The 106790-nt window shown below is 43.4% G+C and overlaps 1 protein-coding gene across 5 annotated transcripts; it reads left to right on the plus strand.

Annotated features, from left to right (window-relative positions):
• The first annotated feature begins 3720 nt into the window (after window positions 1-3720).
• ELP2 (elongator acetyltransferase complex subunit 2) lies at window positions 3721-104544 on the plus strand. 5 transcript variants are annotated; one of them, XM_039524785.1, is made up of 22 exons: window positions 3721-3898; window positions 7285-7363; window positions 10881-10951; window positions 13439-13595; window positions 20915-20992; window positions 44228-44292; window positions 56996-57062; window positions 58640-58783; window positions 62551-62646; window positions 64341-64441; window positions 67794-67925; window positions 68759-68908; window positions 79179-79367; window positions 81582-81651; window positions 85814-85909; window positions 86065-86122; window positions 91874-91946; window positions 92493-92685; window positions 100459-100580; window positions 101310-101452; window positions 101744-101857; window positions 104241-104544. In XM_039524785.1, exons 5-22 carry the CDS (start codon window positions 20956-20958, stop codon window positions 104395-104397), a joined length of 2007 nt encoding a protein of 668 aa, XP_039380719.1. In that variant the 5' UTR covers window positions 3721-3898; window positions 7285-7363; window positions 10881-10951; window positions 13439-13595; window positions 20915-20955; the 3' UTR covers window positions 104398-104544. The 5 variants fall into 5 exon arrangements, with proteins under 5 accessions (XP_039380719.1, XP_039380717.1, XP_039380720.1 ...); XM_039524783.1 differs by lacking the exon at window positions 3721-3898 and adding an exon at window positions 4171-4324; XM_039524786.1 differs by lacking the exon at window positions 3721-3898 and adding an exon at window positions 4554-4666.
• Window positions 104545-106790: the final 2246 nt, after the last annotated feature.

Raw genomic sequence — 106790 nt, forward strand, 5'->3', positions numbered from 1 at the left:
TTCCTCCGATTCCTGGTGGGGGGGGGGGACCATTACCAGTTCACAGTCCTCCCGTTTGGCCTTTCCGCGGCCCCCAGAGTTTTCAGCAAATGCATGGCGGTGGTAGCAGCCTATCTCCAGAGGAAAGGGGCACAAATTTTCCCTTATCTGGACAATTGGCGTCTCAAGGGCAATTCTTGGTCCCAGGTACAGGCCCAGGTGGGACTTCTTCTGTCCACATATGCAGATGTCAGCCTAGTGGTAAATGAGGCCAAGTCAGTTCATAGGGGCTCTACTGGACTCATTAGAAGCCACAGCCTCTCTTCCCTGGGACAGGGTCGAGACCCTAAAAGGTCTCATTGCCTCAGTCACAGCCTTCCCAGTGACGATGGTGAGGGCGTGCCTTCAGATCCTAGGTCACATGGCGGCATGCACATCTGTGGTTCACCATGCCAGGCTCAGAATGAGGCCCCTCCAGCTCTGGCTGGCCTCCCAGTATTCCCAGGCCTGGGACGGGCTGGACAAGGTTGTCATGATACTGTCCCAGATAGTTGCTGCCCTACAATGGTGGTCCCTCCTGCGCAACATGCTGCAAGGGGTCCCCTTCCGAGAAATCTCCCCCTCACTAGACCCTGGTGTCGGATGCCTCGGATCTGGGCTGGGGAGCCCATATAGGGAACGTTCAAACCCAAGGGAGATGGTCGGCCTCAGAATTATCCCTACACATAAATGTCAGGGAGCTCAGGGCGATACGGCTGGCTTGCATGGCCTTCAGCGGGCACCTTTGCGGGAAGGTGGTTAGAGTCCTCACGGACAATACGGCTGAGATGTATTACATCAACAGACAGGGAGGAATGAGCTCCTCGGCCCTATGCCTGGAAGCCCTGTACCTATGGGAGTTCTGTATAGCCCACGATATCTCCCTGCGAGCCTTCCACCTACCTGGCGCCCGCGATGTGTGAACCGATCACCTCAGCAGTGTTTTTTCCCACCAGTACGAGTGGTCACTCCACTAGGAGGTAGCCCTACAACTCTTCCCAGAGTGGGGAGTTCCCTGGGTCGACCTCTTTGCAACCGCCCAGAACCAGCGTTGCCCCCAGTTCTGCTCCAGGGGAGGGGCGGAAAGGGGGGCATTCTCAGACGCCTTCCTCCTTCGGTGGTCAGGCCAACTTTTCTATGCCTTCCCACAATTCCCTCGATAGGCAAAGTCCTGCAAAAAGTAAAAGCAGACAGGACGCAGGTCGTCCTCATAGCCCCAGATTGGGCCCATCAACACTGGTACGGGACCCTCCTGCAACTCTTAGTGGCTCCTCCGCGGAGGCTGCCGCTTCGTCCAGATCTCCTCTTCCAGGAAGGGGGATGCCTCCTCCACCCCAACCTGGCCGCGCTTCACCTGACACCGTGGTTGCTCCGTGGTTAGATGAGGAAGAGGGGAGGTGTTCGGAGAACGTCAAACGAGTTCTGTTGGAAAGCAGAAAGCCGTCCACTCGACGGACACACCTGGCCAAATGGTCTAGGTTCTCTAGGTGGGTGGGGGGAGCGGGGAACTTCCCCATCGTCCGCATCACTCCAACTCATTCTCGATTACCTCCTGTCCCTTAGGACCCAAGGGCTAGCTCCCGTCTCCGTCAGGGTGCATTTGGCGGCCATATCGGCCTTTCACCCACCGGTACAGGGCCACTCGGTCTTTTCCCACAGTATGACTTCCCGCTTCCCAAAGGGCCTGGATCGTTCATTCCCATATGCTAGGCCCCCTGTGCCACAATGGGATCTAGACCTAGTGTTATCCCGCCTCATGGGTCCTCCCTTGGACAGATGTTCCTGGTCTCACCTGTCAAGGAAGGTAGCATTCCTTGTGGCTATTATGTCAGCCCGACGTGTCTCGAAGCTTAGGGCCTTGACCCTGGAATCCCTGTATATGGTCTTCCACAAGGATAAGGTCCAGCTTCGCCCACACCCCGCTTTTCTCATGAAGGTCTCCGCCTCCCATATGGATCAGGACGTTTTCCTACCCGTACTCTGTCCTAAGCCCCACTCCTCCAACGAGGAGCGCCACCTACATACGCTAGATGTGCGTAGGGCGTTGGCTTTTTATCTAGACCGAACCAGGCCGTTCCAAAAATCCTCACAGCTGTTTGTTGTATCGGTCGAACGGATGAGGGGACAATCAATTTCCACCCAGTGCCTTTCATGCTGTATCACCTTGTGCATATGCACATGTTATGACCTGGCAGGGGTTCCCTCGCCGCCTATTGTTAAGGCGCATTCTACGAGCGCTCAGGCCTCGTCGGCTGCCTATGTAGCTCACGTCCCTATCCAGGACATATGCAGAGCTGTCACGTGGTCCTCTGTCCACACCTTTTCTTCGCATTATGCGATCGTCTCCCAAGCACGGGATTACGCTGGGTTTGGTAGGGCGGTACTGCATCCCGGAAACTCCTACTCACCTCCATCAGACATAGCTTGGAGTCACCTACTGTGGAATACACATGAGCAATCACTTGAAGAAGAAAGGACAGTTACCTGTTCTGTAACTGGCGTTCTTCGAGATGTGTTGCTCAGGTGTATTCCACATCCCGCCCTCCTTCCCCTCTGTCCGAGTTGTCTGGCAAGAAGGAACCGAGGGTGGGGGGAGTGCGCAGCTCCCCTTATAGCACAATATAGAGGCGCCACTCCAGGGGTTGCAGCGGTGCTCCCCCCTACGGGTACTGTTAAGGGAAAAACTTCCGGCACCAGTGCATGTGATGAGCACGCACACCTACTGTGGAATACACCTGAGCAACACATCTTGAAGAATGCCAGGTAACTCCTTTTTGTCTTGTATTGAGGATCCTATTGAAACCAACAGGTTTCCTACCGCTAGAATCTAATTTTCAGAAGCGTTGAGCACTTACAACTGTACTTGATATCACCAGGAGCTGTGGGTGCTCAGCAACTCTGAAAAATGACATCCTAGATTTTTAAGTTGGGTACCTAGGCAGTGAAGCACTCACAATTAATGGACATAGGTGAATTTGGGCCTTAATTGCTCTGTTCTTCAGTTCCCTATCTATAAAATGGGCATAGTAATACCACCCACCCTTCACATGGGTATTGTGAAGACATTCATTTATTTTTGTGAGGCACTCGAGCACTATGGTGATAGATAACCTAGAAAAGAAAATGAATGATTCTGGTCTGGGTTTGGTTTGTGTACAGCAAATTAGGCATAGGAGCCACACACTGAATGATGATTAATAAAAATACTGAATAGCTTCGTTCACCAAGCACCTTTTATCCTGTGCACTGAATGAGGCATAGGTCCCAAGCATAAAAATGTAATTTAATTAAAGATTGTATCACAGTGCATCTGCACAAAAGGGCAGAATTAAGAATGCAGCAGCAACATTAATTCTGACATTTTCTAATTTCCGAGTACTTGACTATGCAACCGTAACAGCTTTTAACATGTCTTGTGTGCGTATAGTTAAAAGTACACATGTACAAGGTGTACAAAACAAACCTACAACACCGAGTAAACATCTCTGGTAACACGAAGCAGATCTGTCACTCCATTTTTATTCATAAATATTTTTCTATTCCACCGACACTTCCACTACGAGAAAACTCTGGCAATGTTCCCGGGACTGTTCCCTTTGCATGCTCAATGCACAGCTAAGGAAATCGGCGGCAGGCAGCCCAGGCAGCGCTTCCCTAACAGAGCCGGCGGGCCAAGCCGGGCTGGGCAGTTAACAGAGCGGGGCGCGCGCCCCTGCGCCCTTCACCTCGCGACGCCCCGGGACCGCCCCGCGCCCTCACACCCACCGGCCGGGGCCGCACCCGCCAGCGGGGCACGACGCGAGCTCAGCAACAGGGGCGGAGCGAGCGGCTCTTCAGCCGCCGCCTAGACACGGACCCAGCCCGGGGCTCAACCGCACAGGCCAGCGCCACGCTGCGCGCATGCGTGAGGCAAACGGGGCCGGTTTCAGTCAGGGCGGGCGTCGGGCCGCCCCTTGCGCAGCCCCCCCGCGCGGGAATGTGGGGCCCCAGGCCTCCGGGGGGCTGGAGCGGCTGGCGCTGCGCGTGCGCGTAGGGCCGGCCAGACTAGTGGGTGAGAGTGAGGCTGAGGGACTGCGCAGCCCGGCTGCAGTTCACAGCCCCGCCCTCTCGCGCTGGCGCCTCGCGGACGCCGTAGCCGCCTCGCGCGGGGTCAAAGGGGCGGCGCGCGAGGGAAATGGCGGCGCCCCTGACAGTTTGTCACGTTGCCTGTTGCGCGAACCGGGCCGGCGGCGGGGCCGTGGCGTGGGGGCGGGGCGGGCTCCTGGCCTTCGGCACCTGCCGCTCCGTGGCGCTCTACGAGCCCGAGGTGAGGGGCGGGCCGAGGTGACAGTTGACCCTAGGGGGCTTCCCCGGGCTGGGGCTCCCGGCAGGGACCGGACCCCCCGGGCCCTTTAACTTGCCGCCAGAGCCCCACTGCCGGAGCCCCGGGGTAGCGGCGGCGATTTAAAGGGCCCGGGGCTCCGCAGCAGCTGGAGCCTGGGGTCCCCTTACATCATCGCTGGGGCCTGCTGCCGGAGCCCTGGGGTAGCAGCGCTGGGGCTCAGCTGGCAATTTAAAGGGCTTGGGGCTCCCAGCAGTGGCCAGAGTCCTGGGACCTTTTACATCTAAGCCGGGGCTCCGGCCACCTCCGCAGCTGGTAGCTCCGGTGGTGAGTTAAAGGGCCTGGGGATTTAACAGCCCTGCCCCCTTCTGGCTGAGGCTCTCCCCCTCCCCCACCCGCTCCGCTCAGGACTCCAGTGTACTGATAAGTCCTTTAAGACAGTGGTTCTCAAAGCTGATACCCTGTTGGTTCAAGGAAAGCCCCTGGTGGGCTGGGCTGGCTTGATTACCTGTCACGTCTGCAGGTTCAGCCGATGGTGGCTCCCACTGGTTGCAGTTTGCCGCTCCAGGCCAGTGGTAGCTACTGGAAGTGGCGTGGGCAGAGGGATGTGCTGGCCGCCCTTCCCACAGCCCCTATTGATCTGGAGCAGCGAACTGGGGCCAGTGGGAGCTGTGATCAATGGAACCCACGGATGCAGCAGGTAAACAAACAGGCCCAGCCTGCCGGGGGCTTTCCCTGAACAAGCGGCGGACTGGTTTTGAGTACCACTCCTTTAAGTTACTTTCACTCCTGGGGGCAGGACAGCTACCTCATTTATCCCCCAGTTAGCACCGCTGCTGGGCCTGCTGGCCTCGGGAGTTCCACTGCGCACGCCTCAGCCCCGCAACTGCCTCACACGCCAGCGGGCGAGACCCCAGTCTGCTCAACCTCTAGCAGTCTGCACGCACTGTGTTGGGCCTACCCACTTTGTTTTCATTGCAGCCGCGCCCCACAACGACTTGGTTATCAGTTCCCGCTAGCCCTTCTGCTTAATGTGCTGGCCGCAAGCCTCCTCAACTGCGTGCGCCATGGGGAACCGAGTTCATGCACTCACGCCAGGCTGGCAGCATTTACCCGGCATGGAAACCCACATTTTAACCAGGCCAGCTCTGTGTGTGTGGATGGGCCTGGCCCCCAGGGGTGGGGCCACCTGGCGCTGCCCCCAGTGTCTGCCCCCGTGAGAGTAGCCAGTGTAGTGTGAAAACTCTCGGTCTTAAATTTGCTACATGTAGCAGTTACTGATATTAAACTGCTATCTGACCTGCTTTGCTACTGTAACAGCCATAGCAAATTGTAGTCAGTATCAGCAAAAAGAACAGGAGTACTTGTGGCACCTTAGAGACTAACAAATTTATTTCAGCATGAGCTTTCGTGAGCTACAGCTCACTTCTTCGGATGCATCCGAAAGCTCATGCTGAAATAAATTTGTTAGTCTCTAAGGTGCCACAAGTACTCCTGTTCTTTTTGCGGATACAGACTAACACGGCTGCTACTCTGTAATCAGTATCAGTTACTGATATGTAAAGTTGTTCTTATTTCCTGACTTCTCCTAATTTGCTAAAACTTGACAGGGGTATGGGATGGAAGCATAACGTCTTCAGCTTCCAAAGAATCCTGCTTGGGGTACATATGTATCAATTACTTCTTAATTGAGTGAGGGCTTTTAAACGTTTATTTTGCAGCTTCATTTACTGTGCTCACACAATATAGCAATTACAATACTAGAAACACAGATGTCCTTGCTAAAACTATTAGTAAGTACTTACACATATTTTTAATGAATATTTGTTATTAAAATATAAATTAAATAGCACAGTGACACATCTGCACAATAACACAGGTAAATGATGAAGTGCTAAGAGTAATTCAGGGAATCACAGCAGCAAATAAGTTTGTGAACTGCTAAGATACTTTATGCACTCATATAAACTGATAAGGGATTCTTTGTGAAGGGGTGTACATAAAATATTTCACTGAATCAAGTCTCCTGCAGCACCTCAGTAAGTTACATCAGACAGAGAGGAGCTGCGGTGACTAGGCATTGGGATGCCTGTGCCTTTAATAACCCAGCGGGAAGCCTATGCTGAGAGGCACTGTCCTGTGGGAGGGGAAATGAAAAAGCCCCTCTGACCAAATTAAAAAGCCCCTTTGCCCCCGCACCCTATTTTTGCAAACAGTGGTGTTTCAGTCCACTGGCGTAACCGTTACCCTCTCTGTCCCTGCCTGTGCTAGGGTTTTGCCCTCTGCCACTCTCTGGCAGCGCTTCATCCCTGGGCTTAACCCCAGTTCCTATCCCCCATCCCTGGTTTTGTCCTTAAGCCCCTATCCTAACCCTGCCTCCATGTGCTTGAACCCCCTGGCCAGTCAATTTCCGTCTCGTGCTCACCCCCTGGCCACCCTCCTCCTTCATTTTGCCCCTTTTGCCCCTTTTTAACTTCTGTAAAAAGCAGTCCACAGAATCTGATGCCAAGTAAAGGCAGGCTGAAGGACTGTGGCTTCAGCAGATGTTACTAAGTATGCTCAGTTTGTGTGATACACCATAAGTAGCAAATTAAAACAGAGAGCTGTTTGTCCTCACTCAGCCTCCCTCTGGCTTGGGGGTCTGTGTGTCTCCCTCCAGCTCCCTTTTCTCCACTTTGCTTCTGGTGCCCAGGCTGCCAGCTATGTGATTGCCCTGAGTGGTTGAAGGACCCGCCTGCCATTAGAACACTAATGTCAAGAAGGTGTTTGATCTTTTTTTCTATAACTTGTCCCTTCTTGAGCAAGCTCTCCAGCACATCAGGAAGTTGCTAGATAAATGTCCCTTCTTAAAGCTTTGGCAGTGTGGCTCACCTCCCCTTGTTTTTATAAAACATAAATTTCCTCAAAAACAGTTGGGCGACTAAATGTTTTCTTTCTTTTCTCAGAAAAGAAGAGTAGTTGCTACACTGAATGGTCACACTGGTAGAGTTAATTGTGTGCAGTGGATTCACAAGCAAGATGGTTGTAAGTACTAAGCAAGCTGTGTTTACAAATACCACTTTTGTTCTATGCTGGAACAGGATGCTTAGTTTTCATGTGCTCATCTGAGAACTGTTGAATCCAGGATGCTGTCAACTTGCAATCTCGTCAATTTAAAAATTTGAATTAAGTAGTTGTTTGTGTGTTAACTGACTCCAAATCCACTTGTGAGTTTTGATTTGATTTTTAATCATGCTTTGCTATTTTACAAAAATGCTGCTCTCTCCTGTTGCTTGGCGAAAGACCCATGCAAATGAGAAACTGAGCATGGTCCTAATTTTGCAAATACTTGAGGTATGGCTTCACTTCAGAGTTAACTTGGGTTATTGGCACCTGGGTTAGCCTACCTTGGGTGTGAATGGCGACTGTGCACTGGTGCTATACTCACTCTAAATTTGTTAAAGCAGTGGGTACTACTGCCTCTCTGCGTAGGTAATCTGCCTTCCCAAGAGGCAGTAGCTAGTGCTGTTTGCACTGAGAGTTATGTCAGCATAGCTACATTTCTCAGGGATGTACGTTTTTCGCACCACTGAGAGATGTAGCTGTGCTGATATAAGTTCCCAGTGTAGACCAGTCCTGAGTTAACTCTTCAGTAAAAACAAGTTTTTAAACTCATGCATAACTTTATTAATTTGAATAATACTGTTGACTTTAATGGGGCTAATAATTTTAATTAAACTACACAGATGTTAAGTGTTTGCACAATTAAAGCCAATAGAGGGAGACAGTGAAAAGGACTTTACAGAAAACACTGATGCAGAACATAAAACTAGAAATAATGATTTTTTTCGCTAATAATCCGTTATAATCATCTTGGGATAGAGGCTTTGATAAAACCTGCAGAGGGGGGACTTATGATTAGGAAATCTCCTCACAGATATTCTTTACCTCATCTTACTTGGGCAAGGTTTTTTTTTTTTTTTTCCTGCGGAGAGAAAAAGTCATCCAGAAATCTGGTGGACCCTAGTAGCTGCTAAGATACTTGGAGGATACTCAAAATTAAGACCCCAAGAGCTATGAATAACTCTTGTGTATATTGTGCTGGGCTAGAAGGGGAACAGTGTATCCTACACCAGCCAGCCCCCTGGTGCTCCAATCTGCCTCAACTCCACCCCTCAACTCCTTGTGCAGCCTGTGGACCAGCCAGAAAGTCCTCTGAAGAGTCTGAGATGTGTGCACTGGGGTTGAGGGGGTCGGGGGAAGAGTGACACCATGGTGTCACTGAGGCAGCTGAGCTCCATTCCACATACTGAGAGATCTGTGCATGGAGGATCCCTATGTGAATCTCAGGGTGGTGATCTGATCTGGACCTTTAAGTGTGACTGGTAAGGACTGCAGGTAGAAAGTTTCAGAGAGAAATGTGACTTTATTTTGAGCTGATAACAGAGCATATTAAAGGAGATTATTTTTCATCTACTCCTTGCTCGGCAGTTGCTTCCCAGTTGTCTGTGAAGGAAAACAGCTAAACTGCTGTGTGGAAATGTTTCTGTTCTTCACAGTACATAATTGGTGGTTGGTACCTGTGACTGAAGCTCTTCAAATAGGAGAGTGAAGTATGTATTTTAGGACAGTTCTTCCTCTGATCCCATGCTTTTTCAGTAGGGAGGAACTTGAATCCAAGTGGTGGTAGAGAGTGCTGCAGCATCTTCAAGGGGTACAGACAACTTGAAAATAATATTTATTAGAAAATATTATATATAGAAGTAATCACTAAGATTACAATTGAAAGATTACAGTAATTTTTCTAATTTTCATTCTGTTTACTTTTAGGATTTGACAATACTTTGTGCATTGTCAGTTTCATTGATTTTTTTTTTTTTTAAATGGTCAGTTGTTCTTCTTGTTTTGACCTGTGAGGTATGCATTCCTGTGAGGGGAGGGAATTTCAGTGCTTTTCCTCAGGCCCTTTAAGAGGGCATTTTTGGTGTTATTTTTGTGACAAGTTACTCCCCGTTGCTGAGAAGACCATTATATGCAACAGCAGAGAAGCAGAAAAAATGATGATTATAAAACTTATTTAAAATGGAATTAAAAAAACAAAGTAGGAAACAATATTTAAGGAGTTCTTCACTGGTAAATGTGAAGTTAGTCATCTTTAAAAATAAATAAAATTCACAATGCTTCAGGGGCCTCATCCAGTACCCACTAAAATCAAAGGGAGTCTGCCCACTGAGTTCAGTGGATATTTAATCATACTCTGTGTTCCATGCCCCGGGGTAGAGTGATGAGAGTGCATTTGATTTCTTCTCTGAATACTTTTGTTGTTTATTTTTTTCTTATAAAACATTGGCAAACTGTAAATTTGTTGAAGCAGACTCGACAAATATTTTGAAAATGTAATGCATTACATGGCCCTGCTTCTAGACTGTTCTTGGAGTTTGGAGTTCTGTGTATTATTGTCTTGCAGAAAGCCTGTCAAAGAATCAGTAGGGCCATTGGATGATCGAGGTGCTAAACGAGCACTCAAGGAAGATAAGGCTACTGTGGAGAAGCTAAATGAATTCTTTGCATCAGTTTTCACTGTAGAAGATGCGAGGGAAATTCCCACACCTGGGTCATTCTTTTTAGGTGATAAATCTGAGGAACTGACCCAGATCGAGAGGTCATTAGTAAGGCTACATGTTAGTCACGGGTATTTTTAGGAAAAGTAATGAACAGATCATGGGCAGTAAACAAAAATTCACGGACTGTGACCTGTCCAGGACTTGTACTATATACCCCTGACTAAATCTTGGGGAGGGGGGCAGCCTGGGGGTACCGCAGGTGCTTGGGGGGGGGGGGGTGACCCAGGAGGGTGCTGGGGGGGGGCAGGCGGTGGTGCACGGCCTGGGACCCTGCTGATGCTGGCGGGAGGGGGTGTTCTTTGGAAGCGGCAACATCCCTCAGCTCCTAGGTGGAGATGGAGGCACGGCCACGCAGCTCTAAGCGCTGCCTCCCCTCCCTGAGTGCTGGCTTCACAGCTTCCATTGGCTGGTTGGCAGTGCCTGTAGGCAAAGACAGTGCACAGAGCCCCCTGGCCGCACCTCCCGCTAGGAGCTGAAGGATGTCGCTGCTTTTGGGGAGCTCCCCCCAAGGTAAGCGGTACCCAGAGCCCTCACCCCCTCCCGTACCCCAGCCCTTAGCCCCCGACCCAAACGTCTGCTGCTTGGGGGGAGGGGGCAGAGGGAAGGCGGTGGCCTGAGACTGCCCCAGCAGTGGCTACTGTGGCTGGTCCAAGGACTGCCCGAACTGCTGAGGTGGCATGCCCTTGACCGTATTCATATAAAACTTCACAAGCGTTAATGTTTGTGGGGTTTTTTTTTCCCCAAATATATTCAGTGGTCTGTCTAGTCTTGAACAGCACTTAGCATTCTTAGCTATCACACCTCTTATGTTTTTAGGGAAATTTAATTTTCTGTAATACACATTGAGTAGCTTTGTTTGTTCTGTGACTGAAATAACTCTTATTTTATAGTAGCAATTAAAAGTAGGTGTTCACATAATTTAAAAAATATTTTTTTAGCTGCTGAGACGGAATTAATTTCTGGAGGATCTGATAAACAGCTCATTGTATGGGAAACACAGAATAAGCAGGTAAGCAGAAATGTTCCTATTGTCTTTTTGAACTATCACTTCATCAATTTTAATTTTCAAGCGTAGTACCCATCAAGTATTTAGTGAATTAAATTACTTCTGTCTGCATTTCTGAACTCTTTATCATGCCTTTTTATCTCACCTAGATTATTGCAACTCTTATGCCTCTTCCAACTCTCTCTCTGAACTTTTGCATCAGCATAATGTTGCTATCCTCTGTCACATGATTACATTTAATCCTATTTCTAAATATTTCTGCTACAATTCTTTTAGTGATTCATTTACAAAAAATCCATAGACTCTACATAGCTTGTTTCAAAGCCTTTTAGCTCTCGCTGCTCCAAGCTTCATTTTCTAACATCATGTAGTATACTTCTTTCCCATAATCTCATCACTCTTAGTGTGAGACCCATTTTTCTATAGTTCTGTGTGTCTGGCACAGCATTCCTGTATCTCTCTTCAGTCTTCTCTTGTTGGATCTGGTGAATCCACAACTGGAATACAGCATTTATGTATAGGGACCTTTATTACCAGAAGAATAGACAAATTGTGAGGAGTGTGGAAAAGATGGTTTGAAGGCTGCAAGGGTTTAAACCTTCTTGAATAAGAAGTTATACCTAACACAGTCCTGATGTGCATTATGGAAATTCAAAAATTCTATTTTAGTCAGAATCAGTCTCCCACTTGGTTGAAAAAAGAGGATTTGAAAAAAGACATTTGCACCCAATATGAGAAGGGCTGTGATCAAAATGTAGCATGTATTTTGCACAAGAGAATACAGAGGCGCACTAAATTTACAAAAGCAATTGAAGGAAGATTTTGAAGGAGTTTGACAGATTGCAGGCTGACAAACTGTAGACTTTTCCATACTCAGTGGAAGTCTCAATTTAGCTAATTAACCAAAACCTGAAACTAGAACCATAGAAGGATAAAGTACGGTAATAATAATAATCCAAAAAGATGGAGATGCTATAGAACCTTTCTCTTACTTAAATAACATGACTGATCACAAATACAAATGTAAATGGTTGAGCTCAGTACATGAAGAAGAGGCTGAAATGTGACTGATGGACCTTAAGCCAGAGTGTGTTCTTGATCTTCTAGCACTTAGAGATTTCTATCCCAAAGCCCGTGTGTCAAGGAGGTTGTCAGAGTTGTTTGCACCACAGTGGTGGGAAACCATGGGACTAGGTTATAGAAGGTGTAATAATTGAATTCAGAACTTAGTCAATTTTCAAAAGACCCACACTATGTTTAGCCAGATCACTGTCAATCAAGCACTTTTAATATATTTGAATTGGTTTTCATGAAACTGTGTAATAGGCTAGATTAAGATAAGGTGCCAGATGTTTCTGTGGGTGGAAAACAAATGCTAGGCCTAACTAGTTACAGGATTTCAAGCTTTTCTTTTCAGTCTGTGGGTATCATGATTATGAAATGTATCAATCACAGTATGTTTTGTGTTTAATTTAATAAATTCTTCATGGCTTAAAAAATGTTTTTTTGGGGGAAACCGTTTGATTTGCAGAAAATTGCAGCAATCCTGTATTAAGAAGTTGTTGGACACTAAATACACACTCAGGACAAATCTACACTGCAGTGTTACATCAGTGCAGCTGGTGAAGATGCTCTATGCCTACGGGAGAGTGCTCTCCAGTCGGCATAATTACTCCACCTCAGCGAGAAGCAGAAGCTATGTTGTTGGGAGAGTGTCTCCCGCCAACATAGCGCCAGTGGGGACAGTGTGAAACTTGCATTGCTTGGGGGTGTGTGTGTGTGTGGGGGGAGCTTTTTCACACCCTTGAGTGACGTAAATTAGATTGATTTAAGCGGTAGTGTAGATCTGCCTTCAGCTATACTAATTGTTCCAAGTCTTCTTCAGTAATATACTCCACATTCTTATGAGCCTTTTGGAAAAGAAACTGTAGAACTTATCATTAAATAGTTTTTTCTAATGACCTTGTTATGACCAGGGCTCCGTGCCTGTCACAGAGGTCATGGAAGTCACAGATTCCGTGACTTTCTGTGATCTCTCTCACTTCTCAGGGGCCAGTGTAGGTGACCCCAGATTCCCCCTGTCACCGAAGATTTAGTCACAGGTATTTTTAGTACAAGTCATGGACAGGTCGTGGGCCATGAATTTTTGTTTATTGCCCGTGACCTGTCCATGCCTTTTACTAAAAATACCCATGACTAAATTGTAGCCTTAATTATGACATCTGTAATCTGGCAAGGTTCTCCTTTTAAGAAATACATGAACATATACTGTAATCAAGTTACCTCTTCGTCATTTTTTTCAAGGCTGAATGTACTTACCTCGGCAAGCTAGCCCACATAAGTTGTTAGTTTTCATATTTAACCGTTACAGCTCTCTTCTAAACATTTCCAAGAATTTAAATGTCTACATGCCTGAAAGTTTCATGTTTTCTGTTAAGTGTTCTATCTTTATTCTTTGTTTAATCTTATGTAACTTTCTGTCATGTTCAGCTTGTGAAATGCATTCATCTTGAAGGCCATACAGAAGCTGTTTGTGCTGTGGATGCTGTGTACCAGACAGATGAGTCAAAAACAGAATTAAATCTACTAATAGCTTCTGCCGCTTCTGACTCTACTGTTAGAATCTGGTCCAAACGAGGTTCAGAAGGTAACTTTCCTTACTGTTAATACTGTAGACACAACAGGATGGCTTAAAGACCAACTCTAAAAATGGATGAATGTACACTTGTTAAAGTACCTCTAGTACACTAAAGTCTCATAAGAATCTCTGCTAAAGACAGGGTGTAAGCTGGATTCTGTTTCTTAAGAGGTCTGACAGAATGACTGCTCTGAAAATTCATTGAAAGCCAGGGGAATGCACTGGTGTAACTGAAGATCTTATTTGCCCTGCAGAACCATTGGCATTGATATAAAATAGAACCCACCCTGGGTCCAGGCTGAATTTGCAAGGATGGCAGTTAGAAAAAATACCTCTCTCATATCTGGCAGTGTGAAGTGTTTGGCATCCCCTTTTCCTTGGAGTATGATGGCACACTAATAATTTTGGCAGCATGCAGGGGCTAGGACTGCACCTTTTTTGGAGTTCTCCAGTGTTCTTTGCCTTTGAGCCTGTAAATGTGCGGAACTCACCCCTGCAGCACCTCCTGCTGGTTGTCTCAGGGAATTAGGTCTTTCCAGCGCAGAGTGCCCTCTGCAGGCCGGTGTCCGGCTGTCCACTGGCCCCTGTGTCTCTCCCAGACTCTGGTGCCCTTTTACCTGAGGTGCTGCCTCTCCAAGCAATACCCCACAGATATGTGTCTCCCCTCCCTGGGGAACCCCCGCCCTCTAGCCCCACCTTGCCTCAGCCTATGGGCTACTGCCAGTCACCATCTAGCCCCCTTTCACCGGGGCTGACTGCAGTCTGTATAAGACAGTCATAGGCAAGGGAGGTTTTGACCTCATAGACTCAGACTCTAGGTCAGAAGGGACCATTATGATAATCTAGTCTGACCTCCTGCACAATGCAGGCCACAGAATCTCACCCACCCACTCCTGTAACAAACCCCTAACCTATGTCTGAGTTACTGAAATCCTCAAATCATGGTTTAAAGACCTCAAGGTGCAGAGAATCCTCCAGCAAGTGACCCGTGCCCCACGCTGCAGAGGAAGGCGAAAAACCTCCAGGGTCTCTGCCAATCTTGCCTGGAGGAAAATTCCTTCCCGACACCAAATATGGTGATCAGTTAAATCCTGAGCATGTGGGCAAGACTCACCAGCCAGCACCCAGGAAAGAGTTCTCTGTAGTAACTCAGATCCCACCGCATATAACATCCCATCACAGACATTGGGCATATTTACCTGCTAATAATCAAAGATGAATTAATTGCCAAAATTAGGCAATCCCATCATACCATCCCCTCCATAAATTTATCAAGCTTAGTCTTGAAGCCAGATATGTCTTTTCCCCCACACAGTATTCCAGATGAGGTCTCACCAGTGCCTTGCATAATGGTACTAACATTTCCTTATCTTTACTGGAAATACCTTGCCTGATGCATCCCAAAACCGCATTAGCTTTTTTAATGTCCATATCACATTGGCGGCTCCTAGTCATCCTGTGATCAACCAATACTCCGAGGTCCTTCTCCTCCTCTGTTACTTCCATTTGATGTGTCCCCAGTTTATAACCAAAATTCTTGTTGTTAATCCCTAAATGCAAGACCTTGCACTTTTCACTATTAAATTTCATCCTATTACTATTACTCCAGTTTACAAGGTCATCCAGATATTCTTGTATGATATCCCGGTCCTTTTCTGTGCTAGCAATACCTTCCAGCTTTGTGTCATCCGCAAACTTTATTAGCATATTCCCATTTTTTGTGCCAAGGTCAGTAATAAAAAGGTTAAATAAGATTGGTCCTAAAACTGATCCCTGAGGAACTCCACCAGTAACCTCCTTCCAGCCTGACAGTTCACCTTTCAGTACGACACGTTGTATTCTCCCCTTTAACCAGTTCCTTATCCACCTTTCAGTTTTCATATTGATCCCCATCTTTTCCAATATAACTAATAATTCCCCATGTGGAACCGTATCAAATGCTTTACTGAAATCGAGGTAAATTAGATCCGCTGCATTTCCTTTGTCTAAAAAATCTATTACCTTCTCAAAGAAGGTCAGATTGGTTTGGCACAATCTACCTTTTGTAAAACCATGTTGTATTTTGTCCCAATTACCATTGACCTCAATGTCCTTAACTACTTTCTCCTTCAAAATGTTTTCCAAGACCTTGCATACTACAGATGTTAAACTAACAGGCCTATAGTTACTCGGATCACTTTTTTCCCCTTTCTTAAAAATAGGAACTGTGTTAGCAATTCTCCAGTTGTACAGTACAACCCTTGAGTTTACTGATTCATTAAAAATTCTTGCTAATGGGCTTGCAATTTCATGTGCCAGTTCCTTTAATATTCTTGGATGAAGATTATCTGGGCCCCCAGATTTAGTCCCATTAAGCTGTTCAAGTTTGTCTTCTACCTCGGATGTGGTAATATCTACCTCCATATCCTCATTCCCATTTGTCATCCTACCATTATCCCTAAGCTCCTCATTAAAGACTGAGGCAACGTAATTGTTTAGATATTGGGTCATGCCTAGATTATCCTTAACCTCCATTCCATCCTCAGTGTTTAGCGATCCCACTTCTTTCTTTGTTTTCTTCTTATTTATATGGCTATAGAACCTTTTACTATTGGTTTTAATTCCCTTTGCAAGATCCAACTCTACATGGCTTTTGGCCTTTCTCACTTGATCCCTACATGTTCTGACCTCAATAAGGTAGCTTTCCTTGCTGATCACTCCCATCTTCCACTCCTTGTAGGCTTTCTGCTTTTTCTTAATCACCTCTCTGAGATGCTTGCTCATCCATCTTGGTCTACAACTCCTGCCTATGAATTTTTTCCCCTTTCTTGGGATGCCCACTTCTGATAGTTTCTGCAACTTTGACTTGAAGTAATTCCAGGCCTCCTCCACCGTTAGATCCACAAGTTCTTCAGTTCAATCCTCTTCCCTAACTAATTTCCTTAATTCTTTAAAGTTAGCCCTTTTGAAATCAGAAACCCTAGTCCCAGATGTATTTTTGTTTATCCTTCCATCTAGTTTGAACTGAATTAGCTCATGATCACTCGAACCAAGGTTGTCCCCTACAACCATTTCTTCTATGAGGGCCTCATTACTCACCAAAACCAAATGTAAAATGGCATCCCCTCTTGTTGGTTCTTCAACTACTTGGTGAAGGAATCCATCAGCTATTGCATCCAGAAAGATCTGAGCCCTATTATTATTACTAACACTTGTCCTCCAGTCTATATCTGGGAAATTAAAGTCTCCCGTGATCACACAATTCCCATTAATGTTTTTAATGAAGTAAACACTAAAGAGGTCTCTATCCATATCCAAATCAGATCCCGGCGGTCTGTAGCACACCCCAAGCACTGTCTCAGGGGAGGCTCTAGTAGCTTTCTTCCCCAATTTTTTTACCCAGATAGACTCTGCCTTATCCATTCCATCACTTCTTATTTCTTTACAGTCTACCTCATCATTGACATACAATGCTACTCCACCACCTTTGCCTTTATTTCTGTCTTTCCTAAAGGGCCCATAGCCTTCAATACCTGTACTCCAGTCATGACTACTATTCCACCATGTTTCTGTTATCCCTATAATATCTGGTTTCCCTTCCTGCACCAGTAACTCTGGTTCCTCCGTTTTGTTACCTAGGCTCCTCAAATTGGTGTACAAACATCTTAATTTTTGCTGTTTGGCTTCACTCACATTCTTTACCCGATTAGGCCCAGACTTTCTACTGCCAGTATCACCTATTAGACCGGTATCTACACTACCCTTCCTCCTTATGTCCATTCTCCTACCCACGACTGTATCCTTTCTTCCCTCTCAATGTTAAATTCTGGCGTGGAGATTACCTGGACATCTCCCAACCATCTCCCCCAAATTCCTAGTTTAAAGCTCTCTTAATCAGTTGTGCCTGCCTCCATCCTAGAAGTCTATTTCCCTCTCTACTCAGGTGAAGTCCATCCCAAGAGAACATTCCTCTGTTCATGAAAGCTTCCCAGCGGCCATACATCCCAAAGCCCTCCTTATAGCACCACTGCCTGAGCCATCTGTTGATCGCCATAATCTTGTCACACTTTTGTTGCCCTTCTCTAGGAACAGGGAGAATCCCACTGAAGATCACCTGAGCCTCGATTTCCTTAAGCATCTTCCCCAGTCTGGCATAGTCTCCCTTGATACGTTCCAGTGAGAATCTAGCCGTATCATTTGTTCCCACATGAAGGACAATCAGCGGATTCTTTCTCCTTCCCGTTAGGATCCTTTTCAGCCTCAGGTCCACATCCCGTATATTAGCACCCGGCAGACAGCACACCCTTCTGTTCTCTGGATCAGCTCTGGTTACAGGCCTGTCTTTCCTTCTCAGTAAGGAGTCCCCAATCACATAGACCTGGCTTTTCCTGGTGACGGTGCGATTCTCTGGTCTATCCCCTGTTCCCTCTGGCTGCAAGTCCTCTTGATTTCTATTGTCCCTTGCAGTCCTCCACAACCCATCCCATATCCTCCTGGGGCTCATGTTTGATGTTGTTGTCTCCATTAACTCTTCCCCTCTTCCCATAGCTGCTCTTCTATTCCTTGCCCTCTCACCTTCAGCGACCACCTGCTGTGCCCCTTCTTCATTTTCTAACTCTGTAAACCTGTTCCTGAGCTCTATTTCTCCTTCACTGGCCCGTCTTTTCCTCTGCCTGGTTCTCTTAGTCACATGCTTTCACCATCCACTTTCCTCACCCAGCAGTCTCCCCTCAGAATTCTTTGGTCCTGCTTCCATCTGCAAGTCTGAGCTTTTCTCTTCAGCCTCCTCATGTCTCTGCTCCATCATTTGCTCGAAACCCGTTCTAAACTCAACCAGAGTTTCCACCTGCATCTCTAATCCTCGGATCTTTTCTTCCATTAGCTCTATCAGGTGGTACTTCATGCAGATGAAACTCTTTTCTGGTACCCCCTCCAGGATCGCATACATGCCGCAGCTTCCACATCCAGTCATCCTCATTGTGATTTCCACTGCTGCCTCTGTATCGGTCATAGCCTTCCCACCTAAACCCTGTTAGTCCAGGAAACACAAATCAAAGCAAACCACCACCTACAGCAAAACAAACCCCCAACAGGCACCAGGACACCGGCAGAACACCACCCACTCCCTTCACTGGCCTGTCTATTCCTCTGCCTAGCTCTCTTAGTCTCCTCTGCAAACTCCCACTGAAACTCCCCTGTTTACAGCTCTGTTTGCTGGCTCCTGTGCCGCTGCTGCCTTTCCCTGCAACCCAGTACCTCCAGGGGCCTTGGACCAGGCCCTGCAGTCTGAGGAGTTGCCAGCCTGGAGCTCCCCTGCTCCTCTGGCTCTCCCCAGCCCTGTTTCACTTCCAGTGCCCTTTCTGCAGGCAGCCAGGCCCTGCTCTCTCCCAGCCTGGAGAGGGCCTTCTCTTGGGCATCTGGCTCACAGTCTTTTTATACAGGCCAGCTGTGGGCTGATTGGGGCGTGGCCCAGCTGTGGCAACTTCCCCAATCAGCCCAGCTTAGCAGCTCTCAGCCACAACCTTCTTCCAGGGCTGACTTTAACCCTTTTTCTGCTGGAGTGGGGGAGCCGCCCCACTACAGAGTCCATGCAGGAGGCAGACTGAGGGTCTCTGCTTCTGGCAGGGCTTTGAGGATTCTTTTCAAGCCTCAAAAGAAAAATGAGGTAAAAGCAATTTTCGACTTGAAACAAAACAAGCAACCCCCCATCTCCTCAAAACAAAGAAACAAATAAAAAACCCAGAGATTCCTGGGCTCCTTTTAACCAGGGATTCTAGGAGCCATCTCTTCAGGAACTGCTTCTTCCAAACAGGGAATATCTTGTACCTAGGCAATGCCCAAGTGGAGCAGGAAGCACCTTTCTGCTTCTCCACACTGGGGCCGCATGGACCAGAAGGCCTGAGGTGCAGGATCTCCTTGGACAGAGCAGAGAAGGACCGGGAGGTACAGGGAAAGCTAGGTGTTTGTTCTGTCCTCCTGAGCCTTCAGAAGGAGGAAGGTAGCGTTCTGGGCCAGCTCGAAGACAAGGTCTGCATCGATCTGCTTGATTGGTTGGTTGTCCTCTCCTCTGCATTGGGAATGATGGGTTGCTTACCTTAGGATGAGTAGCCCGATTTTACAGACAGCGTAGCAGACTAATGTAGCTAAATGTGTGATATTTTGGTTTTCCATATTAGAGATCTATGTTCTATTCCCAGCGTATGTAACCTTTCAGTGACACCTTGCTTAATAATAATGATTGTGAAGGGTACAGAATTGTTAGCACCAATTGGTAGAAGAGTGAGTCTAGAACTTGTAATTTCCTGGTTCCCAGTTGTGGGGTTTTGTTTTATTATGTAGACCTTAGCGGTCCCAATCGGAGATCAGGGCCCCATTGTGCTAAGCACTGTGTGCATACTGAACAAAAAGTCAGTCTCTGCCCTAAGAACTTAGTCTTAATTGGCTGATCAAATAATAATAGACAACATACAAGCAAAATGTTGAGGTACAAAACTTGATGGTTATTTGGTAGTTGTTTCTAGTTCTCTCAAACTAGTCACCTCCTCCACACCCCGTGTACATCCGCCCCAGGCAACCTACACCACTATTTATCATCCAAAGAGATCTCCCTTTAACCTGACCACGTCAGAGAAATAACTTCTTTCCTAGATCAAACGAGCAGGGAACTGCCTAAGCAGAACTACCCACCCCAGAAAACAAATCCCCCATCTTCCTGCGCAAACATTCTAATTCTCTACATGTCTCTTCCCCCACATTGCCATACTCTAGCAGCAGCTGGGCTGAGCATCTCTTCCTAATCCTGCCCCTGAGATATGGGGGAGCTCTTCCCTTAGGTGTTGCCTTTAGTTTAGGGTGCTGAGCCATTTGGGCCACTGCTGGGTCTGTAGGGTGGTTGGGGAAAAGTGTGGCTCAACTCTCTCTCCCTCCTGCCGCTGCAGCTGCTCTGGTAGAGGACAGGCTGAGTTTCTGCCCCAGTGCAGTGAATGCATGCTGCAGTGATGGGGCCCATCCAGAGAGGGATTTAGAACATGCAGTGCTATTGTCATGCTGCCAAAATTAAACTGTACAATATAAGATGCTCTGGGAAATAACTTTTAATAGCTTATAACTCAGATTTCAATGGATTTTACTGGAGCCAGCAAAAGGCACCTCCCTAATTCCATGGAGGTCCCCTGCCAAAATCAAATGTTTTCTCTGACCAATGGAGGTAACAGGTTCTCAGTGGGGTGCATGATTTTTTTTTTTGTAATGGAAAGTGTTAAGCACCCAAAACATAAGTGTGCTGTCCCCTCCCCCTACAGCGTTAATTTGGTAGAGTGAGTGCAGCATTCTTTACTCTCAATTTTCAGCTAACTGCCTTCAGACCCTGGAATTTGGAAATGGATTTGTTATGGATGTCTGCTTATCCTTCTTGCCTGGCAGTGATGGTAAGTACATCTACATATCCTGAACGCTTAGTCCAGGAGAAATGACACATTTTTAAAAACAGTGGTTAATGTGCCTTGAAAAACAGTGTTTTCATTTAGCTAATTTTTGGCACACACAGTATATGAATAATCATATCTAAATTGACAAGAAACCATCCCAAGCTTCACGTCTGAATAGATTTAATTTGGAGGTTAGTAGTTAGAACAAAGTTGCTTTGTTGTAGTGCTTCCAAAACAGTCTTGATAGAGCATATATTATATGTCAATTTAGTTGCATTGTGAGGCAGAAGTCAGTTATAGATTCATAAAGTTAGGTCAAGATATAAGCACCCCAGCCCCCATCAATGATAGGATGGAGTTAAGCTCCTTTGGAAGGGAGGAACCATACCTGCAGCACCCTGAAGCAATTGTATAAATGTCATAGATTTTTTCTTTCTTTTTTTTTTTTTTAAGACCAAAATGACCATTTAAATCATTTAACCTCCTGCCTAACACAGGCCATAGAACTTCACCCGATACTTTGTGTCAAGTTCTATTATTATTACTAACTATTATCTGATATTTGTGTTATAGTAGCTTCTACAAGTCTCATCGTGCTAGGCACTGTATACAGAGTCTGAGACAGTCTTGGCCTCAACGTTTACAGTCTAAGTAGACAAGACAGAAAAAGAATGTGTGGCAGAGATATAACACAAACAGTGAACAGTATGATGGTCTGCAAATATCATGTGAGTTCATGAATTTTTGGGGGGTGGGTTTTGTTGGGAGTAGATTAGCTAAACAGCTGTAGGAAGGGATAAGGGACGTTGCAGGGAGTGGGGTAAGGCAATCAGAAAGGAAGATGAGGAGGGCAAGGGGATAGCGTAAGGGAGAAGTGGGACAAGAGCAGGGCTATATGAGTGTGGGGTGCGGGTGCAGTGAGATGAAGAGGGCGGGAGGGAATTGAATTAAACTGCCAAATTAATGCAAAGGAGAGAGTGTCCAGAATAAAAATTGTAGAAAGCAGGTGTAGGGAACAGCACTGACATCATCATCAGTGTCTGATGGTCCCTGCTGCAGCTGCTTGGCTCTCCCTCTGCTGGCTGAGTCTCTTGGTGGGTCCTTTCATGAGTTTGTCTATCCCAAGATCATATGAATTGGGGGAGGGAGGAGGCTGAATGGAGCCTAGTGTCCGTGGAGTAGGTTTTTCCCCGTGCACAGTTGTATGCCCAGTGATACTGGGGGTAGAATATGTTATGAGCAGGACATGGGTGGTCTGGCCTAGCAAGTAGAACCAGGAATCAGGCTTAGTGGTTGGAGACAGGAGTCAAGCCAAGGGTCATAACTGAAGTCAGGAGACAAGCCAGGGGTCAGCCTCAGAGGCAGGGATCAGAGCCAGAGTTGGGAGTCAGGAGTTGGAGCAAGCCGAGATGCAGGTCTATGCTACGGCTGACAGGGATCCGTTTTGTTGCACAGACGCTTCCTGGAACTCCTCCTGGGGCTGAAATACAATGCATGGTCTAGCCATGAGGGGAACTGTCAGCCTGGCCTTCCAAGGTGGTAATTCCTGTGGTATTTATCCCCACAGGATTTGTGTGGTAATGTGTGGCACCCTACCATAGGTGCCGGGTGTTAGGGGGCTTATTTTTTTACCCGCTTACTTCCCTGGTCCTTCTGGCATGAACAGAGAGCAACAATACCCTAAGTCCAAAGGTGCAAACAATTTGATGTTTATTCGGGTGAAGTTCCAACAAACATGATTCCAGTTTCCTCTCTGTGTCCCCCTTCCCAGCTCTGACACCACAGAGCCTTGCCTATGTCCCTGTTCCCATTTTTCCCTCCACTCCCTTAGCAAAACATGATTCCAATTCCCCCACCCCCATTCCGTGTTCCCATTCCCCCCCTTACTTCCTGATTGACTGCAGACTGGATAGTAAACTTGAGTTCTGCTTAGCTGTACCTTAACCAATCATTTTACTGAAATTTAACTAACCAATCCTAACATATTGTAACATAATTATTTAACCAATTATATCCCACCGCCTTAATTGGTTTACAACCAACAAAATTAATTATACAGCAGACAGAAACAATCACAGAACCAGACAGAGATTATACAGACAAACAATAGGGAAGTGGAGACTACAGTAATAAAACAATACACAAATGAGGATTTTACATCCCAGCTATTGATAAGTGAGTTTTTGCCAGACAGGATGCTGTCAAACTAAGTTTCCTTTTACATCGTCTAGGCTCTTCCCTTTCTCTGGAGGTGATAGGCATATCAGGACAGGATTGTATTCCTAACAGCCCCATAGCACCTTATTTTAATGTAACTAGTTTGAAATGTGAGGATGTGACCTTTCACTTCCCAGTTTATGGCTGCCTCTGCTGCTTAGCTGAATGCCTTAGCCTAAGAACAGGGCTCAGACTGTCACAGTAAGAAAAGGCCCTTACACAGACAGACAGTGGTTTTGATTCTTTCTTTTATACCTCTATAACTACCTTAGTAATAAGAATACACCTAAATTCTTAAAGTATAGGCCTTTGCAGACAGGCCTGAATATCTATATCCTAACACCGGGTAACAGCATGGAGGCATTGGCCGTCCTGCAGACCTGGGTTCCAGTCCTATTCCTGCAGAACCTTACATCGCACCCCCTTCAGGGGTGCCCATATGGCATTGTTGGACCAGGGTGTTTTTATGAAAGGTCAGGTGCATAGACGTGGTCAGGTGGTTCCCAGGACCATTCTTTAGGGCCATAGTCTTTCCAGTCGATGAGATACCATAGTGTGCCCCAATTTATCTTGGAGTCCAGCACTTCATGGACTACATACTCTTTGTAGTCCAGGACATGTACCGGTGCGGGAGAAGGTTGGGTTTAGTGGAGAATGGATCTCCATGTAGGGTTTCAGGAGCGACATGTGGAAGACAGGGTGTAACTCGAGGGATCTAGACAGGCAGAGTTTGAAGGTAGCTGATTTGTTACCTGATTTGGTATGGCCTGAGGAACTGTGGTCCAGTTTGCAGGATGCCCTGTCCGTGCAGAGTTGTTCTGTGGAAAGTTGCGCCCCTTGGCATACTGAAAAAGTTGGCCATTGACAGTCTGATATTACTGTAGGCTTTCTTTGCTTCCTCAAGGGAGCCTCTTACCACTTCTTGGACCTGGTGAATCGGTTGAATCCAGTCAGTGACCTGCTGGGTTTGGGGAAGTTGTAGGTAATGCTGGGTGAATCTGAGGGTGAAAACATGTTGTACATGCAAATTCCGCATAGGACAGGAGTGCGGACCTGTAGCTCTGGTGATAATTGACAAAGCATTGTAAGTAGTGTACTAATATTTGGTTTACCCTCTCTGATTGGCCATCTGTCTGTGGGTGGTACACTAAAGAGATGTAAGTGTGGGCTCCAAGTAGCTGTAGGGCCTTGCATTGGGAGTGTGATATGAACTGTGGGCCTTGATCTGAAATAACCTGGTCCAAGAGCCCCTGGAGGTGGATGATATATTTCACGAGGAGCTGAGCTGTTTCTTTGCAGAAAGGTAGGTGAATGCAGAGGATGAAATGTGCCATTTTGGTAAATTGGTTCACAACAGTTGTGATTACCGTGTGGCCACTGGACTCGGAGTTGGACAATAAAATACAGGGCAATCATAGAATATCAGGGTTGGAAGGGACCTCAGGAGGTCATCTAGTACAACCCCCTGCTCAAAGCAGGACCAAACCCAACTAACGATGGCTCCCCAGGGCCTGGGCAGGAGAATCCTCAAGAGTTTGTGCCTTGGTATGTTGATACTTGCATACAAGTCACAGGAGTTGACTTAAGCCTGTATCACAGCTTGCGTTTGGCATTACCAGAAGAAACAGGAGGGTTGGTGATAAGTTATAAGGTGACTGAAATACCCTGCTACAGGAGTGTCGGTGTCCCAAATGCATCACCTCTGTTGTGGGAAGCTCCTGAGGGACATGTGTGTCCAGTCACATGTATTAACTCACCCCATGTGTCATGATGTCCCTTGTCCTTAGCTCTATGGGAAAGATCACCTTCCTTGAAGCCAAATGGATTAGGGTTAGATCTTGGTGAAAGGCAGCATTCAGTAAATTGTGAGGCTTGAGAATGGAAGGCAGCTTCTGGCTAGGCATGTCTTGGACTACATAATAATTACGACTTTTGGAATAGTTCATTGACCTTACCATTTTTGGCCTCTGGGCAGTAGGTGATGGTGAAGTTGAAGCGGGAGAAGACTACAACTCATCTGAGTTACCTCTGGTTCAGTGCGGTGGCTTTGTGTAGATATTCAAGGTTTATGTGGTCCGTATAGACCTGTACTAGATGTTGCATTCCTTGGGGGTAATGATGCCACTCCTCAAAAGTGGCTTAGATTGCCAGGAGTTCCTTGTCCAAGATCTCATCATTTTGTTCATTGGTTTTGAGTTTCCAGGACAAATAGGTGTACAGATGAAATGACTCTTTGGGACCATATGTGTGACAGAGCACTGCCCTGATTGTCACATTTGATGCATCAGCTTCCATGATAAAGGCTTGTGTGGGGTCTGGGTGTACCAGGACAGGAGCAGTGGTGAAGATGAGTTTGTCGTTTGAATGCTTGCTGGGGCTTTGGAGGACCAAATAAATCTGACATTTTTATAAATGAGCATGGTCACAGGTGCTAATTGCCCTGAAAAGTCTGTGATGAAACACCAATAGTGAAGCCTAAGAAGCAGGTTTACTGAGGCCTTGGCCAATTGCAAATGGTCTCCACCTTTTTTTGATCCTTCCTGGGGATAGAATAAACCCTAGGAACTCCGTGTAGAGTTGATCAAAAACACATTTTTCCCATTTTGCATAGACTGTGTCGACTTTTCTTTTAGGTCGGCCCTAACGTGGTGAGTGCTTCTTGGGATTCTCTGAGGAGATGAGTATCTCATTGGGATATAAGATATTTCTGGGATATCTTGGACCAATATGTTGTCTTTAAGAAAATACTGGGAGGTTGCAGGGCATTCTTCAGTTCAAGTGGCATCACTAAATGCTCAGAGTCACTGTAGTGGGTACGGAATGCAGTCCTCCATTCATCCCCTGCCCAAATACATATTAGTTTAGTAAAGAGCCGAGCAGATCTAATGCAGTCTAACAGTTCAAGTATTAAAGGTAAGGAATATTGGTTCCTGATCATCATTTGGTTCAAGGACCAATAGTCCACGGGATCAGAGCCCCAGTAGGAGATTGGTGCATAAGCACTTGACCAGGTTCCCTTGGAAGTATGTGCATAGGATAGCCAATTCAGGTGTGACTATTGCGTGGATTTGACTATATGGAGCCCTCGCCCCAGACTGCAGATTTGTGGAGCAGTTGTAGTTCCGGCATGGAGGCAGGGTGTCCATGTTCTTCTCAAAGGTCCATGGTATCTTGGTCTGCCCGGGTCTGAAGACTTGTTGCTAGCCATGTATAGGCAGACCCATTGACAGAATTCAGAGGGGAAGCTGATTTTTTTTTTATTCCCACGAGAGGGTCTGAGGATTGTGGAGAGCCAACAACATTATATTGAGAATCAGTGGCGAAGTGATCTTGCCGAATTGCAGCATCTCTCTGTGTCCTTCGATGATGGCTTCCAAAGATGTGATCTCTTTCACCACTGGGGTTGAGGACAGGAGGAACACTTCTGTTGTATTAATGAGGTGTAGGGTGCAGTGTTTTATCAGTGTTCGTAGGGCTCGAGCTATAGTGTCATCTTTAAAGTTATTGGCAGCACCTGAATTTTAAGGGCCCACTGTGCGGATATGTGTCAGATCTTGCCCAGAATGCATAGTTATAATCATATCATGAAGGTGTGGTGAGGACCTGTGTGGCGAGAGCATATCTCAGTCAGGACTTGCAGGATTGTCCTGGGGTATAACACCTTGGTCATGTGTTGGCTGGCTCCTAACTGCTTCAGTTACTTTCAACAGCAGTAGCAGATGGACCAGGAAGCTCACTGGTTCCTCTAACCTGGATTTGTCAGCACATTGCATCCGCAAAGGTGGTGATGCCTTAGTTTTGATAGATTTCAGTTAGTTCTTTTAACTAATGATCTTGATTCAGTTCCTTTCTTCTGATATGTTGGAACCGAAGGCAAAGAAACTGGGGTTTAAGAGTTGTGCCTTTTACCCTGCCAATTTTCTTGCTTCTAATGGAGATATGTATTATTTTGGTTTATTTGAGGAAGGTCATTCACCTTGTTGCTTTACGTACAGCCCTGTTACTCTGAGGGCCAGAAAGGAGCATCAGAATCTATAATTGCAGGGAGAGTGGCCTTAATTCCAACTCCTAAGGAGACTAAAAAGACTAGCCAACTTCCAGCTCACTCATCCGCTTCTTCGATTGAGCCAAACTGAAGGTGCTGTTCACTATGAATCCTCAAATATTGGATCTGACCAAGCATAAACTTTTGGCCTCACAGGTATATACCTCTACTGAAAGAGCAAATTTCAGGGATCCAGTATTTCTGAGTCTGCATACTCAAGTGCAAAAGCATCCCCATGAAAAGTCTGAGCTCAAAAATCAGAACAACAGCAAAGAGGGTATAAAGGGCCAGTATCATCCTGCCCTGAATTGGTTCCAGGCTTGAAAACTCATCAGAAGCCTGATAAAACACCTGATGCTTCCTTAGAGCCACTGGTTCCTATTGAATCCATGGTTACAGTGGTGACTTAGGTTCACAGTGAACACTTGGAACACTGTCATTTAGTTACTCTCATGCAACACCAGATACGTTATCTTTGGTGATTTAGGGTAAAGGAAAGAAGTATAATGTGGTGGGTCTGGTTCCTCTTCCTTCTCCCCCTCCTTCAGAAAATAAAAATAAAAATGTAAGTTTAAAACATTTTCTTACCTATGCAGACCTCTCTGGAGATATGAGAACCTCCCCGTAGGACCTGCTGCTTGTTCGCCATGGAAATGTGTCACACAGTTTTGAGCTTTTTGCTTAACCAGGTTGCTGCTGTTGCCTTGGAAACTGCCTTAGATTGACACTGATCTGCAATCAGGCTACTACTGGCCTGATACTTTTCCTTGTCATTGCCCTACCAGAAAATGGATCAGGGAACCTCTCATAACTGACCATTCTCTTATAGATCTGGCATTTCAATTGGTATGCACAACTTGGTAATCTGTATTGCAATTAATTTAACTGCATCGTCTCATCCCACCTTCCAAAAAGAAGAGTGCTACTTGTCAGTAGTCAAGAATTGGAATTTGCAAAGGCTACTTGAAGAAATAAAGGTTACTCAGCCATACAGAGTTTTCATTGAGATGGATTCTGCACATTCACACTCCTCACCCACCTTTCCTTTTTTTCCTCAGTCCTAATTTCAGTTTCAGACTTGAGGAGGTAGTGGTAAGAATTAAGGCAGTTGGCACCCCCCCCCCCGCCCATTGTCCTGCCCTTAGTATGGGGGCACAAAAGTGCTCTAGTGGGCACTGCCACTAGTATGGTCAGCTGATCCAAGCTGTACCCTTGCACAACGTGAGAGAGAATAGACCGAGTTCATCTTGAAGAACTCAAATTATAGAGAATCACCTATATTTATTTTTTTAAAAGGAAATTTCAGGCCCTCAAGATTGTGGAGGAGAGCATGAAAACTTGAGTATTCCAGTCAAGGTGTGTATGTGTTCCATGCACCTGAGATTGGAAGATATTTTTCCTAGCCATGTCCATGAATCCATGTCTCTGCCCTTGTGCCCTGAACCGAGGGCATATGGAGCAGGTGTCCACTTCTCCAGTTCCTTTCTGCTGCCTGTGGTCCTTGGAGCTCAACTCATACTTTCACAAAACATTATTCCTTAGATCTAGCATTTAGATTGGTATGCACAATTTGGTAATCTGTATTTCAATCAATTTAACTGCATCTCCTCATCCCACCTTCTGAAAAGAAAAGTACTTCCTCAGTGTTCACAGCTTTAGCTGGAATTCCTGTTAAAAAAGTTTGATATTAATAGTTTTCAGTTTAGATAGTGTAGTTCTAGTAGTACAGAGGCCTGGAGAAAAACCCGACCTACCCCAGCAACCCCTATACAGGGTTGCCTAGCATACCCAAGACCTCAGGATTCAAGATCTGCATGGCCTGCCTTCCTGGTCATCGACTTCCACGACACATCTCTCTATCTGCCTTCTAAGTATAATATCTGATGGTTCTTTTCTTGGCAAACTTGTCAAGCCTGTGACTTCAGATGTAGAAGATTCCTGATGGATCATTCCATGAGACCGCAGTCCAACCCTCACCCATCCGACCTCCCTGTGCATTGCACAGAAGCATTAAGTATCCCTTCAAGCAGCTGGTCTCAGGCTCAGGGATTGCTCAGGGTAGATAAAGACTCTTCCAAACACAGCCTACATTAGGTGGCAGGAGCAAACTCTCACAAAAAATGTGAAAAATCTCCCTCAAAGTCTTCAAGTACCGGACTTCTTCTTTGACACTCTCAAAGTTGGCTGAGACTCCACTCACTGGTCCACGTGGGTCAGGAGCTCACAAAAGGCATGGTACCAGTTTCTTGACACTGAAAACCACAAATGTCACAAAGCCATCCACAGCCAAATGGACAGCACCATCCTTGATATTGGTGAGGAAAAGAAGACAGTGGACATTTCCTACACCGACAGTACCTATGCTCAAAGAAAAGGAATGATCAGTACCGAAAACAGCTAATCTCTGCAGGCCCAGAATCAATAATACTGTCAGATCTGGTCTAACCAAGGATGTCCCTGTAACTTTGGTTAGCCACTGTCTGGTACCATTGACCAGCCAAGGAATAATGAGACCACCAGTACCAACAGCCCAGCCCACTGACAGAAGCCTCATTCTCCTTCAGTGAGTCCAGAATCAAGGAGAGGGCTTCACCAGCCTTATCAAGGTGGAAGATCAGCCCTGATAGCATCTCCAAGATATCATGGGCACCTTCCCACTCTCACAGGTAGGACTACCTGACTTGGGATTGATGGTATCCTCCTCCAAGGGGACCATCCCATGAGTCCTTGCACTGGCCTTATTTGGGTCCCTGGGATCTGTATGAGACATCCCAAATATGTGAGGTCTCAGTGGGAATCAGGACAGGCTTTTTTATCTGGGGAAGAACCTCAATCTGCCCAGGATCACTCTGAGGAAGAGGAGCAATCAGCACAGCCAGAACCACTCACTTCTGTAGGATTATCATTGTTCTCACCAGATGAGGCAGTCACTCCTGCCTTGTCATTACCACACAATGATTATGACCTCTTGAGAATTGCATGCACTCTCTAGATTCCCCTGGAGGAAATACAGGGCACCCTTATAAGCTGCTGGATATCCTCCACAGTGCTACTCCCAGTAATGTGGCACTGCCTATTAATGAGGCCACTTTAGAACTGGCTGAAACAGTCTAGCATACTCCAGCCACTTCTGCTCCCACTCTGAAAAGAACAGAGAATAAATATTCTGTATCATGGAAAGGGACGGAATACTTATTTTCACTCCTTGCTCCATACTCTTTTCAGTGGTGCAGGCTGTCATTGAAAGGAACAAGCAACTACCAACCCAGATCTAAACCCCCCAGATGAGGCTAAATGTCTAGACCTTTTGGGGAGGAAGAACTTCACTTTGGCAAGTTTAACAGTTCTGGATAGCGAAGTACCAACCTTTAATATCAAAGTTTGAGTTTATTAATTACAGTAAGTTCTCTGAATTCACTAAGAAACTGACTTGAGGATAAACTTCAGCTCCAAGCAATCATTGATAAAGGTAAATTTGCCAGCCTGATTGGCCCTTCAGGCTTTGTGTGTGCAGCAGATACAGCCTCCTGCTCAATGGCAATATCCATCCTTCTCAAGGAAGTTCAATTCACTGTGAGGATCTGCCTTTTGAGGGCAATGATCTATTTAGCAAGAGAATGAATGAATCGTTAAATATGTATCAGATTCCAAGGCCATCTAGTCTGACCTCTTATATCACACAGGTCTTGCCCATAACAGAACTTCCTTAAAATTATTTCTAGAGTGTATATTTTAGAAGGACATCCAATTTTGATTTAAAAATGGTCAGTGATGGAGAATTCACCATGGTAAATTGTTCCAAAATGGTTAATTACTCTCTCCATTAAAAATTTGTACCTTATTTCTGGTCTGAACTTGTCTAGCTTCAACTTCCAGCCATTGGATTGTGGTATGTCTTTCTCTGCTAGACTGAAGAGCCCATTATTGAATGTTTGTTCCCCATGTAGGTACTTCTGGACTATAATGAAGTCACCCCTTAACCTTCTCTTTGTTAAGTTAAATAGATTGAGCTACTTGAGTTTATAAGGCATGTTTTCTAATCCTTTGATCATTCTTGTGTCTCTTCTTTGAACTCTCTCCAATTTTTCAATATTCTTTTTCAATTGTGGTCATCAGAACTGTACATACTATTCCATTGGTGGTAGCACCAGTGCCAAATGCAGAGATAAAATAACTTCTCTACTCCTACTCTAGATTCCGTTGTTTATGCATTCCAGGATTGCATTGGCTCCTTTGGCCAAGTGTCTCACTGGTATCTCATGTTCAGCTGATTATCCACAATGACCTCCAAATCGTCAAGAGTCACTGCTTCCCAGTATAGAGTTCCCCAACCTATAAGTATGACCCTGCATTCTTTGTTACTAAATGTACACATTTACCTTTAGCCATAGTAAAATGCATATTATTTGCTTGTGCCTAGTTTGCCAAGTGATCCAGATCTCTCTGTATCAGTGACCTGTCCTCTTCATTATTTACCACTCCACCAATTTGTCATCTCATCTGCAAACTTTATCAGTGACTGTTTTATATTTTCATTCAGGACATTGATGCGGGGGAGGGATAGCTCAGTAGTTTGAACATTGGCCTGCTAAACCCAGGGTTGTGAGTTCAGTCCTTGAGGAGGCCATTTAGGGAACTGGGGTAAAATTCTGTCTGGGGATTGGTCCTGCTTTGAGCAGGGGGTTGGACTAGATGACCTCCTGAGGTCCCTTCCAACCCTAATATTCTATGATTCTATGATAAGTGTTAATTAGTGTAGGGCTAAGAACTGATGATCCCTGTTGGTCCATGCTGGAGAAGCACCCACTCAGTGACCATTCGCCATTAACAATTACATTTTGAGACCTATCAGTTAGCCAGTTTTTAATCCATAACTATGTGTGTGTATGCCATGTTAATTTTATATTCTAATTTAGTCAAATGATACCAAGTCAAACACCCTACAGAAGTCTATTACTTCAACAACCTGCATCAACCAAACAAACTAGTAATCTCATTAAAAAAAATTAAGTTAGTTTGATAGGATCTATATTCCATAAACCCATGTTCATTTGCACTAATTACATTACCTTCATTTAATTCTTTATTAATAGAGTCCTATGTCAGCTGCTCCATTATCTTGCCCTTTTTCAAAACTGGCACAACATTTAGCTTTCAGTGCTCCAGGACTTACTGAAAATCAAAATTAATGGTCCAGCAGGCTCCTCAGGCAGTTATCTGGACCTGCTGATTTAAAAATGTCTGACTCTGGTAGCTTCTGTTTAACATCCTCTAGAGATACTAGTGAAATGAAAAGAGTGTAATCACCATGTGATGAGACTATACGGTCTGTTTTTCCCCCAACGTTGTTATTGCTCCTCTACAGGGTTCTGACTTTGCTTACTTGGTAGGAAAACAGGATAACTCTGTGTGTGTGTGTGTGTGTGTATGAAGGGTTACGTTTGTCCCGTCCCCACCCACAAAAAGTTTGATCAGCCACCTGCTTACTAAGTTGGGTAGGCTGCCTGGATAAACATGTACTTGGACCCAGCAAGAATCCCAATTGCACATAAATGTCCTGGAACTTTGGGCAATGCAGAAAGTCTGCAAACAATTCCTACTGTTTATTCAGACCCTGGACGTTCAAGTCATGTCAGATAACGATAGCACTTTATTATATCAGTGAATTGGGAGGAGCAGTGAATTCTTTGTACAGAAGCTCTTAGTATCTGGAACTGCATCTACCATCAAGTCACCATTTTGGCAGTGCTCTTTCCGAGAGTGGCTGACATCGCAGCAGACATTTCTCCAGAGACAATGAGTAGGAACTACATAACTCAGTGGTACAGAGCATATTCAAACAGTGGGATTCCAATGGTGAGATCTCTTTGCATCCTCAAAAAAACAATAAATGCCCAGTCTACTGCTCCAGAGTGTCTCTGGGACACATTTCTGTACAGTGGATGAAGTTGTTGATGTACACATTCCTATACCATCCCTCTCTTACCTCAAGTCTTGAGGAAAACAAGACAAAGTCGGTAATCCTACTTGCTCCTCAGTGGCTGAGGCAGTTCTGGTTCACCAGCTTTTTCCAGATCCCCACTATTCTGGACTGCCTTCTCTCTAAAAAGGTCAGAATTGCCTATCAGCTTCTTGCAAGTGCATGGTGGAAGCTATTAGCGTCTTTCACCCTCCAGTGGACAGCCCACATTTGCTCTTTGCACATCCTACTTGAGCATGGTTTCTCAAGGCACTTGTCAGAACCCTTTTTCTGGTAGTGAAACCTACCCTGATATGGAATCTCAATCTAGTCCTGTCAGCATTTATGAAAGCTCCATTTGAACCTTTAGTCTCATGTTCCTTTGTTCATCTGTCTATGAAGGTTGCCTTTCTGGTTGCAAGAACCACAGCCAGAAAGGCAGCTGAGCTGGAGGCCCTGTATGGCAAACCTGCCCTACAAGGTTTTTCATAAGGACAGAGTTTCCCTGAGAGGTTGCTTCCTAAATTAATCTCTAGAATAATGTTGGAATTCCATCTGAAGCAGGTCATCCGTTGACCTGTCTTTTTTTAATCTGAAGTGCCATGCCACCAGAGGCGATGGGAAGCTACACACTTCTTGGATGTCAATCAAGCTTTGGCATTTCCCTGCAGAGGACAAAACCCTTCTGGAAATCCCCTAAACTATTTGTCTCCTTTGTTTCCCTTCTCATACATTCAGAAATATCCTGTCAGAGACTTTCCTAATGGATTTCGGTCTGCAACCTGCTATGGTAGGAGTTGATAGCAACCCCTCTCTTGCAAGGTATAAAGGCCCACTTCACCAGAATCCAGACTACATTGGTAGCTTTGCTTTGAGATGTCCCGCTCCTAGAAATCTATAAAGCAGCAGTCCGGGGCTCTGTGTACACTTTTACTAGGCATTGTGCCCAGATACAAGCTTCTATAGCAAATATATCCTTCAGTGGAGCAGTCCTCTAACCTGTGGCACAGCATAGTTCCTTGTACCCTCCTTCTCAATGAATATTGCTTCTGAATCACCTTGAGTGGAATACATATAGAGTGTGAAATATGGTTATTTATCTTGTGGAGTAACTGGAATTCTTTGAGATGTGTAGTTCCTATTTGTATTCCACTACCTGCCCTGCTTCCCTTTTGTTGCAGATCCTTCCAAAGGCTGTGATAGAGCAGGCCATGAATGCTCACAAAATTGTGGTTGGAGTGCGGGAGGGGGTGAGGGCTCTGGTTGGGGGTGCGGGCTCTGGGGTGGGGCTGGGGATAAGGAGTTTGGGGTGTAGGAGGGTGCTCTGTGCTGGGACCGAGGGGTTTGGAGGGTGGGAGGGGGATCAGGGCTGGAGCAGGGGTGCGCAGAAAGGGGTGCAGGTTCCGGCTGGGGGTGCGGGCTCTGGGGTGGGGCTGGGGATGAGAGGTTTGGGGTGCAGAAGTGTGCTTCAGGCTGGAATCGAGGGGTTTAGAGAGCAGGAGGGGGATCAGGGCTGGGGCAGGGGTTTGGGGCATAGGGAGAGGCTCAGGGGTGCAGGCTCCGAGTGGCGCTTACCTCAAGCAGCTCCCGGAAGCAGTGGCATGTCCCTGCTCTGGTTCCTACCCGGAGGCACGACCAGGTGGCTCTGCACGCTGCCCCATCGGCAGATACCGCCCCGTAGCTCCCACTGGGGGGCTTAGGAGCCGCGGGGCCATGCTGAGGCTTCCAGGAGCCACATAGAGCAGCCCCCGACCCAACGCTCCATCCAGAGTGGGCTGAGCCACGTGATGCAGCCCCCGACCCAGTGTCCCGGCAGGAGCACCGTAGTAGAGCAAGCCCCAGACCCTGCTCCCCAGCAGGAACTCGCAGGCTGGCTTAAAACAGCTCGCTGGCTTAAAACAGCTCGCAGGCTGGATCCGGCCCGTGGACCGTAGTTTGCCCACCCCTGGCATAGTCCAATGGACACTGGTAGCAGAAATCTTCCTGTCTAAGGTTCAAGGAGCACATGTGCACCTTGAGTGGAATAAACATAGGAAGCACGCGTCTTGAAGAGCTCCAGTTACTAGATAAGGTAAATAACCACATTACAGTAATGGGCGGCATATAAAATATCTGAGCACCTACCAGTATTTAAAAGAAGTAGCGAGTGCGTTGTTAGTATGAATGCAGGTGTTTCTGAAATACTAGGAAAATAAGCCAGAGAGAGAAGCCCTCCCAAAATCGCCCTGAATGTTCAGTGGGGAAGAGATTCTTTGATAAGATAATTAAAATGTCAGCCATTTTGCATGGTGAGAAGAAGCTGCCAGCAGATATTCTTTCCTCAGGTGAATAAGGTATAAACTACCTTCTGGCCATGCATGTAAGGAACTGCATCAGGGCATGGTTAGGAATATGCTGTATAACTGCTGCATTAAGACAGCAATCCAACAGTGCCCAGCATAGCACAGAACATGTATGAATAGGTCCCTACCAAATTCATGGCTTATTTTGGTTAATTTCACAGCCACAGGGTCTTAAAATTGGTCAATTTAACGATTTCAGATGTTTTCATCTTAAATTTCACGGTGTTGTAACCATGGGGGTCCTGATCCAAAAGGGTATTGTGTGTGGGGTGTGTGTGTGGTCCTAAAGCTGTTGTATGGGGGTTGCAGGATTGTCATACTCACTTCTGCAGCGTTTCCTGCAGCTGGAGGAGGCTCCCGGAGGTAGAGGTAGGTCCGATCTCCCCAGTGTTGTTGGGAGTGTCCCAACTGGGGGCTCCTAGCTGCTAGTCAGGGCCAGTGGTGGATTAACGTATGGGACCTGTCTGTGCCCAGGGGCCCCGGACAGTATGAAAAATGGGTGCCCTAGCCCTGGCAGGAGCCACAGGTGGAAGCCCCGAGCACCAGCAGGAGCTGAGGAGTGGGGAAGGGAGGCAGAAGCCCCAAACTTGGGCAGCCCGGAGCCCAGGCAGGAGCCCTCGGGAACCACAGCCCTGAGCCTGTGCACACCGAGCTCTGGCTGGAGCCCTGGGGCAGGGTGTGTGTGTGTGTGTGTGTGTGTGTCCGTGTCCTCCTCAAGCCCAGGCAGGAGCTGCGGGGGGTGGCAACTCCGAGTCCTGGCTGAAGCCTGGGTGCCCCTACCCCTGGCAGGAGCCATCGGGGGTGGAGAGGGAGAAAAGGGAGCAGCAGCCCTGGAACTCGGGTGTCCCGAGCTTGTGCAGGAGCTGCGGGGAGGTGGGGGTGGCGGCAGCTCTGAGCCTGGACAGGAGCCACCGGGGGTGGAAGCCCTGAGTCCTGGCTGGAGACTGGCTGCCCCTAGCCCCGGCAGGAACCATGGGGTGTGGGAGTGGCAGCCCCGAAACTTGGGTGTCCTGAGCCCGGGCAGGAGCTGCAGGTGGTGGCAGCCCCGAGTCCCAGCTGGTGCCTGGGCGCGACTAGCCCAGGCAGGAGCTGAGGAGGGAGGGAGAGCGGCAGCCCAGGCAGTAGCCATGGGGTGTCCTGAGCCCGGGCAGGAGCTGTGGTGGGTGGAAGCCCCAAGTCCGAGCTGGTGCCTGGGTGTGACTAGCCCAGGCAGGAGCTGAGGAGGGAGGGAGAGCGGCAGCCCAGGCAGTAGCCATGGGGTGTCCTGAGCCCGGGCAGGAGCTGTGGTGGGTGGAAGCCCCAAGTCCGAGCTGGTGCCTGGGTGTGACTAGCCCAGGCAGGAGCTCAGGAGGGAGGGAGAGCAGGAGCCATGGGGGAGAGGGAATGGAAGCCTCAGAGCTTGTAGGCCCTGAGCCCCGTCAGGAACAGTGCGCTTGTGGGGGCGGAAGCCCTGGAACTAGGACACCCTGAGCCCAGGCAGAAGCCACGGGGAGCTGCAGTCTGGAGCCCAGCTCTGGGGCTTCTGCAGCACATAAGTGAGGGTGTACCATCCTCTTCTGTGCTGCCAGTGGAGGTGGGTCTGACCTCTCCCCATAACAGTCATGCAGGGGAAGGACAAGTCCTGTCCCTCCCCAGCCTGGCTGATTTTGGGGCGATCAGATTTCATGGGGCAGGGCTTATTTCATGGTCCATGACACATTTTTTACAGCTGTGAAATTGGTAGGGCCCTGTATATGACACACTTAATGAGACAAATATAGGCATATTCATAGCTGTCTAGTTTGTGTTATTTAACTCTGACAGTTATTTTTACTGTAATGCCTTCGGAGCAGACAAGTCAGTTTGTTTGGTTTATGAAGTTTTCAAATCTTCTAGAACTGTATACAAAAATACATTGTGCAGTTTGAAAATGCTGTCATACCGTGAAGGCAGTGCAATATGAAAAGCAGTATTTCCATTTTCACTCTGAATAATTTTAACTCAATAGATATTTTTTCCTTAGATGTGTGAGTAGGTAGGTGGTTGTTGACATTAAGTTTACAAGGCTGGAAAATTACAATAAATTCTTGTGACCTGTAGTTTGAAATAATAAAGGGTCTGTGCTGCATATCAGTCAGGATAATGCTGTCTTAAAATTCATGCTGTGAAGCAATAGATTAGTTCTTTGTTTATTATGGTGGTGTACATATTAGAAATTCTTTTTGTAGTACCCTAGGGGAATATATCAGTATAGCACTGTGTACATAAATGAGAAGTAATGATTCACACTTCAAGATTTAAAATAAAGCTTGCAAATCTATATAAATAGTTTAAAAATGAAACTCAGAATTTACTGTGCTCAGTCTTAAAATCAGCCCTGTCTAAAGATGATACTCCATGTAAGGCTTAATCTTGAAATGTAAATAACTAGATATTAAACATTTTGCTTTATTATAAAGGTACCCTTTTGTTTCCATAGTTAAGGCTGAGTTTAAGTTTGTATTTAAGGCAGGGAACCATCATTGTTATGTGGAAATGATATAGCATATCTTCCACAGCTTAAAGGTAAAGAATGAATTTTCATATAAATCTGTTAAGTGAGGTATAAGCATTTTAAAATATCCCAAAAATTCTAAAAAGGGGACAAGTCTATTATTTTTAAAGCCAATGGATAAAGAAATTCTTCGTTTTTTGTTTTTGTTTTTTTGTGTGGGTATAGGCATGTGAAAACTGACTTGCCTCTAGACCAGGGGTCCGCAGCCTTTCAGAAGTGGTGTGCCGAGTTTTCATTTATTCACTCTAATTTATGGTTTCGCGTGCCAGTAAAACCATTTAATCTTTTTAGAAGATCTCTTTCTATAAGTCTATAATATATAACTAAACTATTGTTATATGTAAAGTAAATAAGGTTTCAGAAGCTTCATTTAAAATTAAATTAAAATGCAGAGCCCCTCTGGACCTGTGGCCAGGACCCGGGCAGTGTGAGTGCCACTGAAAATCAGCTTGTGTGCTGCCTTCGGCACGTGTGCCATAGGTTGCCTACCTTCGTAGAACCGTTTGGCATCGTTTCTATCAGCAAACTTCTGGATTTCATCTGCTTTGGCACTCAACCAGGAGTCCTGCATCTTACGAAGCTTGCTCTGTACGGTCCTGCGAATGTTGTTGAAGGCATTTTTCTTAGCTGTTGACTACGGGTCGTTCTGATGAGCACGGTGAAGGCGGTGCTTTTCAGCAAGTAAAGTCTTGATCTCTTCGTTGTTTTCATCAAACCAGTCCTGCTGTTTCCTGTGTGAGGGTCCAAGAACCTTTAGTGCAGAAAAGTGCACAATATTTCGGAAGCGTTCCCAGTTCCTCTCAACGTTTTCCTCTAATTGCAGCTCTGAGAGTTGGTTGTCGAGATCTTCTACTAGTGAAGCTGCTGTGTTGGGGTTCCTCAGTTTACTGACGTTGATCTTTTTCATCACAGCTTTTTTTCCCTGCGGACGTCTCTTTGGCTTGATGTGAAGGCTTAATTTAGAGATAAGTCTATGATCAGTCCAACAGTCAGCACTTGGCATGGCCTTAGTCACCCTTACATCCTGTCTGTCTTTCCTCCGCACGATGACATAATCAATGAGATGCCAGTGCTTGGAACGTGGGTGCATCCAGGACGTCTTTTTGCGAGTGGGCAGGCGGAAGATGGTATTGGTGATGATCAGATCATGAGCCGCACATGTCTTCAATAGTAGTAGGCCATTGCTGTTGGATTTGCCGATTCCATTTTTTCCAATGACGTCATCCCAGGCAGAGTGATCGGATCCTACTCTCGCGTTAAAATCGCCAAGTAGAATCAGCCTGTCGGTGCGCTTCACGGATTAAAACTTGTCCTTTACTTCATCCGGATTCGTCATTGTGGGTGCGTAAGCGCTGATTAGTATAATTCGCTTTCCTCTCGGTAGTGGAAGATGCAGTGTCATGAGTCGATCGTTCATGCCCTTGGGAAAACTGTCCGCAAACTTGCCAAGATGATTCTTAACCGCAAAGCCAACTCCAGATTCACGACGTTCGTCACTGCTACGTCCACACCAGAAGAATGTGTAACCACCTCCTGTTTCTGTGAGCTGACCTTCGTTGGCTAGACGAGTTTCACACAGGGCCGCAATATCGATGTTAAATCTTGCGAGCTCTCTGGCGACCAGAGCTGCTGTTCTTTCTGGTCGATCTGCTGAGGGGTTGTCTTGAAGCGTCCGTACATTCCATGTACCAATAATGAGTGGTGTCACCTTGCATTTTGTTGTTTGAGATTTTGTTATTCGACCGCATAAGATGGGATCCCCTCCAGCTGCGGTAAGCTGGCCAGGGATCTATGAAGCCAACAATGTTTAGGGCACCTTTTCTAGCCCCTTCCTCTTACTACGGAGGTGAGCAGTGCAGTCCTAAAGAGGGCTGCTCAGTCACTCAGGTAGACGCCGAATCCAGCTGTTGCTTCGGTCAGCAAGAAGACGACCATTAGACCTGAGCCGCCTGTGTGCAGGTCCGCGGCTACAGCTCCCAGTGTATCCACACCTGCTGCTTCGTCGCTCGCCCATCGCCACAGGACTTTAAAGTTTACGGGAATTGGAGGGATGTCAAGACTTGCGCGTGAATTGGACTAAAGTGAGGGAGAGGTGCGCATAGTCAGCCTCACTCTCTCTTCCCAGATTCCATCTTGCTCCAATGGCAGGACAAAAGTCGAGACGGTTGGAGATGGGCTGGGCACAGTGGTTGACCAGGGCGTCTTTCGCGTCTTGCCGTGTTCTTAGCGTACCACGTCGCTTGCAGAAACCGTTCGTAGAAACGGTTCTACGAAGCCCTTAGATCCTTGTACGGACCTCGGCCTTCAGGGAGTTCCCCTCTACTGGACTTAGATGGTGCAACTCTCATTACTGAGAAGACTCTGATTCTACAGCGTTGGGCTGAGCATTTCCAATCCGTACTGAACCGCCCTTCTTCCATCAATAATGAGACGATTGACAGAATGCCCCAGGCGGATATTAATTACAGCCTGGACGTTCCACCATCAGAGACTGAAACCCTACAGGCCATCAGTCAGCTGTCTAGTGGCAAGGCCTCAGGATCTGATGCGATTCCAGTGGAAATCTATAAGGATGGTGGTGCAATGCTTGTTGACAAACTCACTCAGCTGTTCCAGTCCTTCTGGAATCAAGGGTCCATTCCTCAGGAATTGAAAGATGCGTCCATCGTACACCTCTACAAGAGGAAAGGAAATCGAAAAGTCTGTGATAATCATAGAGGAATATCACTGCTTTCTAGCGCAGGTAAGATTCTTGCACGAGTGTTGCTGAATCGCCTGATTGACCACCTGGAATAGGGTTTACTACCTGAGACACAGTGTGGCTTCCGCAAAGAGCGTGGCACTGTGGACATGATCTTCGCAGTTCGGCAGCTCCAAGAGAAGTGTCAAGAGCAGACTTCTGAGGATCCGGTGGTAGGATAAGGTGCCAGATACAGAAGTCCTCTCCAGAGCAGACCTGCCGTCAGTTTACACTCTGCTTATGAAAGCCCAGACACGCTGGGCAGGCCATGTTGTAAGGATGCCAGACCACCGCATCCCCAAACAGCTCTTTTATGGTGAGCTGTCTCAAGGAAAGCGATCGCACGGGGGACAAAAGAAGCGATACAAACACACGCTGAAATCCTCTCTTAAGTCCCTGGATATTGACATCACCTCCTGGGAAACTCTGGCACAAGACCGATCGACATGGCGTACGCTGATCCACCAAGGCTGCCAGACATCTGAAGCCAGAAGGATAACAATAGCACAAGAGAAGCGAGCACTCCGTAAAGCCAGAGCTGTAAATGTTGTAACAGTGGTGCCCACACATGTCTGCCCGACATGTGGCAGAACATTTCGTGCCCGTATTGGCCTTATCAGCCACCTGCGGACGCACTGTGGACAGCTCACAACCTGCTAGATGTCAAGGTCTTCTTTGAAAACGATGGACGAACATACATACCCCTGCTCTAGACTGTATCAAAAACTCAGGCATGCGATAATGAAAAATTATTAATTTGTTAATTTTTGAATACTAGTTATAAATGTTTTGGTCTGTGCTGCAATGATTAAGGTTCAAATCTATCATTATGATCCAAAGTCTTGTTTAAAAAAAAAAAAAAAAAAAAGGAAGTTCTCACTATGTTGGTGGTAGAGGAAACCTTGAAAACTTGAATAGCATGTAGACTGGTGCAGTTAGTTGTGTTGTCTGCTTGAATCCACCTTTTTTATCTGCTATTCTGATATGTTCAAAGAATCCTAATACATTAGAGAGGCATCTAGCGGTTTGTCCTTATATTATCATTTGTGTTATAATTCTGTTTTTAATTATTTCAGTCAGTTTAGTTGGTGTGGTACAAAATTTAGTAACATGTTACTTGCAGGATTACCCTACTACTCTTTTCTAAGACATGTCCATTTTCTACATTCTGATCTCCTAGTACAGTAGCTGATTTTAATGAGTGAATACTTTTGCTAGCATCTCAGAACTCTTTGATGGATAACATCTGGGCCTGCTGACTCATTGCTCCTTAACTCATCAGCCAGTTCCAGCACCTTTGCCTTTAACATCTCAGTCTCTGACAGTTCTTCATTGTTATTACTTGAAAAGAGTAAGGTTGTGCTTGGTGTTTCCCTATTGTAATTTGTAATGACTGATACAAAGAAATCATTTGGCTTCTCTGCAATGTTATCCTCAGACATTACTTCCTTAACTCCCTATTCCAGCAGATTTACACATTCTTTTGTCGTCTTCCTGCTTCTCATAATTTTAACAAATGTCTTATTTTTATACCTTTAGCTACTTGTGCTTCATATCTATCTTCACCCTCCCACTCTCCTTGAATATTACTTGATGTAACTTATGCATCTTGATGTAACTTATGCATTATGGGTTGGCCTTCCATTTTCTGAAGGCTCAAATAAGGTCTTCAATCTTACTGCTTAGTCATATTGGTTTTCTACTTGTCTTCCTAGTTCCTTTTTTTAAATTAAGGGATCAAGTCCAACGTTTGTGTAGTTGAGGAGGTATATGACGAATACATTTCTACAAACTTCCCAGAAATAATAATGCTTGGTGTCACAGTTCAGGGCAACTGTTCCTGTATTTCCCTTTCTGTGGTTCAGCAAGGACGTCAACTTTTAGGCTTCTGGCTCTCCGCTGTCACTTCTCTGGGAGAGAGATGCACATCTCTCTCCCTCCTGACCAGTGGAATTCCAGGCAGCCCAGTTTCTTACCTATACTGTGTTATTCACAGCAAGCTAGGCTGCCTAGACCAGGGGTTTTCACAACAAATTTTGGTGGCCTCGGAGTGTGGCCATCAACTTTCACTGGTGGCCGCACTGACACTTTTTCCTAAAATATTTAATTAACTTTAGGAAAAACAATTAAATATGCACAGATACACATCCAAATAATTGTAATTTATATGTGTAGGGTTTTTTGGCAGACTCAGTAATAAAAATAACGCTGCCTCCCCCTTCAGGAGTGATATTTGTATATTTGTTAATATCACAGCACACTTAGTAACTACCTGGGAGGCTATAAAAAGTAATAAGTGATATTAACAAATATACAAGTATCACTTTTCACAGATAGCTAGTAAGTCTGCTGTGAAAAGTGATACTTGCATGTTTGTAAATATCACTTTTCTCAGCAAACCCTACACCCATTAAGCTCTGGATGGGGGGGAGGGAGGTTGAAGGGGCAGGCATCAGGGGCCAGAGGCGATGGTGGGATGGATGTGGCGCTGGGGAGGCAGCGGGGGCCCGGGGCAATGATGGGGATGGATGCAGGCTGTGGGAAGCAGTGGGGGCCAGGGGCAATAGGGATGGATGATGAATCCCACTGTCACGTGGCCAGCTCCCGGGCCTGGTGTCTGCTGTCATGCAGCCAGAGCCTGGTGCTGGGGACAGGACTGCGTGCCCGGAGCCAGGGATCAGAGCCTGCTGCCGCACAGCCAGAGCTGTGGGTCAGCGCCTGGGGCCAATGCCTTCTGAGCCAGCACTTACTGCTGTGCGGCCTGGGCCAGGGGTTGGCACCCAGGGCCTGCTCCCACCACTGTGTGGCTGGAGCCCAGGAACAGAGCTGCTGCCATGCAGCTGGGCCAGGGGATCGGCGCTAAGTTCAATGTCTGTTAGCCAAGATTGTCAGGGACACAGATCCATGCTTGGCATGTTTGTAAACATCTGACTGCTAGAAGCTGGGACTGGATGACAGGGCTTGATAAAAGTGTCCTGTTCTGTTCACTCCTTCTGATGCATCTGCTACTGGTCACTGTCAGAAGATAGCATACTGGACTAAAGGGACCACTGGTCTGACCCAGTATGGCCATTATTTATAGCGTGTAAGATCTCCCAAAGATATTGCAGGAAATTGCCATATCTGTCACAACTGGACTTACTAGAGGTACATTGGAGACCTAAATTAGAGGTACGTGTCCTTCAGCTTCTCAATATTTGTAGCAGATACTATATATCTACAAGAACTTCCATTTTAGATGCTTTTAAATAAGTCTTTTACTACTTTGAAGTTCCATTATATTATTCAGTTATATTTATGGTTTTATCTTGTGCCCGTTTTTTCTTTTAACAAAGATCACATAATGCTAAAGTTACAAGATTTAATAACAAACACTTAATTTTTTCTCTTTTTTTGCAGTACCAATATTAGCTTGTGGTGGCGATGACTGCAAAATTAGTTTGTATATTCAACAGAATGGGCAGGTAATTATTGCTTCATATCCTGTCTTAAGTAAAATACTCATTCTTTTCTGCTTCATTTCTTTTGATGTGTGCTGCTATTCTTTTTGGCTTCTTCTATAACTGTTATCTCTCCCTGGATAGCCATCACATAATAAAAGCTTTATTTAAATTCTGTTTCAGGTATTTAGTTTTCCTGCATAGCTAATAACGGATGACACCAAGAAGGCTGAGGTGTTTAATGCCTATTCTGGTTCTGTCTTAACTAAAACAGTATTAAGTGTGCTAAGCATCTGGTCACAACTAATAACAAGGGGCAAGTAACAATCCAGAATAGGGGGAAAAAGTGTAAGGTCTGATGAAATTCACCCTAGGGTACTTAAAGAACTAGTTGAAACAATTCTCAGAACTTTTAACAATTATCTTCAATAACTCATGGAAGATGGGTGAGGTCCCAGAGGACAGGAGAAGGACAAACATAGCACCTATATTTAAAAAGGGGAATAGAGAGAACCTGGAAATTTATAGACGTGAATCTAGCTTAGATGCCTGGAAAGACAGTGGAACAAATTATTAGACAGTTTGTAAGCACTTAGAGGATAACAGGGTGATAAGGAATAGACAACATGGATTTTTCGGGAACAAATCATGCCACACCAACCTAATTTCCTTCTTTGACAGGTTACTGTCCTAGTGCATAGGAGAGAAATGGTAGATGTCGTACCTTGATTTTAGTGAAGCTTTTGACACAGTCCAGTATGACATTCTCATAAACAAACTAGGAAAATGTGGTCTAGGGAACTTGCTCTAAGGTGGGGGCACAACTGGTTGGAAAACCATGCTAATTAAAAAGTTTTATTAATGGTTCTCTGTGAAAGCGAGAGGACTTATTTAGTGGGGTGCTGCAGGGGTCTGTCTTGATCTGATGCTAGTCAATATTTTCATTAATGACTTGAAAAATGGAGTGGAGAGTATACTTACAAAATTTGCAGATGGCACCAAGCTGGGAGAGGTTGCATGCATTTTGGAGAACAGGATTAGAAAATGGTCTGAAATCAAGAAGATGAAATTCAATAAAGACAATTGCAAAGGACTACACTTAAAAAATGCAACATACAACTAAAAATGTAGAATAACTGGCTAGGTGGGTAGTATTGCTGAAAAGCATCTGGTGATTATAGTGGATGAGAAACTGAACATGAGCCAAAAGTGTGGTGCAGTTGCAAAAAAAACCTAATGTCATTCTGGGGTTTATTAGCAGGAGTGTCATATGTAAGACACAGAAGGTAATTGTTCCACTTTACTTGGCAGTGGTGAGGTCTCAGTTGGAGTATTGTAGCCAGTTCTCAGTGCAATACTTTAAGGAAAGATGTGGACAAATTCGAGAGAGTCCAGAGGTGACCATAAAAAATGAAAAAAGACTTAGAAAGCCTGACCTATGAGGAAAGGTTAAAAAAAATGGGCATGTTTAGTCTTGAGAAGAGACTGAGGGAGGACCTGATAACACTCTTCAAATATATTGAGGGCTGTTATAAAGAGCATGGAGATGAGTTGTCCTACCTTTAGTGGACTTGGAGAAGAAGTGTAATGGGCTTAATATATAGAGCAAAGGAGATTTAGATTATATATTAGGAAAAAGCTTCTTACTATAAGAATAGGTAAGCACTGGAATGGGTTACCAAGGAAGGTTGTGGAAACCCTATAATTGGAGGTTTTTAAGGACAGGTTGGACAAACACCTCTCAGAGATAGTCTAAGGTCCTGCCTTTGCACAGGGGGGATGGACTAAAATGACCTCTTGAGGTCCCTTCCAGCTCTATATTTCTATGATTTCTTATCATAGAAAAACAGATATGTCAGTTTCACACATGGAAATCTCAGTTTTTTTTAAATATTTCTCTCTATGAAAAGGAAACCTACCTCAGTCCAACAACTGAACTAGAGTAATTATGCATCTCTTTCCTTAAGGCGTATCCATGCATTTAGAATATTTTAAAATAACTACCTCAACTGAAAATGTAAATATCGTAGTCTAATTGTAATTACATTATTACTCTTTTTGGAATTAGGCATTTCCCATGAAAAGTACTGTGTGTCATTTGGAACATGGAAACTTTTAATTTTTCATACAGTTAACTATCAAAAGTATTCAAATGAGGATATGGGATGGAGCTCTAATAGTGCATCTGAATTTTTAGCTCCTGTCAAAACTTAAAAATGTTTGTGTCCCTCTGGCTTTTGGAAACTTTTTTTTAAATTTCTTCCATTGGCAAGTCATTCTGGCAAGGTCTCCTAAACATGTGGTGATGATTTTTTATATATCTGTTGTGATAGGCATTAGAGACTAAATAAAAAATGTTTCTCTGATATGCACAACTTACAGTCTGAGGCCTTGTTTACAATAAATTCAGACCTATAATTCACCCTTTTGGGCAGCTAAACTAGGGTGAATTCTGGGTCTGAATTTTAGTGTGTATATACACACAGAATGAAGGATTTCGGAAAGTTATGGCTAAAATGCTAATTTTTTGTTGGTGATGGTGCTGCATTGTGGCCAAGAATTTCAAAAGTGATTTTATTTTGTGCCTTAATTTTTGGGTGCCCAACTTAAGATACCTTAAAGGTACTTGATTTTCAGAAAGTGTTGATCAACTATTCTTTGAAAATCAAGCCTCTTCTAAGTCATCTACATCTTCACAGTCTGGAGTTGAAGATACTTTAAACTCAGTTCTTCTGGAGCTTGGGGAGGATCCCTGATTTCAGATTATCCTGAAGCAATACTCACTTGAAAATGTTGGGGTGTGTTGTATGCTGGTTGGGTTAGCTGCTCAGTGTAAGGGCTAAACTTCAGAAACTTGGCTCATACCCTATCCAAATTGACACCATTGGTAATAAGCCACTTTACACTCCTTACAGTCATGAAATGACATGGCCAAGGCAATAAAGAAGAGGTTCAGAATACACTTGTGAATGTAGGATTATATTCTGGGTCATATCCACTGTTTTCTGGTTTTGGGCCCTCATAGAGTGGCCATTATTACTAATACACAGTTTCAAGGTTACTTAAAGCAAAACCAATTTTCTTGAATTTCTTTAAGTGCAGAGTTGCAGGGTTTAAAATAAGTCCCCCCCCCCCAATCCCCGCATGCCCATCCTCCATCCAAAAAGCATGAGAATCTATGAACACCCAGTCGAACCTGTATGTTCCTTCTTAAAAGTATTTGTCTGTATCTTGTACCTTTAGGTAATTAATGAGATGCAATCAAATAGTTTTTTTTCAGAGTAACATTTTGTCATTTTTTTCTAAAACTCAATGTAAATTTAATATTTTTTAAAGGTTTTTTACCAGTAGCTTGTCCTTTTTCTCACTCCCCCATTCCATTAAGACCCACTGTTACCTTCAGCTCCCTTTTTCATCCAGGTGTAATCCAGTCATCAATTCCTGCCCACCAGGCCCAGTGTTAGCTCTGTTACATTAGAAGAAACCAAATTCAGTACATTAGGCGACATTTAAACTTGTACTTACTGGTCAGTTCCTCCTCTTTCCTTTCTTTGTTTTGTGTTTCAAGAGTTAGACATTTTATACAAAGTGAGGGTGGTCTCCATTTTGATAGTGAACACAAATTAATTTTAAGAATGGTGGTCTGGACCTAAATTCACATACTTTATTTAAAAAAAACCAAAAACATCTTTTTGATCTATATTTTAAAAGCATCTCTCAGTCGCTTCTCTCTATTTCTGTTCCTTGACCTACTGCCAGCTCTGCAGATAGTTTCCCCTTCACTCCCATGTTTTCTCTTTTTAGGGGCACATATTTATATGAATAAAATGTTACGCCTCATCCTGTCTCCTTTCAAGTTAATTTGGTGTGGAAGATTGAGTTTACAGACACTGCCTCCTCCCATAGCCAGTAAAGATCCTTCACCCTTCCCAGTCAACAGTGACTCTTTGGTGTTGAACCATCCCCCTCAGATTCTCATCATAAGAAAAATAAAGTTTTGTGTGTGGGAGGGTGCAAGACAGGTTGATAAAGGAAAGTTCAGATAAACTCTAAAAGGGGATTGTTGTCATACTCTTGAGCAAGGTGAAATCTCTTCAGCTTCAAGTCATAAAATTCATGCTGAGAGCAATCTGAATATACTTATTCCTAAAGTCACCTAGGTTTTTGAGAGTGAGGGGTCAGATGTGAAATCCCTGAAGACTATTGTACTAAGAAATCCCTTGTACGATGAAAGAGAATGGGGAAACTTTCTTTTTATGTGAGTCTTTGAAAGATAATGTTGATTCAGAATTGTTGCTCCCAGCAGGGGCGGCTCTGTTTTTTGCTGCCCCAAGCACGCGGATTCGGCGGCTTTTGTGTGAGTGATCTGCCGCTGCCAGTCCCGTGGCTTCGGCGTACCCACCGCCGAATTGCTGCTGAATCTGCGGGACAGGGGGACCTTCCGCAGGCGCGCTGCCGAAGGCTGCCTGATTGCCGCCCTCACGGCCACCAGCCTGCGCCCCCCGCAGCTTGCCGCCCCAGGCACACGTTTTGAGCGCTGGTGCCTGGAGCCGCCCCTGGCTCCCAGGGAAGAAAAGTTATATGTCTCTTCCTGCATCAGCATTCTTAACAAGGCCTCTCAAGAGAAACTTAAGGAAAACAAAAACAACGAGGAGTCCTTGTGGCACCTTAGAGACTAACAAATGTATTTGGGCAACAGTGTCTAAAAAATTTCAAAATTTGCATAAGGTTCTTTTTAGTCAAAATGGAACCAGACTGTTAACATGTAAAATAAATGAGTTTGGAGAAATGGCTCAACTAAAAGCTGGGGGGAAAGCTGGCAGGAGCTGAAATGCACACAAGTTGGACAAAGACATTTGTTAAAGATGTGGGTAGTACAATGGTATCTGTGTATCCAATAAAGGGTAGAGTGAAAATACAAGTACACGAGAGCAGAGACAGGATAAGAACACAGAGGTACATTCCACAAAATTAGCTTGGTGTTGGATCAAGGAGTTATATAAAAACAGACACGTAGGCAAGAATATAAGCAAGAAGTTTCTGTGTGCCAAGGCAAGAGTTTTAAAAGCAAAATTAGGTATCTCAGAAATGTGGCGGAATGCTCAAAACCAGCCGGCTATTGTAATATCTACTTATAAACGATACAAAAAAGAGAGAAAAGGCCAGAGATGTTGAGGAGTAGTGCTATATATTAGTGATTCCATAGAACTGAATGAGCTTAAAAATGCTGAATGGAGACTACTACACAAGTGAATCTATATTGATACAAATCCCAAACTAAAAATGTAAATATATTAGTAGGTGTTACTTCGAGCTTCCATATCAAGCAAATGAAATTGAGCACTCAGTACTGAGAGAGACCAGTCAGGCAGTAAAATCCAACAAAACAATAAAGTGGGACTTTATCCATATAGAAACTGGTCAAATGGCATAACAGGACAGAGTTTAAAGAAACCATTTCTTGACACTTCAAATGATTGCCTCTTTCAACAACTGGTTCTAGGGCATAGGCTATTAATTAGCACACAAGAATTAATTCAAGAAGTGATGGTAGCTAAACTACGCTGAAATACTGACAATAGTATGATTAGGTTTAACATTCAAACAGCAGGTAGAGTATTAAAAAGTGACACTAATCTTTAGAAAAAAGATTTAAATAAAATGAGGTTAGTCAAAAGGCTGTTTGTGCAAATTGAAATCCTTCAAAATTTGGAATTCTTACCCTAGCTTAGCCAGTGAACAGGAGTATAAATTACAGCAGTTATTAAAGAAGAGGAAAGTTAGAAGGGCCAAAATGAAATTCAAAAAGTAAATAGCTAAAGGTGTAAAAATAAACATGAGCTTCTTTAAATATATTGGAAGCAGGAAGCCTGCAAATGAATTGGTGGGTCCACTGGATCCTCAAGGGCTAAACTGAGCAATTTGAGAAGATAAAACCATTGCTGAGCAGCTAAATGATTTCTTTCCATCAGTCTTCATTAGTGAGAAAATTGGTGAGATTCCTACCCCAGACCTAATCTTTCCTGGTAACAAAGGTGAGGTGCTCTCAGACTGAAGTGACAGGAGAAGAGGATTTGGAGCATGCTGATAATGTAAAATGCAGTAAACCATCAGGCCCAGGTGGTGTACATCCAAGAGATTTGAAGGAGTTTAAGTATGAAGTAACTGAGTTGGTAACACAAATTGGTAATTTTTCATTAAACAGTTACTCTTCCAGAGTACTGGAAAGTAGCAAATGTTTTATTTATGTTTAAGAAAGGCTTGATAGATGATCAAGAAAATGATAAATCTGTAAGCCTTGCTATCTGTCTGTACCTGGCAAATCAGTTGAATTGATGGTTTAAAAAGAATAACAAAATCTTCCAGATATTTAATGAGCTAGGATTCAACAACGAAAAGTTGTCTCACTAATCTCTTAGAATTATCTGAGTGTGTCAGTAAAGTAGTGAATAAAAGGAAACCAGTTGTCTTAATTTATTTAGTTCTCCAAAAGGCCTTTGGTAAGGTCCATAGGAAGAGACTACTAAAAAAGTCAGAGTAGTTATGGGTGAGAGGCAAAGTACTGTTTTTGTTCTTTATCAAAAACTGGACAGGAGACAAAGCAAAGAATAGGAGTAAGTCAACTTTAATCATGGCAAAAAATTTAACGTCGGGGGCCTCAAAGGTTCCATACTATGTCCTATGTTTAATATATTAAAACAGTGATCTAGAAAGGGTGGTTAATAGGTAGCAAATTTGCATATGACACTCAGTTCTTTAACCACTGAGCTATCCCTTAAGTTATTCAGGACCAGAGAAGACCATGAGAATCTTCAGAGCTAAACATTTTGGGTGAATGGGTAACATGATGGCAAATAATATTCAGTGTCGTGAAATGTAAAGTAATGCACATTGGAGGGAAAATTATAACTACTCATGTACCTAACAGGATTCCAAATTAACTGTATCAACCCAAGAAAGGGGCCAGGGTCGTCACTGTAGACAGTTCAATGAAAATATCTGCTCAGTGTGCAACTGCAGTCAAAAAAGCTAACACGTTAGGAATGGGATGAAGAATAATACTGAAAACACTAATTCCTTTATATAACTCAGTGGTGTAACCTCGCTTAGAATACTATGTGACGTACTGGACACTCGATTTCAAAAAGGGTATTGAAGAACTGAAGGGGATTCAGTGAAGAATGACAAGAATGATCAAAAGCTGGTAAAATTCCCATGTGAAGAGAAACAATCCCAATCTACCTTAGAAAGGAGACAAATAAGAGGGAAAACAATAAAAATATATAAAATTACAGAGAAGATAGATTGGGAGCTTCTGTTTTCCCTGTCTCAAAGCTGTAAGAAGGCAAAATTCAATGAAATTAGAAGTTGGCAAATTCAAAAATTTGAAAAATTTTTCTCAGGAAAAATTTTCCTCCACCGTATGTAATTAAACTAGAACTCATTGCCACAGGAAGTCATTGAGACCAAGAACATAATGAGATTAAAAAAGTGAATGGATATTTATACGGATATTAAGAATATCCAGATTTGTCATAATCAGTGACAGTACAGATTTTGGAAATGGCATTAAACTTGAGCTTCTGAGTTTAAGCCAATCTCTAACTATTAGAGATCAGGGTGAGACCTGTATGAGGGACAGATTATTCCACATCTGCCTACTACGGGGTTCTTAGGCAATCCTCTGAAGCATCTGGTTCTGGCCACTCTATGAGACAGGGTGCTAATCTAGATGGACCATGGGTCTGCTCCAATATGGCAATTCCTATGTTCCTACATTTTTATTTTATTTTTGTATAACATGTTTTCTTGTAATATCACAGGATTCACTTCATAGTCTTTTCTCTGATCCACAGTGGCCGGAAAGCACATCTTGTTGTAGACCTGGGATAAGGATGACCAGGGGCGGTTCTAGACATTTCACCACCTCAAGCACAGCGGCATGCCGCGGGGGGTGCTCTGCTGGTCGCCGGTCCCGCGGATCCAGTGTACCTTCCGCAGGCGTGCCACGTCCCACCGGAGCCGCGGGACCAGAGGACCGTCTGCAGGCATGCCGCCGAAGGCTGGCTGCCTGCCGCCCTCCCAGTGACCGGCAGAGCGCCCCCCGCGGCTTGCCGCCCCAAGCACGCGCTTGGCATGCTGGGGCCTGGATCCGCCCCTGAGGATGACATCTCTAGAACACACCTGATCATACGTCATTTGGTGGTCTGAAGTTAGATACAGCTTTCTAAAAAGCTTTGGATCTTAGCAAGCTCTCTGCATTTCAAGAGCATTTTTCCTACTGGTAAGATCTTCAAGATCTTTTGGAAAGATCAGAAGTAGTAATCATGAAAGTCTAACTACGTGTGATGGCAGCCAACATCCTGAATGCCTCACAATCAGGGTTCAGACCAGGGCACAGCACAGAAACCGCTCTAATGATGCTAAAAGACTACTTTCTTAGAGCCATGAACACAGGCAAAATCTCCATACTCATGCTGTTGGACCTCTTTGCAGCTTTTTACATAGTAGGCCACAAGGTGCTGTTAACCTGCCTATGTGACATAACAGGAGTAGATCGCTGTGATTGTACCTTTCCAGCAGAGCTAAGAGAATGATGAGTTGTCCTCTCTAAAACTCTTCACTTCTTCTATATCTACATGAGACTACAGAAGAGACAGTGGTTTTGCTGCCAACAACACAATAACTCACTTGTATATCTCATTCTGAACGGATGCAATTACCACCACTACAAAACTGTGATAATGCCTACAAGCAATCAGCACTTAGATAAAAAGCAACTGTCTCAAGCTAAATCTAGGCAAGAACAAAATGGTGATGGTTGGAAAGGGGAAATGCAGTGAAAAACTAGTGTAGATGTTGGCTCCGCTTTCCACTGAAGGCATTCATTCATCAGTGTGGTGTGAAGCTTCAAAGTCCAACATGAAGTATCATTGTTTAAAAATGCTTTCTTTCACCTCCAACTTGCCAGGAAAATTCTCCCTTCCTTCCAGACAAGGATCTGGCCACAGTGATTCATGCATTTGACATCTCTGGTGTGGATTACTGTAATTCACTGAACTTGATGCTGAATGTGAAAACCATGCTCCGGCTCAAAGCTATTATGGTTTAACATTAAATGTATTAAGTCACTGAAACCTTTTGGAAATCTGAACAGGAAAATTCCTTCCTCTGCAGGCATTCCTTCTGCCAGTTTGGAGTAATGGCCCTGGTTCTCTATATAATGAGATTTTAACCCTTCATTTACTGTTTTGATCTCTGGAGTGGTGCCTGAAAAACCAGGAATATGTCTAAGGGCAAACACTTGATGGACATTCCAATAGAATAAAAATTGCTAGCGTGATCTGTCTGAGCCACCCAGGACCTAAATTTGTCAGAGAATATGGTAATCTCTGGAATGGGGTATGAGTATTATTTACCTGGAATTACAGGTATCGGGAAAAGTCTGTGCTTCTAAAAGTGCCTCTTGCGACTTGCTCCCAGTTCAGAGCAATATTTGCCCTGCTGTGGAATAAGCAAATTGTCGGGGGGACTCATCTAAGGATAGTACTTCTATCACAGGAATGTCCTAGCTGCAGCACAGCTTTGGCGACAGCACTGAGGTTCTTGCCTCGTAGAATCAGCTGAGTCATTTGATCTAATCCTTTAGGGATTAGGAATTGGATGATAAAATTCTTCAGATGTGGGAGAAGAGGGCATGGAAAATCAATGTGTTGCAGAGAAGGTTAGAGCTTTTACCATCAAAGAACAGACTGGATTGAGGCCCAAGAGATTCTGGACTAAGGACTATCATAGAAGAATGTATAGAATGGCAGGCACTTGTTTATTATCAGTTTCAAAAGGCATTTGACAGCCTGCATGGGCATACATTGTGCAGTGTTGGTCAATTGTATGGAAATCCAGCTAAAGTCATTAACATCAAGGCTATGTACAGCTATGCAAAGTGTTCTGTAAAGGCGAACAACCAGATAATAGAGTGGTTCAGTGTGGATATTGGCATGAAACAGGGCTGTGTTCTGTCTCCACTGTTATTTGACATTGTTATAAACTGGATAATGAAGTATATTAGCAATACAAACACTGGCATAGCATGCATAGAAGGCAAATGCCTAGAAGATCTAGGCTTTGGTGATATTACATTATGGAGCAACACTCCAAAAATCTACAGACACGTTGGCAAAAACAGCAGGCCAAGCAGGGATCGAAATCAGTTACACCAAAACAGACATCCTTGAAGTCCAAATGTCAAGCGATAACATAATATTAGAAGGCAAAAACCTCAAGACAGTAGAACAGTTCCTTTACTTTGCCAGCACTGTCATGGGGGTACAGCCCTCATTGCCAGACTGGCACCTCCTCCTGGTCATGCTGGGGATTAGCTAAAGGCTGATGCCCACATTCACAGTTTGCACACCAGCACTCTGTCTCTGCTCGCGCCTATGGCGCCTCTCTCCTCTCCCAGAACCTCAGCATCCTCTTCTCAACTCAGCCCTCCGGCTAGGTCATCAGCTGTGTTTTCCCCTTCCAGGGTTAGGTATCGCCATCCAACAGTCCAGCCACTTCCCCAGGAGCAAGGGAGGTGACCCAGGCACCCTGTAAATAGCAGCCTCCTGTTGTCCTTCTGTAGCCTCTGTCAATACTGCTCTATTTCCCTGGGCCACTTCCCCATGGCCCCAGCACCTTCTTCACCTTCATCTCAGAGCGCAGCTGCTCAGTCCCAGGAGCCAACCACTTCTCTGTCCAAGGTGCTTATAGTTCTCTTAGCCCTCCAGGGACACAGTCCTTACTCCCTGGGCTCCCAGCAGCAACTGAACTACTCTGCCCTGCAACTCCTTTTATATGGGCTCAGTGAGCCCTGATTGGCTGTTCCTCACTCTCCGTAGCCTCCCCAGGTCTCTGCTAACCCCATCTCTACCAGTGTGGTGCAGATGTCCCATCACAAGCACCATATTAGCCAATGGAGATGTCAAGAAAGAAGTGACGTCAAGGATAGAAAGGGCATCCACAACATTCAATAAACTCAGTAACATTTGGAAATCAAAGCGAGACAGTACCAGACAAAACCTGAAAAATTTCAGCTCAAATGTAATCTCAGTGCTAACATATGGCTGTGACAGCTGAAGAGCTTCCAATACATCATATAGAAAATTAGATGTCTTTTTAAAATAAGTGCTACAAAAGCTCCTGGGATTCAATGGAGAGACTTTATTACCAACAGAGATCGGAGAAAGTACCAACCTGTAGGTTGTCTCCACTAGAATTAGGAGGAAGTGTTGGACACATTTGGGACATGTACTCCGGTTGCCAATACGCAGACTCCACATGAAGCTGTCAAGTGGTAACCAATTGGGTGCTCTCATTTCCTCACTCCAAGGGAGACCTTAAGAAGAACTGTTAGCTGGGAGGACAGAACAGTCAAACTCAACACCATAGAGCAGATGGAAACAGCAGCTAATAATAAAGAGGGATGGAACAAACTAGTTTCCACTCCATGTGCCAACATTGGCATGCGAAGGATACAATCTATAATATCTGGGGTGCCTGAGGAAGCTGGGTCTGCCCAGGTTACCATTACAGGATGGTAGGGGCTTTAGATAAGACAAAATGGCATGTTAACGGTTTTAAAAATCCTTTTTCTTGAAATGCTTTGTTCCCACTGCAATATGTAAGCAATATGTTAGTTTTAAGAAGGCTGTCTGCTCACTATGTTCACTACTGACTCTCAAAGGTAAGAACTACAGGTGGTGAACCCAGTTGAACATGCTAGGAAATGCAGTTGATACGCTGGGTACTGTAGTCCAGGAGCATGGGCTAAGAGTGGGAGAATTGCAGAATTCCACCCCAAAAGAGGTAGTGGTGGCCTGAGACCTTAGGGGCACAGAAAGGGGACAGAGATGCAACTAGCTCTGTAACACTGACAAGTATTTCATAGGTTCTCTTCTGTGTTGGAAGTTACCTCCTGGGCTTGTGCTATAGTTACTGCTCTGTTGTTGAGTAATCATTTAGGTGAGTAGTCAGATTGTTGGATTCCCTGTTACAAATAGACAAATTTATAGTTAAGAACAAAATTTTCCAATTTGGAGTGTTTTCAAAAGTCTTTTCAGTGACTTAATGCTTTTTATCTAGACATCTATGTAATGTTAAGGCTGTGAATTGTAAAAACAGAAAAGCAAAGAAATGTTGATTAGTAGGTGAAGATGATTACAGGAATGTCAAAGACTATGTAGGTAGTCATCCCTTTTACTGTGTATGCATACATATCAACATAATAAATATAAACAATAATGGTTAATGGCTCTGCTGCTGTTTCACTCAGACAAAACTCCTGTTGAAGTCACGTAAGTGTAGGATTGACCTCCGAGTTTACAGTACTGGCAATTTTTTTCCAAAAGATTTAAAAAAGAAAAGAAAAAGTTTGTAGGGAGGAATAACCCCATCTGTTTTGCGCCCACCTTTCTTGTTTAGATAGTGGGACAATAACTGAGATGAGATGATCTGCTAAAGTTACTCCTCGGCTATGGCCCCATCAAAAGGGCCCATACAAGAACATGGTATTGGACAATAAGGCCTTGTTCTTCAGGTACTGATCATCCAGTTAATAGGAGTTGCAGGTGGTCAGCATATCTGAAGAGCAGAAGTTAATTGTCCAATTAATAGTCTTACGGTATGTAAGACTATTGGACATTGAAGTTCTGACTTCTGTGGTGTAATGATGATTTCTTTTTAGTTTCAGAAAACACTAATACTCCATGGCCATGAAGATTGGATAAGAGGCATTGAATGGGCAGTCTGTGGTCAGTATGAAAGTCCAATAAAATATTTAATGAGGCAGAGAGTTGAAGATTAGGAGGAAAAAAAACAACCATCTGATCTTCATTTTTAATCCCATTCATTTGTTAGATCGCAGTTCTTGGTATAGTGGAAGGCTGATGTCATTGCATGGATTAGATGTTAGGCAGAGGAATATTTTAGCATAGCACTGCCATTTTAGTCCAGTATTCGCTATTTTTTGATAAATTTATATTCTCTGATACTTCTATGACATATTTGCTGTAGATCTTTTTTTAGGTGGCACCTCTGATTATAATCTATCTGGGTCACTTTACTGAACAACATTCCTCAGACTAGACAAAGTACAGTAACTCCTCACTTAACGTCGTAGTTATGTTTCTGAAAAATGCGACTTTAAGCAAAACGATGTTAAGCGAATCCAATTTCTCCATAAGAATTAATGTAAATGTGGCGTGGGGGGTAGGTTCCAGAGAAATTTTTTTTTGCCAGACAAAAGACTGACTCTCTCTCCCCGCCCCCACAGTATAAGTTTTAAACAAACAATTTAATACTGTACACAGCAATGATGATTGTGAAGTTTGGTTGAGGTGGTGGAGTTAGAGGGTGGGATATTTCCCAGGGAATTGCCTTACTGCTAAATGATGAACTAGCAATTGGCTGAGCCCTCAAGGGTTAACTTGTTGTTAATGTAGCCTCACACTCTACAAGGCAGCACGAATGGAGGGAGGGGAGACAGCATGGCAGACAGAGACACACACACACACACACACACCCGCACAGCAAGCTGGAGGCTTGGGGAGCAGCTCCAAGACAGAGGGCAGGAGCAGCACATGGCAGTGGGGGGAGGGACAGCTGAACTGCTGGCAAATGGTAGCCTGCCGGGCGGCTGCTGCAGAGGGAACTTAGGGGAGCTGATAGAGGGCTGCCGATCCACCCAGGTTCCAAGCCCCCACCAGCTAGCTGCAAGGGGCTGCTCTTCCTGCAAGCAATGGACAAAGCAGGCGGCTGCCAAACAACGTTATAAGGGAGCATTGCACAACTTTAAACAAGCATGTTCCCTAATTGATCAGCAATGTAAATGAAACGTTAACTGGGCCGACTTTAAGTGAGGCGTTACTGCATAATGCAAAGTAATACAGAAATTGAATTGTCTCAGTTAGCCAGAATACTGGGGTACTCAAGATTGGGGACTTATCCTTCCTAAGCGGCATGGAGGGTGAAAAGGTCAAGGGTGCAGGAGGGAGAAGCACATCTCAGAACAGTAACTTGTGGGTTTTCTCCCTAAGTCAATAACCCAATGTATCCTGGACTGATGAACTGTGAGGCTGAAGTTTTAATATTGTATATCCCAGGATATGGCTGTTACCATGTAAGTGAGGCAGGATCCATGAGTCAGTGTGTTCGAATTGGAATAAACGGAACAATAGTGTTCATAATACTGTTTGCAGAGGGAAAAATAAAATGTGTATGGTGTGGTGAAGGGTGATGAGAATGAAATAAGTTAATCTTGTTAAGTCAGAATGAAAAGGTATGTGACTTAACGTTTTTATTTTTACTGTGTGTTATTTTTTTTAAACAGGCGGGGATCTTTTCTTAGCAAGCTGTGCCCAGGATTGTCTGATAAGAATCTGGAAAGTGCAGGCAAAATCAACACCATCTGTGGAAGTCAAAGATGATGACTCTATAAGGCTGAAGGAGAACACTTTTACTATGAAAAATAAAAGTGAGTAACAACTGAAATTCTCTCTCTGTAGCTATTCTTTCTTCCAGCCAGTGTAGTGGTTATTGCTTTCAGTAGGGATAATATTAATTCTCTCTGTTATAATTTTATTCCTATGCTAGAGGAATTTAAGAGAAATTCAGTTACAGTAATAACTCTTGCTCCTCAGCAGCAAAAAATATAGTAAATATGTTTGTGTTTTAGAAGCATTGACTGTGTACAGTGTCTGGTTTATTGCAGAAATAGTACATCAGCAAAAAGTCTCAATAGAGGCCTTCTATTAAACTATAAATATTATAAGCATAGCCTATGGTTTTAAGACATGTATTTGTTCTACACACAGTAAGCTGTTACACAGTTTCTCTCCAGTTATCAGACAAATAAACTTATCTTATTAGTAAGATTAGTAAGTCTTTCATATTAATAAGATTTAATTACACAGGTGCCTTTTAAAGGTGAAAAGAGAGCATTGTATGCTTTTATTACTTCAGATAATTTAACAGGCTATGTAATCATATGTAAAGATAAATTATGTCACAGAGGTTATGCAAGACAGCTCTCAGCCACAGCTCCCAGCTGCTGGCCTTGCAGCTCCAAGCCACCATGGGCTGTGGAGGGGCTCCCGCAACTTCCAGCCACTGGTCCTGCAACTCCCAGCTGCCTCGTGTGGTGCCCTCCCCCGCCCCGGCTCTGAGCCCCCCTTCCTCCCTCGGTCTCTCATCCCTCTCATTGTTTTTTGTAAAAGTCACAGACATGTAGTCTTCTGTGTTTTCAGTTTTTACTGATTTTTCACTGGTAAATTACCAGGTTTTTTATTAAAGGAGTTCAGTTTTTACAGATTTACACCCATTTATCAATCCACTGAGTATTTTTTCGGGGACTTATTTTTGTTAAACATTAAAGCTTTATGCGATTGTTGTGTCCCGTAGCTCTGAGATTGAAGCAGTTCCACGGTGTAAAACACAGAACACACACACACGTGGTGGAGGTCTGAAAATCAAACAGTTAATATTGCACTATGATTGGCTCACAAAGAGATGCTGCCTGCCTGTTTCTTTGCATCTGTTTAGTGTGGCAATGAATTTAAACAATCAGTTCTCCATAAAGATATCTAATGCCCCCTATCCACCCAGTTACCTCCTTTAGTGCCAAACTCCTTACAGGATTGGATGGACGGGCTTGGGTTCTTCTGGATCCCCACACAACCAGTCCTGCCCTTTCTATGGGTGGCTCCCGACTACCCCCAAAATTTCTTCTACCCTGAAAATCACAAAATTAAAAAAAATCACGATTAATTGCAGTTTTAATCGCACTGTTAAATAATAATAGAATGCCATTTATTTAAATATTTTTGGTGTGGGGGGAAGTGTGTGTGTGGGGAGCACTATCTCTTAAGCAGAGCACTCAGGAGCTTGAACACTTTTCCAGGCAGCAGAAACTGCTGTCAGCAACACTCACTCCTGAGCCAGCAGCAGACAGTATTCCCCTGTTGCCCAACCCCAGCTCAGCAGCAACAGGGTATATGGGGGGGCGAGGGGGACACCCCAACATCAGCTCCCTGGCTCTGCACAACAGACAGGAGACAGGCTCCCAGTCCGGAGCAGGTTGGCCAGGGACAGCTCCATGCAGTAGAGCAGGGTGGCAGGAGAAGGGGCACCCCGACTCTCGAGGCATGGAGAAGGGCCCCTCTGAGCATGGCACCCTGGTGTGCGATTAACGCTCATTTTTAAAAAAAATGTTAATCTGTTTTGAGTTAATCGCATGCATTAATTGTGATTAATTGACAGCTGTAATTATTAATTTTTATTACAAACATTTGCACTGTAAAAAGATAAAAAGGTAGTGCAATCTACAAGTTGAATCATGAAAGGGCTTACAAATGTTTAGCATATCTGGCATGTAAATACCTTCTAACGCCAGCTACTACAGAGCCATGCAAACACCTGTTCTCACTTTTAGGTAACATTGTAAATAGAGGGCAACATTATCTCCTGTGAATGTAAACAAACTTGTTTGACTTAGCGATTGGCTGAACAAGAAGTAGGACTGAGTGGAGTTGTAGGCTCTAAAGTTTTACATTGTTTTGTTTTTGAGTGCAGTTATGTAAAAAAAAATTCAACGTTTATAAGTTGCGCTTTCATGGTAAAGAGATTGCACTACAATACTTGTCTGAGGTGAACTGAAAATTTCGATTATCTTTTACTTTGTAATAGGGCAGTCAATTAATCGCAGTTAACTCATGATTAACTCAAAATTAATTGCACTTTAAAAAATTAATCGCAATTAATCACAGTTTTAATCACACTGTTAAACAATAGAATACCAATTGAAATTTATTAAATATTTTTGGATGTGTTTATCCATTTTCAAATATATTGATTTCTTTTACAACACAGACTACAAAGTGTATGCTGCACCCTTTATGTTATTTTTATTACAAATATTTGCATTGTGAAAATGATAAAAGAAACACTATTTTTCAATTCACCTCATACAAGTACTGTAGTTCAATCTCTTTATCGTGAAAGCTCAACTTACAAATGTAGATTTTTTTTTTTGGTTAGGTAACTGCACTCAAAAACAAAACAAACTTTAGAGCCTACAAGTCTACTCAGTCCTATTTCCTAACTAGTCCTACTAGTCCTAACTAACTCATACAGAGCTCTTCATATAACAAGAGAGAGAAAGAGAGTGAAGTATGGTATAAACATGTTTTCACATACTTAACATTTTGTAGGAGTTAGACTTGTGAGCATTGGAAACATCATGTTCATGGAGATTATAGCCAAAATTCGTTAGTCTTCTTACACAGAGGTTTATAATGGGCAGGGCCAGCTCCAGCTTTTTTGCCATCCCAAGCGGCAAAGAGAGAGGGGGAAAAAAAGGCACGATCACCGGCACTTCGGCAGCTGCTCTACCGCGCCGCTTCATTCTTCAGCAGCAATTCGGCAGCCAGTCCTTCTCTCCGAGAGGGACTGAGGGACCCGCTGCCCAATTGCCGCCAAAGACCTGGGCATGCCGCCCACTTGCTTGCTTGCTGTGCTGGTGCCTGGAGCCAGCCCTGATAAGGGGAGAAGTATAACAACATTTGAAAAAATTCCAAATATCTGCCCCTGTGCTGGATATATTCATTATGGTTTCCTTTACATGGGATGCTAAGTAATTTTCTGTAGAAATTTCTAAAAAATATATAGTAATTCAGAGAAGATCAAGTCTGAGGCTTATTTTATTATTATTTTTTTTAATTATTAACATATTTCAAAATCTTTTCTTCTCTTCAAATATAGTACTTAAAGATGTATTAAAATATAATATATTACACAAACTGTTATAAATACCTCACATACCACCTTGTGTAAGACTTGAACTATGGTTTGAGGTCAGAAATATTTTTATAATTAAGTGCATTGCAGTGAGTTAGACTGATTATTCTATAGTTATGAGTATTTCAATTTATGCAGGGCAGCCTTAATTTGCTAATTTCCAACATCATGGCGAGTAGAGTAAGGCTACAAATTACCTTTAATTTTGGAACCATTTCCAGAGAGGGCAATAGGATTGGCCTGTGCACTGCAGTGCCCACATTGGGTGTGACCCACCCAGTAGTGCAGGGTACCATATTGCAGTTCACTTTGCTTGTTTTTAAGGCTTCTCATTTAGTTGCATCACTATAGCAGCTGTCTCTGTATTTGTGAAAATGTGAAAGATCTTTGTTCTTATCAAAATGCTATTGAAGAATAAGCAGTCTCATTCCTTCTGTTCTATGGTAGATACTGAGACAACATATGCAGTTATTCTGGAGTCTGTGTTAGCTGGCCATGAAAATTGGGTATTTGCAGTTCACTGGCAACCTTCTTTTTTGAAAGGTAGGAAGAAAGTACATAGCTTACCAGATAATGTATAAACATGGTGCTACTATACATTATATACCTTTCTGTGGGCAAGAGTTTCCACAGAGAAGCTATTGGAATATTCTCTGTAATTTTGCAGTCAGAACATTTTTGCATGAATCATAAGGTCCTGCTGTATGGTGTTCCTGCTTTATTTGTTGTTGTGCACCATATGATGCTTTGTCTTTTATTGATGTTGCCTTGATAAAAGACAATATGAATATAGTATATGAATGTTTTGTAGTACTGGCTTTGTTTGATTTGTGATTTATACAGCTTGTGGTATTTCACCTCAGTTTGTTCAACACAAACTAAAAATAAATTGTAAAGATGAAGATTTCTTTTTAATAATCTTTCCAGAAGATCAATGTTAACTCAAATGCCCTTCCTTGTTTTTCTTAATATAGAAAAATAGTAGGGTAATAAAATATTGGCATTCTGAAATTTCTTTATTTCAACCTTACATACATTAGAACTCTTCAGAGAAATCCCTTGAATTAGTCTGTTTTTCAGATATAAATTATTTAAAACTATGCATTCATATTTCATTCATTCATTCATTCATGCCCGTCACCCCAACCGGGGTATGGGCCGCCAACAACAGATCTCCATATAGTCTTCTCCTGGGGCCATTAAGCTAGCTGGTTTTCCAGGTATAGCATTTTTTTTATCAACCTGAAGGTCGTGCGCCAGGTATTTTTTTTCTTTCTTTCTCTTTTGCTTTGGGGGGTTCCACTGCAGTGCCTGTGTCTGTGGTTGTTGGTGTTGGTTCTAGTAGGGTCAGGTTGTTGCCTCTGCTCTGCTCTGCTGCTGCTGCGCTTTTTGCCATGGTCCCCTCCTCCTCTCCCGTTGTGCCCATCGATGCTGGGCCTCCCTGCCTGCAGAAAGTGATCGCTGTCGCTTGGCTTGGCTTCCCGCACCACACCACACCCATGCATCTTTCTCTTCTTTTTTTTTCTTCTCTTTTCTCTCTCTCTGTAACTGTTCTGTTTTTGCTTTTTTTTGCAGCAAGCTGATTTTTTTTTGCTGGCCCCCCCTCCTCCCTCCTCTACCTGACTCCTCTGCAGATGGCAGATGGGACAGGGAGGGGGGGTGGAGTTCATATTTAATTAGTCAAAGGTAATTGAAAACATTCTTCTTTAGTGCCTCTGCAATTCTGTGTCCCCAGCCATAGTATCAGGGATTTAAACAAAATAAAAGAATAAACTATTTATTCTAAATACGTGAAAGAACAGTTACTGCTTTAGTTTGTAGAACAATGAATAGCAGTATAGAATTCCTCCCTCCCCGCTTTCAAGCAATAATCTAATGATATATATCCAACACACTAGACTCTCTTTACAAATAAAGAGTTTGGAATTGTGATTCATAACCTTGGGGTCTTTAGTGTTATCAGTGTGTGCTAGCTTTTGTTTCCTCTAAATCAAAACTTTGAAAAAATTGAAAAAGTCAATTTTTAGTTTGTGTTGAAAGAAACAGTATAAATTGCTTATTCTTATACTCTCCTTTAGCATAGCCCTGGTACAAACAAATATTTGAAACAATATTTTAACATACCCTTATCAGAGATTTGCATTTATCAAGGGCATATTTAGATTTCAATATTGCCATATTCTGTTCAAGAGCATTCTAATTTGTAGTAGCAGAATAATTTATTTTTTGTACTGTAGATGGCATAATACAACAACCAATGAGACTACTGTCTGCATCAATGGACAAAACTATGATTCTGTGGGCTCCAGATGAAGAATCTGGGGTATGGTTAGAACAGGTAAGGGCCAGTTTTTCTTAGCATACCTGTGTAACCTAACATATATTGGGTTTGCCTCAAGTTTCACTGTGATTTTTGTTTTTTGTGCTTTGTTTCTTTAATTTATTGTGGCAAATTTCAGGTAGAATATATTGCTTTGAAAATGTTTCCTAAGTTGTATGTATGTTCAGTGGAATAAGAACTGTATGCAAAATATAGAAAAGATAATGCAGAAAACAGTTGTCGAGTTCAAGGGCAACAGCTGAACAAAAGATGTAGTACCTGACAAAACTGAATTATAGCTGAAGTGCTAGTGATATCCTTGGTTAAGGTTGCCATTTTAAATGCAGTTACTCAGTTGTGAATAACATTCTAATTTTCCACTTTTGGGGCTGAAATTTGCAAGAACTGGTTTTGATTGCAAAGTGAATTCTTTGAAGTTTTTACATAAACTGTTAAAACACTCTGTCCTTTGTTCACTCAACTGATATACTCTATGACATAAATAAAACTACATGTCTCAAAAAGAACAAAGTATACTTTGTGATGTAATAGTTTTAATTTTTCTGATGTATTTTCTTACTCATTTGCAACTTGTGGCAAGCCACAATAAGTTTCTTTATCATTAGTGCATACCACTACAGTATTTGTAATGGTGTTTTAATATAGGTAGATATGGTTCAACACCTATATTTAAAGTTCCTTTACACTTTCTAAGTCCCTGTTTTCCGTTACCTATAACTTTGCCAGACTTTAAGTGTTTGGGCTAAAATTTTCTATGCTTTGTCTCTGCTTAAGGTCAATTTTTGGATATAGCTATAGATATCAGCAAAAAGTTTCAACCATTTTTGAGAATGAGGTTTTAGAAAATAGGTTGTGTTCTTAATGTTAAATGTTATTATTTCTTTGAAGAGTTATATAGGATCTTTGTGCTTGGAAGCAGGAATTTGAAATTGGCGTGGTGATGCTAATCAGGTCAGAAAGATGCCTTTTGCTATCACCATGAAAGTTCACACACATCTGGCCAGATAACGTCTCTGAAAATCATCAGTTGCATATACAGTAGAAACTCAGAGTTATGAAAACTTCGGGAATGGAGATTGTTCGTAACTCTGAAATGTTCATAGTGCTAAACAAAATGGTATGGTTGGTCTTTCAAAAGTTAATAACTAGCCATTGACTTAATACAGCTTTGAAACTTTACTATGCAGAAGAAAAGTGCTGGAATTTGTTTTCTTTCCTTCTGACTAAACTTAGGAAATTCCACACACAAACCTACATTAAATGGACTACAGTTGCAAAGACAAGAATTTAAAAGCTAAAAAATACCAAAATTAAGTTTGACCGTGCAACCTTAATACAGTCCCCTTACATGTATATAATACAATAGTCTTCGATTACATGATCACGCATTTGTTCTACAAGTCCCATTTCTCATTCAGTTCAAGGATGGATAGTGAATGAGGCAGAAGATTGCAAGAAGTTCTCTTGTGTTTAAAGAGCTGGACTGAGCAGGAGAGCTGGGTTCTATACCTGGCTCTACCACAGACTTATTGATTTGGGGAAAGGTCCCTGATATATAGAATCATCGAATATCAGGGTTGGAAGGGACCTCAGGAGGTCATCTGGTCCAAACCCTTGCTCAAAGCAGGACCAATCCCCAACTAAATTATCCCAGCCAGGGCTTTGTCAAGTCGGGCCTTAAAAACCTGTAAGGAAGGAGATTCCACCACCTCCCTAGGTAACCCATTCCAGTGCTTCACCACCCTCCTAGTGAAAAAGTTTTTCCTAATATCCAACCTAAACCTCCCCCACTGCAACTTGAGACCGTTGCTCCTTGTTCTGTCAGTCAAGGAGGCCACATAAAAATTTCATGAGCAACCTTTCTTTTGGTACCTCTTAATTTTTGTGTCCTTGATTTTGCAACCATAATGTAGTCCTGAGAGAATTCTGTGCCAAAAAACAAAATTCTGCATACAGTATATTAAGATTCTGCAAATTTTATTTGTCAATAAATAAATGTGGCAGTGGGGAGCACAGGTGACTGACTCCACAGAAGTGGGAGATCACCCTGCAGCCCCACCCGTGCTCCTCCGCCCCCCCCTCCCCCCCCGGGACATGGACTTGATGGAAAGGCTGCACCTGACCCTGACACAGCGCAGGGGCTGAGCCTGCTCCAGAAATACTCCGGGTCCCTGCCACTCCCTGCTAGATGCACCAAGTGTGGGCAGGCAGGCTCAGTCCAGCAGGATCAAAGTGTGGAGGGGTTCAGTGTGGGGAGATCCAGGTGTTGGGCGAGAGGGTTCTGTGGGGGGCAGTCTGGTTGTGGGTGGGTCTGGTGGAGGTCTGGGTCCGGGTGAAATCTGGATAGACAGGGGCTTGTTGGAAGGCATCCGGGTGCAGGGGCAATGGGACTGTGCAGTGGGGTCCAGGTGAAGGTAGTTAGGGCTCAGAGGGGTATGGGGGGGCCTTCGTGTGGAGGAATGGGGCTTGGCAGGAGAGGTCTGGGTGTGGGGAGCTCATCCGGGTGGTCCAGGTGCATAGAGGGTGCGGCTCATCGGGGTGGGGGTTCAAGTGCGGGTGGCTCAGTGAGGGTGGTTTGGGTGCAGGGAGTGGGGCACGGTAAAGGGGGCGTGGATATGGGGGCATCAGAATGCACGGGAGCTGGGCAGATGGGAGCAGCTCCCCATATAATGACCCCTCCCCCCCCAGCTGAGGAGCAATGGGGGCAGGAATGGCGGGGGTGCAGCACTGGGGAAGGTTTCTGGGGATGAGTCTGACCCAGACTCAGCCGCTCCGTAAAGGAGAACAGTGCTCCTCCCCCACTCCCAACCCAGCCGGGACTAGCAGCTGAGCCCGGTGCAGGGTAGGAGGCTGTCGGGGCTGGGGAGGGCTGGGTTAAGGGGGCTTGGTGGGAGTGTTTTGGGTGTTGGGGGGTGAGGCTAGATGGTTGGCGGTTTGGGTATGGGGGGGCTTCAGATGCATGGGGGTTGGGTGGCTGGGAGGTGGTCTGACCCGGCACTAGCCAGGGTGTCCCCAGACACCCTCTCCCCACAATGATTTCTCTCTCCACTGGCTGCTGTAGGTGGCCGACACCACACGCCCACACTACTGGGGAAGGACACGTGACTGCTCTTGCGGCTTCCCTTTGTCTCCCCATCAGAAAGTAATTTTTCTGTGGGGAAGCAAAGAAATCTGTGAATTCTGCACACGCAGTGGCACAGAATTCCCCCAGGAGTAATAATGCTCATTTAACATGTTTTTTGCATGCAAAATATAGATTGTGCTATGTGGCTGAGCTTGGAGTAGGATTACAGCTAATGAAAGACTAGTTACTGAGCAATAAATACTTCACTTTCAATTGTTCATTCAGGTCCGTGTAGGAGAAGTGGGTGGTAACACGCTTGGATTTTTTGACTGTCAGTTTAGCCCAGATGGTTCAATGATTCTTGCTCATGCTTTCCATGGAGCACTGCATCTTTGGAGACAGACTCCAGCTAACAAGGTAAAACCATTTTATTGTTTTTACTGTTGAGTAGAAAAAATCATGATAAATGTATGTGCACCGAGTGCTATTTAACTTACTTTAAATGACAGAGCCATTCTTTGTCTAAAGATATCATTCTCCAGGATTCTCAGTTCTGGACCTTGAAAATAAGGCATGCTGGGCCCCTCAAACTCTTAGCCTTTTGGTTTCTAAGGGCTGGTCTACATTACTGCGGTAAATCAATCTAACTTACACAACTTCAGTTATGTGACTAACTTAACTGAAGTCAATGTAGTTAGATTCATTTACTGTGGTGGCTACGCTGCACTGTGTCAACAGGAGATGCACTTCTGTTATGCTTCTCGGGGAGGTAGGGTACACAAATCGATGGGAGAGTGCTTTCTCATCAATTAGCATGTCTTCGCCAGACCTGCTAAATTGATGGTTGCTGCATCAATTGCAGCAGTGCTGACCTACCGGTAAGTGTAGACATGCCCTAAGGGCAATGATAGTGGCTTGGGGAATGAGCTAACTTCCATTTGGGTCTGGGCTGTGGTCCAGCTGCCTCCTCTGAATGTTCACATCTGCTGATAGTCAAGAATCACTGAGCAGCTCCCACCAGGACTTGAGCCTCTTCAGCCCATGCTCTGGCACTTCACTTTGGTCTAACCTTTTGCTGTTTCAGGTATCCTGTTAGTGTCTTCCTCACAGTCAGGTCTGGTAAAGGACTTCTGTATTCAGTTCTATGTATTTTGTATGTAAAAAGGTACACAGAAATAAATGTATTGCTCCTTTTTTATGCATGTTCTCTCACACATATGTGTAATTGATGGTTTCTGTTTTTTTAATAGAAAGAATGGACTCCAGAAGTTGTGATTTCAGGACATTTTAACAGTGTACAAGATGTAAAGTGGGATCCAGAAGGAGAATTTATTATCACAGTTGGTTCTGATCAAACTACTAGACTTTTTGCTCCATGGAAAAGAAAACACCAGACAGAGGTAAGTCTTTGGAAGTTTTTGCAAAGGGATGTTAGAACTCAGGATGGATAAAGCAGTTTGGCGCAAGATTAGAGACGACCTGAACAATGCTTATTCCTTAAAGCTATGCTAAACTGGGACCTACAGAAGGGTTTTGTGTTTACATTTTTAATTTTGTCCTTCACCATTTCCTGTTTTCAGTGTTTGTAAGGACAAGAAACTGAAATCACAAAATATTAGAGAGGATTTCTGGCAGTATTTGCTGCAGGTTTTTATGGTGTCCTGATCCCTGACTGGGGGTCTGTAAGTGCTACTGTAATATCAATTATAAATAGTAACATTTCCAACTCTTCAAAAATTAGCAAGTATTTGAAAATTAAAACCTGATCTTCTCACTGATTTTCCATCCAGGTTTTTTATTTATTTTGTTATTTGTGTAGCATCACTTGTAAATTACATCAGAATTCTTAGTTTTCGTGACTTGTTCTTAAATTAGCAGTTTTGTTCCAGCACCTCTTTTGTTGACTCTTCAGTTTCTGATATGAGAGGACCTAATTAAGTATGTGAAGAGGGAGGTCCAGGTAAGGTATCTCCCCAACATCCTCTGGTGAAGGCTGATGCAAAGAAATTACTTCAGCTTTCTTGCACGGTCCTTATCTTCCTCATTGTTTTCTTAAATTGCTGCTGGTCCACTAGACCTATCACTTCTTTTTGTAGACTTTTTGCCTTGGATATAATGGAATAGGCATATCCAGGTGGATGAAAAATAATGAGGTCTCTAACTCTTTTTTTTTTTTTTTTTAAGATGTAGTGGAGATAGCGTCATGTTCAATTAAGCATCTGCTTCCTTCTCAAGCCATACCAACACCTCTCTCCTTTGTGTGTTTGTTGTTTGTTTCTGGAGGTTTTGTGCTGCTGCACTGACAAGCAGATATTCTAAAATGACAGACTTCTGGCTTTTCTGAGACTGTCTTTACTAGAAACGATGCTGCAGCTGTCGCTTTAGTGTAGACACTCACTAAAGCGACAGGAAGGGTTTCTCCCATTGCTATAGTTAATCCACTTTCCCTGAGGGGTGGCAGCTAGGTCGACAGAAGAATTCTTCCATCAACCTAGCCCTGTCTGTGCGGGAGAGAAGGGTAGGGTGAGGTTGGTTTAACTACATGACTCAAGAGTGTGGCTTTTTCACATGCCTGAGCAAGGTAGCTGGGTTTACCTAATTTTTTAGTGTAGACCTAGCCTTAAAAATAGAAATACCAATGAGAGGATGTGTACTGTTCAGTTGATTAGTGTTAATACTGGACAATGACTTGGAAATGAAAAATATTTGTTATGTGTTGTTATGCTGATTAAGGAATTATTTTGTGGAGGAATTGAAATAGGCCTGTGTTTGACATTGAGAGCACTCTTATTATCTCTCTCAAAAAAGGGAAAAAAGTAGAAAAACAGGCTAATACAATTCTTGCAGTTTTAACTCACATAACGTGTAGTATCTTTGTCATTGTTTATACTACTATAGTCACATCTTCAATAGCTTCCACCAGTGTTTCCCAAACTCCCCCACCTCCTTCAGTAAAATTAAATCAGTCGTGCTTCCCTGTAACCTCACTAGTGTTTTGCACCTCTCTGTTTAGTCCTTCATGTGCCCCTCACTTTGGTCATTGTTGGAATAGTTCTTTATAATGATACTTCTCTCTTTTCTCAGGTCTGCTCTACATGCAGTTTTTGTACTGATAGAACTATTTTGGTGAGGGGTATGTGATTATTTTACCAAAATAACTATACTGGTTTAGCCCCTAGTTTGGATTCAGTTGGGAGTTGTCTACACTTGCAGTTATTCAGTAATACCTATTAGGCTTAGGCCTGGTCTACACTACAAATGCTTTGCCGATATATCTATGCCAGCAGAATCCCCCAGTGTAGACACAGTGTATGCCAACAGAAGCAGTCTTCTGTCAGCATAGCTGCGTTTACACTGGGGGGTTTGTTGATATTGCTATATTGGCTAGAAAGTGTGTGGGGTTTTTTTCCCACGCCTCTGACTGATATAGCTATGCTGAAAAAACATTGTAGTGCTTAAATGAAAAGTAATACAAAGTACTACATATGTGTCATGAGACAGTTAAGATTGCTGAGGGAGCTTCAGCTTTCAACTTCCTAATTTTTATGTATGTTAATTGTCAACATGTTAATAGCATAAAATTAAGGAATAGCTGTTTCTTCTCAGGAAATGGTATAATGTGGACTAAATTTAGATACCAGGTATGGTACGTATAGTAGATGTACTGCAAGTTGACAATCTTCAAAAAACTATCTGTCCAGAACATATTAGGGGTACTTATGGCTTTAACTTATTGAGGTATCATTTATTTACGATACAAACTATAGTATAGTACTATGTATACTTTGTATCGTAAATAAATGATACCTCAATAATTTAAAGCTACAAGTATATTTTACTGTATTTTTAATATAGAGGTTCTCAAGCTGCTTAAGTATTTTCAATTTACCGTATATAACTTAGAAATGTATAGGATATGTAATGTACTGATGAGGACAGTGACATCTGTTGGTGAATTAACTTGAGCAAAATACAAAAAATAAAACAGGTATTGCTCAGATGTCCATGGAAATATTGGCAGCCAAATGTTTTTACATCACAGCTGTTAGTTGCTTTTACTATGAACCTCTGTCTTATTAATTCTTTAATCCTCCATTTCGGTAAGATCCTTGGTCACTTTTTCAGTAATCTCTGTTTACCTTTATTTATCTTCTGATCTGTGAATGCAATACAAAATTAATCATCAGTTATAATTTGTCATCCAGACTTGCAGTCTATTTTTGGAAGAAATTATTGAACAAATCATTGCAAAATTAGTACGGAATAGTATACAGGAATATAAATGAAAAGATAAGTTAGTAAAGAGTGGGGAAGGACTTAAATATAACTTTTTATGTCAGATAAGAGTTCAAAAAACTCTCCATTTTCACTGAAAAGAGATCTTGGGATTTTGCAAGATCTTTCAAACTTCCCATTGGTTTGTCATGGAAAACTCTTAGGACGCATGAAACTCGTGCAGATTTTTTCCACCTTGTAAGCTCTTTAGAATAGGCACCGTGTCGTTTTATATGTTTGTATAGTGTCTAGTACAATAGGATCCCCATAAACCAAAGAATACTATATGTTCTGCAAAGTAAGGTGTCAGATATGTGTAGTGGCAAAGGATGAAAGCTTTGGAACAAATGACTTCTATGAAAGGGAATTTGGTTAAAAAACTTTTTTTCGTTTTAAGAAAAAAATTCCTTTACTTCATTAAACAGATTATTTAAATTGAAATACTTTTTCAAAATCTAGCTTACTTTTCAATATTTGTATTATCAGTGTATTTTTTTGCCTTTTATTTCATGTGACCAATAAAACTGTTTCAAAGTCAGTTTCATTTAAGTCTAGTCAGTTTTCTCTGTCACTTTCTATTTCTCTTGCACTTGCAGTATCTGCATTTACACTCCAAGTATTACAGTATTGTACAAGAGAATTTTTAATTTAAAAAAATGTTTCTATCAACACCAGGGTTTTGCAACCCCCCCCCCAAAAAAAAAAAAACCAAAAACAAAACACAACAACCCAACAACGTATAAATAGGGTCTAACTACCTAAAAAAAGAAATTTTGCTAAAATGGTACATTATGTTGTTGATGTTCTTTTATTGCCTCAGTTGACCTCCTCTTAATCTTTCTTTAATATTTGAAAATGTGCATGGTTTGCAAGTGAGCAATAGTGAGCATCAGTATGAACGTACATCATTACATGCCACTTAATACAAAACATTGTCAATTTAAGACAAAAATAAACCTACAATAAAAACATTGTGATATAGACAGAAGAGGGGAAAAAACAGGAATTGTAACACATTCTGTAAATAATGATACCTAGACTCCTTTTTAGAGGCTGAAACACAGAAAAAATGGAAGGAAGGGAGGTCTGTTGGATGCATACTACCTAGAGCTAGGCAAAATTTTTCAGCTGAAACTTTTTCCAGTGAAAAATGTTGATTCAGCACCAACAAAATATTTTGAAAATGTAGGTTTGTTTTGCCAAAATGTTCATGTTGGGGCAAAACAACAATTGTAATTTTTATTTATTTGTTTAGCAAAGAATAAATTTTGTTTTGCCATTTTCGAAAAGAAACATTGTTTTTTTTATTTGAAATGACTTTGTTTTGAAATTTCATACTTTTTTCTTTTTTTAAATTAAAACTTGAAATCAAATAGTTCTTCCAGTGATTGCACATGCACATTCCACTCTTGGTGTGCATGAACCCTGTGCACCATTGCCAGAAATATTTCCCTCAGTGGTACCTGTTGGGGCAGCTCTAGTGCCCGCTGGTGAAGCTGGTGTAAAAGGCCCAGCCGACCCCAAGCCCTCTCAGTTCTTTCTCACCACCTGTGACGGTTGCTGGAATTTGCAAGTACTCCCAGTGAACTGTGTTCTCTTGTATTTTATTGTAAATTGTTTAGTTTAATTAAGGTTATTAGAGTTTAGTATAGTTAGATAGGTGTTTACTCCACCTGAAGATTTTGGTTGATTCCGGGTACTGAGGAATGCCTCTCTCACCAGGCTTCAGGTCCTGTGTTTCCTGCAATAAAGCTATGCTCATGAGCAACTTGTACAAAGGTTGCTTAAAGTGCCTCAGGGAGGTTCATATTGGAGAGTGTTGCCAAATTTTCAGACACTGTAAGCCTCTCACGAAGAAAGATTGTGAAGCTAGACTAAAGTTTTTACTCATGGAGGCTGCCTTGAGACTGCCATCTGGACTGGGTTGGTGGACTCGACACTGGGTGCACCATTCACCATCCTCAATGCCTAAAAGAGGCATAAGAAGCAGACAGTCAAAAGGGGAAGGTCTCAGGCACCCAAGTCTGCTAAGCAAGGGCTTAAGAGGAGAGTGTGGTCTAAGTCTAAGCACTCCTTTGCAGAAGATGGAACCATTGACTCTGGCATCTGGGTAGGTGCCATGGAGTCTGGAGCCAGAAGGAGCTCCTTCCACCTCTGCAGCAGCAGACTGTAGCTACTGTCCCGGTACCAACTGTGCTGGAGGCATTTGCGGCTGCCAATGCCTTGACTCTGTCAGTACCAGTATTGCCAGCAGTGCAAGAGTCAATGCTATCAGTGCCAGCAGACACAGGAGAATCAGCAGGATCGCTGCAGTGCTCGGTGCTGTGCCAGCCTCACATACTCCTGACGGCTCACCCTTTGATGGTACCATCAAAGGGAAACACCTGTGATGCTATCCTCTCTGCAGGCCTCTCCACCTCTGTGGCAGTCACTGGCACGAACTGCAATTGGACCTCTGTAGACAGCAGAAAGAGTCATTTTCTGAATCGGAGATCAGGTCCTATATTTCCCATCTTCAGAGCCACTCTTACTACCCCTCTTACAGATGTTTCCACCCTTCCATGGATCCTGTCACAGGAGTACCATCATTTAGTTGTCTGGAGGGCGTCGCTAGGGAGCTTACCCCTGTCCGGTGGCCTTTTTGGAATCTGTGGTGCTTTCTCCTTGATTCCAGATCATATTCTATTAACTCCTGTTTGGTGGCCTCCAAAAGACATGTGGCACCTACCCACCAGGCAGCACCTGTTCCTGCCTCCGGTACCAGGCCTGGTACCAGACATCAAGAACTGGCTCAACAGGATCCTTTGGATCAAGAAATGATGGAAGAGCATCCACAGACAGAACTGGCCTTCTCTTCATCCTCCCCTGATGAGGCTGTCATGGAAGGGTGGGAGGGGAGGGAAGCATGTCGCCTACCCCAGATGACTATAAGGCACACCAAGAATTATTAAGTCTGGACATGCAGATGGAGGAAGTAAAAAAATCCTCACACAACCTGGTTGATATTTTAGCCACTGCAGGTCCTTCCAGAGTGGCTCTGCCTCTCGATGGGGCCATTATGGACCCAGTTAAGGCACTGCAGCAGACTACTGCATCCATTCAACCACTACTATAAGGGCCAAACACAATAGTTTTGCATGAACATCCTGGCATCCGTTATTACCTGTCTGGATCCTTGAGACTGGTATGCTGCCCTCAATTTAAGATATGCCTACTTTCATGTTTTGGCTTACCAAGGGCACAGATGTTCTCAGGTTTGTAGTGAAGCACTCGCATTACCAGTTCACAGTGCGTCCGTTCGGCTTGTCTGCAGCTGTTTGGGTGTTCACAAGATGTATGGCCATGGTGGCAGCATTCCTCGGGAGACTAGGCGTGCAGGTCTGTCCTTACCTGGACCGCTGGCTAGTCAAGCACCAGCCCAAAGCCCAGGTTATATCCAGCATTCAGTTCACTTAGCCAGCCTTCAAGGCCTTAAGCCTACTGAGTGAAATCCCTGCAAGTTGCGTGGGCCCTTTTTAAAGACACGATAATAGAGGCCCAACTTCAATGTATACCCCAAATTAAGAAAAACAGTAAAAGAACTAAAAAAGAGCCACCGTGGCTTAACAACCATGTAAAAGAAGCAGTGAGAGATAAAAAGACTTCCTTTAAAAAGTGGAAGTCAAATCCTAGTGAGGCAAATAGAAAGGAGCACAAACACTGCCAACTTAAGTGCAAGAGTGTAATAAGAAAAGCCAAAGAGGAGTTTGAAGAACGGCTAGCCAAAAACTCCAAAGGTAATAACAAAATGTTTTTTAAGTACATCAGAAGCAGGAAGCCTGCTAAACAACCAGTGGGGCCCCTTGACGATGAAAATACAAAAGGAGCGCTTAAAGATGATAAAGTCATTGCGGAGAAACTAAATGGATTCTTTGCTTCAGTCTTCACGGCTGAGGATGTTAGGGAGATTCCCAAACCTGAGCTGGCTTTTGTAGGTGACAAATCTGAGGAACTGTCACAGATTGAAGTATCACTAGAGGAGGTTTTGGAATTAATTGATAAACTCAACATTAACAAGTCACCGGGACCAGATGGCATTCACCCAAGGGTTCTGAAAGAACTCAAATGTGAAGTTATGAACTATTAACTAAGGTTTGTAACCTGTCCTTTAAATCGGCTTCGGTACCCAATGACTGGAAGTTAGCTAATGTAACGCCAATATTTAAAAAGGGCTCTAGGGGTGATCCCGGCAATTACAGACCGTTAAGTCTAACGTTGGTACCGGGCAAATTAGTTGAAACAATAGTAAAGAATAAAATTGTCAGACACATAGAAAAACATAAACTCTTGAGCAATAGTCAACATGGTTTCTGTAAAGGGAAATCGTGTCTTACTAATCTATTAGAGTTCTTTGAAGGGGTCAACAAACATGTGGACAAGGGGGATCCGGTGGACATAGTGTATTTAGATTTCCAGAAAGCCTTTGACAAGGTCCCTCACCAAAGGCTCTTATGTAAATTAAGCTGTCATGGGATAAAAGGAAAGGTCCTTTCATGGATTGAGAACTGGTTAAAGGACAGGGAACAAAGGGTAGGAATTAATGGTAAATTCTCAGAATGGAGAGGGGTAACTAGTGGTGTTCCCCAGGGGTCAGTCCTAGGACCAATCCTATTCAATTTATTCATAAATGATCTGGAGAAAGGGGTGAACAGTGAGGTGGCAAAGTTTGCAGATGATACTAAACTACTCAAGATAGTTAAGACCAAAGCAGATTGTGAAGAACTTCAAAAAGATCTCACAAAACTAAGTGATTGGGCAACAAAATGGCAAATGAAATTTAATGTGGATAAATGTAAAGTAATGCACATTGGAAAAAATAACCCCAACTATACATACAACATGATGGGGGCTAATTTAGCTACAACGAGTCAGGAAAAAGATCTTGGAGTTATCGTGGATAGTTCTCTGAAGATGTCCACGCAGTGTGCAGAGGCGGTCAAAAAAGCAAACAGGATGTTAGAAATCATTAAAAAGGGGATAGAGAATAAGACTGAGAATATATTATTGCCCTTATATAAATCCATGGTACGCCCACATCTCGAATACTGTGTACAGATGTGGTCTCCTCACCTCAAAAAAGATATTCTAGCACTAGAAAAGGTTCAGAAAAGAGCAACTAAAATGATTAGGGGTTTAGAGAGGGTCCCATATGAGGAAAGATTAAAGAGGCTAGGACTCTTCAGTTTGGAAAAGAGAAGACTAAGGGGGCACATGATAGAGGTATATAAAATTATGAGTGATGTTGAGAAAGTGGATAAGGAAAAGTTATTTACTTATTCCCATAATACAAGAACTAGGGGTCACCAAATGAAATTAATAGGCAGCAGGTTTAAAACAAATAAAAGGAAGTTCTTCTTCACACAGCGCGCAGTCAACTTGTGGAACTCCTTACCTGAGGAGGTTGTGAAGGCTAGGACTATAACAATGTTTAAAAGGGGACTGGATAAATTCATGGTGGCTAAGTCCATAAATGGCTATTAGCCAGGATGGGTAAGAATGGTGTCCCTAGCCTCTGTTCGTCAGAGGATGGAGATGGATGGCAGGAGAGAGATCACTTGATCATTGCCTGTTAGGTTCACTCCCTCAGGGGCACCTGGCATTGGCCACTGTCGGTAGACAGATACTGGGCTAGATGGACCTTTGGTCTGACCCGGTACGGCCTTTCTTATGTTCTTATGTTCTTATCAATGCAAACAAGTCTATTCTTTGCCTAGTACAGAGGATAGCGTTCATAGAGACTATGTTGGACTCGACTCAAGCTAGAGGGTTCCTCCCAGAGTCAGGATTCCAGTCTATTCAATCTCTTGTGACAGACATCAAGATTCATGCAGCACAAAACTGTATGAGGCTCCTAGGGCACACGGCCTCGTGCACATATGTAATACACCATGCACGGCTGCACCTCACACCCCTCCAGATGTGGCTGGCCTCAGTGTACTTGCCAAGCTGTCTTCATCTGGACCCTGTGCTCACAATATCTTCATGGGTTCTAATTTAGCTGAATTGGTGGTTGGATCCTCTGTGTGCAAATGTTCCCTTTATCCACCCTCAACTGTCAGTCACTCTGGTCTCTCTCGTTGGCTCTAGGGTGGGGAGCTCACCTGGGGCTACACCTAACTCAAGGTCTTTGGCCCTTGAGAAAGTTCTCTCTTCATACGTTAGAGAGTCCAGGGTGATTTGTCTTGCCTGTCAGGCTTACCTGCCTCCTGCCGGGGGAGAAACCTGTTTGTTCTTACAGACAACACCACAGCAGTGTTTTACCTCACCAGGCAAGGAGGAGCTCGCTCTTACCTCTTTTGTCAGGAAGCAGTCCACGTGTGAGAATTTTGTATAGCCCATTCAATCAATCCTGAGGCCTCTTACCCTGCAATGGTCCATAATGAGCTAACAGACCACCTGAGCAGGTCATTTTCCAGTCACCACGAGTGGTCTCTTCGTGCAGCCCAGGCCTTAATTACTCTTTCCACCCCAGTCCCTGAGAGTTATGAACACCAGAGTTACGAACTGACCGGTCAACCTCACACCTCATTTGGAACCAGCAGTACGCAATCAGGCAGCAGCAGAGACCCAAGAGGGGGAAAAGGCAGACACAGTACAGTAGTGTGTTAAACATAAACTACTAAAAATATAAATGTAAAGTATAAAAAAAAGATTGGACAAGGTAAGGAAACTGTTTCTGTGTTTGTTTCATTTAAATTAAGATGGTTACAAGCAGCATTTTTCTTCTGCATAATAAAATTTCAAAGCTGCATTATGTCACTGTTCAGTTGTAAACTTTTGAAAGAACCAACATTGTGTTTTGTTCAGATTTATAAATGTTTCAGTTACAAATAATCTCCATTGCCGAAGTGTTCGTAACTCTGAGGTTCTACTGTATAGCTAATTCACCTTTATTTTACGTATACTTACCTAAATTAAACTTTTTTCCCCGTTGTCTTGACTCTTTTTTCAAAGCTTAATGCTTTGAGAGGGATAATGTAACATATGATCCTCCTCTCCCCCCTCCTAACTAACCTAGGCCTGACCCTGCAACTTTACTACCCTGAGTAGTCCTAGTCACAATAGTGAAGTTAAGCTTGTGCATGAGTTTTTGCAGGATTGGGCCCTAATGGTCTGGGTTAGTTGTTGGAAGAGTTGTTCAGCTGAAGAATGGTGATCTTAAGTGTTTTAGCCCTGGTGAGCTGAGAGTGGTGTTGTTTTTTTTGTTTTTGTTTTTTTTTAAAGAGTATCAGCAGAAGATTAACTTAACCTTAAAGCAGTATTTGAAGTAGCTTAATTTGAAGATGGGAATTTAAGTTATCTGTTGTTGAATTTAGACAACTGATCGTTTGACTACTGTAGTTGCTTTTTACTTAGGTAACTTGGCATGAAATTGCAAGGCCTCAAGTACATGGATATGACATGCATTGTCTAGCAATGACTGGCCGATTTCAGTTTGTTTCTGGAGCAGATGAAAAGGTGCTTCGAGTCTTTACTGCCCCCAAGAATTTTGTGGAAAACTTCAGTAACATCAGTGGTATTTCAATGGAGAAACTATGTTCCAGTGTAAGTATTGAAACAAACAAACTAACAAGCATTTGATCAAATGGCTCCTTTGGGAGAGAGAGAGAATCATCACTACAGCATAACTATTGAGATTAAAATTTATAAAATGTCAAAATTATTTTAAAAAAGCCTGAAGCCACAGCCCTTAGATATTTTTCTCTTTCCAGTCTATTCAGGCAGGTGTGTGTGTACTTAGTCACATGTACCTTCTATATCGTTTTATCAAATTGGCTGGATAGAAGGAGGGTTGATGAGGGTTTTAAAGTGTGTGGATATTTAGTAAAGGTCAGCACGTGTAAGCTACTCTTAATAAACAATTAAAAACAAATCTTGTGAATAGGTTCTCAAGAATGTAAGGGCATAATAACATTATCTAGATGTAGTTACTGTTGTATGGTATTATTTGTTCTTTAATGGTATGTTTTGAAACAATCCAAGGCTCCCAGAAGCTACTGCATTAGATGTTGTGTATAAATGTTGTATACATACTCATCAATGTCTCTTTCCTCTTACCTTGCCTTGTCTTGTCTTCAAACTGTCTTGTGAGGTCTTTATGTCCCAGTTTTCCAGGCCATAGCTTTGCTTCCTTATCCACAGAAAGAGACATGACCACAGCATCTCCATCCTAAAATAGCTTCACTGGCTTCCCTGTGATCCAAATCAAATCCATTCTCTTCTCTTACTAACTTGCTTAATCTTAATAGGCCTTGTCTCTGAGGTTCAATCCTTCCTGCTCTCTATCTGCTTTCCGTTCCATAACACATTCTCTGCACTGCAGGCTCATGAGCTCTCTCTGCTGCAGCTACTACCAGCTGGAACAATCTTCTCGTGTCCAAACATTTTAGAGTTTCCATGTATTAAATATCAGCTAAAAAAAAAAATCTTCTCCCATGGCTACTCATATTATTTCTCACTATTTTTATCTTTAACACGAAAAAGCATTTGTGATCATTTGTGTTAATGAAGCTATACAAAATAACATATTGTACTGTATGATGCAGACACACACTCTGTATGATTTTCCACACAGTTCTCCCTTTGTACTCTGTGACCTACAGTATTCCAGAACTCTTTACAGGCCTTGTCTGCACAGGAAGTTTTTACAAGTTAGAATGTAACTATGTACAATACATCTATGATATAGTTTTATCAGAATAACCCTCTGTTTGGACACACTTATTCTGGTATAAAACTGGCTTTTTTGATATAGCTTAAACCCCATCCTCGTGACATAAGGCACTTTTATACCAAAATAAGTGTCTACCTGGAGTTATACCCAGAACAATTGTATTGGTTTAAATTCATACTTTAAAAAAATTTAAACAAGGCCTTAGAGACTGTTATTTGTATTCTGGGTTTCTGATGTGGCTTTCTGATATAATTAAATATTGTTTATCAGGTAAGGTGTTTCCACCAAATCTGTTAACCCAATCCTGAAAAGTACTTTTGTCTCAGTGAATTTGCACAGAGGTGCTGAGTATGAATATACACACCAGCAGGTACTGATCTCTCGTGTCCCTGCCCTCCCACCCCCCGAAAAGTGCTCCAACCTGGCTTCCCGCTCATAGCTTTGGCTTTCTTCCAGGACTTCCCTTCCTTTGACATATAGCTGATGCAAACTGCCAGTCAGCTAACAGGACCTTTTCTCTCCCTATCCTGCCATGTGCCTAAAGCAAAGCTGCCCCTTAGGCACCCTAAGTCTTCTTGAAAATCCCAGATATATACTCTCACCTCCTTTCCCCCCAGAAAAATCCTTCCTTGTACCCAGACCTCAAAACACCCAGTTCCCAGGTCTTGTTTTCCTGGAAACTATTGTATGAGTTAAGTATTCACTTTATAAAAGCAATATATATATTGAATAAGTGCAGTTACCTCAGAATACCTGTACTAAAATGATTAAAGATGCATGCTTCACACCAAATCTAGAGAAGTGAGCAAAGTTCACCATATGTAGTTTCAGAGGAGGGGCTGAAGCATGGCTTGGCTTTCAAAGTCTGTCAGTGCAGTTGCTCAAGCATACACTTCCCTGAGGAATTCTGGATGATTCAGAGGCTTCTTCTACAATGTGTGCTCAAGCATACACTTCCCTGAGGAATTCTGGATGATTCAGAGGCTTCTTCTACTTCCCTCTAGTGACATCTGGCCCTTGATTTTAAAGTACCCATAAAGTATACTAACTTCTGCATGAAAATATATTTAATTTTTTTTACCCAGGAAGCTGTTGACCTTCCAGAAGGTGCGACTGTGCCTGCTTTGGGTTTGTCCAATAAAGCTGTCTTTCAGGGTAAGACTATTGTGGAATAGTGGTGAAGGCACTCCAGAGTTGTTTGTAAATTTACATCATTACTTGTCTTAAAAGTGTATGTTTGATGACTTGACTAAGTCTGCCTCCATACAACTGATTAATGTTTAAGATCACCTGGAACTATTGTTAGATGCTGAGCATTTACCTGTCTATGTAGGCTTCTTTATTGGTGCCCACCCTATTTGAGTGCCCTCCCGAAGGTAGAAGTGACAACAATAATTTCTCCTTTCTCTGCCATCAGAGACAGGCTTAGGAATTTTTAATACTGATGTACGAGAATGAAGGTGCTGATATGGGAATGCTTGGGCAAAGAGATAGGGTTTGCATTTAGCTCTGAATATGAATGGGGGGCCTTTTATATGCATTCCTGCTGTTCTTTCTGTCACGGAATGTGGGGGAGTCAGGGCCCTGCACCCCCCTCTTCCTGTGATTCACCATGACTCTCAGCCAGCCAGTAAAACAGAAGGTTTATTAGATGACAGGAACACAGTCCCAGGCAGGGCTTGTAGGTACAACCAGGACTTCTCAGCCAGGTCCCTCTGGCGGGCAAGGATCTTAGACCCCAGACTTGGGGTTCCCTGCCTCTTCCCAGCCAGCACAAAACTGAAATCAAAAACCAAAAACTCCTCCCCCTCCTTCTCTCCCCCTCTCCCTTTGTCCAGTTTCCTGGGCAAAGGTGTCGACTTGCCCCACCCCCCTTCCTGGCTCAGGTTACAGGCTCAGGTACCGTCCCTCACCTCAAGTCATCTCCTGCTCTCCCATCCCCCATGCAGACAGTCCCAGTGAAACTAAACGACATTCCCAGGTCAATCCACCCCACTCCCTACTGCATCACATCCTCTCATCCACAAGGTCCTCCTCAAGGTCTGGCAGGACAAGGCTTCGTTGCTTCTCATAGCACCGGCGTGACCCTGCCAACACTGGTTCTCCATGCTGTTGAACCTCTCGGTGGACATGCCCATGACCTTGCCTGTGATTCCAGACCTCATCACGCAGGACCATGGCTTCCTTCAGCACCCCAACCTAGAGTCTTTCCACCTCACCACATGGAAAATCGATGGTTAAACCCGTTAGCGCTCCAGTGCTCCGATTCGGTTTGGAAGGTTCTCCTTGGCAGTAGAAAACCCTCCACTCGTGCCATTTAACTAGCCAAGTGGAAAAGATTCTCTGTTTGGTCCTCACAGAATGGCACCCCTCTGCTACAGTCCTCAATCCCCTTTGTACTGGACTACTTACTCTACATAAAGCAGCAAGGGCTAGCAGTCTCGTCAACCAAGGTGCACCTGGCAGCTATTTCCGCTTTCCACCCAGGTGCAGCAGGGCAGTCGGTATTTGCTAACCCCATAGTTAGAAGCTTCCTTAAAGGGCTAGACAAACTGTACCCCCGGGTGTGACAACTGGTCCCCCCAATGGGACCTTAACCTGGTCCTCTCAAGGCTCATGGGGGCCCCCTTTCAAACCTTTAGAACTTGTTCTCTGCTTTACCTCTCTTGGAAAGTGGCATTTCTTGTGGCAATAACATGGCTCAAAGCTTGTCTGAGCCCCCTTATACAGTGTGTTATTAGGGAAAGGTACAATTGCATCCACACCTGGCTTTTCCTACTAAGGTTGTTTCACAATTTCACGCAAATCAGGACATCTTTTTACCAGTGTTCTTCCCAAAGCCACATGCTAATGACAGAGAACGCAGGCTGCATTCCCTAGAAGTCAGATGGGTGCTGGCTTTTTACATTGAGTGGACAAAGCCATTTAGGAAGTTGATGCAACTCTTCATCGCCATTGCTCAGAGAATGAAAGGGCTGCCGGTCTCATCCCAACTAATCTCTTCTTGGATCACGGCCTATATCAGGACATGCTACAGCCTGGCAAAGACACCAGCCCCAGCATTGACGGCGCACTCCACGAGAGTACAGGCTTAATCTGCAGCGCTCCTGGCGCAGGTCTCCTTTGAGGACATCTTCAGGATGGTGCCTGTCATCTATTCATACCTTTACGTCGCACTACACCATCACACAGCAGGCTAGAGACAATGCCACGTTTGGTAGAGCAGCGCTTCAGTCTGCAACTCCGTGAACTCTGACCCCTCCTCCGAGGGACTGCTTGGGAGTCCCCTACTTGGAATCAACATGAGCAATCACTCGAAGAAGAAAAAATGGTTACCTACCTTTCATAACTGTTGTTTTTCAAGATGTGTTGCTTATGTCCATTCCAAGACCCACCCACCTCCTCTCTGTCTGAGTATCTAGCAAGAAGGAACTGAAGAGGTGGTGGGTCGGCATGGACCTATATACGCAGCCATGGAGGCTCCACTCCAAGCAGCTCCACAGCTGACCCAATGGGTACCGCTAGGGAAAAGCCTTCTGACGATTGTGCATGCGGCGCGCACACACCTACTTGGAATGGACATGAGCAACACATCTCGAAGAACAACAGTCACGAAAGGTAGGTAACTATTTTTAATTTTTAGACCAAAATAATTCCTAACCAAGATTAACTCTTTTTTCCCCATACCCCAAATCCTCAGCAAATGAATACGAGTGGAGCACATGATTGATGTGATTTTAAAAACAGTTAAAATATACACTGTATATGTTTGTGGAACTTATCAGTTCAGGAAAAGATCTTTATATATTCCCTTCTACCTTAGACGTCTGGGCTTAAGAGCAGCCAGTCCCTACTTGCACTGCATAGAACAAGTGTTCTGTCCACTGAAGTATTTTCACATGCAAATAAATTAATTACAGAAAGATTCAGAGCCCACTCAACACGTTCCAAAGCAGTAAGATAGGCAGAAAAGGCACCAGCTAGTACTAAGAAATTCTGTAAGAATTCCAACTAGTCATCCATAAACACTATCAACAGTTTGGTAAATCACTATAGGCTTGATTTTTATTACTCTGCCAAAGCATCTTTCACCATGAAGGTGCCCCAAAGTGGTTGTCTGAGAAGAGATAAGTGGTGGTGATTTTGGGGAAGGGGGAACCTTTCTCTTCTGTTCTGCCTCATTTTTCCTCCCTTCTTATATTTTTTTTCGTAGTGCTTTCTGTATGCCAGAATTGAAAATTTGTTACTTGATATCATCCTTTTTGAGACTGACCTCCCTGAGTATGCCCCACCTGATAAGTTCTTTGAGTATCTTTTCAGTGGCCTCTTTAGGGTCAGATTAACAGTTGAATTTTAATTTACTAATTTACTTTAACTTTAGGCACCTACTGTATTTAAGTGCTGAGCACCCAGCAGCGCACATTTAAGTTCATGGGAAGTGCAGAGTTTGGCACCTTTGAAAATTAACCCCTTATTCAGCTGCCTAAATATAGATTTACAAAGCTAACTTTAGGCACCTGCTTTTAAAATCTTGGCTGTAGTGTTTCTACACATCTTTGAAAATACTCCTCTGGTGCATGGGGAGAAGCACATGGCCAACTCCCTGGAGGTTTGTGGATGAGTCTGAACTGCCTCAGAGTCTCTGTAAGAGAGAGACAGACCAAATGCCTCTAATCCAGGGAGAGGGCAGTCCCAGAAAGAAAATAATCAAGTAAGAAGTTTTACATTTTATACTATATATTTTTCTGACAAAGGCTTTTCCCCCTTACTTCCATAGATGTACACAGGGGCGGCTCCAGGCCCCAGCATGCCAAGCACGTGCTTGGGGTGGCATGCCGCGGGGGGCGCTCTGCCGGTCGCCAGGAGGGCGGCAGGCAGGCAGGCAGCCTTCGGTGGCATGCCTGCAGAAGGTCCGCTGGTCCCGCGGCTTCGGTGGAGCCGCAGGACCAGCGGACCCTCCACAGGCACGCCTGCGGGAGGTCCACTGAAGCCGCGGGACCAGCGGACCCTCCGCAGGCACGCCTGTGGGAGGTCCACCGGAGCCGCGGGACCTGCGACCGGCAGAGCACCCCCCGCGGCATGCCGCCGTGCTTGGGGCGGAGAAATGTCTAGAGCCGCCCCTGGATGTACATTAGATATTTGAACTTACATTGAATAATTAATTCCTAATTTGCATAGTTGGATATTACTGCAATAGACATATCTTCATCTAGATAATTTCTGTCCTAAAACTAATAGGATCTCTTTACTTATATGTAACCAAATTTTCACGTCAAGTATTTTCTGTGTGGCTGAATTAAATATTTATTTTGAATAGGAGATATGGCAGCTCAACCAGCTGATGAGGAAGAAAAGTTTAACAGTGTTTCGAATCAGTATCATCAGATCTACTTTCAATCCCTCATCCTTACAGGTATGCCACATAAAAAGGGTATTTTATGTGAATTAGTAGTTGCTTTCATTACTAGAATGAGGTTTTTTGGGTGTTGCCCTTTGGGACAGAGAGATTAACTGGTAAAGAAAAACACTATACTAAATTTGAATAAAATGTATGCATATATCTTGTAGAACCTCCCACAGAAGATCATTTGTTGCAGAATACATTATGGCCTGAAGTTCAAAAGCTGTAAGTTATTTTGTTTTATATAAATATAGAAATGTTACAAAATGTCTTAGAAGCTCTTGTTGTAACTGATTCTTGTAGTCTTGTACACAGTATTATTATACATGTTTGTAAGGCATCCATTGCAGTAATATGTTATGTTCTTAATATCCAGTGCCCTTATTCATTCGTTTGCTAGTTGTTTTGATGTCGTGCATGTTCAGTATGTAGGTTGTAAGAAACTTTTTAAATATGGGTCAGTATACAAGTTTGCACTGGATAAATAGGAACAGATATACTTTTAAATAAGCTATTTCCATGTCTCTCAAGGTGGTATGTCTGTAGCATAGCAATCAAGTGTAGCTCCTTGTCAGCTTCATGAAGGGCTTAACACTTTTGAACCCTCTTATTAAAAAGCCCCCTGTGACCTGCGTCCTATTAAAACACATTGAGACACATTAAGACTAAAGGGCTTATATCAGCAGCCAGAAGCAGTGTTCTGAAGCTGTAGAAAACCTGTACTATATTCCCAGCCATAAATGCACTTATGCAAACACAGATATTTCTGATCCATTGAAGCTTTTTTCTCCAGGATTATATGGTAACAGAGAACACAGCATTTACAATAAACATAAATCATGAGAAGTGTTTTCACATAATATAGTTATGCCAACTAATATAAACCATTTGGGCAAAGTAATACACACAATAAATAAAAAAAACAAAACATATATTGGAATTCGTTGTTCCTAAAATGCCAAAAATGTGTTCTTGGTATTAATGGTGTTTTGAAATTTCATAAAATTACTGAAAAAGGTTTCACTGGCTTAAAAAACCCAATCCTGGGAGAATGGGTGAATTCAGTGGGACTACAACATTCTATTGGGCTTCATTCTGATCCGAGTAAACCTTATAATAGAGCAAGTCTGAACAAGAACACCACCAAACTCAGTCCAGTTTGTAAGGAAACTGGAATCAAGCAATTGTTTTAAATAAATACCCCTGCTGCATAGATCTGTATGCATCTGTGTGACAGTCAGCTGGGATTCCCAGAACTGTGAGCCACTTTATCCCTCTTAGCCTCAGCAAGTAGGAGCTTTGCTGCTAAGCTGACATACCAGCATGTCTGTCTTACCAGGAAACTCTTCAAGATGCTCTGCCAGTCCAAATCTTGCCTAGCAGGTAACAATCAGTGAACCCCAGTTCCTGAGTTCCCCAGAGATCTCTTTCTCTGCAGTGCTCAGCTCCTCTTACTGTAGCATCCACAAAACTTACCAAGCCTGCTGCTCTTTTAAAGAGACAAATCCTCCACTTCAATCAAAGCACTAAGTTGGTTTATGTTAAAAGTATTAACAAAAGGAATAAACCAAGTATAAGGAATAAGGATAGAAATGTTTACGAAAAAATAAAAATAAAAATATGTGTCTAAGACTAAAATTCAACAAACTAGTCTTTGGTTCAAAGACATTTTTCTTTCCACTCTTTCTTCCAGCATGGCTGACTATTTTTTTAACCTGGACCCTTCAGAGAGTTCAAAGTGTTTGGTTTCTTTGTCATCTCAGGTGAAGGATAAAATAGGGGTTCTCTCCCCTCCTTTTTGTAGTCCAGTAAACTTTTGAAATGTATTCTTTGAAAAGTAAGCCCAGACAAAGTCTCTCTTTCATGCTGGGGTGTAGACACCAGGCTGCCTTCTCCTCCCACTTGTTCGTTGATAGCTTTGTTTATCTTGTATGCAAATGTACCTTCATTGTCCCTGCTTGAGAACCCAGCTGATCAGACAAAGAAATACACATTCCTTTGTCTAGGGCAGACTGAGCTTACCCATTGCTAGCTGAACACATTTTAAGAACGTAATTCTTTGTACACATCCTGTATGTGTACACCACTCAGTGATGTTCAGGAACATTATGTTACTAGTTTGTATATGATACTTTACATTACATTTTATAAATACAGATTATGACAACAATGAGTTGGGTTATACTGGGCTGGTCAGGTCAGCTGAAACTCACTGCTAGATACCAGGGAGCCCTTTATCTTCTTGCACTGGGATGCTCTGAGGGCCACAATCTGATACAAGGAGATTCATTTTTCCTGGTGGTACTGACTTCAGCTCATAGAATATGCTTCAAGCTCTAGTGACTAATTTACTGTAGAACAGACCCACTCAAGATTCTTTTTCAAGGTGATTGATGGGATTCCCCCCTTTGTTGGAGCCTATCATCATGCCAGTGGTCTTCCCACGCTTTCTTGCCCATCCTATGAATGGCCCATAATTCACATAAAAAGGTCCTTGGGATTCTGCTTGTATTGATCTACCGCAGGGGTAGGCAACCTATAGCACGGGTGCCGAAGGCGGCACGCAAGCTGATTTTCAGTGGCACTCACACTGCCTGGGTCCTGGCCACCGGTCCGGGGAGCTCTGCATTTTAATTTAATTTTACATGAAGCTTCTTAAACATTTAAAAAACCTTATTTACTTTACATACAACAATAGTTTAGTTATATATTATAGACTTATAGAGAGAGACCATCTAAAAATGTTAAAATGTATTACTGGCATGCAAAACCTTAAATTAGAGTGAATAAATGAAGACTCGGCACACCACTTCTGAAAGGTTGCCGACCCCTGATCTACCGTCTTTGTGTGTCCAAGATGAAAGTATTCATATTTTTTCTTTGTTTAAAAAGTTAAAGTTCAAGACTGACCATTTATTCTCCCCTGCCGCGGGGGAACTAGTTAAAAGTGTCGGGGACAGGTCTAGCTGCATTTCAGTATATCCACTATTTTGGATTCTTATGCAGTAATGCAACTTTGACAGTTCTGTGATCCACATTACTTAAAATCATAACTATATTACATTTTAGCGATAGGGTTGTGGGTAGCTTATTTAATCTAATTAATTTCCCTCTATTTTTAGAGATACTGAAACTTTTTTAAGAGAATCTTAAGAACATAAGAGTGGCCACACTGGGTAGACCAAAGGTCCATCCAGCCCAGTATCCTGTCTACCGACAGTGGCCAATGCCAGGTGTCCCAGAAGGAGTGAACCTCACAAGTAATGATCAAGTGATCTCTCTCCTGCCATCCATCTCCACCCTCTGACAAACAGAGGCTAGGGACACCATTCCTTACCCATCCTGGCTAATAGCCATGAATGGACTTAACCTCCATGAATTTATCTAGTTCTCTTTTAAACACTGTTATAGTCCTAGCCTTCACAACCTCCTCAGGCAAGGAGTTCCACAAGTTGACTGTGTGCTGTGTAAAGAAGAACTTCCTTTTATTTGTTTTAAACCTGCTGCCCATTAATTTTATTTGTTGGCCCCTAGTTCTTATATTATGGGAACAAGTAAATAACTTTTCCTTATTCACTTTCTCCACACCACTCATGATTTTATATACCTCTATCATATTCCCCCTTAGTCTCCTCTTTTCCAAGCTGAAAAGTCCTAGCCTCTTTAATCTCTCCTCATATGGGACCATTCCAAACCCCTTATCATTTTAGTTGCCCTTCTCTGAACCTTTTCTAGTGCCAGTATATCTTTTTTGAGATGAGGAGACCACATCTGTACGCATTATTCAAGATGTGGACGTACCATGGATTTATATAAGGGCAATAAGATATTCTCCGTCTTATTCTCTGTCCCTTTTTTAATGACTCCTAACATCCTGTTTGCTTTTTTGACTGCCGCTGCACACTGTGTGGACGTCTTCAGAGAATTATCCACGATGAATCCAAGATCTCTTTCCTGATTAGTTGTAGCTAAATTAGCCCCCATCATATTGTATTGGGGTTATTCTTTCCAATGTGCATTACTTTACATTTATCCACATTAATTTCATTTGCCATTTTGTTGCCCAGTCACTTAGTTTTGTGAGATCTTTTTGAAGTTCTTCACAGTCTGCTTTGATCTTCACTATCTTGAGCAGTTTAGTATCATCTGGAAGACAAGGGTGACATTTTGAGGCTGTCCATGCTACACTTTAGATGCCCTTTCTATAGAAGGACAACATTCCCAGCTTTTTCTCTTTTTTAATTTGTATTTTTATCAAATGAGGCTTCATCTTTAACAAACATTTTGTTGACCATCTGAATTTTGCTTTGAGGAAAACAGCTGCTGCCAATTAGGCAGCTTATGCTTACATCCTCACTGAGGCCTCTTATCACTAGTATTATTCAAATAATAAAAAATATCCTTTAGAAAGAAAGGATTAAAGTAATATGTGTGCTAACAAGATTATCAGTAATAAAGAAATGTAGATGAGAGCAGAACCCTATGTACAAAGAATGTAGCCCATATATAACAGAATAGAGGAAGACACTTGTAAAGCAGTGGCTTGTAAAAGAACATGAGAGTCATGATGTATAATCAGCTGAACATGAGCTCCCAGTGCAACACTGGTCAAAAGTGCTAATGTAATGCTTGTATGTATAAACCAGGGGATATTGAGAAGGAGTGGAGAGGATATTTTGCTTCTGTAGTTTACACTGGTGAGACTGTCCACAATTCAAGAAGGATGCTGAAAAACTGAGCAGGGGAGTTACTTCAGTGGAAGGAGCATTTCAATGTGTACACATCCACTGTTTTGTCGACAAAAGAAAGGCCTTATACTAAGTTTTTTCGAGTTCTATTTTGCCCTTAAATTGGGATCTCATCCTTTCTTTCTGGGGGAAAAACAGTGCTTTGCTCTTCAACCAGCTGAGAATAATTGAACAGAGAACAAGGTCTTTGACAAAGCAACAGCTGCTGGATTGAAGATCCTATTCTTTGTGAATTGATTCAGCCCGCTCAAGAGCATGGGGGTGGCAGCTCTCTAGTCCAACATCATTCTTGTTGTTTGTACAGGAAGATTTTCAGCAAAGCACTGATTACTTTCATGAAGAAAAAAAACCTTCATAAAAGTGCCCTTTCATGAAAGTGAAGTCCCAAGATAATCAGACAGCTTAACAAAGATCCTGTTCTTCATATTGCAACTCCCTTCCGAAATCTTAAAAAACCAACCAACCTCCCACATCTGGGAAATTAATACATAACACCACTATGTTGTATGTCACTTCAGGTTAGTCTGTACATAACATACCTAACACAAAACAGACCAAGTTAAGGCATCCAGTAGTGTGTACCCTCTAGTCTTCTACCCAGAATCTCACTCACACTTTGCTACTAGCATAACAGTGATACACCTCAGACAATGTACTATGTTATGGCTGTGCTTCAGAGTGGACGTGAGTGAACGTGATTTTTCTAGAACTGTGCAAAAAGGGTATTGCGGAAAGACTGGCTGATTTGTGTTGATGTGTATGTATTGTGTTGGGCGAGTTCATATATTAATATATAATTTTGTACCTCCCCCACCCATGGAAAAAAAAACACCATGTGTGTCATTTTTCATTTTTAGATTGTAAACTCTTTGGGTAAGGGACTTTGTCTTTATGTTTGTACAACACCTAGCACAATGGGCCCCTGATTCTGATTGGGTCCTCCAGTCATTATTGTAATATAGATATTTAACAACAGTAAAGTAAATGGCAAACTCATTTTTATTCTGTTTGTGAAGAGTTTGAATTGCCTTTTAAATACTGCTTCCTTTATTGATTTGATCTAGAGGTCTGAGGGAAAAATGAAGGAGATTAGATACTCATATCGTTGTTTTTGAGATTGCCTCATGATTTACATCAGTGGTGTTTAAAAAAAAAAAACCTATATAACTCCTGTAACGTATCACCGAGATTCTGTAATCTGTATAACAAATTTTATTTTCCGTTTCAGATATGGACATGGCTATGAAATATTTTGTGTTGCTTGTAACAGTTCAAAAACTATAGTTGCCTCAGCATGTAAGGTAAGAAAAGAGAGATTTTAACCTCATTTATTGAAAAGGGTTATATGATATCAGATTGACAAGGATTGTGGTCTAAAAAATTAGAGCACGGGATTGGGAGACAGGATTTTAAGTTGTGATCTACATTCTGCTATTTGACTCCCAGTGACTTGGGGAAAGCCACTTAACTTTTCTGTGCCAGTTTGTCCATCCATAAAATGGGTAAATTTTGCCTTATGGACATGTGCAAATGAATGTACAAAAATTAGTAATAATAAATGATTTTTGGTATTTTTGGTGTTGAGCAAGTTAAGAAGAAAGTGAATTGCCAGAATTCATACATATACTGTTGTCAGCTTCCAGAGTTTAGTAGAACGTTTAAGCAGGAGACATCCTTACTATCATAGTAACATCTGAGTGAAAATAAAACTTGGAACTTCCTAGAGGAAAATTCAATCTAACTCAGTTGCAAGCATTTAAAAAATCATGCTAATATTTTAAGGTGGTGTCATTTTGTTTTTTGTTTCCTTTCCTTCATTTTCAGTGGTTTTGTCCCTGTCCTTACAGGCTTCCAAAAAAGAACACGCAGCAATTATTTTGTGGAGCACCACTTCTTGGAAGCAGCTGCAAAGCTTGTCTTTTCACAATCTGACCGTTACTCAAATGGCATTTTCTCCTGATGACAAATTCTTATTAGCAGTTTCCAGAGATAGGAATTGGTCACTGTGGAAAAATCAAGATAAAAAACCATTGCAATCAGGTAAGCTACATGGCATTGGTGTGTCTATTCAAAAAGAGGTATTGTAACTAGTAAATAAGTTTAGCTTTTAAAACAATTTTAACAATAAGTTAGTAAGATTCGGTTATATCTCACTGTGACATCGTGTTATACTTTTATTTTTTCAGTCTTTAGGAAAGAGAGAATTGTTCACATGGTTCTTTTTAAATACTGTACATTTATTGTCGTATGGACCAGCCACAAAGTAGATTAAAATGTAGAAAGCCGGGCATAAACATATTAATAAAATAAATACATGTATTGAAATAAAAATATATGTATATATGATGTGCTGTCTCTGGGTTTTGTCAAGTAATTTGATTTGGTTTCACTAAATCAGAGCTATAAAAATACTGGTTACGGGAAACTTGTGATGTGTGGTCTGAACTGTAAAACTATAATCCATTAAGTAAATTATTTGTTTGGTGTGGTCTGTCGCTCCTGTGCAGGCTAAAGGACACTGTTAGACTGATGTCCAGCTCAGAGTCTGTTGGCCTTGTGTAGTAGGGCTGTATACCTGTTGGGTATTTCTTGATAAGATTAGCCACTTCCCACCTCTCTGGTGCTTTCTATGCACTCTACAGCAGTGGTTCTCAACCAGGGGTACATGTTCCCTTGGGCATATGCAGAGGTTTTCCGGGAGTATTTCAGCTCATCTAGATATTTGCCTAGTTTTACAACAGGCTACATAGAAATCACCAGTGAAGACAGTACAAACTAAAATTTCATATAGACAATGACTTGTTTATACTGCTGTCTTCTGTACACTGAAATGTCAGTACGATATTTATGTTCCCATTGATTTAGTTTACAATGATATGGTAAGGGTGAGGGAGTGAGCTGTTTGTCAGTAATACTGTGCTGTGACACTTCTGTATTTTTATTCTGGTTTTAAGTGAGGTGAAACTTAGGGGTACGCAAGACAAATCAGACTCCTGAAAGAGGTACAGTAGTCTTGAAAGGTAGAGAGCCACTGCTCTATAGGGTACACTGACTTTACAAACATGGCTCTGTCAGAGGAGAGTTTGATAAGAAGAGATTCATGTGACTTTCAGCCTTGGAAAATCCTGCAAGATCCAACTCCTAGTGGAGTGTGTTTTACTCAGACATCATATACATATGCTGAAAGCTGTTGTAGTTATACCAGCTGTTGATTGGAACATAATTGCTGGTTGTTGGTGTGTAATGTTACTGAGCTCCACAGTATTTTCATAGAGTCAGGCCCTGATCAGGTATGTGTCTGGTAGACCCGCCTGGGAGATATTGGTAACGTTGATCAACTCCTTTGTTAGAGGAGAATTTGATAAGAAGAGATTCTCTTGACTTTCAGCCTTGGAAAATCAAGTCCATTATGACTGGGTGATTGTTGTTTCTTATCTGAGAGGTCCATCCCAGAACATAACATGTTGTCCAGTTTAGTTTTAAAAAGCACTAAAAAATATGCTGCATTGCAGGTTTATGGATTGGATGACCTAGGGTTAGACTCCTACGCGGATACAAAATTTATATCTGCGGATGCGGATATCCACGGATATAAAGTGGATATCCGCAGAGCTGCAGGGCTCTATCAGGAACCACAGCGGCAAAAGCAGCAGCATGTCGGGCCGCCGCTTACAGGAGCCAGCACCCAGCTTGGGCAGCTCCTCCAGTGTGGTTATATCGCCCCCAGTCCTACCCACTGGGATAGGCACTAGGCTTACAGGCAGCTGTCCCTGGTGCAAGCATGTGCAAGCAGCTCATGCTCCTGGACAGGAGACGCAGAGTGATGGCCCGACATGCTGCTGCTTTCACTGATGCGGTTCCTGGTAGAGCCCTGCAGCTCCACGGATATCCACTTTATATCCGCAGATATAAATTTTGTATCTGCGCAGGACTCTACATAGGGGTTTTCTACATCTATAACTTCCGTGAGACAAATTTGGTAGCATAATTATACTTTGTATTTACAAATTTTAATAAGTGTGCTACAAGTAAATGAAATATACAGTGCATTTCAAGGGACAGTACTGAGCCCTATGTTTAAAAACTAAGTCCGTGTCTCCACTACAGAGTTAAGTCGACTTAAGTTATGTCGACGATCATAAGTCGCTTGTGTCTGAAGAGCATGTCCCCAGTTGTTGCTCTTCCATAGATAGGCAGTGTTTTGCATTGTGGGTAGCTATCCCACTGTGCAACTCGCCATCCTCTGTCACCCTGTGCCGCTGGGAATGGATCACGGTGCATCTCGGGGACGTGTTCGCTGTCCCATGATGCAGTTCTTTCCGTCCCATCATTCCATGGGCTTCCTACTTCGTTTCAAGCCATTTTTCAACAGTCCTTGTAAACCGTGCACCTGCCATCTCTGCCTGACATGACTCTTGAGCTACTGACCAGTCTGGTGATGAGCGTTATGAACACAATGCAGCTGGTGCTGCAGTTATTTCATGAGCTGCAAAACAGAGTGTGAATCGGTGATGCATGCCCTGCTGGCTACCATGGAAACAAATAATCCAAGATTGCTGCTGCCATGGTAGACCATTGGTACTGGGCTCAGGAAACAAGCTCTGAATGGTGGGATCACATCGTGATGCATGTATGGGATGACGAGCAGTGGCTGCAGAACTTTCAGGTGCACAAATCCACCGTCCTGAAACAGTGTGTGGAGCTCGCCCCAGCACTGCGGTGCAAGGACACCAGAATGAGAGCTGCCCTCACTGTGGAAAAGCAAGTGGCAGTCACTGTGTGGAAGATGGCAGCTCCATTTGCTACTGGTCAATTGCAAATCAGTTTTGAATGGGAAAGTCCACCGTGGGGGTGGCAGTGATGCAAGTGTGCAGAGTCATTAATGCTATGAAGGACTATAACTCTCGGTAATGTGCAGGAAATAATTGATGGCTTTGAGGCAATGGGATTCCCTAACTGCAGTGGGGCGATAGATGGAACACATCTGAATTTTGGCCCCCTGACCATCTTGCAACAGAGTCTACCAACCGAAAGGGCTACTTCTCCATGGTCTTGCAGGCGCTAGTGACTCACCAGGGCAGTTTCACTGACATCAATGCAGCATGGTCAGGGAAGGTGCATCATGCACGCATCTTTCAGAACACTGGACTGTATAGAAAGCTGCACGCTGGGATTTTCTTTCCAGACCAGAAGATTCCAATGAGGAATGTGGAAATGCCCATAGTGATCCTTGGAAACCCCACCTTACCCCTTGCTCCTGTGGCTCATGAGCAGCAAGGAGCGCTTCAACAACAGGCTCAGCAGGCATCGAATGATTGTTGAATGTGCCTTTGGTCGATTAAAAGGATGCTGGCCGGTTAGGCCTCAGTGAGAAAAATATTCCAATGGTCATTGTGGCCTGCTGTACTCTGCATATTTGTGACGCGAAGGGTGAAAAGTTTCCCAGGGTGGACAACTGGGGCTGATCGTCTGGCTCCTGATTTTGAACAGCCAGAAACAAGGGCAATTAGAGGAGTTTCAGTGGAAGGCTGTTTGAATCAGGGAGGCTTTAAAGGAGCATTTTAACAATGAGCCCCAGTAATGTGTCTTTATGTAATGCACGGGTCGGCAACCTTTCAGAACTGGTGTGCCGAGTCTTCATTTATTCACTCTAATTTAAGGTTTCGCGTGCCGGTAATACATTTTAACATTTTTAGAAGGGCTCTTTCTATAAATCTATAATATATAACTAAACTATTGTTGTATGTAAAGTAAATAAGCTTTTTAAAATGTTTAAGAAGCTTCATTTAAAATTAAATTAAAATGCAGAGCCCCCTGGACTGGTGGCCAGGACGCAGGCAGTGTGAGTGCCACTGAAAATCAGCTCGCGTGCCGCCTTCGGCACCCGTGCCATAGGTTGCCTATCCCTGATGTAATGCATTCGGCCAGGCAATGTTTACTTGTCCCCTTGAATTGCCCCTGTATGCTTGCTTCCTGAGCATTAATTGTACTAAGCAAATATTCCCACCTGTAGCCACTGTGTTTCAATGTTAGCACTGACTGATGTGTGTGTGTGTCACAAATAAAGAGTCATTTCAAAAATTCAAGTTTAATAATAGGACAAAACACAAATTTTTGGTCAAACATGGGACAAATGCAATGAGAAACAGTAGTCTCAAGGTTAGGACTCTCACAGCTGTGTGTAACTCCAGCTTTCATTGGGAAACAAGTCCTTAGGCATTAAGTGCACAGGGTATTGCGAGGGACCGAGAACACATGAGGAATGTGGTAGGGGAGTTTAGGGAGGGCATGGACCGAAGTTCTGTAGTGGTTACAGGGGAAATTGTGCACAGACCTGCTCATAGTGCATGGTAATGAGGGACTTCATCATCTCTGTCAGGCCCTCCAGGAGCTTTATCATCCACTTCTGCCCCTGTGTCCTTTCCAGCTATCCAGCCTCAGTCTTTCATTAATTGACTCCCTCCTTGCTCTTGTTTTGCCATGTGCTGCATCTCTTTACTCCTCCTGGTCCTCCACCTTATCTGATGGAGGTGCTCTGCTGGTGTAGAGGAATGGGTCCGCAAGGGCACATCTGCAGAAGCCAGAGAAACAGTGAACAGAGAGAGTATTGTGTGTGTGTGTGCTTACAGCTATGAATCATAAAAGTTGCACACACCTCTTTTTCACTGTCCCTTGGCTAGCACGCAGATCGGCATGAGTCCCAAATATGATGAGTTTGCAGGGGAGGAGAATGGGCAAGAATTGATAAAGGGTGGTGTGATGGGTTCCCCACAGGGTGCCACCTAGAAATAGGATACCACTGAGCCTTCTGACCCACCAGCCTGGGCTCCCTCTCACACTGTGCTGCTGTGATGAGTTGCAGACCCGCTCCCGGTCCTACACCTCCACCTGCATTCGCATTGGCAGGGACACACCCAGCTGCAGTTACATGCAGGCTGTCTGACCAGTCACTGCATGAACCAACAATAGAGAGGCTACAGCCAAAATAACCTCCAGCTTCCCAGTCTAGGACACCAGAGCTATACCGTCCTGCCCTAGTTAAAACCCCGAACAGTATGAATTTATTATCCAGTTCGCCTCCCTCTCAATGTGAAAAGGAAATGCAACAGCCTTTGCCCCTTGTGCTAAGATTTCCAAGCACTTCTTCAAACTCACTGGTTTAAATAAAGCAAAAAAATGTATTAACTACAAAAGATAGCTTTTAAGTGATGATAAACAGATCAAAGCAGATTACCTAGTAAATAAACAAAAACGCAAACTAAGCTTAACATACTAGAAAGATAGGATTTGATTTAACAATCTGTCACCCTGATTGATGGTACAAGCAGGCTGCAGATTCTCAAGGTACAAGCTGCACCTGCTTTATAGCTTGGAATCCCCAGGTTTTTCAGATACAGGCTAGAAATCCCTTTATCCTGGGTCCAGCATTTCCTCCAGTTCAGTCTTTGTTCCTCAGGTGTTTCCAGGAGTCCTCTTGTGTGGGGAGTGAAGAACACCAGATGATGTCACTCCCTGCGTTATTATAGCTTTAGCATATGGCGGGAACCCTTTGTTCCCAAACTCAGTTTGTTGAAAAACATTGAGATCCCACGATGGAGTCCAGAGTCATGTAGCCTGCTCACATGTTCTTTTATACCTTGCTGAGTCATAGCAGCCATTACTTACAGCTTGTCAAAGTTCCTGTTGCTGGAGCAAAGCTGCGACTGCACAACCTCCTCTCCCCATAAACTCAGTAGATCCAACAGCTCTGGTGTGGTTCATGCAGGAAAGCGTAGCTGTGGAAGGCTGGCATGGTCAGCTGGGAAGATGCTGTGTGAACTGTGCATGCCAAACAAATGGGAAGAGGAATTTAAAATGTCCTGGGCCTTTAAATACCTGTGTACCTTCAGGGCAGCGGAGTTCAAACTGCTGACCAGCGGTCATGACGGGCATTGGGAGACACCTCCTGGAGGCCAATTAGGGCAACATAAGCATGCACATTGTCTATACTGATGCTGCGTCACTCTAACTGGGTCTCAAAAAGCTCTAGTGCTTGTCATGGTGGTTTTATTATGTTGGTGTAGCAGGGGAGTTACATCGGTGGGAGGAGCATTTTAGTGTGTGTATCTCCACTGTTTTGTAGACAAAAGTTGACTTTTGTCGACTAAACTATATAGTGTAGACAAGGCCTAAAGCAACACTATTAGGTTAAAAATCACATTTAAAAACAAACTTTCTTACCTGATAGTACATTAGATTATTAAAACTTAAATTTCCTTTGGTTTTGTCAGATATGAAAATTGGCTGTGTTGATTCTTCTTTATAAGTTAAATATCCCCAGATTTTGATGTTTGATGATATCTCCTATAAATAATCTGCTAAAAGGAAACTCCAGTGGTTGGTGGACTGGTTGTTTTTTGTTTTGTTTTTGGGAGGGGGTGGGGTTAGGATTTTTTTAAACATTGCAGAGAGATTTGGGGGGAGAACAAAAATGTAAATGCAAATTGAAAATAAATTAAAGAAATAAGTACAAATGTCAACGTTTTGTGGCTGTGGAAGGCTCTGAGCTTATTCCACAGAGACTGCCATTTTCCTGTGAAACAGGCAGGAAGCTTTGTTAACAGAAATCGAGTCTTTTCCACTGATTTCAGTCAGAAAAGCAGTCAACTTTGAATGTTGTTTTCAGTTAAGTTTCAGCATCTATTTTAAGGTTTTGTGTGAAAGGAAGGAAAAAATGTTTTGGTGTTTTACTTTGTAGATGAGGTCTAAGATATGAATGAGAAGAAATTCTGCTGTACTTCCCACTTTCTCAAGATTTTTTGCTCATTAACTTCTGAAAGGATGTGTTACTGATGTTTAAGTATGCCAGTCCAATCTAGCGCTAATCTTGCTAGCTTGTTTACAGTACTCCTCTCACTGGAGAAACTTCTTTTGTTTATGTTTGTGTTACTTTAATAAAGCAGTAGGAATAAGATTGGCACATTTAGTTTAAACTCCAAATAGCACACTCTGTTCCAAGTTAAGGATCAGGAGTACTCTGTGGGAGGTGGACGGAAGAGATTCTCTTTTCATGTACAAATCCAGAACCCATCTGTCAACAAAGTACACATCACCAAATCAATTTAAAGTAGAACTACATTTACTGCCATCCCAAGAAATTTAAAGGCCTATTACAATTTAATATTACTGCTTTTTCCATTGCAGTAAACGAGAAAGTTAAACTTAAAACAAAAAATTGTTATCCAAGACTGCATGATTCTAGAAATTTGCAATATCACTGGAGTTTTTTGTAGTAAAGAATGAAGAACTGTTATTGGGTCAGTGACTTTTGCACACATGATAATACAGTGAAAGTTACATTGGTAATACTTTTCAAAGTCACTAAAATGTACTTATTAAGATACTATCAAAAATAAACAGAATGTCATAGAATTAGGCCAAGTAGAATATGAAAGAGTATTCTTATAGACATGGATACATTTTCAGAGTGAGAGAAATGCATGCAGAAGATAAAATTGTTTTTGCTATCATCTGGTGTTATAGCTAACAGTATTATATTGTAATTAGGCTGACTAGTTATATTTATATTGGTCGTTGTTCATATATAATAAATATGAAAGGAATATGGCTTGATCCTTCCTACAAAGTGCTGACTATCCCAGCTCCCGCTAAAGTCACTTGGAGATGAGGGTGGGATTGTACAGGATTATTTCTGTAGCCTTGGTCCCCGTCCCCCCCTTCCCTTTACTGCTTTCAAAGCAAAATAAGAGCAGGTATTTTTTTTACAAAAGATAATCACAAGGATTTTTCTTCTGTTTACTTGTTTTATTCCAGAACCTGTTTTCAGCCTCTTTGCGTACACAGACAAAAACACAGCTGTGCATAGCCGGATAATTTGGTCTTGTGATTGGACCCCAGACAGCAAATATTTCATTACCGGAAGTCGGGACAAAAAGGTAACTATACCTCTACCCCGATATAATGCCACCCGATATAACACGAATTCGGATATAACGCGGTAAAGCAGCACTCCAGGGGGGTGGGGCTGCGCGCTCCAGCAGATCAAATCAAGTTCAATATAACACAGTTTCACCTATAACGCGGTAAGATTTTTTTGGCTCCCGAAGACAGCGTTATATCGAGGTTCAGGTGTAATACAAAAGGAACTAACAAAAAGAACAGCATAAGGTAAGCATTGATTTGAATAAACGTATTTGGATTTAGCAACTGTATCATATGTATGAATAGTGACATGGACGTCATTGAGGCTACTTGGGTGCATAAAGCTAAGCACGTACATAAGCATGTGCAAGATTATGGCCAGTGATTTGCTTTTTTTTATTGTGTATAGCAACAAAAGGAGAACATGCTGTATGTCATTTTGTGCATGTGTTTTTTAATCAAGGTTTCTGTAACTTGATTCATTCCGCACTTACAAGTAGACTTATATTTACCAAATATTGGTGCCAACATCTTTAATAATACCACTCTAACCTCTGTTTTTAAGAAAGATTTAAATTCCTATAAATAGAAGCTGTTGTTTATTTCAGGGGGGGAAAAGAGTTTTGCTCTATCTACCTCCACACCACAATACAAAATTACCGCTATTCCTGATGTGTCCTTAGTTCCTAAGCACAGGTACATAAAAGATAAAAGTGAACAATTGATTCTCTTATTTCTAATAGGTCATTATCTGGGGTGACTGTGGCTCAGCTGGAGCTACTGAAAGCAGTGGGCTAGGTGCAATCGAGCCTTGTTCTTCGATACTGGATGTTGGGGATTCTGTCACTGCAGTCAGTATCAGCCATGTGCTTGCTCCTGATGAAAGGTATTGTTACCTCTGCATTCTGTAATTCATTTGTTGGTTTTTTTTTCTTTTTACCTGAAATTGATATTTGTTTTCCACTTTAGTCAGTACAAGCCTTTTCTAGGTCTGTTGCTTGCTCTCTTTTAACATTATATTTTTGTTTTCATTTACATGTTCTTTTGATGATGATAAAATATTGATTTGAAGAGCAGGTTTCAACATAAAATGTGTATGATTTGGGTAGTGATCATCTTTTTTGAAAATTGTTGATTCAAGCTTTTTAGAAATAACATAATTGTTCCTTCTCAATAGCTACATCATTGCAGTAGGATTAGAGTGTGGGAAGATTAACTTGTACACATGGAAGCAGAGTGAACAGAGACCAGTGTTGACTGATTGGACCAAATGTGTCGAGACTGACAACAGGTATCTTTTTTGGGTGAAGGGGCTCATGAGCAGTTTTCCAGACCTATCCTGTCTCACAAGTGTGGCAAGGTACCTTCTCGGTCTCACCAGCCTCAGCTGTTTTTAGCCTTGGTGAGATGGGCTTGAGTAAAACAGTCCTTCTAGGGTGCATGGGGCGGGGCAGTCCGTTCCTTCTCTCAGCCAGTCTTTTGGGCTTGTTTTTCTTCCCTTATGGGAGGTAATGCAGCCTCCCCTCCTGGTGAGGCTCGCTGTCTTGCTGCTCCTAGCCTATTGGCAGCTTGACTCCTTCTCTCTCTCCTCCCCCCTCTTCTCCCAACAGGGGAGGGTTTAAAAAGGTCTCAGGCAGCCCTTAGTTGGAATCAGCTGATCCTAATTGACCTCAGCTAGCTCCCTCTCAGATGATTCTAATTGATTCTCTGGTAACCCCTTCTCAGCTGAACCTGATTGACCTGTAGTTACTCCTCCTCAGTTGATAGTGAGGAAGGCTTTTTAATCCTCTGGGACTGTTTTCCCCCCACCCCGCAGCTGTCTGTCCTGAGTTTATCACACAAGTCATATGCAAGGAAAGAACTTTCTTTTGAGATCTGGACAGTATTGGAATTCTGAATTAAATTTATTCAGATACACTTTTTTTTTTTTTTTTTGCTGTTTTTATGGTGTATGAAAAGCTCTGGAAGTTTTTTCAGAAAAAGACAATATGCAACCCCTGTAACCACAAGAAATCCTCCAGCAAAACCTGGGAAAGACCAGCATCAGCATTCCTGATGTCTCCAAGGAAGCTTTTTAAAGACAAAAATATTTCAGGCTGCCATTAGATATCAGAGAAAGGCAAAAAAGGGCATAAACCCAGTTTTTAAAAAATCCTTTGATGTCACCTCTAAGGGTAAAATAGGATTGAAGCTTTTAAAAATGTTTTTTTAAAAAATCACTCTTAAAATGTGGAGAGGAGTAGGAAGTGAGAGAAGGCGTGGTGATTCCTAGCTCTGTATTCATTGGGAGTTGGTGCAGGGCTATAGCCGTTCCAGAAAGGCCCCAGACAGGGTATGACTTTCTAATAGTTGTTCCCAAGTCATAGTCATACTTTAACACCAATTCTTCAGTTCATTTAATTTGGCCCAATTAACTTTTTAGTTTAAATTCAACATCCCAATCATCACTGTTGTCAGGAAACATTGTAGATAGAACAAGCAGTTTTATATGGCACCTTCCATACAGAAAGCCAACCCAAAAGGATTAGCACATTAGAACATACATACTGGTACTGTAATGACTTAGTGGGCACATACAACAATCATTATAAAGCTGGTCAGGAACATTTCATTGAACCAAAACGTTTCACAGAGAGATCCGTTTCCACAAAACTTTTGTTCAGAGAGATCCTGTAATTGGGTGGGTAGAGGATTGGCCTGGGATGTCAGAGACCCAGGTTAAAGCACCCTGCTCTGCCTGATTTGGAGTGATTTGGGATGAAAAACTACTGTGAATCTGGCAGAGCAGGGACTTGAACCTAGGTCTTCCACAGCCCAAACTGATATCCTGACCACCTGGCTAGAGAGAGAGAGATACTCACAGACACATCAGTTTTGTGTGAAAATGTTTCAAAAGGTTTGGTTTTCATTCCAATATGGAATGGAAAATTTTGAAACCACAAAAGTGGTAATGAAAACATCCTCCAGCTCTAAGTCATTATGTTCCTAAGCACTAGCTTATGCATTGCATCCTGTTTTAAGAAGTAAGAAAAAATTACTCAATATACTGGAATTATACTCAACTCTTTATCTTGGGGGCCTGGACATGATCATCAGTCAGAAACCTTAGACTGATATCTTCGGTAAATGACAGCAGTATTTTAGAGTACACTACAGGAAGGGAAGCTACAGTGTTTCTCTGAATTTGTAACTAGAAATTATAGATGAACTCCAGTCAGAGCCGTGCATTAGAATCACCCTCCACCACCACCATACATTGAGGAAATTGGGATTCACATTTGGATCTGCAGATGAACATTGTGACTTTGGCTTATGTATACTTAGTCAGTTTGAAAGATGCATCAAACAATGTTCTAGCATTTAGTCAGCAGTGTCATTTCTGAGCAAGTGAGATGCTTAACCTGAAACTAATGTGAAACTTGAAATTGATAGCAGTTTTAATTATTGACAAGTGAGAGGATAAAATGTCATTAGTGTTGTTAATAACCCTAGAAATTCTGGAGTGTTTAATACCTTCAGGTCATGACAAGTCAATTTTTCTCAGCTGGTAGCACTGAAAGGGAGTGCACTAATTAGATAAATGATGATATTTAAACTCAGAAGTCCAGCTGAGTTTGACATTTTGAAGTTGGTGTATGCATTCTTTTTTTCAATGTCTTCCGTCTTCATTGCAGCCAAAGTCACACTCTTGCTGTCAAACGGCTATGCTGGAGAAATCGGGTGGGCAGAACTGGACATAATGACCAAGACAACAGTGAATGGTTGCAGCTTGCAAGTTGTGGAGCAGATCACTGTGTAAAGATACTAAATGTTAACAGGTGTGCTCTTTAGATAAGGCAGCAGACCCAGCTGAGCCAAATGAATCTGTATTTTAGTTTGTTTAACCATTTAATTTTTAAACTCCATTTTCTGTTGTGAAAACAGGAATGTCTGACCAGTGTATTGATCTAATTTATTAAAGTATCTTGAATAATAGCACCTTGTATGTCTTGAAGTGTGAATTATTATCTTATCCAGCAGTATTAGGAAGTTTCAAATACATTGGGTGTTCCAGCTAGTAAATATTTTGGAGTGTGTGAAATAGATGGGGGTTTCCACTTTATATAGAAATGATGGCAAGGAGATGATGTTTCTCCACTCTGCATGGAGATAGAAGTACCGATTTCTCTGCTTATCCATCATCCAGTTGAGAGGGAAGGAACTGTTTGTGTTTGGGCTTCAAATGAAGTATCAAAACATTTCAAACTTATTACAGTAACTACCCATTTATCGTTGTAGTTCTGTTCCTGAAAAATGCTACTTTAAGCAAAACGATGTTAAGCGAATCCAATTTCCCCATAAGAATTAGTGTAAATAGTGGGGGTTAGGTTCCAGGGAAACACACACACGTTTTAAACAAACAATTTAATACTGTACACAGCAGTGATTATTGTGAAGCTTGGTTGAGGTGGTGAAGTCAGAGGATGGGATATTTCCCAGGGAATGCCTTATAGTTAAATGATGAACGAGCACTCGGCTGAGCCCTCAAGGGTTAACACCGGGATCTCAAACTCAATTTACCTTAGGACCAGTGCCAGCCCTCAAATCCTCCCAGCAGGCCAATAATGTCACTCATGCTGCCCAGAACCCATCCCCCAATCTGCCTAAGGCCCTGGGATGAAGTTTGGGTGCTAGGTGCAGGCTCTGGGCTGGGACAGTGGGTGGGGTTGCAAGCTGTGGGAGGGGGTGGATGGGAAGCGGGTGCAGGCTCTGGGAGGGAGTTTGGGGCTGGGAGGTGTGGGGTGCAGGCTCTGGGAGGGAGTTGGAGGGCCCACTTACCTGGAGCTCCAAGGTGGGGCAGGCCAGGGGCCTCTGCGCGCTGCTGCCCCAAGGCACTGCACCTGCAGCTTCTCATTGGCCGCAGGGGCGCTCAGGGTGGGGGCAGCACACAGAGGCACAGCCCTGCCCTGTCCCAGGACCGCAGGGAGGGGCCAGCAGACACATGGAGCGAGCAGGCAGAAACCATTGAAAATTGCCCGGGGGCCACGCCAAGGGAGAGACCCGGCCACAAAATTGCTGGAGCCCCGCAGGCCACATTGGGGAGGTTCTCAGGCCACAGATGGCCCGCGGGCCGGGAGTTTGAGACCCCTGGATTAACACGTTGTTAATGTAGCTCACACGTTACAAGGCATAGGCACCGTCTTCCCCACCTTCCCATGGGTGCCCGACCTCCCCCTGCCCCAGCCCCACCCCCACTCCACCCCTTCCCTGCCCCTATTCCAACCCCTTCCTCACAGTCTCCACCCCCTCCCTGCCAATATTCCAACTTCTTCCCCAAATCCCCGCCCTGGCCCTGCCTCTTCCCCGCTTCCTCTCCTGAGCATGCCGTATTTCCGCTCCTCCCCCTCCCTCCCAGAGTGTGCTAATGCTGCCAAACAGCTGTTTGGTGGCGGCCAGGCAGGAAGCGCTGGGAGGTAGGCAGAGGAGCGGGGATGCGGCACGCTCGCGGGGGGGGGGAGAAGTTGGGGAGGGGGAGCTTGGCTGCCGGTGTGTGCAGAGCACCCACTAATTTTTCCCTGGAGCACCCATGGAGTTGGTGCCTATGCTACAAGGCAGCACAAATGGAGGGAGGAGACACAATAGATGCATGGCAGTGGCTGCAAACATTCCCTGTGGAAACTGAATCTGATGATGAACCCACACTGTCCCACTGGACCGCACCATTCTCTCCACTTTCTCTCTCTCTCTCTGTGTGTGTGTGTGTGTGTGTGTGTGTGTGTGATGCGCATTACCCCTTTAAGTACACTGCCTTTTAAGTAGATCAGCAAGTTAAATCAGCAGCTGCTGCCAGCAAGCTCCCTCCGTCCTGAGCCCTGTTGTGTCCGTCCCCCCTCCCCCGCTCTGTGGACATGGGGTACAGGGGGAGGGGGACAGCCTGACATCATCAGCCTCCTGCCCCACGCCCCCTCCAGCTTTAAAATAATAGTTATGCCTGGGACTTCAACTCCTCTATCCATTCAATAACAGCCAGGAAATACTTTTCCCACTGGGCACTATTTTTGAAGTGTATTATACAGCATATAGTATTTCAGGATATTAGAGAGACCAGGTGGGTGAGGTTGTATCTCTTATTGGACCAGCTTTTGTTGGTGAGAGAGACGAACTTCTGCGCTTATACAGAGCTCTGCTTCAGGCCTGGGAAACAAAGGCCAGGTCTACAGTACAACTTACATCAGCGCAGCTGC

Source organism: Mauremys reevesii, linkage group 2, assembly GCF_016161935.1.
Source record: "Mauremys reevesii isolate NIE-2019 linkage group 2, ASM1616193v1, whole genome shotgun sequence".
Lineage (NCBI taxonomy): Eukaryota > Metazoa > Chordata > Testudines > Geoemydidae > Mauremys > Mauremys reevesii.

What these genes read in the sequence shown, in the direction of transcription:
- ELP2 (XM_039524783.1), top strand. Translation starts at nt 4,193, where the DNA reads ATGGCGGCGCCCCTGACAGTTTGTCACGTTGCCTGTTGCGCGAACCGG. An exon ending in CTTCTTGCCTGGCAGTGATG is followed by an intron (nt 20,993 to 44,227) that starts GTAAGTACATCT and finishes CTTTTTTTGCAG; the next exon opens with TACCAATATTAGCTTGTGGT. An exon ending in CCGGAAGTCGGGACAAAAAG is followed by an intron (nt 100,581 to 101,309) that starts GTAACTATACCT and finishes TATTTCTAATAG; the next exon opens with GTCATTATCTGGGGTGACTG.